Source organism: Paramisgurnus dabryanus, chromosome 3 (assembly GCF_030506205.2).
Source record: "Paramisgurnus dabryanus chromosome 3, PD_genome_1.1, whole genome shotgun sequence".
NCBI lineage: Eukaryota > Metazoa > Chordata > Actinopteri > Cypriniformes > Cobitidae > Paramisgurnus > Paramisgurnus dabryanus.
The window spans coordinates 52,247,321-52,384,814 of NC_133339.1; the positions used below are offsets into that span (position 1 = coordinate 52,247,321).

Below are 137,494 nucleotides of genomic sequence, written 5' to 3' on the forward strand. Positions count from 1 at the left end.
GGAGAGGGGAAAACCTATAAAGAGGTGCAAAAAATGATAGGCTGTTCAGCTAAAATGATCTCCAATGCCTTAAAATGGAGAGCAAAACCAGAGAGACGTGGAAGAAAACGGAAGACAACCATCAAAATGGATAGAAGAATAACCAGAATGGCAAAGGCTCAGCCAATGATCACCTCCAGGATGATCAAAGACAGTCTGGAGTTACCTGTAAGTACTGTGACAGTTAGAAGACGTCAGTGTGAAGCTAATCTATTTTCAAGAATCCCCCGCAAAGTCCCTCTGTTAAAAAAAAGGCATGTGCAGAAGAGGTTACAATTTGCCAAAGAACACATCAACTGGCCTAAAGAGAAATGGAGGAACATTTTGTGGACTGATGAGAGTAAAATTGTTCTTTTTGGGTCCAAGGGCCACAGGCAGTTTGTGAGACGACCCCCAAACTCTGAATTCAAGCCACAGTACACAGTGAAGACAGTGAAGCAAGCATCATGATATGGGCATGTTTCTCCTACTATGGTGTTGGGCCTATTTATTGCATACCAGGGATCATGGATCAGTTTGCATATGTTAAAATATTTGAAGAGGTCATGTTGCCCTATGCTGAAGAGGACATGCCCTTGAAATGGTTGTTTCAACAAGACAATGACCCAAAACACATTAGTAAACGGGCAAAGTCTTGGTTCCAAACCAACAAAATTAATGTTATGGAGTGGCCAGCCCAATCTCCAGACCTTAATCCAATTGAGAACTTGTGGAGTGATATCAAAAATGCTGTTTCTGAAGCAAAACCAAGAAATGTGAATGAATTGTGGAATGTTGTTAAAGAATCATGGAGTGGAATAACAGCTAAGAGGTGCCACAAGTTGGTTGACTCCATGCCACAAAAAACTGTGGTCATACAACTAAATATTAGTTTAGTGATTCACAGGATTGCTAAATCCCAGAAAAAAAATGTTTGTACAAAATAGTTTTGAGTTTGTACAGTCAAAGGTAGACACTGCTATTTTTTTGAACACACCCCTTTCAACTAATACCCCAATTGCACAGCCTTAAGAGCGTGCATATCATGAATGCTGGGTCTTGTTTATTTTCTGAGAATCTACTGAACCTACTGGTAACTTGTTTGCCACGTAGCAATAAAAAATATACTAAAAACCTTGATTATTCTGGTTAGTCACATTGTACTGCTATTATTTTGAACAAGACTGTATAATACACTTATCTCCCAATAGTTAGCTTGTACAACCTAATAAATAAATTAATTAATGAATAAACTAAAACCTTTTTTTCGTCAACATCCCAAAACATGGTAAATGTCATTAATACTCTTTAGTAATATGCTGAAACTTTGCATTGGTTGTCGATTGAGTCTTAATTGCCAAATATGGTCGGTTTGCAATTTTGGCCTTTTCCCATGGCCTTAAAAATAGTATACAGAACAGCTTGCCACTGTACGTTAGTATTAACGACGGCAGTGGGGCCTATGGCCTTAGTCAAACGAGTTGTTTCTGTTTCTAAAATCATCAACTATATGTAATACACTTAACCAGCAATAGTTAAGCCTGCCCGGAACCGAACTGACTAAAACCACATTACTGTGTGACACCTGCTTTTTATGTGAACGGCCCCTACGCTAATAAGATTTTGTTTCTCTCTCCCTGTCTCGTCCTCGATCACGAGGACAATAAGACAAACAGATCCAGATCCAGTTCCGGTAAATGTGAAAGTTGGCACGCCTCTGATCTACTGGCTGTTCTTCAACGTGATGTCCAGCTGATGCCTGACCAAAGACCACCGGCAGAACCCGCTTAATCTCCGCTTAATCTCCTTCAGTTTCAATGTATAAATATATATATATATATATATATATATATATATATATATATATATATATATATATATATATATATATATATATATATATATATATATATATCTCCCAAGGGTTTTTTCCTCCTAGGACTTTTTTTTACTTCCCCGGCTAAAATTCCGGGGTTTTTTCTCCTAGGGGGTTTTTCAACCCGGGGAGGCAGCCTTTTTGGGCTTAACTTCTATACGTTACATTAGTAATACGTTTGCTTATAATGTTGATTTATAGCCGCAGCACATTTAGCTGCTTGTGCTATCGTGTATTATGTTATGCTATCTGTCGATTTTCTGTGCTTTTCACTACATCTATTATGTAAAGCTGCTTTGATACAATTACCAAATTGTGAAAAGCGCTATATAAATCAAATTTAATTGAATTGAATTGAATTAAAGCTATTATCTGCTCTGATTCTATGTCATCATTAACATCTATTCAGAATGGTGAATCAGTGTGTAGACAGGACCTCCTGAATGAAATCAATCAAATTATGTTTATAATTAATCAACAGGAAAGAATTGTGCAGTTTGTATGGGTCGGTCCCCACAAGGGCTGTTCTGAATACCATTTTTTGAGCTTCGAAGCACTAGTAGAAATCAAATCGAATATTCGAAGCTTCCGAATGAGGGGCTGAACATATTTTTCTCTTTAATAAAGGCAGGAATCTCTCTGTGTGTGTATGCGTCTGTGTCTGTCTACAGTTTTATCATGTGGCAGATGTGTTGCTGCGGACCCAAGGGAGTGTAGTGCCTTTTTTTGTGCAATATGGACATGTGACACGTTTTGAATTGATAAACTTTAAAAATACTTCAGAACAGCGCAAGCCGGAAGCGGCGTGCCTGTCAAGCGTCCTGCGAGAACAGCATTAGTGAAACAAAACACAAGAGCAATACATTTAATAAGGTAGCCTAACATTTTTTTTAACAAACAAACATTCCAGTATCAGAAATTAGCAGCACAGTAATTACTGACAACGTAAAGGGTAGGCTATTTAAATAAAACAACGAAAATAAATTAAGTTCAACAAACTGTAATAAAACGGTAGCATACTTTCAAAATCAAGTTTATTTACTAACACTTACACCATCCAATATGTTTTTTCATCAGTAGAACAATAAAGAAGATATTTTGCAGAAACCCCAGTGCCCCGTCATGCAAGTCAACCGATCCGCCACTTTATGAGCTAAAGCATATATATCCAATACATACGAGAGTGACTGCCCACCCTTCGATGCTGCGACCGACATATGGTCCTCATCGGGAGAGCCGAAGGATAGGTGTGGTACGCTTGGTCCACTACCTCCCTCCTAACTCTCAGCTGGCAGCGGAGCTGAGAAGTGAGAGGACCCGGACGGTAGGGCTGTCACTTTTCATTCGAAAATCGATTGCACAATCGATCGGACCAACCAAAAAAGGTTTCGAAAACGAAAATAGGCAATAGATTTTAACCAAATATGTACACTTTTAATTTTAAAAGAATTAAACAGTTAAAAATATAGATGTAACAAAACTCACAAACAAGCAGAAAAAGAAAATAAATAATTCCGAAAGTGCATTAGGTGTGCGAAAGCTAGACAGAAAATACCCAGCAATTTTACGCACCTATAGTTTCACGCTTTCAATCGCTGCATCTAGTGTTTTGCAAAGAAAGTGGAGGACAACGTCAATAAACCTGTGCAACACGAGAGAGCGTCGAAATTGTGACCTTACAGGAGATGATGAGTTATGACAAGGAGCCACCCTTGCGAGCTGACGGCAACACGCTTTTGTGATGGAAGATTGGCAGTACGAAATACGCAGCTGGCAACGAAGTACCCGAGTTTCCCTGGGACATCAGTGCGGTCGGAGTGCGTCTTCTCAACAGATGGACATATAGTGAATGAAAAGCGCTCTGCTCTTGACCCCTAAAATGTTGATCGACTTGTTTTCCTGACCAATAATTTATAATGGCCCTAGCCTTTTTGCGCATTTCATTATGCCTGCCTAGTGCCGCCTAAAGCCGAAAGTATACTCGGGACGTCCGCGCGCCGTCCGCATGACGTCATTTTCGTCATCAGGAGGGTGCGCGGACCGTCCGCGTGCAGCCCAAAATTTGAGACCGCGCGGACAGTGCGCGTACAGTCCGCGTACGACAGCGCATGCGCGTGAAAATATTTAGACAGGACACTCCACTATAAACAATTATACAAAGGAAATAGACAGCATTTGCACACACACTATCGTTTTTCTTCTTTAACTTTTACTTCTTCCAAGAACAGAAAGCTGTGGAGCATGTTTGTTTGATTCCTGTTCTTTGTTGTCTTCTTGTTTGTTCTAAACTGTGTTTGCAATGGTGGATCAGTTACTTTTCTTCACCTATCCTAATGTTTTAATGTACTGTAAATGTCACCAAATCAGTGCTGCCCTGACAGCCTGTTAGACTAATAATTTGAATAAGAAATCATTTGTATTGCGTATAGTGTCGAACGCGGCCATCCGCGTGTAGCCGCGGGGACTATACCCGGAAAGCTACGCGGACGCGTGCGCGCGCGAGCCGGACGCGGAAAAAAAGTATACCCGGCCCTTAAGTGTCGGTTACGTTTAATAAAAAAATACACAGCATGTTCTCAACTTCAAGTAAGTCTAATTAAAGTTTCATTTTTGAACAGTTGTTTGAAATGGATCGAATCATTATTTAAAATAATTTTTGAATTGCCTAAATCATATAAGCAGCCGGTTAAAGCCTGCAGTAATGTTTTTCATTTATGGCAGCAGTCCACTCTGCATATTTTTTTAGAGAATGTTGCACTACTGTTGCTGTTTTTTATTCTGCATGAAACTTAATGACAATGAATTAGAAATATTGCTGACTTGTGCGTTTCAGGCGCTCTCTTTACATTTGTCTGTTATTTGGCGTTGAAAATGGAAACGTCTTTTTAGACATGGAAAATCAATTTTACAATCGATTCAATGAACACTTATATATTAAAAATCGAAAATGATTTTTTCACAAAAGTGACAGCCCTACCGGAGGGTTGGTTCCCTGCGGGGAGCACTCCCACTGTCACTCGTGCCAGTCCGGAGCTCGTCGACACCGAACGAGGCAGCGGGACGGGGGACGTCTTACCCTGGAGGTAAGACAGCCTGGTCTTCAGCTCCGAGATGGTCATCTTCCCGCAATGGGAACATGAACCATCCACGAATGCTGCCTCAGCGTGTGTAACACCCAGACACAAGAGGCAGCGATCGTGACCATCCGACGGTCCCATAAATCGACCACATCCAGAAACACACGGACGGAACGCCATCTTTAAAAAGACGCGAAACCACCCGTGGGGCACAGAGAAATGTAGTCTTTAAAAAGACACAAATCACTGTGCAGCTCTTTTTGTGAGGAAACTACTCTTTTAGTGCAGATGGAAGATGAAGCACACAGGGGAACAGTAACCACACGCTCTGATTAAACTTAAAAATTAACACAGGCAGTGGAAGCCGCTGTAGCGCTATCACGCCAACAACCACGCACAGGTTCCTACCAACAAACACACAAGTTGCTTCTAACACAGCAGCAGCAGCAGTGCACAGCTGATGGCTCAGAAGTGAAAAGCTACTGAATGCAGTCTAATGCTGGCATTTATACCCACCTGGTGGGGTGGAGCCAGCATTATGCAAATACTGCATGCCAACATTCATTGGCTCTTTTACATACAAGCGAAGCTGATTGGTCATGACGTCGTAGTGACCGACTGAAAGGGAACTGAGGACTGTATGTTATTTTATTAATTTTCATGCAGACGCAATCCCATGGAGAAAAAGATGACAGCAAAAGATGACAGGGCATAAAAGGCTACAAACTTTACAAATGTTTGTCATGAATAAAACGGAAATACACCAAGCTGGTATTCAAACTCATGTCGTTGACAGTGCGTCTGCTTAAACCACTGCACACAGCACTACCCACTAGACCAGCGATAATGATGAGGGGGTTACATAAGAAATGTAAAGGCAACTGTTCAGATGTTAAAATTTTTGTCACTTAGACGGTCTCTGCACCTGAAGTATATCAAATTGGCTTTACTAGTCGTTTCAATATACTGTTTATTTTTTTTATTTAAGTGTAATTTATAAAATACATAAAGCACTAAGGTAAAATGGTTTGCACTGGCAATTTAATTATAACTTAAAGACAGCTAAAACATACTTTACAGTGTACGTCATAGAAATGTGCACAATGAATGAATGTACTAAAGCAACTAACAATAATGAACACAGCTACTCCTTTAAAAATGGGGAGGAGACTGCCAGAAACTCAGAGTTTACAGTTCAATTCAATTCAATTTTATTTATATAGCGCTTTTCACAAAAGTCAATTGTTTCAAAGCAGCTTTACATAAATAGAAGCAGTGAAAAGCACAGAAAAACGACAGATAGCACAACAAAATACATGATAGCATGAGCAGTTAAATTTGCTGCGGCTATGACTCAATATTATAAGTGCACGTATTACTAAAGCAACGTATAGAAGAGGAAGCTAGGTAAAGCCCAAAAAGGCTGCCTCCCCGGGGTGAAAAACCCCCTAGGAGAAAAAAAAACCCGGGCTTTTATCCGAGGAAAAATAAGTCCTAGGAGGGAAAAACCCTTGGGAGAACGGATAAGGAGATTTAGCGGAGATTAAGCGGTTCTGCCGGTGAGCGTTGGTCAGGCATCAGCTGGGCATAACGTTGAAGGACGGCCAGTAGATCAGAGGTGTGCCGACTTTCACATCTACCGGGACTGGGTCTGTTTGTCTCGTTGTCCTCGGGTCGAGGACGAGACAGGGAGAGAAAAACAAAATCGTATTAGCGTAGCGGCCGTTCATATGTATTGAAGTGTCACACAGTGATGTGGTTTAACTCAGCTTAGTTCCAGACAGACTAACTATTGCGGCATAATTATGTTATCCACAGTTGAGGATTTAGCAAATTGGGGACCCAATGCGAGGGTATATATGGTAAATAAGGGTCACCTTCCGATCTTTAAGAGAAAATGAAACCTGACGACCCGTTTGACTAAGGCCTAAATCCCCACTGTCGTCGTTAATGCAGGTTCAGTGGCAAACGGGTCTATATTGTATACCATTTACACCAGGAGAAAACGCCAAAAACATGCATACTATTCACAAGACACACAAAAGCGCGAAAAACGCAACCCGCCCATACATACCAACCCGTTTGACTAAGGCTGGAGGCCCCACTGTCGTCGTTAATGCAGGTTCAGTGGCAAACGGGTCTGTATGGCATACTATTCACAAGACACACGAAAGCGCAAAAAACGCAACCCGACCATACATACCAACCGTTTGACTAAGGCTGGAGGCCCCACTGTCGTCGTTAATGCAGCTGGAGGCCCCACTGTCGTCGTTAATGCAGGTTCAGTGGCAAACGGGTATGTATGGCATACTATTCACAAGACACACGAAAGCGCGAAAAACGCAACCCGACCATACATACCAACCCGTTTGACTAAGGCTGGAGGCCCCACTGTCGTCGTTAATGCAGGTTCAGTGGCAAACGGTGGCAAACTATTTAATGCAATTCATTTTAAGTGTTCATGCAGAAAAGGTTTTTATTTATTTATTTGGTTGGTCTGTGTTATGACCGTGAGTGCTTTGTTCCGTGAAAATAACTATTGCGAGTTAAGAACCTTTACTAGACAAATTATGCGAATGCTTTGTTGAAGAGAAAAGTTTTAAGTCTAGATTTAAAATGATCGACTGTGTCTGATTCTCGGACATCGGTTGGTAAATCATTCCAGAGCTTAGGGGCTAAGTAGGAAAAGGATTTTCCACTTTTAGACACTTTTGATAGTCTTGGGATAATCAATAGGCCAGAATTTTGCGACCGTAGTGTGCGTGATGGATTGTATTCTGATAGTAATTCTCTAAGATATGAGGGTGCTAAGCCATTTAAAGCTTTGTAGGTGATTAGTGATATTTTAAATTGGATGCGATATTTAACTGGTAGCCAGTGTAAAGATGCCAGAATTGGGCTTATGTGGTCATACTTCTTAGATCGAGTAAGTACCCTTGCAGAAGCGTTTTGAACTAGCTGAAGCTTGTTGACCTGATTTAAATGGCATCCCCCGAGTAGCGAGTTACAATAGTCTATTCTAGAGGTCATAAAAGCATGAATAAGCTTCTCTGCGTCAGATGTAGACAGTATATGGCGTATTTTTGAGATATTTCTAAGATGGAAGAATGCTGTGCGGCAGACGTTGGCGATATGACTATCAAAGGATAAGTTGCTGTCGAACATTACACCTAAGTTCCTAACCGTTGAAGATGGCACCACAGTAGAGCCATCTATGTGCAATTTGAAATCTGACATATTATGTTTGTAGTGATTTGGTTCAATAATAAGTACCTCTGTCTTATTGGAGTTGAGCTTAAGAAAGTTATGTGCCATCCAGTCACTAACATCGCTAATGCAGTCTTTTAGCTTAGAAAACGTGTGTGTTTCGCTGGGATGCGAGGAGATGTAAAGCTGGGTATCATCCGCATAGCAGTGAAAACTTATGTTATGTTTCCTGATAATGTCTCCCAGAGGTAACATATATAACGAGAACAGGATAGGACCTAAAACTGATCCCTGCGTTACACCGTATTTAACCAGGGAGTGATATGACTCTTCCTCATTTACATAAACAAAGTGATAGCGATTGGTTAGATATGACCTAAACCAGGCTAGCGTCTGACCGCTAATGCCAACATAGTTTTCTAGTCTATTGAGTAAGATTCTGTGATCTATTGTGTCAAAGGCTGCACTAAGGTCTAGTAATATAAGAATTGAGATTTCACCACGATCGGATGTTAATAGGAGGTCATTTGTAACTCTAAGCAACGCTGTCTCTGTGCTATGGTGCGGCCTGAATCCTGATAACTTTTCATATGTACTATTATTTGTCAAGAATGTGCGTAACTGGCTTGCCACTACCTTTTCTAATATTTTCGAAAGAAAAGGGAGATTTGAGATTGGTCTAAAGTTATTAAGTTCTCCTTGGTCAAGCTGTGGTTTTTTAATCAGCGGTTTAATAACTGCTAGTTTGAAAGCTGTTGGAACGTATCCTATTTCTAGCGATGAGTTAAAGATATTTAGAACCGGGGTTGACACTACAGGGAATACTTCTTTAAGTAGTTTTGTGGGAACGGGGTCTAATATACAGGACGATGATTTGGATGATGTGACTAGTTTAGAGAGCTCATCTATTGTAGTAGGTTTAAATGAATCAAGATGTTCGTATGGTAGTCTAGTGTTAAGTGAACTAATGGGTAGAGTGGTGGCTGCCTGGGTAGCTACGATGTTTTCTCTAATAGCCGAAATTTTGTTAGAAAAGAAGTTCATGAAGTCGTTACTATTGTGTTGAAGTTTACTATTGGTTTCTGTTTGTTCTTTGTTTCTAGTCAGTTTCGCAACTGTGCTAAAGAGGAAACGAGGGTTATTATGATTCTCATTTATAAGCTTGCTAAGATATGTAGATCTGGCGGTTTTAATAGCCTGTCTGTAGTGTTTAACACTCTCTTTCCATGCTGCACCCCATACTTCTAACTTTGTGCTTCTATAATTTCTTTCCATTTTTCTAGCTGCCTTTTTAAGGGCTGCGGTGTGATGGTCATACCATGGAGCTGGCGGTTTTTCTTTGAATCTCTTTTTTCGAATGGGAGCAACGGCATTCAATGTGTTAGAACAGACATTGTTTAGGTTTTCTATTACAATATCTAGATCGTCACAGTTATCTGCTACATGTTTCATTTGGGACAGGTCTGGAAGAGTGCTAATAAAGCTATCTTTAGTGGTGGAAATTATTGTTCTGGCTAGTCGGTAGCATGTTGTGGATTGAGTGATCCTATCTAGAAGTACAGTGTATGACACAAGGTAATGGTCAGAAACTGCATCACTCTGAGGTGATATTTCGACGTCATTAATATTGAGTCCGAGTGACAGAATTAAGTCTAATGTGTGCTTACGAGTATGCGTTGGCCCTGTCACGTTTTGTCTAATATTGAGAGAATTTAGAACATCTATAAACGCACGTCCTAATGCGTCTTTTGGGTTATCCACATGGACATTGAAATCACCAACAATAAGAGCTTTATCTACAGTGACTACAAGCTCAGATAGGAAATCTGCTATTTCATTAAGGAAATCTGCATGGTGGCCCGGTGGTCTATAGATTGTCGCTAAAGCAAAAGAAAGCTGTTTGTGATTACGATCAGTTATTTCCATATTTAATAGCATTATTTCAAATGAATTAAATTTTAGTTCAGATTTTTGGTTAACTTTAAAAATTTTGTTGTATATTGTAGCTACACCACCCCCTCTCCCCTTTAATCGAGGTTCATGTTTATAATAATAGTCTTGTGGGGTGGATTCATTTAAACTAATGTAGTCGTCTGCTTTAAGCCAGGTTTCTGTACAACAAAATTATAGTTAGTAGTTCCCTCCCTATAAACAGATATATATATAATCAATATTCTTACAAGTTAGGGGTAACGGTTATACCTTACCTCCCTTAAACCACTGCCAAATAGAGACATTCACATTCATGTCATCCGATTCTCCCAATGCATTGTTGTCTTTTTACCTTGCTTTACCTCTACCAGAGAATTCACCAGAAACGCAAATATTTATCCATCAACAGAGCAGATACATCTCTATAATAAAATTCACAACTCAGGAGCTGATGAGAGAATGGCGTACTGTTTGTACCAATGAAACTGGACACACAGATACAGTCAAACATCTCATTATTACAACAAATGAAGTACCAATTCTTAAGAGACCTTACAGTATCAACTAAGAAACAGCAATTCATTGATCAAGAAATCAAGGTAATGTTGGAGAAAACATCAATAGGCCTTCATTTTCTCCATGGCCTGCACCGGTGGTCCTTGTACCGAATAAGCGAGGTGGTCAGACGTTCTGTGTCGATTTTAGAGGATTGAATTCAAAGACATATTTGGACGGTTACCCCATGCCACAGATACATGAAATCTTCGAGTCTCTGCATGGAGCGGCTATCTTTAGTACCCTCTATCTCAAAAGCAGATACTGGCAAGTTGAGATGGAGCCAGAGAGTATATCCAAAACTGCTTTCACTACAGTCTCAGGATTTCCTTTGTTTACCTTTCGGCCTTAAAAAATGCCACCTTTCAGCGACTTGTGGAGTTTGTGTTGAAAGATGTGAGAGGTAAGGGTTGTTTTGTATATATTGACGATGTCGTAGTTTACTCCAGGTCAGAGGAAGAGCATCTGGCCCATCTAAGAGAAATCTTTCAGTGTCTGAGTCAGGCAGGTCTCACTCTAAACCTCAAAAAATGCAGTGTAATTGTCACGGCTGAGGCAGACCACAGGCTTTGTGAGTCACGCTCCTCCTTAAATTCCACCTCGAGGAGGTCCCCAAAGCACCCCAATGACCAGACACACTAGTAAGATAAGTAAAAATATGACAATCTTTATTAAATTAATTAAATCAGTTAGGAGTGGGAAAGGGGAATTTAAAATAACTATTTCTCTCTCTTCTCCTCCAGGAGACAACGGGGGTCCAGAGAGTAAAGGGGGTCCAGCCAGGTACGTATTCCCAGGGAAAGGACAGGACAGATCTCCTTCATCCCTGCCCTCTTCCTGTGATGTGAGTTGTTCCCGTGGCGCCCTTCGCTTCTCCTGAAGGCAGAAATCGAAGCACACGGTAAGTATAAGGAGGGGGGGGAAGAGACGGGCAACACTACCTGGGCCTTCGCAGGGAAGGATTTGTTCGGTTCCACTCTACAGGGGTGTCTCCAGGCCCTCGACTTCAACGGCCGCACTAGGCCTTGAGATGACTATGGCTGGAATGTGAGGTACAGGTGAGTGCAATATTTACTTCAACTCCTAGACCGACGTCCCTGTCTTTCCTTAATTCTTTGTCCCCTTCACAGTTTCCTCCCTTCAACGTGGAAGTGCTTCGAGGTAAGTATAGCGTCTGTTAAAAGTGGTAAGTATCACTAGTGATCACCAGTTGCAGGTTTGCGTGGGGGTTCTTCAAATTGAGTATAACATAGGCTAGAGGGCGGTAAGTATCACTGACAATCACAGGTTTCTGATTCAGCGTGGGGGTTCTCCTAGGTGAGTATAGCGTTAGCTAGAGGGCGGTAAGTATCACTGACAATCACAGGTTTCTGATTCGGCGTGAGGGTTCTCCTAGGTGAGTATAGCGTTAGCTAGAGGCGGTAAGTATCACTGACAATCACAGGGTTTCTGATTCAGTGTGAGGGTTCTTCTAGGTGAGTATAGCGTTAGCTAGAGAGCAGTTAATATCACTGACAATCACAGGTTTCTGATTCAGCGTGAGGGTTCTTCTAGGTGAGTATAGCGTTAGCTAGAGAGCAGTTAATATCACTGACAATCACAGGTTTCTGATTCAGCGTGAGGGTTCTTCTAGGTGAGTATAGCGTTAGCTAGAGAGCAGTTAATATCACTGACAATCACAGGTTTCTGATTCAGCGTGAGGGTTCTTCTAGGTGAGTATAGCGTTAGCTAGAGGGCGGTAAGTATCACTGGCAATAGCAAAGACTTTGAATCATACATCACCTCTAATTCAATGTTACAGGTAGTCGAAGGGGCTTGAGGGCAGCGTCCAATGGTGGTTGGGAAGGTTGAATAGGGCTAGACTTAGAGGTGAAGTGTCCAACCTGCGTTCGTCCTCGTGGCGTACATGTCCTCTTCCCTTCCTCCTAGAGGCTGGTGGAGACTTAGACCGTTTGAGTGGGCCACTCAGTTCACACGGCCACCATAGAATGTACACACAACAGTTAGTCTTTCATACAATGCTCTCGACGTCCCTTCTGGCCGTATATTGATATCTGAAACACTTAGTACAGTACCTCACTCAAGGACACGGTCCACATTCATTGGCCGGGTTGTAGCGGGCTGTGGGTTAAAGGAGGAGGGACCACCGCAGTAGTGGCTCACGTTCGTCTCTCCAGGGCCTTCTGTATCTGGGGATAAGTGCAGACAACAAGAGAGACACGGCACGACACTGCAAAGCCTCAGGTGCACACACGCCACAGACAAACTCACTCACGGCACTCTACACACTTTGGTGAATTTGGATAAGGTCCACACTTGGCACCCGGACAAGACTCACCCCAACAGGAGACTTAGCATGCGTAGCTACAACGATGCCTCACCTTGGTCGTAATAGTCCCGCAGGCAACACCAGCTACTTTGGTTTTGGCTCACCCGCCTACTTCAGCATGAACGGCGGGGCCATGTAAACAACAGACGGTTATTTCCACAATCGTACTTGTATCCACTTCAATGATATAAAGGCTTCGGTACTCACTGTGCCCGTATTAATACTCTCTCTCTTTATCTTTCCTTCTGTCCAGGTCCTCACTACAAGCAGAGTTTCGGCGGGACCTTCGCCCAAACGAGTAATCCAGAGACTCCTTCGGTGTGACACACACACACACAACCGGTAAGTATTACTCCTTCTTCATATGATTTCTCTCACCTCTATGCCACACGTTGACGTCCTTTTCCTCCGTGTTTTACACGTTTCCTCCAAAGCTTCGACCGGCTTTTACCCCACTTCCGTGTCTCGACTCACCGCTCACTCACCGCAGGCTTTCCCAAATCGTGTGCTCCTCTTCCTTCATCTCCACACTCTTTATATACTCCTCCTCACCCTCCGATCCATCCAATCAGCGATCGCTGCGTCAGATTCCACACCTGCTGCGAATTCCCGTGATTTGGGGCTTCCCGGGGATACCCGGAAGTGCCAGTGTTTGCCGACTTCCGTCCGGGCGAAACCTCTGCTCTCATTTTTTGGGTTCCGCCCGAAGTCACTCCGTGACATAATGCAGAAATCCTTGAAGTTTTTGGCACATGTTATTTCAGTATAAGGAATTTAAACTGATCATGCTAAAGTTGAAGCTGTAGCCACATTTCCTGTTCCTAAGTCACTGAAAGAGTTGTAACGTTTCTTAGGTCTAGCAGGATGGTATCATAGATTTATCCCTTAATTTTCTGAGAAAGCTGGCCCACTGCATGAATTGAAAAAAAAGGAGCTACTTGGACTTGGACAGAGGAGTGTGAGGGTTCTTTTGAATTGATCAAGCATGAATTGACTAGTGCCCCAGTTTTACCCCTCTGGGGTCCGACCATTTTGGGACACTGTCAGAGGTTCTGACATGCTCTTACATTTGGTCTTTTTTCAGTTGCTTAAAGGAGACATATCATGCTAAATCCACTTTCTTAGCTCTTAAATGCATTTTGTTGTATATTTGTATTGTTTAGAAGTACATAAAAGTTGAAATTAGTCTCTTCAGGTGCTTTGTTGATATCTTTATATTCTGTTTTGGTCATATTTTCCAACCTGTTCTGATTTTTCTATTATCTATTACGTTTTTTGAACAATTACGTCACAGTATTTGCAGCGGAACTGCCGAATAAGGACATCGACTCCAAGGCCAACACTACGAGCAATCCGCCATTTTCAATTTCTCGCTGCGATATTGTAGTCCAAGCTCAAGGATGCAGAAGTTACGAGAGAGTAAATCAAAATGTTCGGTTGTTGAACCTCTGCCTGGTTGAGTTTTATTTTTCACAGAAATGTCATTTTTTATTGCGCGAAGCACTTCAAGGATAACTATTTCACCAACCTCCACCAGTATAAAGTAGGATTTGCCGATAGACCTTGTCTGATTGAGGGGTCAATTACTTATATCTTTGGAGACGACGAGCAGAGCACTTCGGTAAGCTGTAAATAACTTTAAAAACGGTAAAGTACACGGTGGTCATGGTTTTGCAGTGCTGTTTCTCAATCCAAAGCCTGCAGCCTGCGGATGTCGCATGTGGTCATCACCCGGGATTAAGTTATAGCATATTACAACAACTTACAATTAACTAAGAATAATAGTCTACTTTATAATTGTTAATATTCTGAAATAAGACAGCCGGCATTAACACACCATTGCGATACCTCCATATGAAGACGATGTTCTGCAGGTTCGTCGTCTTCATTTTCATCTCGATCCATTTCCGACTCTGGCGCGAACATATAAGGCTGGATGGACAAGTCTTCCGTTGTTGACATTTTGTGAATAACGAGTGAATAAAACTAAAGAATTAGCTGGAAGCAAACTGTCATCTGCAATGTTGAAGGTTTCAGATTGGTTAAATGAGTCCTGTTTGTCCCTTAACATAAGCAAAACAGTTTGTATGTATATTACTGTATGGAAACAGAACTCTGTGAATCCAGATATTATATTGAACGGTGAAGCAATTAAACCTGTGACACATGTTAAATATTTAGGAATAATAATAGATCAACATTTGTCTTTTAAAAAGCAAGTAAAAAGGGTTATAAATAATGTTAAATTTAATTTGAATAATTTTAAAAACATCAGGCACCAATTTACTCAATCAGCTGCATTACTTTTTGTCACCAGGTGACTATGGTAGGGCAGGAACAAAAAGTGGCGGAGAAGGGTTCCGCTTGCATATGGTTTCCGCCCGGACCCGATTTTAAAACACCATTTTACTTCCTGGTCTCCCTGACAACGAAAATTATGAGGAATGAGCAACAGGTGTGGCGAATCAATGGAGCAACCTATGATTGGAAGAGGGAGTGAAGACAAGCCATATAAAAAGGTCCAAAGAAGCACAAAGGAAAAGAGTCGTTTCGGGCACGAGCTGCTTCACTGCCTAGGGCAGACCCGATCACACGCTCCGTCCTTAGAGGAGCCGGAGGGCGATGTTGATCGCCCAAGTCTTGTGAGTAACTTACCATTGTGATGTGTTACCTGCCTTTGCTTATAGCAACGTCTTAAGGAGAAACGAACTGTGTTAATAGTGTGAACCACTTACCTGTGCTCCAGTGAATGCCCCGAAGTGAATGGAAAGCCCAAGTCTTGTGAGTAACTTACCATTGTGATGTGTCACCTACCTTTGCTTATAGCAACATCTTAAGGAGGAACGTACCGTGTTAACAGTGTGAATCACTTACCTGTGCCCCAGTGAATGCCCCGAAGTGAATGGAAAGCCCAAGTCTTGTGAGTAACTTACCTTGGTGATGTGTCGCCTACCTTTGCTTACAGCAACGCCTTAAGGAGGAACGAACTGTGTCAACAGTGTGAATTACTTGCCTGTGTCCCAGCCGAAGAAACCTAAGGGCGAACGAGAGACAGAAGAAATTAGGCAAGTAGCAACCAAGGACGAAAACAAGCCACTAATTGTATATTTCCTGTTCTGCCTCCAGGAAGAAACGGAGGGCGCCACGGATCAAAGGACCAAACCGGAAAGGAGTCCCAGCCCCCGTCTTATGGTTCACACCGCCCTGGAAGCAAGAAGAATTAGATTGTTTTAAACTGCCCTTTCCCCCTTTGTTTTTAGATATTTAAATAAAGATACATTTTAATTATAGTATACTCGTCTGTCTGGTCATTGGGGTGGTCTTGGGAAACTCCTCGAGGTGGCAACTAGAGAGGGGCGTGACCCTTTAGAGATCTCGGGTCCGCTCCGGCCTGTGACATTTTTGTACATACTCTGATTCTCCCTCATTTGTCGTATTGTATAACAACCTGGTCACAGGCAAGTGCAACCACACTTAAGCCGGTGTATTCCCTTCATAAAAAAATTATGAAAGTATTAGACAAAAAACCAAGGGACTACCATCACTGTACTATTTTAAAAAGTCTCAACTTTTTGAATTTTAATAATTTTGTATTTTATCATAAAGTGTGTTTGATGTACAAAATTATCCACAATCTAGCTCCACCTCCTCTTAAGGGATGCGTTGCCCATAATGGAGGTGTTGATAGGACTAGAGAATCTGTTAGGGGAGATTTGGTAACGCAGTATAGAAAAACAGCCTTTGGTCAAAAAGTGTTTTCAGTTAGAGTAGTGGGAATGTGAAATGCTTTACCTATAAACATCCGAAGCCTTGATAGCTTTTTAAGTTTTAAAAATAAGCTTAAGTATTGGCTATTATCAGAACAAATCTGCAATCATCTATAATTATGCTGTAAATTATGTGTTTTACCTACTGATTTTTATATTTCACATTCCTGGACATAAGTATTGTGATGTTTTATGTGATGTTTTATGTGGTGTATATGTAATGTTGTATGTTATTTTATTTGTTTACCTGCCCACGGACAGCAGATGTAAACTAGCTTTTAGCTAATTCTGGTGCAATTACATTTAATTGTGCATTGTCCCTGTAAAAATAAACAATAAAATGAAAATGAAATGAAAAAGTTTCTCTGCCGCTAGATAATCGTATCTCTGCTATAAAACTACAAAAATGGCCGAACGGGGTGGAGTTTAAACGAGTGTCACCTCTGCAACCTGGAGAGGGGGCAGGGTATGACGTGCATTTAAAAAGACAGTACCAAAACGAGTTGCTCTCAGATGCACATCAGAAAAGGGGTAGAAAGGGGGCCTGTGGGGCTATAATAATGAGGAATCCAGACCCAAGCATTGCAGTTTCGCTTTATATAGACCACAAATAGATGATTTATATGTAAAAAGGACAGATTTAAAAGCATGATATGTCTGCTTTAAAAACATTTTAATGGCAGGTGTCTCATAACCCTGCGTTCAGCACAAACGGGGTTAAAAAATTATATGAGCTAAGTGTATGCACATGTTTGTATTTTTGAGAGAAAAAGGTTTATGTGTGGTTTTTAAAAAAGCTAAAATGTTAAGTCACTGATATAAGTCCACAAAACCCATACTGAACATGTTTTAACAAGACTTTTCTAAACAGAATCTAGTAGTGTAGAGTTTTTTCTTTAAAATTAAAATTATGTTAAAATCATCCTGCCTACTCATTCACATAAAACAATATATTGATTTAGAAAATGTAAGACACTTTTTGTTTAGAGGGGCCGTATGCGAGAAGGATTGATTGACAGCTAGCAAACAAAAGGCTCACATTATGAGCTGCATAATGAGGCAGCTGGGGACCACAGTAAAGAATGTGAGGACAAATAAATGTATACATGTTTCTTGAGGTTTATTAAGAAGTTAACAATATAATCAAAATAGAAATGAAGGTCAGTAGGACATTTTCAGTTTATTTGGAAACAAACTCTATTCAAAAACTTAACTTATATAAGAAACTGATACACAACAGAGCTGTAAACTTAATGTGGCTCATGTTACCATAAAACTTTATGTCCAAAAAGTGTGAATATGTTTTTCCACTTCATAGTTTTGTACTGATGAGAGGGATGCAGACCTTTAACCTCTCGACGCGCAGATCTAAGGGTTTAGCATCAGTGTATGGTGTCCGTTTTGAGATACAATTGCTCTAGCATCATAAATATAGTATTTTGTTACAGAAGTCCAGATGACAACATGCATAATATAAACTGACTCCTTACCTTTGTGCTGGTATAAGGAACACGAATCGAATCCAGTCTGTTTCAGATGTGTTAATAACCCATAAAAACTCTCCAACAAAGTACATCCAATGACCATTTTTGTCCACAAATGCGTATAATCTGTGAAATATAGATATATTTTCCATTGTTTACATCAGATTTCACATGCATGTCTTGTAATAGATTATAATATACAATCTGAGGACTATTTACATCGTAACACTTGTATATGAGATTACATTCGCGTTCAAAACCAGCGGTCAAACTTGTTTGTAAAAGTAGGCGGGAGTATAATACATAATATCCAAACAGCGCTGTCAAATATCGTGACGTCATCTGACTCGCGTGTTCCTCCAATGACTTCATGGAAAATATTGATAGACAGAACGTGTAGCCAATAAGATAACGAATTCAACGATCTTTGTGTGAAGCTTTATTTCCTGGTGTGGATACGGCATTTTATACGCTTATATAAGGATAAACAATAAAAAGAACAAACGTGTATGCATGTAAACAAAAGACTTTTATTTTGTGGCTGACTGGCACTTAGAAAAGGCACTAGTCTTACAAAAACTCTTGCAAGAACCTCATTTTTGGGTCTATTGACTTCAAACGTGAAATATAACTTCTTTAGACTTGTGGCTTTGGCCTCATTGCATTTCTAGGTTTCACACATATATTTATCATTAAGATTTTTAGTGTTAAAAAAGATGTTGTGCAAAAAAAATTTATTACAATGTACTTCAGCCTCTCTAACTTTTTTAATTTTTATCTTAAAATTATTTTGAAACACAAAGAGTTATAAACAGCTGTTAGCAAAAATTGTCCACAGAAATACCCTTACATACATAACTGATGGGTAAATGATAGCACTACATTCAGATAAAAAATTATGTACATAAACTAAATTCAGAACATCTCAGATAAACATCTGCAGTGATTAGTTATATAAAAAAGCTGTTTTCAGATGACTATTTTCAGATGCCAATCCCCTTATCGGTCTAGCTTCTGTTTTAAACACGTTTCTGTAAACGCGTATGAACTTTAAAAACACATCCCATATGGCGTCCATGTGCGCGAGCTCGTGTCTCAGTGTAAACAACGCGGCGCTCAAAAACGGTGTCGCGTGTAAATCGCATTGTATTGAATTGCGTTGCATGTAAACAATATCATATTACAGCAGATCTCGCAGTGCAGCATTACTCGAAGTTTCCATGAAGGATACGAAAGTGAATAACTGTGTCTAACACTGTACAGCATGTAACAGTGAAATCCGCCATTACGTGACGATCACGCGTCCTCGTTTGTAAACAATGCGAAAGTTTTTCAATCCGAAGCGTGCAGTGCTGAGGTTGCTTATGTAGGCTGAACTTGCACAAGCCATAAGCATATTACATGATAGCAAATATAAATGAGGATAAATTAACTGTTACTTACTTCAGGAATATATCCTCATCCAGTGCATCCTCCATTGTTCTTCTTCTTAGGTAACGTTAAAGATAAACGCTTCTCTTCCTCAATGTCCAGACATAAATTAAGATCTTCTTCACGTGTGTGTGTATAAAGTTTATAATCCAAACATGCGGTAAAGTCTTTAAATCTGATCAAACTTTACGCTTTGTTTATTATTGTTGGAACTGCTCGTCTCTTCATTACCATGTCAACAGTGTGTACCGCCTGTGGGCATGACAGCATTAAAGATAATGAAGTCAGCCAGGAAAAGCAGTACTCTCTTTACTTCAATGCAGATTATGTAAACAGTAAATATTTGTTTTCGATTATAATTAACTTGTTTAAAAGTAGACATTTCAGGCTTTCTTTGGGTATGTGTATCATGTTTGTGTGATGAGTATTCGCGGAGTTTCAATTGATTTTTGTAACGTGTTTTGAGAGACAGCTGGCGGAGACAGAAATGTCTGGATGAACACCCTGTTTATTTTCTTTATTTAACAAAAACACAAATATCTCTTGTTATTATGAATGTACATTAATTAAAGAGGACCCTTCACAGTTTCAAATGATGTCAAACATGTAAGTGTATGATTATTAAAGGAATAGTCTACCCTTTTGCCATATTAAACTCTGTTATTACCTCAACTTAGATGAATTAATACATATCTATCTTTTTTCAATGCGTGCACTTTACAGCGCGTCGTGAATGTGTTAGCATTTAGCCTAGACCCATTCATTCCTATGGTACCAAACAGGGAAGCCACCAAACACTTCTGTGTTTTCCCTATTTAAAGGCTGTTACATGATGAGTTATACCAGTAAGTATGGTGCCACAAAATAAAACTTTTTGGTACCATAGGAATGAATGGGGGTACCTCAGGAATGAATTTTAGCCTTTTAAAGTCCAAACTGACGCTAATGACATTGGTTATGAAAAACAGAGTAAAAACAAGTTACTAGCATTTTGGTTTTTGTATCCAGGGCCAGGCTGATAGTTGACCAAATAAAACAGATGCAACAGACCTACAGTAACACGGTCTTGTTTCTGCCATCATAAACTTCTTGACCAACACATTCAAGCTTTGCCGCAATTACAGTTTTGGTCTTTCAAGACCCAAAATACACCTAGTGTAACAACAGACCTACAATAACAGTCTTTCTCTCATCAGCTCTAATCCGATTAAAACATCAGACTTTTTTAGATGTGAGTATAGGAATTTGTTTTAATCAGTCACCCAGTACCTGGATACAACACCCAAAATTCAACAATAGACACAAGACTAAATATTTCTGTTATTACTAACATAAACGTCTTGACTAAATAACGTTTTTTTCTGCAGTTTTGCATCCAGGTTGGTAGGTGTGTGATTAAAGCTACCAAAGAAATTCAACAACAGACCTACTACAACACGGCCTTGTTTCTGTAATAAGAAACACATAAACACATCTTGACCAAAACATTCAAGTTATGCAGCAATTACGGTTTGTTTTTCTAGGATTTATACCCAAGTTGACGGATGACAAAAAAAAATCGAAACAAAGCTAAAAAATTTACAGTAACAAATCCTTGTTCTGCAAACACTGCACATTTTAAATAAAACAGAATTATTTTGAGTGATTACAGTTTTACATTTTTGTTTTAATCAATCACCTGGATAAAACACCCAAAGTGTAACAACAGACCCACAATAATAACAACATGGTCTTTTTCTGCCATCAGAAACATAAAACAAAACTGTTTAAAACATCAGAAGGTTTTTAAGTTGCAGGTATTGAAATTTGTTTTAATCAGTCACCCATCAATGTGGACACAACACCCAAAATTCAACAACAGACCTACAGTACAGTCCTACAGTCTTGTTTCTGCTATTAAAAACATACTGAACAAATCTTGACTACAAAGCTTTTAGTGACTGCAGTTCTGGTTTTCTATCCAACTTGGCAGGTGACTGATTAAAAAAACAACAAAAAAAAATGCAACAACGGACCTACAGTAACACGGTCTTGTTTCTGCCATAAGAACACACACATACAAAAACAGAGGTTACACTTTATTTTGATAGTCCACTTTAGACATTCTACTAACTATAAACAACTTTGCAACTTCATGTCAACTAACTTTCAATAATTTGCAACTATACGTCAACTAACTGTCATTAGAGTATTAGTAGACTGTAAGGGTTGGGGTTAGGGAAGAGGTTTGGGTTAGTGGAATAAGTTGACATGCACCTGCAAAGATACTTATAGTCAGTTGAAAGTTTGTTGAGATATCATCACAATAAAGTGTTAGTAGATATTAAGCAGACAGTCTACTAATTCTCTAAAGATTGGTAGTTGATAAGTAGTTGCAAAGTTACTTATAATTAGTAAAATGTCTAAAGTGGACTATCGAAATAAAGTGTTACCAAAACAGACCTATCGTAACAAAGTCTTGTTTCTGCAATCAGAAACACATTAAAACATCAGTAGGTTTTTTAGTGATTGCAGTTTTGGCTTGAGAGATTTGTGCCCCAGGGAAAGAAAAACCCTTTGAATGAACTCAAAAGTGTTTTTAAGTTTTGAAGGGTACTCCATATTTAAAGCATAGATTAGCCCAAAAACTAAACACATAGCATGTGGAACATTCACAAGTCCATCCATTGCTATAACATCCTCCAAAATTATTGCTGTATCAGTGAGCGCCAATGGCAAACCTTGTGGAGGCATTGTGCTGTCCTCTGGTACCACAGCGAGAATTCCTATCGATACTTCAGGTGCAACAATATCACAGTCCTAAGATAGAAAGAAATGCAATTAAAATACATTCTTATACGGCAAACAATTGCATGTGCCTTTAAAGATATAAACTGCTTAAGGTGTTGTTACTAGTTCTTGAAGTAACATTTAAACTTGTAACAGGGCTTCAGTGAGAGTTTTCAATTTGGACCTTTTCAGCAAAAGCATTATTGAAACATTTAATAGCAATGTCTTTTTAGAAAAACTGTTACATCCATCCCACGATCATTTGCTTTCTGCAAAATATCTTCCTTTGTGTTCATCAGAACAAAGAAATGTATACAGGTTTGTAACAAAATGAGATCCTTTCACAACCCGTTTAATGTTTATCTTATTGTTTAACTCTAATTTGTAGGTCAAAATTCAAGACATTCATTTAAATGAGATTTTTTATGTTTGGACAGAGTTTCATCCACATTTTCAAATTATTTGAACAAATGTTATGAAAAATAAAGTATATTTTTAACTTGCATTTTATTTATCTTTAATGTAATGCAGTTCTAAACGTAGGTTCGGGAGGAGCCTAAACATTCAGGCCTGTCAATCATCATCATCATGGGCGTATATACAGTAAGGCAGCCTTCAGGCCTTCCTGTCCAGCTGCTTTCTTTTCCGGATTTTGGCCCCGCCCGTTTCCGGAATCACGTCTACACAAGGAGCTCCAGGCTCCTACTAACTTGGGAAATATATTTTTAAATAACAATGCAGCAGCTATACTTTAGTACCCGCTCTCACTACCGCTGTAGTTGATGTCAGGGGCTGTGCTCAATATTTTTGCATTTCGGATGTTCTTTTACACGACAACCGCATGCTCGATTGCAAACGCTGTTTGACAACGGCGACGTGACGTCATGCGCTTCTGTTAATTCCGTCTACGCATGCGCAATCGACCAAAACAACAATGGCGGCTTACAGGACTGTGTTGCTTGTTTTCGCGTTTATTTGTTTTCCACCAAAGCTAACAATTATCGGAGCTTTATAATCCAGAGTTATTGTAGTGAAACCTACCTTATCAATTCAATCAAACTGCTCGTTTTTTCGTTCTTCTCGATAGTTTATTTTTATTTTTTCACAGCTCTGTAGAAGAATTCGCTACACGCTCCCGCGTTCTTCCATCCAACGCAACACCGCATTCCACTGGCCCTGCATGCATACATGATATGACGGTCTCCGCGGACGGGCGAGGATGCCCACGCAATGGTCTACAACGAGCCTCCGCTTTTTGAACTTTATAGACTTTATGGACTAAAGAAGATTTGTCTGTATTAACTCACCTCGTAACCAACGGCAGGACTTCATCCCTAAACGCCGGTTTCTACTAGAAGCGCACATAATTAGCCTTTACCATCGAATAAACTCCACCTGGCTCTCCTAAAGTTAATTCCCTCAGCCGCAGCAGCAACCACAAACACCGCTCCCGCAATTGATTTCATTTTCAATCTCAAGGCCACAGCAGTTATCTGACCAACCGCAATAGCCCAGTTAAAATCCATTTCTCACTGCCGCAGTAGTGTTCTCGGACTCTGATTATTCACCAGCCCCAGTTAAACTTGATATTTCTCCACCTCAGTAATTTCGTCCTCTAACGATACTTTGTCAGAGAAAATTGTCATTTTTTTTCTATTTGCAGTTGTGATCCTGGTTTCGTCCTCTCACCCAGCTTTTAAATTAATTTTACTTCATTGCTTCAGCAATGAATTCGGCCACTTCTTTCACAATAATTCGTCAGAGTAAATATACAAGTTTTCTTCCACAGTAGTGATCCGGCCTCCATCCTAACACCCAGCTTTAAATTTATTTTACTTCATTACCGCAGCAATTATTTCGGCTGCTTCTCCCTCGATAATTGTCAGAGAAAATAACTTTTTTTCCCTACCACAGCAGTGATCCAGGTTCATTTCATCACACCCAACTTATTAAATTATTTTTACTTCATTGCCGCAGCAATGATTTTGGCTGCTTCTTTTACGATCATTTGTCAAAGATCATTTTTATATTTCTCTACCGCAGCAGTGACTCCTGTTTTCGTCCTCACACCCAGTTTCTAAATTAATTTTACTTCATGGCCGCAGCATTTATTTATTTATTTTTTCGGCTGGTTTTTCACGATAATCTGTTCTATTTTTCTTTCCCGGAGAAGTGATTCCTGTTGGCGTCCTCAGACCCAGCTTTTAAATGTATTTTACTTCATTGCCGCAGCAATGATTTCAGCGGCTGCTTTCACGATAATTTGTCAGAGAAAATTTTTATATTGCTCTACCGCAGCAATGATTCCTGTTTTTGTCTTCGCACCCAGCTTTTAAATAAATTTTACTTCATTGCCGCAGCAATGATTTCGTCTGCTTTTTCACAATAATTTTTTAGAAAATGTTTAAATTTCTCTACCACAGCAGCGATTTCTGTTTTCGTCCTGCACCCAACTTTTAAATGAATTTTATTTAATTACCGCAGCAATGTTTCGGCTGCTTTTTCACGATAATCTGTAAAAAATATATATATATTTCTCTACCCAGCCGTAATTCCTGTTTATGTCCTCGCACCCAGCTTTTAAATTAATTTTACTTCATTGTCACAGCAATGATTCGGCTGCTTTTTATAATTCTCGGAAAAATTTTTTATTTCTCTACTGCAGCCTTGATTCCTGTTTTCGTCCTTGCACCCAGCTTTTAAATAAATTTTACTTCATTGCCGCAGCAATGATTTCAAGCCGCTTCCCACAATAATTGTCAAAAAATTATTTTCTCTACTAAATCAGTGGTCCAGATTGTCGTCACCACACCCAACTTTTAAATTCATTTTACTTCATTGCCGTAGCAGTGATTTCGGCTGCTTACTTCTCTATAATTTGTCAGAATTTTTATTTCTCTTTACCGAAGCAGATCCTGGTCTTCGTCCTCACGGCCAGTTTTCAATAAGCTTTCATTTAAAAAATGTCAGGGGTGAGAGGGAACTTTCCGCTGTCATCGACAGTCTTAAATATAATTTATGAACTTCTAGCTCCGTTCTTGGATTTTTTTGTGTTGTTTAGCTAAACTTTACTTTTGAGAATTGATCACAGATTAAAGATAAATTTTTCACAAAACGAGAGCACCTTACGTTTGCAATCCAGGGCACAGTCAAACTTATAACAATGGAAATGGATGAGCCGCACTATTCATGTATGTGGGTGCGTCTCCATGTACCGGTCGATAGCCGGCAAACGAGCCGTTTGCTCTTGCGTTTGTAATAATTTTTTCATACGAGAGTGCTTCTACACTGCTGATAGCACACATACACGTCTATTTGATGTCTACGCTACATTTTCACCTGCAAGACGTAATTCTCACTATACGCGCTGCAGAGATATGGTGCGTGCGCGACGTGAATGCTCTGCTCGTGAAACTGATCGACGATTTTTCTATTGAATGCCAAATTCGGAAAGTTTGACTTTGGTTCATAAAAGCAAGCGGCTGGCTGGCAGCAGGCCAATTGGGTGGCAGGCTGCTGGGAAATTTTATTCCAGGTTTTTATGAGACGTTTACTCACCCAGATTTTTTTTTCCCCAGAGCTCCAGATCCTTATAATGCTTTTTCAGTCGTACCCGTGCTGTCTAGGTGTCCAGAGGTGTTATTTCAAACGCATCCCTGATAGCACACATACATCTCGAAGATGTCTATTTGATGTCTGTGTTTACATCTGCAAGACACATTATTTAGATTGTTTGCTCATCTGCAATACGTCTCTGGGACATTTCTTAAAAGATGTCATAGACATATTAAAATGTTTTTGATTTATAATGTATGTAAAGCAGCTCTTTCTAAGACCTTTTATAAGATGTTTTTACACACCAAATGTATTCCAGTTCTCCAGATCCTTATCAGACATCTTACAGTCGTACCTGTGCTATCTGGGATTAAACAGTGCCGTGCTAGCTGCAAAGCTAAGTGGATCACGTCTTTGGACTTTGATCTCACAGCGTAGCCTACATATTATAACAATCGAGAAACACTGCTTTTTTTCCCATAAACTGCCTGGCCGCAGATGCATATTCTATAACATCCATATATTTTCTATACATATTCTCACGCTTTTTCAATTCATGCAGATGGCTCTGCGAGGCGATGTAACAAAAAATGTAACAAATAATGTCAGTCTTCCGTTCCAGTTTTAATTTTATTATTTGTTGACACTTATATCAACAAGAAACCCCGGGACCACTAGTTTTCTTTATCTGCCCACTCCCACCCGCAGCAAAGGTAAGCTGCATGCTCCCACAAGGTTCGAGTTGGGTCCCGCTGGTCCCACCGGATACCAACCTCTTAACGCAGTTCTCTTAAGTAAGCGGACGAGCCCACAAAATAGTCACAAGATGTTCTTATTTTGCGTTTTTCCTCCTATAGAAATTTATCCTAAATAAATATAGTCCGTTGCTCCAAAAAACGTGTTCACGATTGTTTCCAATGTTCGTGTGTTTTTTGCGCAGTTTTTTGTCAACAAAAAATCTAATGAACATGTTGGCTAATTATCAACCACAATCAGCCTCTAACAACCTTTCGCTCGATACGCATTGATTTCAGCAGTGATTTTGTCCCGCTCATACTACCACAGTATTGATCCCAGCCAATCGCGCTCTTATTTAACAGTTGCCGCAACCTTTTTTCTCACTGCCTTAGTAGTGATCTCATCCCGCTCGCTCCGAAGCCCCAGACAGCGCATTTCCTACTCCCGCAGGAGTTATTTATTTATTTGTTTATTTGACAGGGACCATACAAGCAAACATAGTTACAATACATAGCCTGTAACTGATGCGTAGCATATAGAGTTTATAGCTAGAGCTAAAATAAGCCCAAATTTCGCACACCTTTTTCTGTATAACTTTGCTCACTGCCGCAGCAGTGATTTCATAACGCTCGCACTCCCGCAGTAGTGATTCAGCCTTGCTCCCGCAGGAGCCCCAGTCCGTTCGCTTCCCAGTAACTCCCGCAGGAGTCTGAAGCCAAAAAATTTTCGCATAGCTTTTTCTGTACTTTGCTCACTGCCACAGCAGTGATTTCATAATGCTCGCACTACCGCAGTAGTGATTCAGCCTTGCTCCCGCAGGAGCCCCAGTCCGTGTGCTTCCCAGTAACTTCCGCAGGAGTCTTAAGCCAAAAAATTTCGCACCGCTTTTCTGTATAACTTTGCTCACTGCCGCAGCAGTGATTTCATAACGCTCGCACTACCACAGTAGTGATTCAGCCTTGCTCCCGCAGGAGCCCCAGGCCGCACGCTTCCCATTGACTCCCGCAGGAGTCTTAAGCTGAAACTTTGCACATCTTTTTCTGTACAATTCTTTCACTGCCGCAGCAGTGATTTCATCTTCGCTCTTACTACCGCAGTAGTAATTCAGTAAGAGGAAGAAGAAATGGTTTGATGATATTATACCCATTTTTGGGGGGGAGAGAGAGGATGAATCTTACAGACCTTAATTACTCACAGGCTCCCACTCAACTTGCTGTCCATTAAACACTCTTTTGGGGGTTGAACTTGTGGCTATAGCCCCAGCCTCAGGTTCGCTCTCTCTGAAATTTCAGAGCTCAGGTACAGAGCTCCCTTCGAGGACAGCAAGCCAAGTTTGTTTACCATTAATCATTAAGACCTGAATGCGCAGGCGAACTAGTGAAATGCAGTTCTAAACGTAGGTTCGGGAGGAGCCTAAACATTCAGGCCTCTCTGAAGGTTCAGAGCTCAGGTACAGAGCTCCCTTCGAGGACAAGAAGCCAAGTTTGTTTACCATTAATCATTAAGACCTGAATGCGCAGGCGAACTAGTGAACTCTACTGTATATAAGATCTCTTTAATAAACGTAATGCTGACACAAAAATTGGGACATCTTTCTTGTACTGTAGCACTTTTTACAGAAATTTAATTAGAAGAATACTTACAAAGCATGTTTTGAAGAAGTCTGTAGTGTCTTCCCCAAGAAGGACAGCAAGACCACGGAGAACTGCTGTCCGCCGAGCAGTGACATCAGTGATGTTCTAACAAATAATACATAAATTAAAGATCAACAGCGTAAACAAATCACTTTATAGTTGACAAAAAACAACACTTACTGCCGACTTCATTTGCATTAGATACTCCGAGAGCTTTTTTCCAGCTGTGCCCTTCTTGGATTCGAAAACTTCCAGAAAAAAAGAAGTATGTTTATCAAGGGCTGAGAAGAATTCCTGCTTAAGGTTTTTGCTAGTGATGCGGTTGAACTCCACAATAATCTACAAAAAGAGGAGAACAGAAAAAACAACACATAAGACTTAAAACATTTTGACTTAAAACATTTTAACATGCCCTGGATAAAATGTGTCTTAATTACCTGACTTTCCCTGAAGAGTGCTGGCCATCTTTGTAAAGTTACTGAAGGCTCATTTTCAACCAACTCTTTTTCTTCATAGCGAAAAAGTTATGTCCATGTACTGTGCTATCAGTGTAGAACTTGGATGTCGTTTTTTCATTTCCTCAATGATTTCTAATCGTTTTGATTCCATGCTGCTTTCATTTTCACCAGAAGGCATATTGGGAAGAAAATTGATCTCGAAACGTTTGGGTTTCTTGACATTTCTTGGAGAATCTTGGCTCCCTCTTTTCATTGAATTAACAAGAACATCTGTGCATCCAGCTCTCCGTAGTTTGCTCCTGTAATTACCCATTTTAAACTTAATACTGTTTTTCCAAACGTTCCATCCAGTGGAGGAGCCTTGTTCAAAAAGGCATGGATGTTTTTTGACAAGTGCCGATGCAACATCATTGAAATCTTCTTCACGGGGATATGACTTAAATTTGTACATAGCCTCAGCAAGCTTTTCAAGCACTTCATGTTTCATGTCCCTGGGAACTTGCAAGTATGTCTTATCACTCATAAACAAGAGGTTTCCCTGGCGCAGCCTGTATTCCACATCCACGTAAAAGCTAGGAATTTCAAATGTTTCTGGCCATGGATCCTGGCGTGTAAGAGGCGACTCTTCTTGAGAGGTAACAGAAATAATGTCGGTGTCGGCCTGGCTCGGTGTTGGTGATGTCACGAGAGAGATTACCTTCAAAGTGGGCTTCTCAGGTAAATCTGCAATGTCATTAAGGTTAACAAGTGCATTGTTAAAATCAGCATCTTCATACTGAAGAGAGAATGTGTATTGAAGATGAAGATGCTGCCCAAGCTGTTCAATCAGGGAGTCCAAGGTTTGTGGTTTGCTAGGAAGCGTGACCTTCCGAATATCATTTTCAGTCACAATCACTCTTAAAACAGTTCTCGTCTCCATTATGTCATGTGGACCTAAAAATAAAGTAATAGAAAACAAATGACTGACACGTTCCACAATTTTCCAGTATTATTCCCAAGACGATATTCAGCACAAGATGAAATGTTTAATTGTAACAAATATCCTGCCTTGTAGTTTGTAGGTTGGCAGTGGAAACAAGTCATTCAAATCAGAAAGCTTAATGACTGACATAAGTGGTACATGGCTGGACAATTCATAGGAACGCAGATGCTCGGTGTACCACGCTGTCTGTTCTTTGCACACAAACAAAACATCTGTGTTGATGACTACAATTTTTACAATTTCCCTGAAATCAGGTAGACCTGAACAGGAACCAACAGAAACAACTACATCTGGACAGTACTTAATGCCATCAATGCATACTGAGGATGTAACAAGTACAGTGTTTTGAGCACCAAAGTTGTTCTTCTGAACATTCTGAACATTCTCAGGAAAAGATGAAATCAGTGTAACTGCAACTTTTTCCATCTGCACAGAAGGTTTGAAAAAAGAAAATGAATCCATGTGGTACGCCATCTTTGATGTCAGACTGCCAGAGTTTGAGGGACATTTTTGAAATTCTTTGTGTCACGAATTATTTGCTTGAAGAACTTATGTTTGCCTTCAAAACGCATTGTCCAGACATCTCTTAAAGGCCCATACATTCGTATAAGTTGTGGGTAATGCTCAAGGTAATGGTGTTTGGGACGCAATGCAAAATGAGGAAATGCTGTTAAAAGCAAACCTCTGTGCTCTGAATTTTTTTCCGCAAGGAAATCTATAGTTTCCTCAGTGAATCTGAAGGACGTCACCAGCTCCAAAATGTCTTTCAAAAGCATTAAAATCTCCCATGATGGATCATTCTCTGGGATATCAAATCCGATCATGAGGGGAAGAAGTCTTAGAAGTGCCCAATTTTCATGGCCATTATCACCAATTGTGCCTCTAGAGGCAAAGGCAACTGGAATAGTTTGAGGCTGATCAGTCTTGTCCATGAATTTGTATGGAAACTGCTTGATTGTTCTGTTTAAGTAGTCAAGAGTAATGTACTTTTTGTTGATCAAATCATTAAGACACACTGCCATTTCAACGGGTATGACACCCTCTAAGAGATCATGCATGAGGTCAGGTGGAAAGCCGCCGACAGTGTGAAAATAGTCTAGCTCTCTGAAGACACAACTACCTTTCACACCATATTGTTTAACCAAACTCTGATCTTTTAAAACTTCTTCAACTTGCCTGTCGTGACTTTGCTTGGTCCGGGATTCAAATGCTCCTGTCCGTACCTCTCTTTGTTGGATTTCTTTCTTCTTCACCATGCAGAAGCGACAGGGGTGTTCCACAATGAAACTCTCTTGGAATCCTGCCAAAGAATGGGCACCAAGGTTATCAGCAGACAGACAGAGAACCGTTCCCAATACACATTCTCCTAACCGCTCTACAAATATGCCATGTTTCTCTAATGTTTTCAGGTCTTGAACAAGAGGGTGTAGGACTTTTTCATATCCATACTGTTTTACTGCATTAGCTTTGCATAAAATTGCCAAGTGAATAGCATGAAGAGAAGATCGATACTTGGAGGGAAGATTGGCAAGGACCCAGTAAACACTGAACATCTTATGTTTCTTTTTTGAAGTGCCAAGAGGATTAGCAATCTCAAATTCATCAGTGTAATAGGTAAGTAAAATCCTAAGTTTTCCTGCCATCAGAAAAGGATTCTCAGAGTAGTTAGTGCCATCTCTGTAAGAGCCAATTCCACATGCACTGTTATCGGGAGCAAGAACTTTATCAAGGACTTCTGATCTGTTTAAAAGCAGCTGTAACATGTTCAAGATTGGCACATATTCAAAAGACTGATTCTTTGTCGAGTTTGTATTCTATTGGCATAACTATTGGAAATTCTTTCTCAAAGTATGATGCTCTTTTACTGATTGTAGATAGAGGCTCACCAGAATCAGTCATTTTTACAATCAGATTATTCTCTGTGACAACTTTCACAATGTCTTTCAAAACATTATCACTGTAAGTGATTTCATGTTGATTTAAAATCTGCTGAATGCCATTACTCAAAAGGGGCCTTGACAGAAGAAAAATCTGAGTAATTTGTTGTATAACTTCTTGTACTGCTGTATCAGATATATGCAGAATGGTTTGTATCTTAAGGAAAAGCAATCCTAAATTATGTTTAAGTTGTCTCTGTAAATCATCCAGACTTTGATTTGGGTAACTTTCTTCATATTCATCCTGGCCAAACTCTGTAGAATCAACTGAATCATAGCAAGATTATGTACTTTGTGTAAGATCTTGCTGTAAATCGGCAGCAATATTTTGCAACTCCACTAAAATATTGGCCTTGAAGTTTCTTTGGGTGCTAAACTGGTGTTGCTTACTTTTATGAGCATTAAATGTGGAATAAATTCTGCTTTCAAAATTGCAGTCTTTGTATGGGCACTGAACCATTTCATTATTTTTCAGATGTTGACGCAAATGGCAGAAAAACAAGGATTCTGTGCAAGGTTCTTTAAATTCACAGAGAGGACAATGAAATATCAAAGTTGTTGGTTCTGATCCACTTTGTTTTGCATTTTCAGAGTGGCTTCTTGTTAAATGCACTTTTAGAGCATTGAACGATTTAAAAGAACACAAACAGTCTGTGTGAAGACAAGGAATTTGATTGGTTCTTGTGTAGCCTCCATGTTTTATCCTATAATGCTTCAATAGGAGAGCTCTCTTTTCACAGAAATAAACACAGAACTTACACTTCCACTGCATGTCCACTGCACTCTTCAAAGAAACAAACTTCTGAAAAAAAGTTAACATACAGTTAACAAAGTATATGGATTAATGGTAACAAGCAATTTGTAAAAAATTAGTTTTAGCATCCACTTTAAGAACTTGCATAAAATATTGTTTTCTTTGCAGCACATTTATGTAACATTCTTTTGCATTTTAAGGCATTAAATTAACGTTTTTTCGGGTCGATTCGTTTGAAACGATTCGATTGAAACGATTCGTTTAAATCGATTCGTTGCCGATAACTGAAAACACAAGAGAAAGACGATCTAAATTGGTTCAGTATATGGTCTCTCTCAGTATATAACACGTGAGGTTTAAAACCAGAATGAGTTTTTAGTCTTTAAGAATAATACATTGTCGCTTAGACACACGTGCTAACTGAATATAACCTTACTATGCACAAATGTTCAGTCGCAGCTTCACTCGTCCATCACTATTCTGAAAACAGTTGTCTGTGTGTAACGTTATATAATGTATGAAGAGTTTGGTTCCAAAATGAGAACCTCCGTTTTTAAAATGTTTCAAAAATCTTGTTTTTTGATTGTGCATTCCAATTAATATCAATCAAACTGCAGTTGGTTTGTTGATTTAAACCTTTATAACTAATTAAATACAGCTAAGTAGCACAATAAAACACAATAAAAACATGTTAACATGATAAACATGTTTTGACAAAATTTTTTAAAAACTGAGTTATCTCGTTTTGGAACCAAACTCTTCATATATATATATATATATATATATATATATATATATATATATATATATATATATATATATATATATAAACACGTTTATCTGTAAAGCTACACAATTACCAATTATTAGATTGCAATCCAACGTCATCCACCAATTTTACATCAATATATTAACAAAATACTACTTTTTATAAACTTTGATTGGTTTAATGTTATTTTGTAATGAAAATGTATTACTTAAACTATATATAAAATAGGGCTGCAGCTATCGATTCTTTTTGTAATCGATTAATCTAGCACTGAATCGATCGATTAATCGAGTAATCGGATAATTTTTGTTGTGTTTTTTTAAACAACCAAAACAAATAATGCATAACGAAAATGACTTGGCTGTAAAATGTTCAAGCATTTGGCTTTTATTTCTAAAAAAAACAGAGGTATTTGGCTCCAAGAAATAAGCCTATTTATTTCAATTTTTTACCCATTTAGTGTTTATAAGTGCCAGTGCCAACAATTAAACACTTTAATTTATTAATATGCACAACTGGTTTCATGCTGTAATCTAGCCCTGACATCAAAGTAAATATCTGGTTTATGTACATTTCTACACCTGCAGCATTTACCATTAGGCTTTTAACATATAATATATCATTTCTGGGATGAGCCTATTTGCTATGGTAACAACCTGTGTGTATGCGTGTGTGTGCACGCGTTCTGTGCGTGAGGAAGAGTGACACCCCAGTCAGACGTTCAGTTGCTTCATTGCATTTTGGTACTGCAGAAATACATACATTACTTTTCAATAGAACGCTGCATTTGGTTTGCATCACTTGCATTGCGGTGCATTTTAGGTTAAGAATCCGTTCGAAAAATCACAACATCACGTCCCGCTGTATACAGTGAATGCATGCTGAAATTATTGTTGCGTGGCTACATAAAAGTTTAAGCATATGTGATGCATTGCGCGATCGGTCTGACTCGCGTGAGAGAGAATAACTTCCTTATGCTAAACTCCAATAAAACAGAGATTATTATTATTGAACAGAATATGTCAGATTACAAGTTGCCCATATATGATTGCACTGTGGTGCCATTTTTTGGTACACACACCTGTAGTGCATGCGTGTGTGTGAAGGGGTTCTTTTTTAATCTATACTGTCCTGCAATTGAACGTGAATACGTAATACGTTTACTACTTAAAAACATCAAAGCTAAACATCATATCTAGTCAAACCGCATAACGACATCGCTACAAATACAGTATGGGATTAAAATCAACGGAAGCTACGTTACCTTGTTTCATCGACGCTTGGTGAAACAGCAGTGGATGTTTTCGGTTCAGATGCTGAATGTAATGATAATGTAATGATCCCAAACTTTAGACAGTCTCTCTCTGCCGTTTATGGACATATTCGCTCCGCCATCGCGCCAACTAAATTCAAAATGTACCACGCGCTATGATGTGCTTCCTGAACATTGAACAACGGTCCGTGTGAATCAGATCTCGGCGCGTGTAGTGCGCGTCATAGGAATTTAACGAGGCTTCGAGGCAGAATTTTTGCCTCAAGGAATTTTTTGAATCGAGTAAATCGAGTAACTCGATGAATCGTTTCAGCCCTAATATAAAATGAGACTTACCTCATCATGCTCTTATCCAGCCACGTGCAAATGAATAAACCTGCTGTCAGAACCAAGTAACTACGCATGTGCAGTCGTCTTCTTCTTTGTCCAATTAATGGCCTCTCACTCCTTTGGAGTATTACCGCCCCCTACTGTATCTCTTGTGCATTCACAAAACTAAAACTAATAAGCTGAGCTAAATAAAAGAGTTGAGTTTAAGCACTTTGTGTTGGGAAAAAGTTGGAATTACTTAGTTAAACTAAGTAATGTTAACAAACTTAAAAAAATAAGTTAAGTTTACTTAATCATTTTAGTAAGCTCAGCAATTACATTTTACAGTGTAGGTTTACGTAGCAACCTCACTGCTGATTTTATTTTTGAATTTTATTGCTGCAGGGGTACCTAGAAGGACCACATAAGGATCGTCCCATCTTGGTTTTAGGCCTGAATATTAATTAAAAATAAAATGTTATATAAACTAGTGTTATATAAAAATAATTTTTATATTAAAACCATTTGCCGTGGCACGATATTATGTTGTCATATTAGACATAAATGGAGCAAAGCCTTTCTTTTGTGGGGAAAAACTTTACACCAAATGAGAAAATCTATTAGTTAAAACATCTTGATAACCCTTGTATTTAGGTGTAATGTTATGGTCACACTGCAATTCACGAAACAGCCCTGAGGTGTTCTGCTTAGAACTGATAGAATTTAGGGTGCTGAATTTTGTTTTCGAGAAGTTACGCATCCGCAAACAATTTCTTTAGCATGTTTCCTAAAACCCCTCGCCCATTTGCATTAAAATGTGAACACATTTGAAAAACGCCTAAGCGTCCGACACTGTGTATCTGTGTTACCTAATAAGGAAAAGGGTTTTGGATTTATGAATCAGTGTTAAATTTCCAAATATTGTCATCTATTTTCAATCCATTCTCATTGCTCCTTTCTGGAGCATTGAATTTGAAAATCAGCTATGTCTGTGAGCTGTGAGTAGTTTGTCACCATAGATGACACATTTGAGCAGTAAGAGTTTATGCCGTTCTTGCGGCTGCAACCGTAGCTGCCTGGTCAGCAAGGGTTTTCCCTTTAATCTCACTAGAATCTCCCTTCAGGTGGGCTTTTACCACAACCTGTTCCTGGGACATCTCAGGAAACCTCTCTGCTGCCAACCTGCTCCAGAGTTATGCACAGCTCCCCAAGCATAACAAAAATAAATATAAATGTTAGGTTTTCTGTTACTAGCCAATTCACATGTTTTTTGTGATTTTGCCATTCATTTCCCCTTTTGTCCACAAAAGATAAACATCATTGTAACAATCAAATTGGAATTTTTAAGTGGCAAATTGTCTAAGAACACTTAATGTTTGTATAATATCTACACATTCACAGCCATGGCTGTTTGGAATTGCATCAGACGGACCAAGTAATGTAGCTGGATATGTTTTATGCAAATGGTACATGCCTTACAAATTTTTTTTAAGTAAATATAGAATCCATAGGCAATGAAATGCTCTTCTATTAACTTAACCATAACCAGGGGCGCCGTAAGGGGGGGAAAGTTAGAACGATTCTAAGGGCCCATGAACTTTTGAGGGCCCCAGCCAAGGACTGTGCCGCACACGCAACCCCCTTATTAAGCTGAGCCCACTTAGCTCCGCCCCGTCTTAGCGCTGTCTGCAATCCACGGTCTCACAGTGCAGAGTGAACTTTACAAGAGAGCAAGGTGTGTGTATTTACTGCTATTTCCTATGATATCTGCATATGTGCACTTCCTTACTATAAATGCAGTTTACACAATGTGACACTGGAGCAATACAATGCAGTTTTCTTTCCACTGTAAAGTCTTCGTTCTGTTCACCTCAGTTTAAAAAAAACACAAGGTGATTTACGTTCCCTGTTTTATGTTATGATTCTAACGAGAAGTCAGCCCTTATAAGCTGTTTAAATTAACGTAGCCTGTATAAGGTAATTAACATAAACTAGAAATGCGATCAGTTACACACTAGTTTTGTTACGCAGTATGCCAAGGAAGGATTTTTATGCAGTCGTGAATCGAGTTGGTCGTGATAAAACTGAAATGCAAAAAAGTCTAAACTAGTCCAGTTATGTATATTAAAGCTTCTCAACTTGCAACAGGTTTAAGAAATCAATGGAAATCTATGTCGTAATCTGCTATAGTTGTCATTCATTTCATTTTAGATCCCCGTTGATTAAAAAACAGTCTGAAGAATCATTTAATAACAGTATAGCTGTTTTCTTAAAGAGTAACTAAACCCTAAACCAACTTTTTTTAGTTAATGATCTGTAAGAATGGGGTTTTATTAGTGCTGTTCATTGATTTTATTAGGTTTTTTGACATTTGGATATAAAGTGTTTCAGTACTGGTGTTAAAACGTCTGAGTGCTGCCCTCTTCAGGTTAAACGGTGGCTACTGCAGTTGAATTTTTGTATTGGATGTTGGGTCCAAAAAATGCCTCGTGATGTAAGCAGGTTCAAGCTCACCACACCTTGTTACGATCTCATTACACACTTAGTTCGTCCCCTCTGTCGTGTGTGTAACAGCTCAAGGGTACAGTATGTCACTGAGACTGCCTGTGAAAATCAGAAAAGTCTCAAATCTTATTGTGAGATAAAAAGCATCACAGTTTAATTTCAAGCATTAATTTCACTATGATTTCAATCGCTGACATGACATTACTCAGTCAATATTAAAGATATCAAGTTTATATTTTCACAAAATGTTCTTTACATTATATAGGATGATTTTATGTGGAAAACAGTAAATTACAAAGAAATACTTCAGCTGGGTTTTCACAGGCATGGTCACATTTATCTTTAATCTTTAAGAATGTTGCATTTTCTCTGAATATTTGATTTAATGTACTGTATTTTTCAATTAAATTTACATTGCACTATAAATTATCTGCAGACATTTTAGGTATCTATAAATACTGATAACTGTGGTCAAAACAATAGCAAAATAAATAGTTCTGTATTATTAAATTACAGACAAAGATTTTGAATAGCTACAGTAGGTTGGATTGTATGTTTGGTGCTAAATGGGTATGGGGGGGGGCCCGACCCCCTATTTTTTCATAGGGCCCAAAATTGCTTGCGGCGCCCCTGACCATAACCATCCCACCTGTTGAGACATGACAAAGTCCATGGATAAAAATCGCTGCATTAAGTGCTTCTCTGGCAGGGTCATATAGACCATGATATGGGGGAGGACCGGTTTGGGCAGTGGTATAGGCAGTGAAATCAGGGGCTGCTACAGGGACATTAGAGGCTGCTATGGGAACTACGGGAAATAATTATGGGCTAAGATTTGTGGCAGGGGAAGTAAGGGAGGGGCAGGTAAGGGAGGCACAAACACTACTACAATTTCTCATCTTTAGAAACAAAAATTCAACAACAAAAATTCAACAATTTTTTCCTTTTTTTCTATTTCTTCAACTTTTCTTTTCCCGGGGAATTCTAAACACCACATTCGGTTTTTTTACACAGTGTGCTTACTTCAGCATTTAACTGATTGGTTGTTTTGAACCTTCAGGGTTTCTCTCCCTGTCGCTGTTTCAGTACACCAGGTAAATTTAAAGTATATATATACACAAATAATACAATATAATAGAATTGCTTCAGCACATCAAACACAAAACCCGCATAATATACAAAGCATACACTGAATACATTTTTGGTTTATACACAAATATAGTAAACTTTTTAGGGCATTCCTCCTTGGGGATCCCCTATTCAGCTACTGGGGGACTCGAACCCTCCATTCGGCTGACTGACAGTTATTGGGGGACTCGAACCCTCAATTCTGTTCTTGGGCGACACTGTAGGGTCTTTGTTACCCATATTGGACTCAAACCAATGCAGCTGTCCCCTTTTCTTAAGGTAAATATCAATTAAATTACCAATCAGAAACTCACCCGATTCACTCCGTCTGAGTCGTCTTCTTAGCTTCGGATTCCGTCAATCCCGAGATCACCAGCTGAGGAGACCTAAATGCCGGCCTGGCGAGGAATTCTCACCACCCAGGACCTTCCTTCGAATTCCTAGAACTCGGCCGTCGACGGGCTTCGGCATGTCTCCTCCACTGTTGATCACTGGATGTGTTGGAATCCGGCTCGAAGGACCAAAATGTCAGGTTTAAAATACTTATGAACCTTAACAAAAATAAGACACACTCAAACCACGAAGTGTATTGTGGATTTTGGAGATTTGGCAAAAGGACACACACACGGAGTTGAGTATACAGAAAACTTTTGTTGAAGTGTTGTATTTTCATGCGTTGTGTTCTGGGAAAGATAACACGCATTGAAGAGCTGCTAGGACTGCAGTAAAGGAGGTGCTGCCAGCTGTGTCTAACGTCAGATATCTGGGAAGGAGGTACATAGAGCCAGTGTTAACCCTCTGGGGTCTAAGGAGTTTTTAGGGCCCTGGGGAAGTTTTGACATGCACTGACATTTGTGCTTTTTTCAGTTGCTTAAAAACATATTAATGGCAAAAGTCTCATAACACTGTGTTCAGCACAAACTGGGCTACAATATCATATAATCAACATGTATGTACATGTTTGTATTTTTGAGAGAAAAATGTTTATGCGTGGTTTTGAAAAAGCAAAATTTTTAAGTCACTGATATAAGTCCACAAAACTCATTCTAAACATGTTTTCCCAAGACTTTTCAAAATAGGATCTAGTAGTCTAGAGTTTTTTCTTCAAAATGATGTGAAAATCATATGGCCTTCTCAATCACATAAAGCAAGATATTGATTTACAATTTCTAAGACACTTTTGCTTGGGAAAGGCTGTATGCGTGGAGGCGGGAAAGCTCCTGAATAATCAGGGATTGACAGCTGAGGAACAAAAGAGTTGAATAATGAGCCACATAATGAGCCTTGTGGGGATGTTCAACAGGAATGTAACTTTATTTGTAGTAAAACTATAAGGTTTACTTTTCAATATAATGTAAATACACACACACACACTCATTATATATATTTATATATATTTATATTGAAATATTTTCTATTAATTTCACAAATATAAGTTACCTTTTAAAAACATAGTAGCCTAATCATGGTAAAGGTACTGTTTGGCCATCGTAAAATGAACACAGGGTTTGTGTTTGGTTGGCCAGCGAGAGGTTTACTTTTGTGCAGTAAAAAGCTCAAAAGAACAACTGCCTATCGTGGTGTGGACTCTTATTTGTGTTTTTGTAATCATTATAGTAGAAACACAACAAGGGACACGCGTGATAAACTTATCAATGTTTGTTTACAGCCGCCGCCATTACCTCACGTGTTGATCATGAAAGCAGTGAATGTGTGCACATGCGAGTGATCCTGTGTTTAATAAACTTGCTGTGCGGAGATATATGCTTAGACGCAACTAAATAAGGATTTTACTGTTTGCACTCGTGTATTTTATAAGAATACCAAAAAGCGCGTTGAGTTTCCTGACTCGTGTGTTTGTGTATGTGCGTTCCAATCGTGTGAACTGTTTGACGGAAGAACAAAGAAAAGTCTCGCGTCTGGAGATACTGACACACATCCGCAAGTAAATAAGGATTTAGATGTCATGTTTGGTGCAATCGGATGAAACAACAAGGAATGGAGAGACTGGATTGTGGACTGCGTGTCCATTGACTGCAGGAGGCACGAGTCATGCATATGGATGTTTCTGCTCATTCACTTCAATGGCGCGGGGGTGTGGCGATCTTTTCTCATTACAAATAATGAGGTAACTAGAGAAATACGGTACCTCACCTTCTTCTCATACAGTTTACACCCAATGACAATATCTGTTTTCGATCTCACTTACATCATTTAAAAGTAGACATTCCAAGCATTATGTAGACATTTATCTTTTGTTTCTATGACAAGTATTCATTAAGTTACAGTTTATTTTTCTGATGCGTTTCTGAAAGGACTTCACTGAGGGAGAGAGAAGAAAACGCGCATCATGTTTATTTTCTTAATTTTGCGAAAAGCACAACATTCTGATTTTAATGGGAGTGGACAGAAAAAAAACTAGACACTTTAATGTTTTAAATGATGTATAAATCATATCTGTGTATGTCAAAAATCAGCTGAGTAATTTAAGTCTCTTTGCGGAGTGATTGAAAAATGCAGTGGTGTCAAAAGTATTCACATTCATTACTTGGGTAGAAGTATAGATACTAGAGTTTAAAAAGACTTCTGTAAAAGTTGAAGTATAAACTCAAGCTTTTTACTTAAGTAGAAGTGTAAAAGTACTGGTTTCAAAACTACTTAAAGTATAAAAGTAAAAGTAATAAGGAAAAAATGCCATTAATGACAAACGCTTAGGCTGTGCCACAGGGGCCTATTGTGCACTACCCCACCTCCTTAAAAAAACATTTCTAAAGGCCATAATGATTCTATTAAAATTATAAAGTTGAAAAATTTGGGATGTACTAGGCTACCCGTTTCAGCCGCATACTGCATATGCCCATTAAAAAACAACACATTTTAGTACAATGCAAATACACATTACAAGAACCATATATGCGTACTACTGACCCTGAGCTGTGTTTCATGGAGCAGAAGATATGACTAGTTGACTAGAAGTATTGTAAATGGTGCAAAAAGTCAAACTTCAGAGGCATGTCATCAATAACCTTTATTGAAACAAACACATTGGACTCAAACAACAACAGGGTAATCAACATCAGTTAAGCACAGAACATGTGACAGAGTTACCAATAGGCTTTGTTCAGCTGCAAAAGCAGCTGGTTCTCAAAGTTCTTTGAACCAATGCATGCTCTTCTTGGCCTGAAGATCAGCCCTGCAACACTAAACAGTCTTTCACAGGCTGCTGATGCAGGGAGTGCCGTATTAAGCTTAAGTGATAGCTGGCACACAGCTGGGAAGGACTTCAGTACCTCTACTGTGTCTCCTGGGCACCCCAGGTATGCATCCAACTGCTGTGTTGTTTCAAGCGGGCTGGTCTTCTTCAAGGAGGAAAAGAAGTCCTCTTCCTCAGATGATTGGGAGCCCTCATTGATGATATTCTCAGCCTGACAGTCCAAATGTAGTCAAGGCCTGTGGAATAAAAACAAAAATCAGGAAATTTAGACCATATGACAGTATTGTAAGTGGATTGGATAGTGTGTGTGTGTGTGTCACAAGGTGACGATCTTTTCGGGGCGGAACCAAAAGTTGGAAAAGTTTGGTTCCGCCCGGATGTTTCCGCCCAGACCGGAGAAAGGAAACACCGGACATCCGGCAGCTTCGCGAAGGCTGTAATCAGCCGATTGAGCACAGCTGTGGGTAGTTAAAGAGATCGCCGGGTAATTGGACAACTGGAGTACATGGAGGAGTATAAAAAGCACAGTTAAATCACAGACGAGAGGGGGATCGACGCGGGGAAAGCTCCTCTGCCTAGGGCAGGCACAGTAAGCACGTACCTTTTGAAGAGCCCGCAGGCTCTGTTGATCCGGGCTGCGCTTGGAGCGCGCGGAGAGAAGACAGGAGCTGTCTGGGGCGAAAGGAAGGCGATACGTGGGTGGAGAAAAGGAGCACCCCGAAGAGAGCATTGTGCTGTCAAGTTAGTCGTAGTGTGTGCTGAGGAACGGAGCTGTGCTCATTGTTAGACGTGGTGGCTGTCTGTATTTCTCTCTCCCTCTCTCTCTCTCGTTGTAGTCTGCGGTGGACCTGCTGGAGTGAAAGGAAAATCCTATGGGTAAAAAGGAACTTTGGTCTAACCAGCACTTTTGAAGGAGTGAAGCAGGAAGAAAATTGACCTTGTTGTACAACGTAAACAAAGGCTATCCGCTGTGAGTATACCTTTTTGGTGTGGAGTAACTTGCAGAAATTAACCTGTGTAATCGTTGGAAACCTCCAGGAGAAGGAGGGCGGCCCTACCCCTAAAATAGCGTGGTGGGCGAGCCGTTAGAAGCGTAAATCCAAGCAGCCACAGCAACGAAACTCTATTCTGGTCGTATTTCCATCGCCCTTATCTCAGCCCAAGTGAAGTGGAGGACACCGGGCGTTTCCCTTGTTGTGTACACTTATAGTGTGGTGAGTGAGACTTTGCAATTAATAAGCTTTTCACGTTGGAGTGGTGCTGTGTATTTGCTGTGGGTTGCTGTGTGTCTTGTCAGACGAAGCCCCGCATCATCCATTTCTTCTACTGGGCAGAGGACGGAGAGGCTAACGACCTCAGAATTTACCGCTACCATACGCAGTGTGCTGTTTTGGAGCGTGAAGGGACGCAGATCAAAAGCTGTCAGTGACTGTGAGTATAATATTGGAATTATTCGTAGTGGGAACTTACCTGTGTCTGTCCTGGTCGCAGAGTCAGAGGCGAAAGGGTCCGCCGCCCCCGTGGTCTCTACAAAGGGGCGCCCCTGTCCAGGATTTGATCGCCCTACGGGCAGTGGAGATAGGGCAGCGCTCGACCCGGTGAGGTGGCGTGGGATCTTCGCCCCTCTGCTGACCTACGGAGGGAACCATACTTACCAAGAGCTGTGAAAAGCAGAGTAGCGGCCACCTGTGGAGAGAAAGGAGAACGAGAGTGAATAATTGGAGAACAGACTGTGTAACGTGATACCTACCCAGAGAGCTGTAAACAGCAGAGCCGGTGAGAAATACTCGAAGTCCAAGTAACAGTGTTTTTGTGTCCTAGTGGCCGCCTGTGGAGAGAAAGGAGAACGAGAGTGAATAATTGGAGAACAGACTGTGTAACGTGATACCTACCCAGAGAGCTGTAAACAGCAGAGCCGGTGAGAAATACTCGAAGTCCAAGAACAGTGTTTTTTTTGTCCTAGTGGCCACCTGTGGAGAGAAAGGAGAACGAGAATGGACATTAGGAGAATGGACTGTGTGGAGATCCAGTTGGTGGTGAAGGAGGAGAGCCTAGAGTGGCCATTATTTTAAGTTCCCCGTTTTCACTTCCCTATTTATCTTTTTTTTAAGTAAATTAAATAAAGAACATTTTTAATTTATGCTTACCTTGTGTGTCTGGTTATTGGGGTGGCTTTGGGAATCTCCTCGAGGTGGAGAAAGGGGCGTGACCTTATTTACATCTGGGTCCACCCCTACCTGTGACATGTGCGCCATTAAATTTCTTTTTAAACTCAGTGAAATGAGTTTGAATGGTCTCCATAGAAATTACACACATTAAAGGTATAGTTCACCCAAAAATGAAAATTCTGTTATCATTTTGTAATCTTTATGTTGTTCTAAATCTGTATGAATTTTTTCAAATGAACACAATATATGATATTTTAATAAACTATTGTAAACACACAGCTGATTGTAACCATTGACTTCAATAGTAGGAAAAACAAATATGATGGAATTCAATGGTACCATCAACTTTGTGCTTACCATCATTTATCAAAATATCTTATTTTGTGTTCATCAGAAATACATAAAAATCATACAGATTTAGAACAACATGAGGATGAGAAAATGAAAGAATTTTCTTTTTTGGGTGAACTATCCCTTTAAGGGGAAGTTGAGAAGTGAGACACTTACCAAGTTTGAGGATATTTTCGTCACTTGTCCAGCAGGTCTTAAATTTGGGAACTAGAATGGCTGCGGCTATCAGCTCTGGATCAGCAAGCATCTCGCCAAATCGTTTTCCAAGGCCTGAAAGAAGTGCAGCAATCAAAGGTTCACATAACTTGGAGGTGACCTGAAGGTGCTGGAGCTTGGTCCTTAGTAGAGTTATGGTGGGGACCAACCAACCCATCTGCACACTGGTTTCTCCCTGAAGAACATCCAGTGCCTTTGCAACTGGGCTCATTGTCTTTGAATATTCTGCAAGAAATGCAAGTTCCACTGGAGTAAATCTGTACAGAGAAAAAAGAAAAACACAACATGGAACATTTAGCCTACTTGATATAGCACCTTCAACTGGAGAAACTGATAATTAAAAGGAAAATATTGTCATCTGAGACTTTTAGAAATGTAGTTGTGTTGCTACAAATCATTTCCATAGTAAATATGGGGACTGAATATTGGCATTGTGCATACATGTGTTCTATATTATTCAAAGTATAAAACTGTGACTTAATCTATTGTTTATCACTTCATTAACTAAAAGGCAGAAAAAAAGCACTTACTTGAGTGTATCTAGTTCACTGCAGACAGCTGCGAGGGCTCCTTCGCCTTGTTCTCTTGTTATTCTCACTATTCTTTCTACAGCTGAGAATAGTGAATTCCACCTTGTAGCAACAGGCCTTACGAGTTGGAGTTTGCAGTGGTCTTCAATTACTTCAGATGCAGTGGTTGATCTTGAACTTTTGTTCCACAGGCTAGAGCATTTGGCAAATGTGGACCTTGACACACGCTTGTACAATGGATTGACTTCTGCTTTTGAAGCATCAACTGTGGATACTAAATTAAGGAGGTGGCAGGCGCAGCGATGGTGCTTGGGTAGCTGGTATTCCAAGTAATCATCTTCGTCCAACAGAGCTCCGGCATCAACAAAATCCACACCCTCAAAGCTTTCCTCTTCTTCATCATGATCATCATTTTGCCCACCATCATCCTCTTCTCCATCACCCTCTCCTACAGGTTCAGGATTGTTGTTCTCATCAGTCTGCCCATAAACTCTGAAGGCTTTCAGGAAGTTTGATCCGTTGTCAGTAGTAGTGCGAACAATCTTCTCTCTGATATTGAATTCTGTGTGAATATCATTTAGGGCACCAGCCAGGGCAGAAAAGGTGTGGGGCCCTTTTAGCTGCTTGCATGCCAGTGCAGCACAGGATCTCTGCATGGTCTGGGGGTCAAACCAGTGTGCAGTGACACCAATGAAACCGCGACGGTGTGCTGTCCAGCAGTCTGTTGTTGTTGCTATGAACTCAATTTCACTTAGAGCAGCTTTCAGTTTTCTTTTCATTTCAACAGAGGCCTTTGTGACTTTGTTGACAACAGTATTGCGTGTCATGACATTTCTATTTGGCTGAAGATGTTGCACAAGATTAATGAAGCCCTGTTGCTGAACAATGTGTGGTGGGTGCAAGCCTTGGACAATAAATTGGAGGACTACTTTATCTACACTTGCCTGGGACACTCTTTGAGTTTCCCACAGCTTGGTTTGTTTGGAGGGTGGGGCCAAAGAACCTTGAGTGGATGACTTCCTTTTGATGGCTGCTGAAGTAAGTTTCGTGTACCTCTCTAGACGAGTGGGGTGTTTCTTCTGTGGAGAAAAATGAATGCACAGGCACAGATTGAGATTCATATTATTTCTCTCAAACCACAAGCTTAGAATATCTAGGACTTCCGCTGTATTAATGTCATGCTTAAAGTTCATGAATGAAGGTCAGACTACAAGACAGGCCCTATTCTTGTAAAGAGGTAATAGGCCAAACTATTAGCCAAAGTCAGTTTTAAATAAATTCAATGCTACTTCTCATTCATGCCAGCAGCTGCTTGTGGCTAAAACAGCTTTAAATGATAATTCACCCAAAAATAAGAGATTTGTCATAATTTTCTAATCCTCATGTTGTTCTAAACCTGTATAATTTTTTTTCTAATGAACAGAAGATATTTTAATAAATGATGATAAGCACACAGCTGATTGTAACCATTGACTTCCATAGTAGGAAAAACTATTATGATGGAAGCCAATGGGTACCATTATCTGTGTGCTTACCATAATTTATCAAAATATCTTCGTGTTCATCAGAATAAAGAAATTCATACAGATTTTAATCATCATGAGGATGAGAAAATAACAGAATTTTTCTTTTTGGGTGAACTATCCCTTTAAAGCTGTTTTAGGACCAGAAGCAGCTGCTGGCATGACTGAAAATCATTTTAAACAGCATTTGGCTAATAGTTGGGCCTAACTCTTTACAAGGACCCATAGGCCCTGCCCCATACAGGTGCTTGCACTCTCATACACAGACAGGATCATGACTAGTATCCTTAGTACTACATACTTATCAAAATAGCTGGAGATTATAGGCTTGTTCGACTTCATGCGGCGCCGCAAGAACCGACAGCCGGATGACGTCAAAGTACCGCGAGACAAAATTAGACTTCTTAAGATTTCTCTTATCGTTCTCGCGGTACTTTGACGTCACCCGGCTGCAAGTTCTTACGGCGCCGCATGAAGTCGAACAAGCCTAATAGCTTTGCACAATTAACTTACAAATATTGCATATAGTAATATTATGAGCCAAGAAAACATTTGGTGAAAGTTGAATTTCAAAACTCACACCAACCCACCAAACTAATTTGCAACGTTAAATCATAGCCTACTGCTAGCAGGCAAACAAACCATTGGCATGTACCCAAGTTTAGCATAGCAAACATTGCAAATGCATCATTATTTTTAAGTTATTAGGTGACTACAATATTGTCAATAATCGACTGAGAATAACAAAAACTATAGCGTTGCACAATTCACTTACAAATATAGCAATAATTTAAGCTCAGATAACATTTGGCTAAAGTAAAACTTCAAATTAGTTAATAATTGACTAACAATAACAAAATTTCAGCTTACCTCAATATGCTTTTTCAAATTAGATAGTGAGTTTTTGAAAGCCATTAGCTGATGGTATTTGGGTGCGCATAGCTTACAACGCATGCGAAATGAGTTATTTTTTGATCCAACCATTTAAAAAAATTCTTCCAGGTACGGCCAGGGATGTATAAGGGTTGGTTGGTCTTCCTGGCTACCAACTTCCTCGCTGGTGCTGGTGCTTGGTTGTTGAAACATTTCGCTTGAGTTTTGAGCCTCTGCCAAGGACATCTTCGCTACGTCTGCTGTGTCCAGCGTTGGAGTAACTGAAGTGTGTAGTGATTTGTGTCATACGCAGGTGCGATGGATCGCATACAAACCAATAGCGTGTCGGAATCATATATGTTTATACTTCTCATCCAACCACAATCAAATTCACTGTTTCCGGATGGCGCGATTTGTCTTGATAGGTTATTTTTGAAAGATGACAGTAGAAAGTATAGATATTTGCGTGAAAATGTAAGGAGTAGAAGTAAAAAGTCGTCTAAAAAATAATTACTCCAGTAAAGTATAGATACTCAAAATTTCTACTTAAGTAAGGTAACGAAGTATTTGTACTTCGTTACTTGACACCTCTGGAAAAATGAAGGGTTTGCTGCGCCCCCGCCGCCGTCGACCCCAGAGTGTTAATGCAATCGTGAGTACACAGAACTATTCATCGTGTCAGAGTTTACCTTGAAAGTGTGGAATATCACTGTACCTCTTGTGAGTTGTGACTAGTGTGCAGGCGGCCCCACTGTGAAAGGATTGGTGGGTGAGCCGGAAACAGCTGAGGAAGGAGTCCGTTGCCTTTGTCGTGGCTGTGACGCTTTCATCTGGCCATCCGCTGCATCGGTGCCCCCTAATGCCTAGTAACTAATCCCCGGCCCCATGTGGTTCTGACCGTAATTCACTGTGTGTGGAGTGCAGTGGGTGAGTCTTTCCTTTGATGTGTGTGTACACTTGGAAATTGCAGTGTCGTGCTGTGTCCATGTTGTCAGCAATCACCTCCTAGGCCGGGAAAGAAAACCTGTCAGAGAGAACGAGTACTGGTGCTGGCGGCGACCACCTTTCTATGCATGCCTGCTTGTGACTCCTGATCCCTTTTTTTTCTCACCAGTGTGCCCAAAGTAAAGATCCAGCGTGTCTTCCTGTATACTCACCTGTATGCCCAAAGTAAAGATCCAGCGTGTCCTTTTGTATACTCATTTGTACGCCCAAAGCTAAGGTCCAGCGTATAACCCCTGTACACTCACCTGTATGCCCAAAGCAAAGATCCCGTGTGCCCTCCTGTATACTCACCTGTACGCCCGGAGCCAAGAGCCCAGAGTACCTAAATGCCCCTCCCCCCGCTATGAGAAACCAAGGGAACGAAGCCCAAAGGACTGAGACCTTTTTTTAGTATTTAATTCCCCCTACATGTCTTTTTAATATTTCAGTCAGGACCACTTGAGTCAAAATAAAGACAAATCTTTGACATTAAAAATGTTTATTTGCAAGATTGTTAAAATTACATTTGGCAGTATGGCTCTGTTCTGAATTCCTCAACCTTTTCATGAGCTCATTGAAAGCTAGTCAGGGAACAGCAGCAGCTTCTGGGGACAATCTCCCATATAAAATGGGATAGCAGCAAAATCACCCCCAAACAGACCATACCAGGCAATCATCTCTGGCTCTTCCTGCTATCGAAGAGCCAGCAGAGGATAAAAAATAATAATAAAAATAAAAAATAAATTAAAAAGTGTTCAAGAAGCCAAAAATAATAAAAATATCTCTACATGAAGCTAGCAAGAGAAATAGCTAGATGAAGCAGTGAAATTAAAAAATGAAAACAATAAGTTACTGAAGCGATATTTATTTCAACTACAGATCACAAGCATGACTCATAGCTTTCTGAGCCTCAAGGATGGCTCGAGTATCTGGCTGGAGGTACCGTTCATAAGCTGCCGAAGACCATCTTCCCATAGCTTTTAGGGTAGAAACGGGAGTAGAGGAAGCTGCAGTTGTAGCAGCCCCTGTGCGCAGTGAATGGGCCGAATAACACTCTGGGGGTAGCCCGCAGAATTGACAAAGCAGGCGGCAACGGGATGCAAACCAGGCTCTGGACATGGACTTTCCCTCCTCTGTTGTAAAAAATGGGTCCTCCGGACGAGCTTGTGGACGACATCTCAGATAAGCCAACATGGACGACAAGGGACAAAAAGCAGAGTTAGTTTCAGACACAAAAACAAAAGATCCTTCCCCATCCCGATCAGTTTTTGAGTGCTTTAGAAATATGGTGAAGTGGTGAGAAAGTATTGAAAAATTAGAAATTGTGAGGTCATGTGACGGATTAAAAGAATCTGTGCATGTTGAAAACTCGCCACCTCTGAGAAAGCCATAGAAAGCCGTAAGCAAAGAAAATTCCAACATTATATCAGAATAAATCCCAAAGCATCCCTCTCTCAGACGTGATATTATTTTTTTAAAAAGTGGAAGTGTGAGAGGGAGACAATGATCATTGCCTTTAGGTTTCTCTTTTTTAAGTTCATTGAGCAGGAGACGAATTGATTAATTTTTTAGCAAGCTGATGGTGGATGGATCCAAGCAGCGCAGGTGGAACTAAATTCCGGCGATCATACTCTTGATGGATGAAGGCTGCATTTTACGGGACTCAAAACAGTGGACTATAAAAGCACTTACATATGAAACATTGACAGGAAGTACATCTACAGTGAAGGTGGCACAGAAAGAACTAAAATGAGACCAAGCAGAGTCATACATTTTTAATGTTGATTTTGCTAAACCACTATGCATGTACTTGGCTGCTGAATGCAAATAAGATTGAAGGGTCATGTCTAATCTAGAACCGTTTGGCTGAAAAGAGGGCAAACCAAGCTGGCTGGCGCTGAATCCGGACACAGGAGGTGGAATTTCTTAAATTCAAATCGAGAAAGGGAATCAGCAATTTGATTGTTTAAACCTGGAATATGAGCAGCTCGAAAAATGAAATTATCCATGACAGATAACCAAGTAAGGCGCCTGACGAATCTGTTGATAAACGGCACTGATGAGCGACCTTTGTTAATAATATTAACAGTTGCCTCATTGTCACAAAAAACAGAATTTGTTTTCTGACCATTGTTTCCCCCACAGAATACAAGCTATCACTATGGGATATATTTCCAACAGAGCAGTGGACATGTTATTATCAGGCATGGAAAATGGCTCCTTTGGCCATTTGCTAGCAAACCACTGAAAACCCCCCCAAAACCGACAGATGGCGCAGCATCAGTATACAATTTAAGGGCTGCATAAGACTCCAGATCATCATGATGAAAAAAGAAATGTCATTCCAATTTTCAAGGAGCAAAGACCAGAATCTGAGATCTGATCTGGAGCCTGCGTCTAAGGTAACTATGTACTTAAGATCTTTGACTGATTTGGATAGATCGAGGAGTCTGGCAATAAAAGACCTGCCTTGGGGAATTATACGCATCGCAAAATTAAGATGGCCTAGTAAAGAAAGCAAATCTCTTTTTGAAAAAGAAACGAAACTCTGAGCATTTCTCATGATTTCTCGAATGCGTTTTAATTTCTCAAGGGGCAACGAGGCTTGCATTAGATTCGAATCTAATGTAATGCCTAAAAACTCGATAATTTTAAGTGGGCCTATCAAAAGGCCCTTTCTTAACTTCCTTTTCCAACAAGGAATCGACAATTTCAGGTTCTTTAACAGCAGAAAGCAAATTATTACAGAAAAAATTGATTAGGCAACCAAGACAATCCTGCAAAAAACCCTTGGATAAGTCCGGTTATTAAATAATTGACAAAGCAGCGGTTAGGATGATTTCTCAGTGCCTGTCCCAGCTTTGGAACATTGACTGGGGTTGATGGCTTTATTTCTTTTTGTCCTTTTTTATAAAGCGGGTTCGTCTTGGGCACACAGATTTTGGGTGGCCGTCCCCGCAGTAACTACAAGCATGAACATATTTACAATTATAGAATTTGCAAACATTTTCATTAAAATTATAACACAAGGGAGTAGCAAATGGTGTCACCTTAGAGTCAACAGTTTGAAAACCAGACTTAGATGCAGGAGACGCAGATTTGGGGCATAGATTGAGGGTGTGAGAATGAGCCACAGATCGAGCAGGAAAGAGCTTGATGACCAGTGAAATGTCTGCTTATGAGGGTTAAGTCAACTACAGACCAGTCCAATCTTTGATTAAAACGTTGAATGAACATTGCAGCTTTTGCAGAGAATGATTTATGATATCCATAGAAGAGAGTTCCTCCATACGTCAAAGCCAAGTCAGAAATTATTGCTAAATAAGTGTCAAGCTCGGCTCTACGAGACAGATACATTTCGCAGATGACGTCTCTGTAAACCCCAAATGCCACATTAAACTCAGCTAGCGTTAACATTTTTGAAAGTCGGGGGTCGCTATCTTTAAGCATAACAGACACATTGCCGCAATCAACAACACGCTTCTCACTCATTTCGGAGCACAATAATATTTTGACAAGGTTGACATCATTACCTGCGATGATTTGGCTTCTCAAATGATGAGAAATCGCAGCAGCCGGCGGAAAGAATGGAGAGCCTGTAGTCACGGGAACTGCACTTCCCATGGTTCTTCTTGGTATAGTCACTGAATTGATGACGTCATCATTCTGCTGCGGAGTAAACACGGGCAGCCGCGCCGTGGTCGATGAGGAGTTATCGGAAGACGGGCCAGAGATGGAAAAGTTTGTCGAGGCCTTAGATGTTGAACTGGACTCAAGAGCTTGAATTCTGGAATTTATGTTGGAGAGCGAAGACTAAAATGCTGGACAAAGCTGACAACACTGGGTCGTTGTTTTGGACTGAAGAACAGTAGATTGCTCGGGTTGAGACGTCGGATCCGCCTGCCCGCTTGGGTGCAACATCAGCCGAAGTGGAAGCCGGTTCGAGATTCTTTCTCTTATGCGTCTGTTTCTTGCCGGAGAATGGAGGAGGAATATCTGCTGCTGGGACGTCAGTTTTTTCACAAAGCAAGGCAAACAGTTCCTTATGCGAAGCTCCAGTTGGTGCCGGGATGTCGTGTCTGTATAAGGTTTCAAGTAATTTCGGTAGCGGCCAGTCAATGATGCTGGGAGGACTACATGATGATTTACTTGCCAGGCGAGAGCTCCGGCAGACAGAAGCAATGCTTTCGTCATTAATGGCTTCCTCCGTTTGACTTATTTTTTATTTTTTTTTTGGCTTTTCATAAACAGGGAAACATTAACAAACACAACTTGCTCAATTATAAGTGTCAGAAATAATAAATAACTGAAATAAAAAAAAAATTACACAAAATGTATATATACATATTATACATACATATTTAAATAGAAAATATATAATATAAAAAAAAAACATATTAATAATAAAAATATTTAACTGAATATTTAAACATAGGAGGAAAGAGATATAGATATAAATGACTTTGATAGTGTATACAAATGTTATATACCTTTGTATATATCATACCTGAATATACTCCTACTTTTAAAAAAAACAATGCATATACCTACATAATCATACATGTATGCACCTTACATACCATTACACACCCCATATATTCATACAAACACAATTATACTTATACACCTGCATGACCATGCATATTCATGCCATATGCAACCTATTCATATCAACCCACATACATTATGCTCATGCGCGACAATAGAAAGGTTAACAGTGGGTAATAAGAATAAGTGAATAAGAAAAAAAAAAGAAAATAATAAAAAACACTTAAAAATACAAATGACACTTAACTACTATCTCTAAGGACGATACTTGTTTCCTGTAACTTTAATACTAACAAGAACTAAAACAAAAGGTGGTAACAGTCTATATCACCTGATATTCGGAAGTACAGTCTCTTGACAAGATAAGCAATATCTCAGACTATTGGGAGCTCACGGAGCACACGTCTTTCCTTGATCACTCAACCATTAAGAAGTTATATATTAAGATTAAGTAAGGATTTTATTGGATTCCAAATTTTTACAAATGTCTTGGGTCTATTTGCTAACTTGTATCTCAACTCCTCAAGGGGTAACACACTACTTATGTCTCTGAGCCAACTCTCAAATATGGGCACAGACTCAGATTTCCACTTCTGTAAAATTGCTTTTTTGGCCAATATCATGCATAATGAAATGGCCTGTGATAAATATTTATTTCCTATATTTGAAGTATCCCCAAAAATGCCCAATTTGGGCTCAGGTACCAAGTCAATTGTATATGCTTCTGAGAGGAATTCAAATATATGCTGCCAGAAAGGCCAAAGTTTATGACATGACCAGAAAGCATGAGACAACGTGCCTTCTGCAATTTTACATTTGTTACAAATAGGGGATACATTTGGGTAAATCTTATGTAGTTTGGTCCTTGAATAGTGAAGTCTGTGGATAATTTTAAATTGAATCACTGCGTGTCTAGCATTAATAGAACATTCATGAATTTTATTAAGACAACCTTCCCATGAATCATCAGACAATTCTATAGCAAGTTCTTTCTCCCATTCATGCTTTATATGAACAGTGTTTGTGTTCACCGTATCTAGTAATAGAGAATAAAAAAAAACAGCACCTTGTTCCACTGGGCTCTGCTTACTTAACCTTTCGAGAGTTTGATGTATTGATATGTTTTCAAAGCCTGCAAAATGTTTCCTTGTAAAATCCCTGATTTGTAAATACCTGAAAAAATCTGTAGATAAAACCGCTTGACTTATTTGTTGCTGGGATTCTTCGATGAATTCAACTTGCCATGGATCTGAATCATTTGCGGCGGCAGACATGGTCATCAGTAGCAAAATAAAAGCGTATTATCATGTTGCAAGAAACTGCGCTTTTGCAGCAAAGCAGTGGAAGCAGCCAAGCAGAAAGACTGAAAATCCATTTAAATAAGGCGCCCTGTTTGAAAGGAACCAATTGATGCATAGGAATCGGATCAGCTGATAGGGCTGGGTTAGGTTTGACAATCAGCTGATAGCAGCGCTTGACTACGTGGCCTGCCTGAACTGACGCTGAACGCTATATTTAATAAACTTGTTAATTTTTATTTCTTTGTCTGTCTGGTCATTGGGGTGTTTTGGGACCTCCTCGGGGTGGAAGTAGAAGGAGGAGCGTGACCCGCGACATGGGCGATCCGCTCCCACCTGTGACAACATTCTACCAAAAACAAAGATAGTAACTTGATGATGCAGCTTGATGATGCAGTAATCAAAGGTTGTATGATAACAAAAGAACATTCTACCCACTATTTCATCTTGGCAGTTTTTCTGAGTAGCTTAGCTACTAAGATAAATATGATTCTAAGCGATTCATAAATGGTAACATAATATATTCGAAAATGTAATAAGAAATACATTTTCCCCAACAGATCCTACACGCATTCATTTCCTGTTGAAAAATGGATTTCTGTTCCGCAGCATGCCACAAGGACAAGGAGGGCCCAAACTTCAAATATTCATACCCATCAGTTTAAGACAAGATTTTCTCAACTATGCACATAACAACCCTCTAAGCGGACATCTTGGCAGAATTAAAACTCTGTTAAGACTTGTGGACATTTGCTACTGGCCCACTATGCGCTCAGATGTACAGAAACTTTGTAAGGAGTGTCAAGTATGTCAACAACACAAACCATCTATTTAAAAACTAACCAGTCATATGCAGTCTACCCTAGTAGTGGAACCCGGCTATATGTTGGAAGTTGACCTCATGGGACCATTTCCCAGAAGTCCCAAGCAGAATGTACATCTTTTGGTAATTGTGGACTACTGCTCAAAATGGGTGGAGTTGTTCCCCTTGATCGCACGCATCATGGTGGAGGAAGTCTTCACTAGATGGGGTACCCCAATGTATATGGTGTCCGACAGAGGAAATCAGTTTACGTCACAATTTAATCTGTCAAGTCTGTAAGTAATGGAGTGTCATTCAAAAGCTAGACACGACTGCACACCCTCAAACAAACATCACAGAATGGCTCAACCGTACCCTGAAAACCATGATTGCCTCATATGTTCAAGACTATCACCGTCATTGGAATAAATGGCTGGCAGAGTTCTGTTTTGCCATCAACTCTGCATGGCAAGAGAGTACAGGATTCACTCTAGCAGAAGTTATGCTGGGTCGAAAGTTGAAAGATCCCTTAGAAAGAACAATTCCCGGACTTCCGGTTTGACGAACTAAGGGATGGCAGCTTAGAGAACGTGCTCCCGACGATTTCGGAAATAATCACCCACTACAACTCGAATATTTAGAAACAAACTTAGTTTACAGTGTGTTTTAAGACAGTGGGTCTCGAGAATGCCCAAAGGGAAAAATAAAAAGTCAAAGCAGACAGAGTTACTAGAAGTCGAAAGTGCTAGCCAAACCTCATCACCTAGCAGCGTAATGGAGGACGAAGATGAAACGCAAACGCAACTCGGAGTGGGTCAAAGTGAGGCCGGGGACTTTGGACTCATACTTAAAGAACTGAGAGAGTTCAGGAAAGACAACAGCCAGCAGCTTAATGCGATTCGGGAAGAAATTAATAAATCTAATACTAGGATCGAAGAGGCGGAGAGGAGGATTGACGCGACTGAAACACGGTTACAGGTGGCGGAAGATACCGTGCAGGAGCTGCTACATCTTCAGATACATTTAGATGCTAAGCTAGCTGATTTAGAGGGCCGCACCAGACGAGAAAATATCAGAATTCACGGTGTTAAAGAGGGAGCGGAGGAAAATTCCCCATCGATGGTGATGTTTGTGGAGCGATTGCTGCGGGAGGGATTGGAGCTTTCGGATACATTTGAACTCCGAGCGGAAAGAGCTCATCGCGCCTTGATGCCGAGACCGCCTGGGGAAGCCCCGCCAAGGTCGATCGTTGTCAAGATGTCAAGCTACAGGATGAAAGAAGAGCTGCTGAGAATGGCCTGGCAAAAGCAAGGATTTCAACATCTTGGGAAAAGAGTCAATCTCGATCACGATTACGCGCCGGAGGTCCTAAAAAAGCGAAGGGAGTATGCCGAAGCAAAAGCGGTATTGAAGGAGAAGAAAATCCGATTTCAAACGGCGTTTCCAGCCAGGCTCAGAGTTTTCTACCATGAGGGAGTTATGTTGTACGGTTCGGCCGAGGAGGCCACGGAGGATATGGCGAAGAGGGGGCTTCCGGTGTCGGTAATCAAACAACCGGACTCGCTTTTGGAACGGATCCAGCGGTTCACATGGCATGGAGACTGTCAGGAGACCAGGGAACCGGCAAAGAGCTGGAAGAGCTTTGGTTTATAAGGAAAAACTACAGGCTTTTAGACATCAGGATTCTGGTTGACTCTCAGTAAATTGAAAATTGCGACACACGAGTTTGCTGAAAATATATATCGGGTGAATCCACTAAGTCGCTTCCTCTTTTGTCGCTCGGGACTCCCTGTACAGAGAGGATTTAAGTACTTTAATACGTCCTGCTTATTAAGGAAGCAATAAACGGGCTGCATAATTAAGAGTGTATTGTAAAGGTCGGTGAGATTTTCTTTTATATGTTGCCAAGACATCAAGTATGATGGCCCTCTCCCACCGAATAGGGGGGAGGCTTTACCTCAGAGCCCTTTGTTCCATAAGGGCTTCATCAGGGTCGATATTAAGAACCCACAGTTGGAAGTCTTTCTATTTCTATCTTTATTGTTCTTATTGTGTTCAGTGGGTTGCAGCAGTTCTTGCTGCTGTTCTATGTAGTTTATGGGGTATATTCTGTGATTCTTTCTGTTACTCATGGTCATTTAAAGGGAGACTGATTTTTTTTTATTTTTATTATTATTATTCTTTATTACCTCTATTGTACTATTTCGTGTTTCATTACTCATGTTTCCCCTTAGTATACTCTAAATGCAACCAGTTAAAATAGCAACTTATAATGTGAATGGCCTTGTCAACCCCATCAAGAGAAGTAAAATATTAACTAAATTAAAAAGAGAAAGAGTTGAGGTGGCGTTTTTACAGGAAACGCACCTTTCGGATACAGAACACGATAAATTAAAACGATTGGGCTTTAAACATCAATACTCATCATCATATAAGGCGGGACACAGGAGGGGTGTGGTAATATTGATATCTAACAAGACTAGTTTTGAACTCATTTCTGAAAAAAAGGACACAGAGGGAAGATTTATTCTAGTGAGGGGTAAATTAGGTGACTCATTAGTCACCCTATTTAACATCTACGCTCCACCTAATTCTGACTGGAAGTTTTTCAAACAGATATTCGATGTACTAACAGCAGAGTCCCAAGGGGTCCTAATCTGCGGGGGAGATCTCAACGTTAGACTAAATCCTAAATTGGACACCTCAAATACACACACAGTCCAGCCCAATTTGATAAGTAAAAAGATTAATCTGGCTATGAAAGAAATTGGAATAATTGATATTTGGAGAGAATTAAACCCCTCAAAGAGAGACTACACTTTTTTCTCAAATCCACATAGGGCGTACTCAAGGATTGATTATTTTTTCACTTTTGCTCAAGATCTAAACAGGGTAGTTGACTGCAGCGTGGGGAGCATGGATCTTTCAGATCATAGCCCCATTTATTTAAAACTAAATCTTGAACAGTACCGGAAAGATACTCTATGGAGGTTAAATACATCAGTGCTGATTCAGATGAAGGAACAAATTAAGAAGGATATTGCTGAATACTTAGAACAAAATGACAATGGGGAAGTTCCCCCCCCAATATTATGGGATGCATGCAAAGCTGTGCTTCGAGGCAAGATAATTGGTTACAGTGCTCACCTAAAGAGATTAAGATATAAAAAGTTAAATCAGCTGGAAGCAGACTTGAAACAATTGGAACAACACCACAAAGACACAAATGATAAAAAAAATGGAGAGTTAATTAAGAAGAAAAAGAATGAAATAAACGAGATTTATACAAAAGATATACAAAAGAAGTTAATTTTTACAAAACAGAAATATTATGAAGGGGGTGGGAAAGCCAGCAAATTATTAGCTTATAGGCTGAAAAAACAACAAGCAGAGAACTCAATTCATAAAATAAAAAATCCTATTAGTAATTCTATGCATTATAAATTAAAAGAAATACAAGAATGTTTTGAAATTTATTATAAAAAACTTTACTCCCAACCTCAAATTGATGTAGAGAAAATGGAAGATTTTTTTCAGAAAATTCATCTACCTAAATTGAACAGTGAACAAAGTGGAAATCTCGTAGCAGAAATAACAGAGGAGGAAATTCGCTCAGCCATATCACATCTTAAACCAAATAAGACTCCGGGTCCGAACGGGTTTCCTTCTGAATGGTACAAAACTATGGGGAGCTCTCTGATCCCTATGCTGCAGTCCACCTTTAACTGGGTTCTTAATGAGAACAGTATACCTCCCTCTTGGAGGGAGGCGGTAATATCCTTAATTCCGAAGGAGGGGAAGGACAAGTCAGAATGTGGCAATCTTAGGCCAGTAAGTGTGTTAAATCAGGATTATAAAATATTTACCCATATACTAACCAAGCGGCTAGAGGAACTGCTACCATTAATTATTAGCCTTGACCAGACGGGTTTTATTCGCGGAAGACAAACGCAAGATAGTATTAGAAGGACCCTACACGTAGTTAACCATATCACAAAACATAATTTAGATGCAGTACTAGTGGGGCTAGACGCAGAAAAAGCTTTTGACTGTGTAAATTGGTCTTTTTTGTATAAAGTATTAGACAAATCTGGTTTCCATAGCATTTTTATTAAAACAATACAAGCTCTCTACGATAGCCCAAGGGCAAGAATTAAAATAAATGGAGCCGTTTCCAGCCCCTTTTTACTAGAAAGAGGAACAAGACAAGGCTGTCCGATTAGCCCCCTTCTATTTGCAATCTTTATTGAGCCCCTGAGCCAATGGATCATTCAGGACAAAAATATTAAAGGAATTACCATGTATGGGAGAGAACAAATTATTTCGTTGTTCGCTGATGATGTACTTGTGTATTTGACGGACCCCGAGCAATCTTTGCCACGGCTATTAGAAATACTGGAACAATATGGATCCTTCTCCGGTTATAAGCTAAATGTTCCAAAAACACAAATTCTTTGTTTCAATTATAACCCTTCGGTAAATATGAAAAATATGTATAATTTGAAATGGGACTCGACTTCAATTAGATATTTGGGGATAAACATTCCAATAGACTTGACGAATTTATTCTTACATAACTATCTCCCCTTGAACAAAAAGATTAAGGAAGATATAAGGAGATGGGATCTTTTACCTTTTCTTAACTTTGGTTCACGTGTGGAATCTGTTAAAATGGTTATCCTACCGAAGTTGCTGTATCTCTTTCAATCTCTCCCACTAGATATACCAGACCAACAATTTCAGGAATGGGACAAACATATTTCAAGGTTCATTTGGCAGGGACGAAGGCCAAGAATTAGATACCAGAGTCTACAATTGACAAAAATCAAGGGCGGGATCGCTCTCCCAAATCTAAAAGACTACTTTATAGCTGCTCAAGTGAGGCCATTAGTATGCTGGTGCAATCCAGATTACCATGCTAGATGGAAGGAGATTGAGAGAGATATGTCAGTTGAATTTCCAATTCAGGCTGTAATTGGGGATAAGGACTTGTTGCACAACTTAAAAGAATTAGGAAACCCATGGATATGTTTGTCACTTAAAATATGGAGCAAGGTAATATCTCAAAGTAACCTGAAAGAGGGGGTAAAGGTCCTGAGATGGTGTGCATTTGATACCGATTTTTTGCCTAATAGATGGGACGCAAGATTTAAGAGATGGACTTTGCAAGGCTTAACAGCATACTGTACATTCTTACATAAGGGGACTATGAATAATTTTCAAAATCTAAAGGAGCAGTTTGGTTTAGATAAGGATGACTTTTATAGATTCCTCCAGGTCCGGCACTACATAGAGCAAATGCTGAAGAGATGTACAATAATAGACCGGGATAACATATTATTAAAAGTGTTTATAGAGGCTTATCAGGCTGGTTCTAACCGGAAGCTCATCTCAAGAATATACAAAGGGCTACAACAAACAAAAGGTAGTTTGCTATATATAAAGCAAAAGTGGGAACAGGAAGGAAATCTTGTTCTGAAGGAAGAAGATTGGGCAAACTTATGTGAGATACAGTGGGAAACTTCCAGTTCCCCTTCGAGGGAACTCGAGCTGCGTCGCCGAAGCTACGCTATGGGAACGCCCTCTGCGTGATTGCGTCTGAAGCACGTATGTCAAATCAGTCCAATGGTCAAGTGACACGTCATAGGCGGGTGACGTGGGAACCAGGAAGCTATAAAAAGAGCACCCAGCAAGCCAACTTCAGCTCTTTGTGCCTCAGCAAGCGAGTGTGTGTCATTATCATGTCTAAGTCCAAACAAAGTTTTAAGGAGTGTGCTTCCCCGTGTCCTCGTTTCATTACGAGCGAGGACTCGCATCATCTCTGTGTTATGTGCCTCGGGGCACAACACGCACGATCATCTCTTGAGAGGGGTGGTTGTGCACATTGTGATAGGATGCCGCTCCGTACGTTGCGCTCGCGGCTCGCACTCTTCGAGGAGGGTGGGGAGCCGCGTGTTCCCCACGGTTCTGGCCCCGCTGCTGCCGAGGCAGAGCGGAAGCTGCGATCGTGGGGATCACAACTAGATCTCGCGGACGAGCTTGAGACGGGTCTCCCCCTTTCTCAGCCTTCACCCGCGGGATCTAATGCCCCGTCTCTGGATTCGGAAGCACGCGCTGCGGTTTCTTCCGCCCAGGGTGGGAGCCCAGATTTGCATTTATCGTCGTCCGAGGAAGTCGATATTATGTCTGTCGACGTGGTGGACGCTGAGGAGCCTTCTCATTCGTCCCCCGCGTTCGATGATTTGATGGAGGTTGTTACTAATGCCGTGGCTCGCTTAAAATTAGACTGGCCGGCGGAGACTCAGAGCGCGCGTCCTCAGAGTATGTTAGATGAGCGCTTTTTAAAACAGAAACCTCAACCTTCGCGGCGCAACATGCCTTTCTTTCCTGATCTCCACGGCGAGCTGTCGAGATCATGGAAAGCTCCGTATTCAGCCCGTGTTCATACCCCTCACGCCACCATGTATTCCAACATTGTGGGGATGGGTGAGCACGGATATTTAACGATGCCCCGGGTGGAGCAGACGCTTGCGAGCTATCTCTCCCCCGCTGCGGCGTCATCATTAAAATCGCCTTCGCTTCCCACGAAACCGGTTAGGTTAACCTCATCTTTAGTGGGTAAAGCTTATAAGTCTGCAGGGCAGGCTGGGGCTTCACTGCATACCTTAGCTGTCTTACAGGCGTACCAAGCAGAACTACTTAAAGATTTGGATACCGAGGCGGGGGGTACGTCTGATGTTTTTAAAGAGCTTAAAACCTCAGATAGGGCTTTTCTCTTAGACGCGCCCGTTGCGCCCTCCGGTCTCTTCGGCGATGCCGGTAATACTGTCGTCGAGAGATTTGCGGAGGCTCGTAAGCAGTCGGCGGCGTTCGAACGCTATCTCCCCCGCCGTGCTCTTGATTATAGGGCTGCTGGGCGGGAGCAGCCATCGACATCATATAGAGCATCGCAAAAGCATAGTGTTGCCACTCGTGGTCCCCCTCAAAAGAACTGGGGTTCGGGCGGTCGCGCTCAGACATCATCCAAGCCGAGGGCAGCCCCCAATCGGGGAGAGCCGGCAGTCACCTCACAACACGGTGCCCGTCTCTCCTCGATGCCCTCGGGATGCCAGTGTGTTAACCCCGCCGCAGTGTGTGTTTCGGGGCACAGCGGCTTCATATTCTTGTGTGACTCGTGCGCGGGGCACGCAACACCTCTCTCCGAGGAGGGAGGCATTAATATCACCCAGGTTGAACCCTGCCAGTTTGGTTCAGGGCACCGGGAAAAGTTTAAGCAGTACACAAAAAGCCAGTCTCGAGAGGCTGGTCCCCCTTATAGAAAATTTGGCAGCGTGGAAACTCCTGCCAAACGTGTCTCAGTGGGTTCTGCAAATAATAGAAAAGGGCTACAAAATTCAGTTTTGCAACCAGCCACCCCAATTCAACGGCGTGTTATCTACCATAGTGGGTGCTGGGCAGGCTCTAATAATGGAACAAGAAGTAGAAACTCTCTTGTGCAAGGAAGCCATAGAATGTGTTCCTCCTCACAACAGGGAGTCAGGGTTTTACAGCCGCTATTTCATAGTTCCAAAGAAAGACGGGGGGTTACGTCCGATTTTAGATCTACGTCATCTGAACCGGTCTGTTGCAAAACTAAAGTTCAAGATGTTAACTATAAAGCAGATCGTCACACAAATCAGATCCGAGGACTGGTTTGTGACGATAGATCTAAAAGACGCGTATTTTCACATATCTATCCTCCCGCAACACAGGAGATTCCTGAGGTTCGCCTTCGGGGGCGTGGCTTACCAATATCGGGTTCTCCCTTTCGGTCTATCTCTGTCACCCCGTACATTTACAAAGTGCATGGATGCAGCGCTGGCTCCATTACGACTCCGGGGCATCCGTGTCTTAAACTACATAGACGATTGGCTAATTTTAGCCCAATCAGAGAGTATGGCAGCGCAGCATCGAGATGCTGTGCTGACCCACATGAGAGAACTGGGGTTAAGGCTAAATGCAAAGAAAAGCATGCTCTCTCCAGTACAGAGGACAGCTTTTCTTGGCGTTATATGGGATTCAACGACAATGCAGGCACATCTGTCCCCTGCTCGTGTGGAATCCATTCTTTTGGCTGTAGGCAGAGTGAAGTTAGGCCAGTCACACACTGTAAAACAATTTCAGAGGTTGTTGGGCCTCATGGCAGCAGCATCCAATGTGATACCCCTTGGGCTGCTTCACATGAGACCGCTACAGTGGTGGCTCAAAACCAAAGGGTTTTCCCCGAGGGGCAACCCGTTCCGTCTGATCAAGGTCACGCGCAGATGTCTTCGTGCCTTAGATCTTTGGAAGAGACCATGGTTTCTCTCCCAAGGACTGATGTTGGGGGCTCAGTTCCGTCGAGTTACGCTGACAACGGATGCTTCCCTCACAGGCTGGGGAGCAACTATGGGGAGCCATCTGGCTCATGGATTATGGGGGGCCAGACAGCTCAGCTGGCACATAAATTGCCTAGAGATGATGGCAGTGTTCTACGCCCTGAGATGTTTCATCCCTCACCTGCGGGGCCATCACGTGTTAGTCCGGACAGACAACACGTCGGTAGTCGCGTACATCAACCACCAGGGGGGTTGGCGTTCACGCCCTTTGTACAAATTGGCGCGGCATATCCTTCTGTGGACACAGGGGAAGTTGCTGTCCCTCAGAGCAGTGTACATTCCCGGGTGTCTGAATCAGGGAGCAGACGTCCTGTCGAGACAGGGGCTGAGGCCCGGGGAGTGGAGGCTCCACCCTCAGGTGGTGGAGTCCATCTGGACGAGATTTTACCAGGCGGAAGTGGATCTGTTTGCGTCCAGAGAGACGACACACTGTCCGCTATGGTTTTCTCTCACACATCCAGCACCGCTGGGTCTGGATGCCATGGTTCAGCCATGGCCGAGGCTACGGCTGTACGCTTTTCCCCCGATCGCTCTGCTCCCGGGAGTTCTGGAAAGGGTTCGTCGCAACAACGTCCGCTTGTTGTTGGTTGCCCCACTCTGGCCGAACCGAATATGGTTCTCGGACCTGGTGTCCCTCCTCGACGGCTCACCTTGGGAAATACCCGTCAGGAGGGATCTCCTCTCTCTGGCGGGTGGCTCGATTCTTCACCCCCGTCCAGAGTTATGGAAACTGTGGGTCTGGCCACTGAGGGGGCCAGACTCATAGAATCTGGTCTCTCAGCTGAGGCTGCTGAGACCATTCTTCACTCCAGAGCTCCCTCCACGAGGAAGCTTTATGCCTTTAAATGGAGAGTCTTTACTTCCTGGTGCAGCAAACACCTGCATGACCCTGTGAACTGCCCAATTGGTACAGTCTTGGAGTTTCTGCAGGAAAAGTTCACCGCAGGGTTATCTCCTTCTACACTGAAGGTGTATGTGGCGGCCATCTCGGCTTACCATGTTCCTTTGGTCGGGCAATCCCTTGGGAGAGACCCGCTGGTGGTTCGCTTCCTTCGTGGCACTCGGAGGCTGAGGCCTGTAGTCCGACCCAGGGTCCCAGCTTGGGACCTGGCCGTTGTGCTGGAAGGTCTGTCCATGGCTCCGTTTGAGCCCATTGAGACCGTTCCAGTCAAGTTTGTGGCACTTAAGACAGTACTTCTGTTGGCAGTCACTTCTCTGAGGAGAGTGGGTGACCTTCAGGCCCTGTCGGTTTCCCCTACGTGCCTTGAATTCGCACCGGGGATGGTTAAGGCTTTCTTGTACCCAAGGCCCAGCTATGTGCCTAAGGTACCGACTAATGTGCCATGACCTGTCGTACTTCAGGCCCTCTGTCCTCCCCCATTTAGGGATAGGAATCAGGAAAAGCTTAACTTGGTGTGTCCAGTGCGAGCACTGGATGCCTATGTTCACAGATCTTCTTTGTGGAGGAGGTCTGAGCAACTGTTTGTGTGCTTTGGCTCGCCCAAGAAAGGCCTGCCGGCGACCAAGCAGACACTCAGTAAGTGGATAGTTGAGACTATCTCTCTGGCTTATGAGACCACTGGACGGCCTTCACCTATCGCCGTCAGGGCTCATTCTACCCGGGGTATGGCAGCCTCTAAGGCCTTGTGGCTAGGGGCTTCAATGCAGGATGTCTGTGATGCGGCAGGCTGGTCCTCTCCGCTCACATTCGTTCGGTTTTACGAGTTAGATGTTGGTGCTACGCCTGGAGCCCAGGTGCTCATGTCTTAAGCTGTGCGCGTTTTTACACACAGACAGGCATTTGGTAGTATGGTGTTTTGGTACATCGTTCCCATAGCGTAGCTTCGGCGACGCAGCTCGAGTTCCCTCGAAGGGGAACGTCTCGGGTTACGAATGTAACCATTGTTCCCCGAGAAGGGAACGAGACGCTGCGTCTCCCTGCCATACTCCCTGCATCCCTGTCTCGCCTTGCTTCGGCACAATTTAGCTGAAGTTGGCTTGCTGGGTGCTCTTTTTATAGCTTCCTGGTTCCCACGTCACCCGCCTATGACGTGTCACTTGACCATTGGACTGATTTGACATACGTGCTTCAGACGCAATCACGCAGAGGGCGTTCCCATAGCGTAGCTTCGGCGACGCAGCGTCTCGTTCCCTTCTCGGGGAACAATGGTTACATTCGTAACCCGAGACGTTCATCTTTATGGCGAGAGTTTTGTTGGAAGAACCTTATAAGATTTTTCATTACTCCAGCGCAAAAGAAACATTACACCAATTCTGCTGCATGTTGGAGACAATGTGGCTGCCACGAAGCGAACCACTTCCACATTTTCTGGTCCTGTACAGTATTGATTCCATTTTGGCAGGAAGTTCATAAAGTTTTGCAAAGTATTTTTCAGATGGATATTCTATTGAAATTTGAGACTTTATATTTGGGAGCCTTATCAACAGAAAATGTTCCCTCTCATGTCAAATACTTATTTCAGATCCTAAGTGCTGCTAGTAGAAAAGCTATTACTAGGAGGTGGTTAAAACCAGGAAAACCTAGCATGGAGGAATGGATTGATATTATATACGATATTTTCAAGATGGAAAGGATTACCTTCGCTCTAAGATTGCAACAGGAAACTTTTTTGAAAAGATGGGAAAGATGGATAACGTACATCACTCCATTACGTCCATCGTTTGTTTAAAGGTTTTTTCTTTTGTTTGTTTTTAATTATTCTCCCTATTCATCTTTTGGATGAGAGATTCATGAGTCATTGAGGTTTACCCCATCATGTTTGTTTTAGTTCTCAGTTGGAACTTACTATGTTAAAAAAATGCTTATATGAATGTATTGTAGAAGGAAGACCTTAAGGGTCCTTGCCTACTTCGATTCTAGGTACCGAGATTGTGATTATTTTCTTGTTGTCATTTTTATTTCTTTATTTATTTATTTTCTGTGTGGGGGTTATTGTTTTATATTGGCAGATGGCTTTATGAGAAGTTTGACATGTATTTTCATTGACAAAATTATATGGACCTGAATAATCAAAATAAAAAAAAAAGAATTGGAAAAAAGAAAGAACAATTCCCACCTGACCCAGATAACCCCGCATACCCAGTTCTGGAGAAGTACCAAGAGCTTATCAAGATGGTAAAAAGGAATGTAGCACGAGCCCAGGAGAAACAACGTCATTACTACAACCTACGAAGACGACCAACTCACTTCTAGGTTGGAGACTGTGTTTGGGTTCGTACCCATCCTCAATCATGGGCTAGTGATGGTTTTATGGCCAAGCTTGCAGCAAAATGGAAAGGTCCCGCTGGAGTGGTCAAATGTCTTGGTCCTGTAAATTACACTGTGTGCTTTATTGATGACCCTGATCAGGTAGACTCTTTTCATGTTCAAAACTTAAAGCCATTTTATGGTACTGTGCAAACCCTTTCTAATTGAGGGGGGGATATGTAACAGTCACTGGCTGCAGGCTCGGACTGGTAATCTGTACAACCGGGCAAATGCCCGGTGGGCCGGTCGACATGTGGGCCGGTGGCCTCTGAGATTTTTTTTTTATGCCAAAATGTTCAAGTTATTTACTTTCGGACCGTCATGTATAAATGCAGTTGCATTTGGCTTGAAGGGCGGGTGATAGGGAAATATTTTCGGCTTCTTCATGACAGGTTCAGTGTGTGTTACGATCGCGCCCCATGCCCCACCCCTCAAATGGATTTGTCCAAGCAGCCGCTGGGTTTATGGGGAAATATACAGTGATGATAGCGCATCATTTAGCCTTGCACTTAAGAATTATAATTATGGACAACAGAGGCTCCAAAAAGAAGAAAGGGGGAGCGGAGAAGATCCGCGAGAAAAAGTCGCTTACCAATCTCATAGTCGAATCGTCGCAGATGTGTTATGAAATGAGGATCATTCAATTTTGGCCGTATATGGGTGCACACATTATCTGATTTTACATATAACAGCTTTCTCACAATATATTAATATACTGCATATTATGATAATGCTGCAAATAATATGTGAAGTAGCAGCTTTCAATAAATATTTTTAAAATGAGTTAATAAATCCATCAACCCCTGTGACAGGGCTTCACGTCCATAAGAGGTCTCTATCTTAATAAAGCCTTGCCTCTTTGTTTCGACATTTAAAAGACAAAGCTGGCAAATTAAACTATGACTTTCGTTCTTTTAAAAATTTCTATATTTTATTTTATTTATAAATCACTTTGGGTTATCTGATTTAACTATTTGGCCTGTGTTTTGTTTCCGTGCACTTGAGGCATTTTGCATTTTTGTTCTGCACTTTGTTACTTCTGATCTTATTTTATTAAAAAAAAATTGTATTTATTATAAACGTAAATTCCGATCTTATTTAAGTATGTACATTTTGGATAGCTTTTCGTTGTATGGATGTTGCGCTATTGCGTCCTGGCCATGCTTGCGCATGTAATTTAGCCGAACGGGTTAGGTGCTCTGCGTCTCATATTTAGGAGTTCATCAAACTAAACATTAAAAAACGGATGTTTTTCGATGAGTATAAGTTTTTAAAATGTATTTAAAACAGAGTGGTTATATTGTCTATCTTAAAGTTAAACTACAAAACAGGTAAGCCGTTTTTTTATTTCGGTGATGAAACGGAAACTAGTATCTGCACCGAACCTATTTCTGCCTGACACGAATGTCTTTCTTGTGATTTAATATTATGGTCAGTCGGTGTTCACTTTCAAATGATAGCAAAGAGATTCCTGAAATAAATAATATCATCCGGTCTTTCTGTATCTAAAGTGAATACAGAGATGATCAAAGTCAAAGCAAGCAAGCAGGTATTTCTGTGCTAAATAATAACGCGTAGTGTCTATAAAATCATTAATTTCAGTGTTTTTCTTGTTATAAATTAAAGTTTAATGAATTGTATATAAAGATTAGTTTTTATCATTTACAGTCACAATCACAAATAATTTGTCATTTCTCATTTGTCGGGTTTTTTTGGTCATGACTGCTTTGACGCGCTATCTCCAAATTAAATAAAAACACTTAATTGTTGCCGGAGTTTCCAAGGCAGGATCACCTTTGTTATTTTTTTAGTTATCAAAATGTATTTTTGTGTGATGTTCTGTAGATCGTGGCTTTAAAATGTTATGAGGAATAATTAAACAAATGTTGCCTTACATTTTACCTTAAAAAAATATATATATAAATGCATCGTCAGTTTTGTCTTCGTTTATTACTTGAAAGACAGTTTTGGTCACTTTATCAGACAGTTGTTTATGTGTGCTGCTTGTGAAAGAAAATAAAAGTTACCAATTTGTACCTGGTCTGGCCCCCTCCCAACCCATGCACACAAACATAGATGATTCGACTATCGGTCGACTATGGAAAGATTCGAAAATTCTGATTCGAATATGTAAATCCTTAGTCGAGGACACCCCTAAGAGATGGTAATCTTTTAATCTGCAAGAGAGAAATAGAAAGAGAGGCACTTTAACTGCTTCTGCTCTATCTAATATAAAGTGAAGAAAGCTACATAAACCATTATAACACCGGTCACATTTATAATCTATAGACCTATTTATAATCTATAGACCTGCACTGTCTATCATTAATATACTTTACATATTATTGTATTCAATAGAGTTTGATAAAAGGGGTCATCTAGTATTGCTTCATATAACAGTGCAAAAATAGTAAAACTGTTTTTGTGGTGCTTTGACAAACAGTGTCAGCTTTATTCATGGCAAAGAGAGTTTGAGGTGGTTGAATTGTAACTATACTGTGAAATTAATATAAATGTTCAATAAATCAAAGCATTGGGTTGGGGGGGGGATTTAGTATCAGTGGGCTTGTGTGTGGAGTGGGGGGGGGGGGGTCATCGGTCCAGTGGTGGGCCGTTCCACGAGAAATTGCCAGGGCCGAATTTTGTTCCCAGTCCGACCCTGACTGGCTGTCACTTGGTTCATGTGTTACCATTGTTAATGCTATGTTATCCCACCCACTAGGGGATACTAGTAGCACCTCTCTCTTAGAGATAAAAAAGGAAGTGTGAGAGTAAGAGGTAGATTCAGTTTAAGTAACCACATGGTATCTGCTGTTCTCAATGGTGATCCTCTTTTGAGAAATGTTTAGTTTGCTGCTCAACTGTGAGTTTGTAGTTTTATTTCATCTTGTGTATTCATCCACTGAAACTGAATGTGTATATTTTGATAAAATGTTAATGTAAATTGTTTTCTTTTGTAGAGGATTTTTGTGTTACCTGTGATTTAAATTGCTTGTGAGTGCTGGAAAGAGGAGTTTGCTTGGGTGCATTAGTGCAGCTGACTAAGGACTTTATTAAAAGACTCCCAGGCCACAACTAGAATTACAAAGACTTAGCATCATTTTGTGATATTCCATCCTCAACCTTGACTTTCCTCTGTGATTGATTGATTCTGTTTGTTTGTTTTGTTTCCGTGATATGGTGTTTTGTGTAAATATTCAATATTTTGAAAAGAGATTTTGTTTTGGTGTCTTTTGTTGATTCATGCATACTCTGAACTCAGTATCGGTGCAAGATTGATTTCCCCCTCATTCTACTGTAGCAGCCCGGATTTAAAATAGCTGGGACAGTTACATAAGTGATAAACGGGCAATTGAATCTCTTTACCATTTGTTTAAAACCGTTTACTATATTTGCCGAATTGCCCACGTCCTGTACACAATCTATGTGAAGCCTTATGTTTAGACATAGTCGCAACCTGCGTCTATAACACAAGTCTTTTCCCAGTTCTTTTTGAACTTTTCAAGTTCAGTTTGAAGTCAATGTCGTTTGGTCACAAGAAATTGTGCGCGACTGTCAGCATTTGCCACAAAAGTAAAAACAACAAAAATACGGGGTGCGGATGTAAGGTCATAACCCAACACTGTGTACTGCACAACACCGACATCGGCCGGTTTAAAGGAAATTCTCTTGACAAGAGTTTACCGGTATTTTCTCACTAATGTGTTTATGATATCTTACTGATATCGTTGTTGTGTGTGTGTGTGTGTGTGTGTGTGAACAACACACTTTGTGTTTACTGCTAAAGTTATTCTGGTAAATGTATTTTACCAGAATACCAGTCTACCACAATTACTGTCAATGTCTCCTCACTGTGTTATTATGGCACACACCTTCACTGATGACTTAAAGCAACACTATGTAGTTTTTTTACTTTTAAATAATGACTCTAAAATTATTTCAGTGATAGAACAACTTTTAACTGGACAAATTGTACTGTTGCTGTAACCTGAGCAGCCTCCTAGCTGCTACAAGCACACTCTGAAAGTGGTGGTGGAGGGTAGGAAACACAGCCCCGCCCCTCCCCCTGCCTGCAAAAGAGTGACTGATACCAGGCACTGTTGCGCATTTCAACCACATGGGGGAGCTGTAAGTCATTTTTACATGGAAACTACATAGTGTTGCTTTAATACGGACATACATATAATATATATGTGTTACATGTCAATGTTTTTGTTTTTACATGTTTTGTAATAATTGTGTGTGTATGTGTTGTTTCTGACAGGTGTCATTGAGTGAAAACCGTATATACCGTAGACATGAGGTGGCACGCTCCACAGAAGGCCAGCGGCTCTTATTCATGGTACAAAAAACATGTTTCTGTTTATTGATTGAATACATCTTAGTATTATAGTCCTGTTATACGTGTTGGCTGATCATTTTTGCCTGTGCTTTGTTTTTTGACATTTTGAATTAGGATAAAGGCACCAGTTAAATCATTCAATGTAAATTCAGACATAAGCAAGAATAATGTTTCTTTTGATCTTAAGACAATGCGTTCCAGTATAATTGTTCTGTTCATTCAAACATATCCAATGAAATCGGGTGAGGTTCAATAATTGAATGATTCTGTAAAGTGATATAAGCCAAGTAAACAAAGACTTAGTATTTTGAAAACAGGCATGATTTAAGTCAATTAAAGCTACAATATAAGACATTTTTTCAGTGACTAAGAGCTGAAGGTGTCCGATGAGTTTCACCATCACCAAGCACACACACAGAGAGAGAGACAGAGAGAGAGAGACAGAGAGAGAGACAGAGAGAGAGAGAGAGAGAGAGAGACAGAGAGAGAGAGAGAGAGAGAGAGAGGTGCAGGTAGCCCTTCTGTTATCACCGTATATATCCAGAGGCTATTGGCTGGCTTTCATACAGTTCAAGCAAAGGTGAAATCTCTCAATATTGCCTAGTCAGATTTGAGGATGCAGGTCCCTTACCATGCGGGTTACACGCAGTCTTAGACGTAAGCGGATAAGAAGAGATCCGATTGGTTGGATACCCATGCGGGATTGAGTATTTATACCAGTTGAGGAAGCTAGACTAGTTACAATCATTGCTTTGAATGACCGTCCACTTGCTTTAGACTTCAGAGCTTTTTGAGGTCTTGTTTCATCTGTGAAGTTACAGTTGTATATTTTCTTGGACAGCTCTGGAACTCAGGCAACATGTCTGCGAAAGAGGACTTGGAAATCAATGAGTGCCAGTTATCCACCATCCAAGTGGCAACGCATGGAGAGACCACGACGACTGGGGCTGTAAAGGTGGAGAAAGGCCGCAACTGGGGTTGGCTTTTGTCTGGATTCATCTGTTTAAATGTACTGCTCCTGGGAATTGTTTTAATCAGTGGTAGCGTCTTCAACGGGACGCAGATTTCAGCTTCGCACCTACAGATTTTCCTCATCTTAGTCGTGCTTCTCACTACCATATGGATGGTTTACTACAAAGCCCATACAGCGAGGGTGTATCGTGCAGTACTGTACAAAGACAGCCACGCCGGACCTGTCTGGCTAAGAGGTGAGTCTGTGCATTTGTGCCTAAAAAATTGATTAATGACAAATGGCCTTGAATTTCATTGAGATGGAGTTTGTCTAAGACTCTGCTTGTGTCTTCATCAGCTGGCCTGGTTCTGTTTGGCATATGCAGTGTTATCATGGTCATTTTTAAGATCATTTACTATGTGGGTTACGTAGAGTGCGAGTCGCCGGTGAAGATTGTGTATCCTATTGTGCAAGCCGTGTTTGTTATTGTGCAGGTATGATATATATAAGTTATATATTAAAAACATTCATCAAAATGACACAATTAAATTTGTTTAACATGTATTTATACCATACATTTTTTATGAGGTCAACGACTGGACCATTGAGTGTTTTATTATTAAATCGTTATTTATATTTACATAATACACAATCTTTTTAGTTTTTGGCATTTTCCCCTTCATTTGCTGTCGATACAAACTATACTTTTTCAGTTACTATAATGGGATGATTTTAGATTTAAAAAATTTCAATGTGTCGCCTTGTATCTACTATTATTATTATCATTTTATTTTTTGAATATATATTTTAAACATACTCTTGTCTACATTTCAGACTTATTTTCTCTGGGTCCACGCTAAAGACTGCATACAGCTACAGCAAAACATTACAGGGTAAGTCCAAGTCTTATGCTAGATCAGACCGACCGTTTCTTTGATCTGTTTAAGTTAGCCACAATGAGCAGTCACGCATAGTTAGTGTACACTTTGAAGTTAGCTTAAGGAAATGTTTGCCAGACTGACCATTTGCTAGGAAACCAGGATGTCTTGTTGAGCTTTTTGGAAACTGGGCGGGCAGGTATCACTGTATATTTACAATCTCTTTGTAGTTGTGGTCTGATGTTGACGTTGTCAACGAACCTTGTGGTTTGGATGACAGCCGTGACAGAGGAGTCGCTTCATCAAACCATTATTCCAAGCAACAGTTCATCTAACACCCCTCACAGCTTCAACTTGACAGAGAAAGCAGCAGGTCAGTAAATGCATTTCTTCTCATTCTCACGATTTAGTCAATTAAGATAAAGTGGTGTATGGGTAAAGTACTTAAATCGATAAAATCTCTGCCTGACAAGTGAGATTGTGTTTTTACGACCTCACAACGCAAGTAGAGCCTTTCGTTCATTTTTTCTTATCCCTTTGCTTTCAGACATGAGTGACTGCAAATGCAGCCATGATGTATGCAACGTTTTCGAAAACGCCTACTATTACATGTACCCCTTCAACATCGAGTACAGCCTCTTTGCCTCGGCCACGACCTACATCATGTGGAAGAACATCGGCCGCCAGATGGACGAACACCACAACCATCATCTCAAATTCAGCATGTGGGACGTTCTGGTCGGTCCGGTGGCCGGACTCATCATTCTGGTGGTGGGTCTGGGTACGTTTATTGTCTACGAAGTGGACGTGTCTAAGGGAGACCCAATCAGGAAGTTGGAAGCCCTGACCATCTATTACAGCACAAACATAGTCACCATCTTACTGATGTCCATAGCGACTCTGTCCGGTTGTATTATCTTCCAGCTGGATAAGAGGGAGCATGTGTCCGACAAGAACCCTACGCGGAGTCTAGACGTGGTACTGTTGGTGGGAGCGTCGCTGGGCCAGTTCCTCATCTGCTACTTCACTATAGGGGCTGTCCTTTCATCAGGGGTCAAAGGACACGTGAACAAGCTCAGTCTGGTCTCGTCTCTTCTGACCGTGATCCAGCTGTGTCTACAGAACGCCTTCCTCATCAAAGGCCTCCACCGAGAGCCGTTTAAAGAGACGCACACGGCCACCGTCTTCACTAACTCCAGGGTCGTTCAGAGAGACCCGGAAAGAAGGGCCAGCTCTATCGTTCCGGCATACACGCTACCCATCCTCTTGCTGTTTCAGGGGCGTCTCTCCTGGAAGAGGAGGATCCTAAAGGAGATCTGCGCCTTCTTGTTACTCTGCAATGTCACTGTAAGTACCTGACTTTATATGATTTCAGCAGTTGTGAGAGGCAAACACACAGGACCCTGAAGAGTTTAGCTCCAATCCTAACAGGCAGGTGTGTTCAATCAGAGTTGGAGCCAAACCCTACAGGGCAGTTTCTCTAACTGTCGGTCAACATACGCACACATCTAACTGTGATGTTCATGCCCATTGTATGGCGTCTCAGCAAAAGTTTGTTACCAGTGCAGCGTGTGTCATTGTCTTTCGTTCCATTGCACAAGTGTCCTGTGTGTATTGTTTGGCTCCTTCTGGATTAGTTTGGCTTAACGTGAGAATTAAAAGCAAGTTTCAAATGGTAATCCTGTCTATTGTTTGTATTTTAGCTGTGGATTATACCGGCGTTCGGGGCCCGGCCTCAGTTCGACGACACTGTCGGATCAGACATCTATCAGTTTCAAACGTGGGTAGCAGTGGTGAATATCGGGATGCCGTTTGGGATCTTCTACCGCATGCACTCGGTGGCCAGTTTGTTTGAGGTCTGCTTTGCCTCTTAACTCTTACTGTCAGATGATGCACATCACTTTGTAATATTATATATACTATATATATACATCTATTTTTATAGGGTATTTTTGTTTAGCTAAAAGTTTTAATATTTTTTATTTTATGACAATACTATGGTGTATATGTTTGTTTGAGAATTTGTGGATGTCTTGTGGGGATCATGTTGAATGAACTGAAATCTTATGAAATATGTGTAAGATGTCACATATCTATTAAAATTTGGCTTAACGCTGTTACAATACTCTGAGAGTAAAGCTGAGAGCTGTACCCTTTATAGATTCAATGGATCACTGGATTTTACTCCGAATAAAATGAAGGAATATGGTGATATGCTTTGATTTTTTGGAGAGAAATGAAGTCTGATCAATTGACTCGATACATTAAAAGTCATGTTATTGATAAAACCACCGATTAAATTAGGATACAAGCAAACATTAAAATACATGAACATAATCTTGTCTAGATACTGTCACAAATAAATTAAAACATTCTGGTTAGTCAGAGACACGTTAATAATACAGAATATAATACGAAGACAGACACCATTCAACGTCGAATAATCATCTGTTTCATATCTCTATATAATGAATAAACATCAAGCTGAATATTTACAGTATCACATCAGCAAAACTGATATGCAGACAAAAATAGAGCTATATTGATACACCATCATCATCTTTGGAAACTACTCATTTTTACAGTTTTATGGTATAATATTTCAATACTGGCAAAATACATTGAAATCAGCCACTGGTCAAATATATATGAACAAACAGTAAACATGTTTTCATGGATAACAAATAAAAGAAATGATTTAGCGTGATCGCCCTCTTGTGGTCATATCAATCTGGAGCCAGGTCAAATAATTGACAAAGATCTTAATATTCATATTTCTATAAAAAGCACAGTGAGATATTTTCCTCTGAACAGACGTCTAAGCTACAGGCACATACAGTACTCTGTTATCGGAGCACAGGTTTATATTTAGGTGCTTTATCATGCTGACCGCCACCATCGATCCTCACACAGTTTCACAGTCTGTCATCTATCACCTCTTCTCTGGGTAAGTGGACCATCTTAAAACAAAAACAAAATGAAGCCGGCGGGTCCCCCAAAGCTGCTTTTACATCCTCTGAATCTCAAAGAGACGCACATCGGTGTCATACCAGATGGGTGGATCCACGTTGCTGCATTGAGAAAATAAGGCAATGTTAAAATTACTTTTCCTACAGTACAAACATTCAAAGGTGAATCTCACAGAACGTGTTTTAGTTAGTGTGTAATGTTGCTGTTAGAGCAAAAATAATACCTGTAAATTGATAAGAACAAGGTTCACTGCCAGGCGATTGATTTTCTTTAACAGAATTCACTTTTCAAAGCCTACAGCGAACGGCCGGTTTGGACTACAGTCCTCTATTTCTTAAGATTTAACTTCACTTTAAACTACTGAAGCATTAATATTTAGTTGAATAACCATTGTTGTTGATAACTGCTGCACATCAGTGTCAAATCATGGAGTCAACCAACATCTGGCACCCAGAAACAGACATTTCAACCCAGGATCCACAGTTCCTGTCAATTTTTAGGTTATGCCTCAGAAACTGCATTTGTAATGTCACCCCACAAGTTTTCAATGGGGTAGAGGTCAGGGGATTCTTCTCAATCCTTTTTGTCTGCAACCAAGATTTTGCCCTGTTGCTTGTGTGTCTGGGGTTGTTGTATTGTTGAAACACCCATTTCAGGGCATTTTCTCTTCTGCAAAGGAAAATATAATCTCGTTGGCCTTGTAAACTCCCCTAAATCAGGTCTATTCAAATCTTACCCTAGAGGGGCGTGCACTGCATAGTTTAGCTCCAATCCTGATCAAACTTAACCACCTGTGGTTGTCTAGTGATCATGAAGACCTTGATTAGCTTGTTCAGGTGTGTTTGATCAGGGCTGGAGCTAAACTCTGCAGTGCTCCGGCCCTCCAGGGTAAGATTTGAATATCCCTGCCCTAAATGTTCGTTTCATGTCTGTACGAAACAAGACTCACTCCTGAAAATGTGATGATTGACACACAGATAACCATAGCAACGTTCTGCCTTCTCGCGTGCTCATCACTCACAGCTTGATCAAAATGATTTAACAGCGTTATGTTTGCGTCTTGGCGTTGTGCATTGTACACATTTGTGAGGCTGCTCCACAGTGCGATGTCTGGCAGTGTTGCCAGGTCCTCGTCTTTTTTGTACCTACATACCCTTTTGGTGCTTAACCATTATGGCTTTTGGCTCACAAAGTGATCAAGTTTTTGGTGTTATTAAAGTTTGAAGATTCCGGTCCCAATATTTTGATCTTTGAAGTAAAGCATTTGGATTTATTCAGTTTATTATGTTTATTATTTTTCTTGTTCACTGTTTTTTCGTGTAAGATCTGGCAACATTGATCAGCAAACAGAAGACTTTTTCCCCTTCTATGCATTTATTTTTTCAGAAGAAAGACCTGTCATGTCCATGATGCACATTTTAACACTTTATTAACTGGTACCAGTTGTTTAGTTTGGTTATGTACACAATATGCAGAGTTCCTGAAAATGCGGTTGTCACTACCTGCATTTGTGGCAGTTAATTCGGTTGTAGAATACGGTTGTCAGTCCTGTAAATGACTGAACTGTGTGTACAGTACAAAACAGGATTAAGCATTAAAAGGTGAAGTGACAACCGAATTAATATGCAGTGTGTACGGGACTTTAGAGTATTCTGATGTATTTAAACTGAGCCATGTTTCCTTTTATACCATAAATAGGCCCAACACGGTAGTATGAAAAACATCCCCATACCATGACTTTTGCACCAACATGTTTAACCGTTTTTACAGTGTACTGTGCCTTGAAATCAGTACCCGGGGGTCACCTCAGGTCCTGTCGATAACCACCAGACACCAAAAGAACAAAATGTTGTGCCATTTGTCTTTGGGCCAGTTGATGTTTTGATGTGATTCTGCTCATACCTTTATCAACAATGGTGCTTTACCGGGGCTTCTTGCAAACAGCTTAGCTTCAATCAGATGTCTTCTGATTGTCACAGTACTTACAGATCATTTTAGATCATCTTTGATCTTTCTAAAGGTTGCTTTCCTGACTATTCTTCAATCTGTTTTAACAGTAGTTGCTTGTTTTTTTCCATGTGCTTTGGATTTGTCACAGTCATCATGGCTCCCTCTGCTGTTCGTCAGAGGTTCATTGGTTCATCACACCTGCATCCTGTTTGTAATCACCTGGTCTTTAGAAGCTCACTCAGAACTCATTCACATTGCGAAGTATTGTTGCTATTGTCATCATACCAAGCGTTACCGTGTATTCCTGTTTCTGTATTCTTTGTGTATCACCCGTGCCTGGACTTCGTTTATGATTGTTTGCTGCCTGCCTTTGACCCTTGTCTGGATCATCTGACACTGTCCTCGGATTACCTTTGATGTACATGTTTGCCTGGTGTGTGACCCATGCCTGTTTTTGGATGTCCCTTGATAAAGCTGCATTTGGATCTGAACCGCTTCTCACGTGTATGACAGAATACTTCGCCAGCAACAAGATCCAGCGGTTTTTTACATCCACCCCGGTAAACTTCACTACAGCAACCATGGATCAAACTACAAGATTCAATAATACATCAACAGGTACTTTCATCGATCCACTACACAGACTCTGTTCCGTATTTCAGAACGGCCGTGACATAGAACGGTATGTTGAGGAATTTCTATATTACAGTAAACTTTCACGGATTATACGCATTTGTGGACAAAAATGGTCATTGGATGTATTTTATTGGACTTTCATGGATTATTCACACATCTGAAACAGACTGGATTCGATTCGCGATCGCTATATCAACACAAAAGGTAAGAAGTCACGTTACATATGGCATGTTGTCATCTTCTGTCACAAAATACTACATTTATGATCCTAGAGTATCTGTATCTCAAAACAGAGATCATACATTGATGCTAATGCCGTAAATTATACCTTTTAAATGTATATGTTATTGTTTGTAGAGCGTAGTCTATATAGATATTTCTGGCAGGCTATATAGTTTGCAGAGTGGTTTCGAAAGTTAAAAAAAATATTTAACGGCTTTATTTTACAATTCTACATGAACTAAGTAATAGTGCTTTGCCAAACTAAAAGTGTTTTGCCAAACTAACCGAGACCGGGCCTTACCGATCCGGCTTTTCTGACGAGGCCAACGTACCCCCCGAGTCTCTTATACTTTTACGGTCCGGACCTCCCGCTAGCTTCTAGCAATTAGCACGCGGCCCACAAGCAGTATACATCCCCCGCCGGGTCTAAATTTCTGTCATTTGCGAAAATAATGCGTTTGAAAATGTTTTATAACGGGAATATGTTGTCCAGGGAAAACGTATTGTTGAGACTGCTACATCACAATTTACTCTGGAATCATGCGTGTCATGAGTTTCTTCTCCTGTAGTGTAACGTTACTTATTAGTGACACTTTTCTGCTTGATTTGTCTGTTGGCAACATAAATCGTTAATAATAATAATATATAAAATAATAACACAGTATGGTCTGTACTGCTCACAATATCACTATGCACGCGCACATGACGTTAGTAGTGGGGCGTGATCAAAGGAGCAGCAGCTCACAAATATGTAATGACCAGCTCAAAACGGCACAATCTGAAATGCACTGAAACAGAGGCTATTAGAGATGGGTAACAATCTTTTTCTACAAGCTATTTCGAGCAAACAACTTTTAAATAGGGCTGTCAAAAGATTAATCGCGATTAATCGCATCCAACATAAAAGTTTGTGTTTACATAGCATATGTGTGTGTACTGTGTATAAATATTATGTATATATAAATACACACACATTCATGTATATATTTTAAGAAATATTTGCATTTAAATACTGTATATACATTTCTATAATTTATATTATATATAAATATAAATATTTTATATATAAATATAACAATTTTTTCTTAAATATATACATGATTGGGTGTGTTTTTATATATAAATAATAATTATACACAGTACACACACATATGTTATGTAAACACAAACTTTTATTTTGGATGCGATTAATCGCGATTAATCTTTTGACAGCCCTACTTTTAAAACATGCTTTATGGAACTCATACACCTATATAACTTGTGGAAAAGCAGTCATAATATGGGCACTTTAAAGGACTGTTTCTGGTCTGGATTAGATGATGATATCAGTCTCAGACTCACAGGTGAGGATCCCAACTAGTCACTAGCACAATTTATTGACTCTGTGTTGCTGTTTTGTGTCTCCCCGTTTACGATAGGACCAGTTGATGAGGACACCTCGTGTGAACAGCGCCACCCCGGGTTCCAGTGCTACCTGGACCGCTGCTGTTTCCAGCGCCGCCATGGGTTCCAGTTCCGCCCTGCTCTCTGGCTCTGCCTGTGGCTCCACCCTGGCCTCTGGTTTCACCTACGGCTTTGCTCTGCGTTATGGCTTTGCCCGCAGCCCCGTCTTGGATTCTTATTTTGCCCGTGGCTCCACCTTGGTAGTTGGTTCCGCATCTTATTTGGATCTGAACCGCTTCTCACGTGTATGACAGAATACTTCGCCAGCAACAAGATCCAGGAGTTTTTAAATCCACCCCGGTAAACTTCACTACAGCAACCATGGATCAAACTACAAGATTCAAAAATACATCAACAGGTACTTTCATCGATCCACTACACAGACTCTGTTCCGTATTTCAGAACGGGCGTGACATAGAACGGTATGTTGAGGAATTTCTATATTACAGTGAATTTGTTAACAGACATGATGAGATGTTAAAGGACTGTTTCTTGTCTGGATTAGATGATGATATCAGTCTCAGACTCACAGGTGAGGATCCCAACTGGTCACTAGCACAATTTATTGACTCTGTGTTGCTGTTTTGTGGCTCCCTGTTTACGATAGGGCCAGTTGATGAGGACACCTCGTGTGAATAGTTTTTTTTTGGGGGGGGGGAGTAGGCATCAGGCTCAGTGGGCTGGAGAGCCACATCAGCCACTGACGCCTGTATGCTCTACGTTAACCCTGTCTTCTCCTGTCCTTGCCATACCTGTGTTGCCAAAACCAGTTCAAACCAAGCCTGTCTCTGTTCCTAAAATGGCCACCACTGTGCCTGTATCTCTGTCTAAGAGGGCAATCAGAAGGAAACCCTTTGCCAAGACGGCCACCACCAAGTCTGCACCTGCTTATGGCTACTACCATACCTGCACCAATTATTAAGAGGGCCACTGCCATAACTACACCCATTCCCCAGAGGGCCGTTGCCACCGGCGCCACCCTGGGTTCCAGTGCTACCTGGACCACTGCTGTTTCCAGCGCCGCCATGCTTGCTCTCTGGTCCCGCCGGCGGCACCACCCTGGTTCCCAGCTCCGCAGTGGTCTCTGGCTCTGCCTTCGGCTCCACCCTGGCCTCTGGTTTCACCTACGGCTCTGGTCTCTGGCTCTGCCCGCGGCCCCGTCTTGGATTCTGGTTTTGCCCGTGGCTCCATCTTGGTCTCTGGTTCTGCTAGCAGCTCCTCCTTGGTATCTGGTTCCGCTTCTCATTTGGATCTGAACCGCTTCTCACATGTATGACAGGATTTTTTGTTGACATTTTAAAGCATTTGAGATCATTTAAGCTGAGCATGAGATAACTTTGCTGCATTTCTTTACATGTTTTTCCTCTCAAATCATTATTTTAATTAAATTGCATTGTTCCTCTGAGCAATGATGGAACGGTCCATTTTACTTAGAAATTCAGCAGCAGATATATTTTATAACAATGGGTAAACCATTTTCTTCCCTGCTTTCCTAATAGAAAACAAAAATTAGCTGTTTTTTAGACAATGTGCTCATTTTCCATTTTAACTTCAGACTGCTATTATTTTGATCACACTACTTTCAATAAATGAGTCTATAACTAGTGGGGATATCATTACAAATGGCTATATTGTTTTCCTATTACACTACTACACAATAATTTCCATTGCAGAAATATTACTACTACGAATAACAGTGGTTTATCAGGTTGCACTGTTAATATTTTGAACATCACTGTACATATAAAGGAAGCATACATGTATGACTTCATGCTTGAAGCTGCAATCCATGACTTTTGCCTCTATATCACCATAAAAAAATGTACTTATCATTACATGGACTGAAGTCAAACTGACATTTTTATTTTTATTATGATAATGATAAGTATAGCATTGTTAATTTGGGTAAGGTTTTGAAAAGGACGGATTAGAACAGGGATTTTTTTGAAGTACCGGGTCAATAACTTTTGTTTTTCACCAAACCAGTTACAGCTTTCTGTTAAACAACACTCATCAAGTAGAAGTGTAAATGTTAAACATGACACCAACCGTAGGTAAATGACGCCCCACATGTACGTGCGAAACCACATGGCGGTCCCTGCGTTTGCCTGATATTTCCTGATGAGAATCGGGTGAGGCACAGGCAACAAACCCACTAGAGTACCATGCTGTAAAAACTTCAGGATCTCAGATTCATCCGTCAGACCCCTGACGAAAGATCGCACAGTCAGACATCACTGCAAAAAGTCGCAGACACGCAAACATCGACGTACAAACTCATCCGTACTTATCAATGCAGATTTTTTCCACCTGCGGTACCAGGACCTGCAGTAAACGCATGATTGTCTGCAGTGGGAGTTTGCTCTTCCAGGACAGAACCTGTAAAACAGTGTAAAACATCTTGATCCGTGTCTTGCCTACACTGTTCATGCTTTACCCTAGTAATAAATCCCACATGGAATATGGTTAATGGTTATGGAATACCACCCAACTATGAAAGCTACATATACAACCACCCAAAGCATTTTTTTTTATTACACCCCAAGTTCTTGTAGATTTGAAACGACACAACGATAGATAAAGCGTTCATTTCTAGGGGAACCCCACCCTTTGATCCAGAGTTATAAATGAACCTGATTATTAGAAAGGCAAGGCTTGGTTAATGATGATGATGATGATGGTAAAGGTCTTCATACCCAATCAGGTTTGGGATTCCAGTGGCTGATAGTTGATGATGTGCTGGACAGACGTCTCCTTGCCATCTCTGCCTCAGTGTAGAAGACATCCTGACAAGAGACATGAAAAAATAATTAGTTTCAGTTAGAGAGAAAATCTCAGAACCACAGGTCCGGTGAATGTGTCTCTCCGACCTCTGTGTCTCGTCCTGAGATCGATTCGGTGTCGCTGGTCCCAGCCGGGCAGCTGTGTTCTGGGGTTTGTGGCATTTCTGTCTGTGGAACCGCTATCATGGTCCCATCTTCTGAAACCTGGGACGTCTCCGTCAGTTTATCGATGCCTAAAGACATTAACACTGTATGACTGTAAAGTTAGGATCCTGTTTGCTTTACCTACAGACAATCCAACTGCTACAGTTTATTAATGCATATTATACCACGGGTCTGTTGAATGCTGTATTCTGATTGGCTGAGAAATGTTCGATGGGTATGCATTAATTTCTGTTAACCGCACACCTAACTTGTCAAATGTCTTAAAAATAGGCACCAGAGCAATGTTTGTGGTAACCGTGGTATAAGAGGAATAATTCTTATAATTCAATGGCCCGTCGTTAATTATTCCTTACTTATTTTGAAAGTAACTCTAAGAATTTGTATGATATTCTCTACGATATCATCGTTAAAGGAGAAAGAGATGTTCTTCAGTTCGCCAAGCATTGGATAATTCTCTCTCAAAAACATTTTGTTATCAATCTGTATGTTCAAGCAACAGTAGTATGCATGAATATTCCAGAGATTTCCCTCAGAAAAGATTTAATCTAAGTTATAGTCCATAACTACATCAGTAAGCACAACTACCTGGCATTGCTACCAGGCTGGCCTTCAGAGTGCCCGGCTCAGCGGGTACAGCCGGGCGTGAGCCCTCCATTGACACAGTCTCCTGTGAGCTGGTGCGAGAAATGGCATCCGGAGACTTCTTCTTCTTCTGTAGGGCCTTCTGAATGGAGGCGGGGTCAGAGGGCAGGTTGGCCAGCTGATGAAACACGTTACGCTTGCGGATGATGGCGTACACCAAGTTACAGTTACCTGAGACAGAGAAAAGTCCCTGTGAATTAATTGGGTTATTTTTAGGACCGCAGCACGCACCAATTACATCATCAACCTTGGTGTTATTGTTTAATAAAAGAGTTGAGAATGTCCGGCAAAAAATGAAAAACATTTTAATCGTACCATCAAACTGATACTGAATGATGTTATTGAAGGCCTCCAGCAAGAAGAAGACCAGATGATGGTTCTGAGGAGCCGAAAACAGGAACCAGTTGGTGGAGAAAGCCTCCAGTAGATGAAGGAGCTTGTTGGCCGCCACCATGGAAAGACTCTTCAGGTATGGAGATACTAAACAAACATAAGGTACTTTATTCATTTTCAACCAGTAAGCATTTAATGCAACAGTAATCTTATGATTCGTTTTTAAATACCATCTTATTGTTTGGTACGGTTTCGATCTCAGGATACCACCTATGGATGAGCTGTCTGTGATTTCTAAGAAAACTGCCTCACCTCGTCTTACTGACAAAGCTTGAGCGTAACAGCGCACAATGACAGCTGAATCCAACAAAACCCTGTGGATATAACTCTTAAACTCACCATTAACTACAATAGTGAGCAGGCAGTCGTAGAGCGGCTGCAACCTCTGATGGCCGCTGGTTATTATCTTGTGGAAAACCTACAGAAAAGAAGCGTTCAGTAATTCAAGCCGCCCCCAGGTTTATTTTCCTAATACATATTCATCAGTGCAGTTTATTATAAAACACGCATGTCCATAGCGATATGGATCGATGCATTGATTAAATTTCGATACGATACACAAATATCTTTTATTTTGACACTCTCTGCGTCCTCATTTCTTGAGGTAATGTTTATCATTTATCAGTTATTAAAAATGTAACTGCTTAACTAGGCAAGCAATATTATAGTATAGATAAATGAACCGTTTTGAATCTTAATCGCACCGAAGAAAAGTTTGATGAAACCGCAAATATCGCATCACTGGCGGAGGCAACCGATACATATCGTATCACAATGAACGGTCCGATTAACACCCCTAATGTATATGTTGTTCAGCATCTTTTATTCAAATGCTCAGCATCTGGAATGACTTGACCTCAAATTTACATTCCTTCTCCTTAAATAAAAGAAAAGGCTTATCATTTCAAGTTAATTTCAACCAATGATTGTAAAACAAATGCTGTATGTCATTTACCACGATCAGCAGGTCGGCATGTGTGCCGGTAAACACAGGAACGTCCATGGGCACGTGTAGAGAGAAGGGCTTATTCAAACGCACGCCGAAGTTCCTCTCTCCACTCAACAGCAGAAGAATAAAGACACCGATGTGCATGAGACCCACCCGTGCTAAAGGTTAACATACAGTACGTTAAGCAAGTTAAGCAATATGCAAGTCATGTTAGCTTAAACAGTGAGGTCATTTCACTGAATCTTACAATAACCCAGTCATTTTGATTTGATTTAGTATTTTCTTTCCCCAATAGAGCACCACTAACCCTAACGTTTCTCTCATCCCAACACACTCTGTTCAAGTCAAATGCAATGCCATATGCCAGTGTTGTTGACCTGCATGTAGATGTTGACGTGTAGACTTACACTGGTCAGCTCGAGCATCATTCAGATAATAGAGTATAGGCACTAATATGTCCAACACATCGCTGCTCTTCAGTACAAAGAACAAGAACTTCTGCAAAGAGAAAAAATCAACAGTGTTTCAAGAGTTCATATCATTTCATCTGACTTCACAATCCGTGTCAAATCTCATACTTTGTTGAAGTCACAGAGTTTCCAGAAGAGGACAAGCAGTTCCTGGTGAAACTGGATCTTTTTGGTTGAATTGGGCAGGTAGGTTTGAGTCAGTGGGTTAGTCAGGAGACGTGCCAAACCCTTCAGAACAAAGTCATAATCCTGCAAACAAATCACACACAACATCAGCTCCATCTTTTCACAGCAGACAGATTTAAAGAAACAGTATGTAAGAAATGTATATCAATGAATCATACAATGGCCCTGATATATCACCAGACATTTAGAAATCATTTTCATTTCAAATAATTATATCACTCACATCAGTGGTCTGACCAGGATATTGTCATTTAAAAGAGTTGCAGCCCTCGACAAATGTTTATGTTGTGTATTGGCCACCAGTTGGGTGATTGCAGTACCAGTTTTGGCCACAATCCTACATACTGTTCCTTTAACTATTGATCTATAATTTGTTTGTTTTTTATTTCCTACATTCCATTTTTAAATACTTTATTTTTTACTTTTTTGAATGTTTTATGTGCTGTTTATAGTTTTCCTCTTATTATAAAAATGAAAAAAGCAAGAAGAAGAGATCGGGACATACAGTATGTGTACAGATTGAAACCTGAATACACAGAAAAACTACTACATTTCTCTAAGTGGTTAATTATTACTTACATATTCAATGTTAACGATATGAAATCCACTGAAAGACTTTATTTGTTTTGTGTGATAAACAGACCAAACTTTAAGCCTTACATTGGACAATAATACTACAATAATAACACACAAATGAAAAGATTGCTTCATTTAAATTGTTTAAATTTAAAAACAGCAGTATATATTTTATTTGTGTTTGAAAGTATCCATGATAACAGGGTGGTGGTATTTTGGGAAGGTGCAGTGTTGTTACTGTATGTGGTTGCTATGGTAACAAGTAGACTTGAATAAACACGAGAAGCATACCTCCTCTCGGTGAATTCTGGACAAGTAGTTCACGAAGAGATTATGTGGACCAGAAGACTATGAATAAAGTCAAGAGAATACATTAGACATATTATATATTTAATCTTTATAACATTACACTGCTTATCTGAGCATAATCCAGAATATAACACAGACAGAGTACATGTTTACCTTTGCTCTGTGTGTGTGCGTGCGTGTGTGTGCGTTGTGTACGTTAGGGGGTGTGGTGCGCTTACATCCTGGTCCTCCATGCTGGAAGGGGAGGGGGGACGGTACGGCTGTGCTCCCTCATGCTCCAGGGTCACAATGAGGATCTGTACGGCCTGCTCCACCAGCTGCTCGCGGTAGTCCGAGAAGAGCAGGTGGTTGTAGGGAATCCCGTAACCCACCGGGTCATACGCGCACACCACGTTCAACAGGGAGGTGAAGAGAGGCAGGGCGTGTCTGTGAGAATAACACCTTCATTTTTACATGACCTGAAGAAAATCACTTACACAATGCTAAGATGTGTGCCACATGTGTTTTGAGTACATTTGTATTCAGGCATTCTGGGTGGATGCAAAGGCATTGCTAACACTTGCTAACCTGTTTTTCTGAGGGTTTTGTTATAGACCATTTCAAGAGATGTAAACAACACTGGTCCAGATGAAGCCCTTCCTGTTTCAATCTAGATAAACGTTGGGATACTAAATACAAACAACAGAACATATAAAACTGAATAATCATCTTTAAGAGAATTATATATATGTGAAATAAAAAAACTAAAGCAGGAAGTGTTTCTGGACCAGTGTTGTTTACATCTTTTAAAATGGTCTGTAGCATTCTTAATATTTCCCATGACTGACATGAAACACGTTAAAATATCTCTTTTAGATTCCACTATTTGCGTCAAGCAAAACTCTTGGACGTATTTTAAAGACTTTATGGGTCTACCGGAAATCCTGTATAATTCAACCAGAGAACGACTTTGGAAAGTGTTTCCAGAAAAGTGTGCCATACGCATCAGACGTTCGGTCAACAGTCGGTAAGCAGAGGCTACCATCAACTTCAATCTTCTGATGACTTTCCAAGTGAAAAAGAATTTCACACAATGAAAATAGTAGGCGTGGCTTGTGTTTTCCCACTGTGAAATGATTGGATGTAGAACAATTGGCGTTTCATTCAGAAATCTAACTCACAGCAGACTCACAGTTTGAGCTGACGCTCCCGCCCAAGCCGTCTATTATCAGAGAATGACCGCCAGTACATATTCAGATTTGCCATTTACATTTCATCCAAACTTACAAAGATTAAGAAACAATAAAGTGACTTGTCATGGGGAGGCAGTGCTTGAAGTTTTTTTGCTAACTTGACTCCTCCTATATTGAAGAGGTTTTATATACAGCAGTCAACAGACGACCTTATAAATGGCTTTATAAGTTTGTGGATTTGCTCGAGCTAGAAATAGCTACTGAACATAAATAAAATGTGCAAAAGGATTTTGAAAAAAATACCCTTAGAAAGAGCTACTGTAGAAAGAGCTATTAAACATAAATAAAATGTGCAAAAGGTATGCAAGTAAAATTTTCAACATGGTTAAATGCTAAAACTAGTTGAAAAGAGCTTGAAAAAAAACTTTAAAATGACACTAAGACCAAGGCTGTCTCTCAATATGCGTTCTTCAGCGATCTTGCGTCCTTGTGTCCTCGCTCTATGTCATGATTAACAGTCGAAGTTCAATTCCAATTCTCAAGAACACAAGTACAGATGACGCATGAAAAGACCCGGATGTGTTCTTGATATCGAGGATGCATCATTGCAGACTTGCGCTCTGAAATCTGGGGAGGTCACGTGACCAACAGGAAGATCGCACGCATCTCAATTCTCACATGTGCATTCTCTGTTCTCGCGACCTTCTGAGTTCGTTCTTCCAAGGTTGCCTGGCAAGACCAGTCTCCACGAGAAGGCAAGTCCGTTCTTTGCATTCTTAGAATTGAAAAACAGCCCATGTCTATGGCTTCAAGAATAACAAAATACTGGCCATTTGAAACTCGAAAGTCATCACTTTATTTTGTCCCGTTGTTTTCCATTTTGCGGGTAGTAAAACTCCTGTGCGCGTCAAATTCATAAAAAAGTTGTTTACTTGTAGTTTAGCAATTAAACTGAATGTGTATTACAATTTCAATAATGTTTTCACCCCGCACATCGCCTGAGGAAATCCGAAGTTGCGTCGAGGGGAACCAAACTAACAGCGGAGATTGTCACGTACTTAAAGAAGGGAAAAAGCTTGCGGCAGCGATATCATTCTGGCTTAGTGGGATGTCAGCAAGCAAGTCCTCTGATTCTGACCTTGTTCTTACTCAGAGTCTAAAGCCAGGAGGGCATCATTGTATTTTTATTTTAACTGAGCAGCTATGGTTGCGCGTTTTACACAGAAACACACACCTCCCCGGACCACGTTGAGTTCACAGCAGCAAAATTGACGCTTGCTCTTTTAACTCGTAAAACTCAAGGGTGTATGGGTAATGTAGTCTCTGCTCTCAGTGAGGCGCTCTGAAAAGCAGCAGCGCAGCCAAAGGATTCAATTAAGCCTCTGATTTAAACAGATGTGCAAATGAGCGTTTCGGTACGCTAAAAGTACGTTCTGGGCACACGGAGAGGTGGTGGTATGCTCAAGAGCTTTATTTGGAATTGGCGGTACTGAGTACCAGCGCGTAACGGCTCACTTAAAGCACTGTGGGGAGGCCATAATACACAAGTGCATATAGCAAGTTACAAGTTTTCAGTTTTCCCCCCAAAAATCCAAGTTTGTGAGGGCACATTCATTAATTTTTATGAAACAAAACACTCCCACACGGACAAACACTGCACAATGCTCTAGGGCTGGGCGGTATGACGGTATACTCCGTTACCGCAGAATAAAATGTCAGACGTAACAGATTTTTCTATTCCGCGGAATGCAAATAAGTGGGCGTGGCTAACTCTGCCCTCCAGCATGTTAGACTGAGTGTGACGGAGAAACATGTAAAATAGTTCACTTATAAAAAATTAATGAGTTATTTGTGTCATTTTTATTATAAGTGCCAGCTCTTGTCTTGCTCGCTCTCTCGCGCGCGCGCTCTCTCTCTCCTCATACAGCAGCCGGCCGGTCTCTTGCGTGCAGAGGTCTCTCTAGGCAAGTGCAAGAAGCTGCGACGCCAAATAAAGAGTTCTTCTCGCACATAATGCTAATAGTTGTAAAGTTTTCTGAACTTCAAGCAAGCTAAGACAAAACTCGCATTTATATCAGTGACACGTGCGCTGCTGTAGCGATGTGGTTTGACGCGCCATTTGCTTATACAAACATATTTGATCGGAAAGACAAGAAAGAGACGCAAATGTTAAGGTCTAATAGAAAGTAAAGGCCGTCAAGACCCTAAAACAGACTTCATGATCATCACATCATAGCACCTGTCACATTTATAATATCTAGAACTTCTTCTCTCATATACAGGTATTTATCCTGTCTGTAGGTTTTTGCATATATTTACAACTGTTTATTTTACATATTGCATATGTTTAATGTAATGTATGCATAAATAAAAATACAATGGAGCCATACTATAGCTTCAATAGTCTATAAAATTAATAACTCAATTAAAAACAAGATTGATTCTGTCTAATCAAGACTTATCTGTTGTTATCTTCTGGGCATTTTTACTTTAACATTATTAACTTTAAATTGCTCATATTTTAAAACTGTGGTGAAAAGCTATAGTGAGTGGTGTATTTCTGTACATTTTTATCATCAAAAAACAATATAAACTGAAAAACATGTATACCGTGAAATATTCCGTTCCGTGAAATAAAATGACTCATTCCGTGAAATAGATTTTTGGTCATTCCGCACACCTCTACAATGCTCCATTAAAAAATAAGAAATGTTGGTTTTGATTTATTTTCGGGGAACTTTCCGAGGAATTTCTCGAGTCTTGTTGGTTGTTGTCAGATCATTGCTATAAGTGAAAGCCAGAATCTTTTGGCCCAAATCAAATCTCTTTGATATCCATCTTTAACACGGAAACATTTCATCCCCCGTTTCATTGTTCACCCTGGGATATTGTAAATCGAGCTGTTTAGAAATCACGCAAGTGTCAGAACATACTGTTGGAAAGCATTCACACGTCAGCTGTCTCGCAAACACCACTAATAAATGCATGCTGGTGTTTATTCAGGGAGTGTGCGTGCGTGCGTGCGTGTGTGTGTTTGTACAGACCTGTTTTCAGTGGAACAGAAGAAGGTGACCCAGGGGTTGAGAAGGCTGTTATCTGATGTTGGAGGAAGGTACATGGCCTCTGAGAAACATGTGAGCAGTAACCTCAACAGCTCAGTCCTACAAACATTCAACACAAAGGGAAATTAAACTGCTTGGTGATTTGCTTATAAATGACTGATCTTAAACAAAGATTGGCTGGAAAAACAGGTTGGAGATTTTAAAGCTCATGTGGTTACTGATTGAAGGGTTGCCATGGTAACTTAAATAAAGGCACATGCCCTGTGGGAATGAAATCCGGCTCACTCACCTGTTCAAATCATGGATGTAGTTGAGAGGGGGCGACTGAGCGAAGCCCACTCCTGCCTCCCAGATATACTCACAGCTGTCCAATGACTGCATGTCCTCAACCGAATCCTGGAGAGAAGGACACAAAGACAATCTGAAACTTAAGACATGCTCCGCTCTACCTCCTGTGCAAATCCAGCCTCGGGTCTATTTTTATAAGTTTATGTCAAACCATTAGAGATGGACCAATAAATCGGCCAATTATGCTTGCTATGCTTCTCAATGAATTACGGTGAAATGCCACTACATCCGAAAGCCAGAGGGCGCTCTCCTGCAAAAACTCAATATGTCCCACAGAAGAACAATTTACATGCGCAGCTCCAGGAAATAGCTTAAGGATATTTTTATATTATATTTATATTGCTGTTCTTCAAACCTTTTCAGGTATTTTCATGATACTAAAGAATATGTATAATGATTAAGTTGTACGAGTGTCAACTCATAGTGCCTTAGAAATGAGAATGTAAATGTGTTTAGAAAGATTTTCCCTAAATACCAGTCTAAACTAAAAACATGGACATTTACTATGTTAACGTAGATGATTTGATGATTGAATAATTTATCAGGTCTACCAAAGAAGGATTTTATCCTACAAAGCAATAAAAGCCATGGTAAAAAACTGATCAAAGATGATGACAGCAGAGTGTCAGGTAATATCTGTGTCTGATAAATGCATGGTGCAGAGGAGGTTGTAAAACTCTTCAGAAAGACCAGTCATCATTTTTTTTTAATACTTTGGCTTAAATAGTGAAATTTTTACATTTTAAATATCTGCTAATAATGATGAGAACATTTTGATTATTATGTACAAATAGAAAATCAGCCAAACATATCGGCCATCAGCTGCCCTGATTTCTAAATATTGGAATCGGTATCTGCCAGAGAAAAAAAACATTTTGGCCGACCTCTAGTCAAGAGCATTGGGTTAATATCAAAATCTCATATTTTTAAGGCGTTCAGTGGCTTTTGCATCTGAACTCTTTAAATATAGACCCAAGAAAGCAGCAACCTTTAAAATAACGTATATTAAACTTATGAAGCAATGATAAACACATGGTTTTATTGAACAACAATGTTAAAATATATAATGTAATATAAATCAACATTATGTATTATAAATGCTTGCATTTTACCTTAAGATCACAGGTTTTACTTTTGGCCAAACGACTTTTAAAGTTCACATTTTCTCTGTGTTTTTGAAGCCTTGATTGTGTTTTTGGTGTGCAATATAACATGTTCATGTTGTGTGTAAAAAAGCAGTAGGGATGCTCCAATCAGGATTTGTGCAGCCGATACCGATTACCGATTTTTATCTTCGTGATTGGCCGATACAAATTTTTTTAAGCTGATATGCAAGCTCTTTGATGACTTTAACTTTTATTTTATTTTCTAGATAAAGTGATTCCACAGATGTTGCCATTGTTATAATACTTGCAGTAATTAGGTATATTATTGTTTTAATAGAGACTAATAGAGAATAGAGTTTTAATAAGCACAACAAATGAAAAGTTTGGTTCCAAAACTCAATAAATGCCATTTTTGAAAAAATTAAGTCACTGCCAAAATCAGTATTATAATAGTTTTCCTCATCTACTTTGTACTTTGTGATAAACAAACAAACAAACAAAAACGAAATAATACTTTAATAGCATTGATAAACCTGTGGTTTTCTGTGACGGGAAAGAAACGTAAGCCATCAACATCTAATAATTTACGCCGAGAGGCACTCGGGAGACGATCGCTTGTTCTTCCGACAGCATCTAGCTTCTCTCGTGCTAACACATTGATCCCAGGGGATCTTATGAAAAACTTTCCATAATTGTACTCAAAGTCAACGAGAATCACAGCTGATCGCTGTAAAAAAATGTTACAGTTTTTTTCAGTCGCTAACAAGCATTTGTCCAATCAGTTGTCACATTTTCAAAACTCTAAACACAATTAGCACAGCATCGGTCTTTTGTGGCCATACCATTCACACATTTCATGTCGTTTTCACACAATATGCAGTCAGTAAACACATTTCCACAATGCTTACATTTTCTTAACAGACAAGCTATACCTCCCACCAAAATTATGGATTGTTTTTGTAGTACTTACGAATGCTTACACACAACATCCCACAATAGCAAAAACAATATTCCAAACCATAGATACAGTATAAAAACCTTTATATTGCGTAAATTGGGCCAACCACAGCTGATTCCAGTCTGGCTTAGGTTATTTTTTCTTTTACATTGATACTTATACAGTAAAAGGAAGACTTTGAGGAGTGATGTTTTTGAAAACAGAAACAGACAAACATTGTAATGTCTGGACGAGGAAGCATAAAAGCCAGGGGCACATGGAGAAGAGCAGGCCCAGTGAGAGGTGCAGTGAGAAATGCAGGAGCAGTGAGAGGCGCAGTGAGAGGAGCAGGGCCAGGGAGAAGAGCAGGACCCAAGGAGAGGGCAATGTAGAGGTGTAAGAAAGCATGGTGGTGGCATTCCAAGGGCTGCAAGAACAGTAGTCAGTGATGAAATTCACTGATTTCAGTAAGAGAGGCTGGTGAAAGAGTGCAGCCCAATTTTAAGAGGTTGCCTCCATTACACGCATCTTTCAACAAACCAACAGGTAAATATTGCATTTTACATGGATTGTTTCTATTCTCACTTGACGTGTCAATAAGGTCATACAATGCATATGTAAAAAAAATTGTCCCTCTAAAGAATGCAACGTCTTCCACCCTCTGGGGGAAGAGGAAAGCTCCTCAAAAATGATCAAGATCAATACTGTCAAACTTTTTCTGTTCTATCATATTGTGTTTCTACTTAACCTCCTGTAGTCAAGAGTAAGGGGAAAAACTGCTTTTTACTGAAATGCTTTTGAATGTGAACATTGCTGTACATTTGGCCACACAGTTCCCAACCAAGACATTTAGAATAAAAACGGTGGATTGCATGTTTTGCATGCAAATACCTGTAAAACTGAAACATAAAAGTCTATGCAGTTTTTGTAATGTAAACAATAGCCAGTAATGTGAAACCTGGTGTACTTTAATTGATTGCATGTACCTTGTGAAGTGAAAAGAAGTGTTATTCTTTGAAAGAATAATTTCATTTTGAGTCAGATTTCCAGTGTTTTGGTAAAGGTATTATGTGCAGAGAAAGATTTGTTATATTTTGAAATGAAGAGTTAGTATTTATTTAACAAAATGTGTTTTTGAGAAGAAAATTATGCATTTGGCCAATTGTGTTTTGTAGGTGGAAAACTGTGTTAAGTGTTTAGAAAAATTATCTGAAGTATGGGTAAGCGCTTGTTAGCGATTGAAAAAAACTGTAAGCGATGGCGTTAAGTATAACCGCGCAGCAATGACAGTGTTCCTAATATGACAAAGTAAGTGTTTTGATTATTTTTTTAATCAGTGTGTACAAATGTTCAACTAAATGAATATAAAATGGCAAAAATGAATGCACATCTATACATTGATTGAATAGATTTATAGAATTTTTGAAAAAAAAAAAACGTCATGGATTTATTGCATTTTGTGGAAAAAAATCATTCGTTTTTATAATAAATCTTTGAAAATCAAGTTATGGATTTGATTTTTTTATGTTTTTATAACCTAAAGATGCTATGTGAAAGTTTGTAACAGAAAATAGTGGTTTTCCTCTTGTCACTTTCTTGGTATAGAAAACTCGTTTTTACCGAAATTTGTCAAAATGGATTTATTGTGTTTTGGAACCAAACTCTTCAAATATTTCTTCTGCTAAGAGAAATTTAATATCTCTTTAAAAAGGTTTAAGGTCTCTTAAAAGTAATGAAAATAAAACACTTCAGTCTTCAGTGTATAAATTAAATATACACGCATAAGTACAACAGTTCCTTAATCAAGAACAGAAATTGATGTTCGCTATGTTCACATGCACTGATGACAGGCAGCTGTGTGCACATGTCCGGTGTACGCAGACAAGAGCAGCTGTCAGGAAAAAGAAAGTTTAAACTGTCAAAACTTTAAAACGCACGCAAATAATAAACTTTGGCATGAGAATGGTCCGCGATAGATATGTGTTGTATACGCAGTTTGATGGAGATGTGAAGAAGCGTCGCGCTGTTGACTGGAGCCAGCCTCATAGAAAATACACATATCTCTGTAAAAGCAGTATTTTTCACACAATCTACTTATCTTTATACCGCTGTTATCATTGGCTGCGTCTGAAAACTTAGACAGCTGACTGCTTTGCTGCATCGAGGCCTGGCCAGCTTGCAATCATTGAGGGGAAGATGAATTCCCAAATATATCAGACCATTCTTCAGGACAATGTGAGAATGTCTGTATGTCAGCTGAAACTGCAGGAGGTGGTTGATGCGACAGGACAACGACTCAAAACACAGAAGCAAGTCCACAACTGAATGGCTTTTGAAAAACTAAATCCGCCTTTAGGAGTGGCCATGATGTCAGAGCCCAGACCTAAACCCAATAGAGATGCTATGGATTGACTTGAAGAGGGACAAAGAATATGATGAGCTAAAGCAGTTCTGCCAGGAAGAATGGGCTAAAATTCCTCATCAATGATGTGCAGATCTGATCCACAACTACAGGAATGTCTAGTCAAGGTTATTGCTGCCAAGGGGGGTCAACCAGTTATTCATTCTAAGGGTTCACTTACATTTTCCACTGCCAATTTGAACGTTGAATGAGTGTGTTCAATACAGACATGAAAGATTGTGTTTAATTATTTTTAGACACATTATGTTTATCAATACCCTTGACATTTTATGACAAATTTATTCAGAAAAACAACAAAATTCCCAAAGGTTCAAATACTTTTTCTTGCCACTGTATATTTACACCTCAAATGAAATGTCCTATTTTTATCTCCAGGCAAGAACCTTTTTTAACTCCGAAGTAAATGACATACCACATGACAATGCTTAATCTTAGGCCCTGCAGTATAATGCTGGTCGATGCCTTAACAACCCACAGCAAGAAACACACCATATTACAAAGCAAAAGATTTGTTTATAGAACTAAAATAATGATCTATTAAACATTCGTATTTTTCATAATTTAATAAAAAAGAGTCTTAATTAATATTATAGACAATATTAATGATTTAAAAGGTGCATTTGTTAATGTAGGTATTAACATAATTTCCAGACTTACAGGTCGTCCTCTTTTGTGGCTGTGAACGGTGAAGTCCGGACAGAAAAGCAGGTCTGCCAGAGCCAGTAACAGAGACTCAGCCAGTGGACGGGCACCTTCGTCATCATCCTCCTCCTCCTCCATATCACCCATCTAACCATCAAAAAAAAAAAATATATATATATATATCACAATACCTAAAACAAAAACATATCTGAAGCTGAATATATCTCCTGCATCGTGTTAATATAAATGTAATGTTTAATTACTACTTATTAAGATAAATCACATTTGTTGCATCACTGTTTATTTGTGTGCTTGTGTAAATGTAAACTTTATTATTATCTTTGCTTGAGGACTTTATATTAATTTCAGAACATTTTATAACCCTAGGCATTAAAGGTGTTCAGTTCATTTCTCATGCAAATATCCTTATGCCACCTATGATGTATATGACTTGCTTAGTTTCTGCCAACCCAGAATAAGCCATATAATTGGTATGACAACCCTTATGAAACAAAAATATATTGCAGTCTATTGGAAAATATCATGGTATATATTAGGCAATATATTCCCATATATGGGATTTAATATTTATATTTTATACTTTACAAATAAACAACCATAGCATATGCATGAACATGCATGGCTTTTAGCCTGAAGAAAATATTGAAGACAAAAATCTGCATTACACAAATAATGTTGTAATGAAACAGAGTTGCAGAGACCCTCCTTTCCTATTCGATCGGACTCGGTCCATTTTCTATGTTTGTCAGTACTCTACTCACCACCGACTGCTTCAACCAGAATGCGTGTGAAAGGCGATAGAACACGAAGCTCACAATGCTCGAGTAGGAAGCTGAGATTCAAGCACAAGGAAAGGACAGGACGCGTAAGAGACACCAGCAACGAGGTGGCTGATAGATTTGTCCTGACCTATGGTCCTGACCCTCACTCCTAATTAGTAGGTGGTGGCTCCGGGAATTCACCTAAAAGTTGTTTTCTAACCACCAGTAAAACTCAAGAAGGAGGCTGATCGTCAGCGGGCTCTCGACCCAAGGAAACTTCAAGCTTTACAAGGTAGTTTTCAGAGCTGGTGCTTTCTAGTTTTAATTCCATCTCTGCCAGTTTTGTTAACCAAAGGGGCAGCAGGAGGAGGGAGAGAGAGAGAGAGTAATCATTGTTGTTCTGCTTAGCACCCTCTTATGTAAGTTACATTATTACTACGCTAATCTTAGACAATAAATACGGTTTAATCTTAACCGCTGTATTCTGCTGCTAATGTTGTCCATCGATTTTTCTTTGTTTTCTCCTGCATCTATCAATCCCTCTTCCATATTCTCAATTCCTTTAGTCTGTGTGGTGTAACTGCCATGAATTTACTGCCCTACGTGAAAGGCAATCCCAAAGCATCATATACCGTACTGTACGTGTAACATCTATCTCACCCCTGCTCTGCCAGCACCAGGGATGGTGGACCAGAAAAACCCTCTCCAGTCCTGGTCCTCAAAGATATAGGGCAAGATTCGAGCAAGCATACGGGTGCAGTTCAACACAGTCTGCTTTTCTTTTTCTGTAGGACATCCCGACTCTGCACTCTGAACCAACTTCTCCACAGCCTGTAATAAAAACCACACGCATATCAGAACACACACATCTGCATCATTTGGTACATATGTATTCTGACACAAGTTGTGATTTTAGTGATGACAAAGTTTACAATAGAAATAACTTCTATCTTTATTATTGTTTCACACTTTCCCCGCTATTCAGGAGTTATCTTGTCAATTAAGAGAAACGCTTCCCTGGCAATGATGAGTTTTTACGTCATATTCGAATAGTTAAAAAAAAACACTAATTTTTAAGGTGAAAATTAATATTCAAATTTATCTATTCATTTTTGAAAAGCGCCTGCAGTAGTAGAGGCGTAAGTTGGAGCTACTACTGGTTGTTTGGCAAGTTGTTCGACTCACTGTTAAGGCCAACTAAATTCAATTTAAACTGATAATAGTCAGTTTTACCAACAGCAGCCGCTATGAAAACCAGCCATTTTGTTGAATGTTTGCCACTGAACAGGGTGAGCTCCGTTGTGGTCATGTGGAAAAGTGACGTCAATGCATACCCTCTATAGACCCTTTTACAGTTGGTAAACAATGTGACGTATTTGTGTGGGCGGGGCTTAGGTGGAGGCAGAAAGAGCCGCAGAGGCTATGTTGACAAGCTTAAACTAGCACGTTTTAGGAGGGATTTATTAAACAAGGATGCAGAAGAAGTTTCGGATCTGTCCGAATATGTACAGTCACTGATTCTGCGGGACCTTGACAGGTATTTTTGTAAATTAACTCTTGCGATTTTAACCAGGTTTTAGATATTTCCTAGACAACATATGAATTACTTTCAGGTGGATTTGGGTAATTTTGTCTAGGCTTACTGTCTTATGTAACCTATCACTGGGTTAACTATGATTAGCAATGTGTATTATTTTAAGAGACTATTCAAACGATGGCATACACATCTATCGCTGTATGTTTGTTTAACATTTAAGCTAAACAATAGTGCGGTTGGTGACTTTTCACCTATAAAACAGAAACTTGCTGATTTGTACTAGATAAAACCAACACAACAGTACATATGCATAGATAATTTTACCTGATATGAAGTGTGCACTGCAAACACGAGTATTATTTATGATCGTCTCCGTCTAGTCTGTACGCCGTATTGCATTCAACCACAATCGTCTTCTTGATTTTTTGTGAAGAAATGGCTGCCGGGATCCGGTAAAACTTTATTTTTGAACCAAAAGTGCGGTTCCTTCTAAGCTGGCAGCCAAGAACACAACAAGATGACATTTTAAAGTCAAAAACTCAAACTTTTAGCGCGCCGGCTATGAGTTCCTCCTTTTTTTTTGCCTCCAGCTAGAGCGGTGACGTCACAGTGACGTGGGTGATAAAGGGGTCTACAGCAGGAGACTATTTTCGGGCAGTGCGTAATATCACTGTGCCTCCTGCAGCCATGTTACATCAGTAAAGTATTTGATTACTACGCCAGAATGAGAGTTTAGTTCATAGCCATAACTGCCTTGAAATGCTTAGTTACAATATAACTACAGAAGAATCAAGTTTTAAATAGGAAAAATATCGAAACTCTTTGGTTATTATTTTAGGCGCACTGTTTATAGTCTAATCATGTTCAATGGATTCTGCTAAGCTATGATAAAAGTGGTAGCACCAGACCCAGAGATCAGCTGAATGGATTCCAAAACGGTAAAAATCAAATGGAAAATGAGCACATTTTCAAAAAAAAGTGGAGTGTTCCTTTAACATATATTGATATTGTTTTTGCTTTGTGTGTGCCAAATCTATTAGTTTAACCTGCGAGTTTAAGGTATGGATGTGGTAATTTTGGATTTTTTTAATTAACTTTGCTGACTCCAACAAATCATGCTTGCTTTGTTTTAAAGGTTTTCAATAGAGAATGTTAAAATATAAATAACTCAAAATTTGCTAATTGCGACTCAGTTCACAAATGATGCATTGCAGCAGTAAACAGAAATGGAGAAAGAAAGTCACCAAGAAAGTCTTCTGAAAGGAAAATTCATATTCCAAACAATGGCTAATGGTTCTATCGAAAATGTAAACAGGCTGGTGTAAACATACATTTGCATAAAACATCTATATTTGTCCACACCCATGTTCATTAGAGTATTAAAAACTTGAAAAGTGTTTAATTAAGGTAAATTTAGAACAGATAAAAATGAACGATTAATTTGCGATTAACGTGAAATCATGCGATTAATCTATATTAAAGGTATAGCGGAAGATTTTCCCAAATTTTTGAAAATAATCGCCCCTCCACTTTAAAAAAAATGCACATGCGCAACACTGTACCTGCTCCAGAGAGGGAACGCCAATTTATGTGTGCACGAGAGAGAGCATGCGGCCTAGTTCTTCTCTTCGCACTGTTTACAAGTTGCAGCCGGCATGGTTAATACATTGAGATGTTTACCGTGTCTGCGCGGTTCGTGACTTGTGCCAGGGCTAGCATCGCTCATCATAGCTTACATCAACTTTTACTAGCAGTGATCTTAAATGAAAGAAGAAGAAGAAGAAACTTCGCGTGGGAAGCCCAACCTGTGCTTTTAGGGCACGCCAGCGTGTGAAATAGTCTCCCAAAAACACTCTGGTCTTGTTTCTTTCTTCAGAGGCCTTTCTCTTCTTGTCAAACAATTTGTGGACACTTTTTCTCTTGCGACCCTCAGACATTTTGAAAGAATACGGTGAGAACGCGAGATTCAATAAATGGCTGAAACCGGAGACCAAAACACAAATACACCTGAACGTGCGCATGCGCAGAAAGCGAACCTAGGGACGAGCACGTACGACGGCCATACGTCAACATATCACCAGAATGATTTACAACTGGGATGTCTTGATGATCCACCGGAAAAAGAAAATCTTCTGCTATACCTTTAAATATTTTAATCTATTGACAGCCCTAGTTAAAATACATGTCTGCTGCAGACACTTTGAAGGGATTTATGATAAAAGAGACGCTTACATTTGCTAGACACTCGCTTAATCTCATGTGTAACCCAAGTTTAGTGTTAAGTTAGTGTCTTGCGAGATCACGCCTTATGCACATAGGTAGGGGTGGATTGATACCAATTCCCTAAATATAAAGAGTACACACAGTTACAGTAAATATTAATGTCACACAATAATATCATTTCATTACTTATAGTGCACTTCAGATGTCTGATGTTAAGTTTTTCTTTCTTTCTTTAAACTTATTACACGGCTCTCTGGAATGCTTGATTCTGATTGGTCAGTTGAGACATTTGCAGGTTCGGTCTTTTCAAATAATAACCGCTCCAAAATAATAACGCATAGCCGGACTACTTGTACGAGTAAAATCGCTCCGCGCCAATAAAGATCAATAAAGATTACTGTCTGTTTGGCGCCATCTTGTGACAAACACTCGACAACCACGACAAGACACAGAGAGCTTACTGAGACTGAACTTGACAAAATAGAGCATGACAGCTACGAAGCCAACACACAAAAAAATACAGAATGGGCATTAAAACTTCTCAAAGACTGGCTAAAAGAGAAAAAATGGAGACAAGTATGAAGCAGAGGATCTTAATAAGGTATTACGATCATTTTATGCATCTGTGCAAAGTTTCGCGGAAGGATAAAAATGTTAATTTAAAACAAATATGCCAATAAAATGTTTCAAATTCATATTCATGTCCAGTTTTTTTTCTTATGTGGCAAGTAGCCGTGTAATAAGCGGGATAATGTAGAGGCAGCCGGTAGTTATTGGGAAATAAGCCCCTTCAGTGTGATACAAGACCCTCCGCTTCGTGTCGACCTGATCACACTGTCGGGGCTTATTTCCCAATAACTACCGGCTGCCTCTACATTATCCCTTACTTGGCTGGCAGGAGAAAACTGAAGATTTAGTTTTTCTTTCTGATGGTCTCAGAACGGAAAGTCGGAGATGGAGACAGGAAGGGAAAAGCGCCAGCAGTTTTCCTGTCCCACCAACAACACAATCACAGCCTATACAGACACACACTTTCTAATAACAGCATGATAATGAAAGGGCATTTACATTAGAAAGATTTAGATTTAGGATCTAGTTTTGCAAAAAAAAAAAAAAAAACAGTGAACAAACCTTGTAACACAGCGTTGCAAGATTGGAGGGAGATTCTTCCCTTACAGCTCGAATCTCAGCGGCGGGCACCAGAGCAAACACATCCTGAACAGTGGTGGTGGTGTCAGCCCAAAACTGATCCCAGAATGCATCATCTGTGGCTTCTACTGGCTGTGAGAATAGAGGAGACTTTTTTACAGATCATGAAAACCCAACACACACAAGAGAACCTGGAGATCTTTGAAGACGGTGCGCTTATTTAAATTACTAGTAAAAACTACATCAGAATTTAACAAAACTGTATTGCCAAATGTGTCTGAAATTAACCCAGGGTTCCCCCGCTTTGTGGTGCCAAAGGCATGCAGTGTGAAACGAAGCAGTGCTAGAATGTTATCACTCCATATTTGTTTAGGAATGCAAAGTGTGAAACGTCAGATTATTAAAACCCAAGATAGGTAATCTTGGGTTTTAATAATCTGACGTTTCACACTTTGCATTCCTAAACAAATATGGACCCCTGGGTAAGTATGAACAGTGTGAAACATGTAAACCAGAATTCAGTAAACCTGGGCTTAAGAATAACCCAGGGTTAACTATTTCAAGTGTAAAAAGCCCTTTTAGTATTGTGACGTTATTTCAAAATTAAAACTAAAATATAAAATGCTTTGTTTTTTCCCCACTGCATCTATGAAAGCAGATGTTTTAAGATTCAAGATCATTTATTTTTGTGGACGGATTTGCACGGATTAAGTTAAAAGGATTACTAAAATGCATGTAATTTCATTTGTTTAACTGACAACTAAATGTATAAAGTAACCGACCCATTGATATTTAAATACAGAGACGTCAGGTCTAGAGGGTGTGGTCTAACAAGCGTCAGGCTATTACCACTCATTGCACTTTCATCTCTTTAAATAAAATTAAACAATTAAATATCTATTTATACACTACGAACATGGTTTTTAATGAGAAATAACTGGTAAAACATCAGAAAATGTAAAGTAAAATGCACTACAATTCAAAACATATTCTCTAAAACTAACACCAATCTTCTCATGGGTTTCTTCCAGTATTATTTTGCCTATTGTATATTACCCTTATATATTTCAACGTAGAGTATAAATAGAATTATATAATTATAATAAATTAGTACAATAAAAAAGATACAGAAAAAATATTACAAATATAGGTGGAAACAAGATCATCAATATGGTGCGCACGCAGATATTCACAAATAATCAGATATTGATCATATTTAGTGAAAATACACCCATCGGCGCGTTGAATTAGCTGACACATAATACACATTCATGTTGATGTTTATTTTAATTGTCGATATGTGTGATCTTCTGTATGCAAGATGTTGCAGGTCTGCGCGACGTAGTCTCCGTTTAAAACTACAAACACGCGCTCTTGCAATAACACTAAAGTCACAAACCTGAGTTTTAGTGGTCAGCTGTATCACCGCCTTCCTAAAATTAAGCTTTGAGTCCGTATTTCCCATGTTTCTCCTCTGTGCGTTTAATGATGAGGAGCCGCTCTAATCCCCGTCACCTCCTCCTCCGTGCGTGTCATCTGCGTGCGGAGGCGGTGAGGATGATGGTGCGCAGCGCAGCCACAAACTTCCGGGATGCAGAGTTAAAAATACCTACTATGGGAAAGGCTTGAGTCTGGTTGAAATAAACCTGACGTGACGTTAAGCAGGTATGTGTAACTGATTGGTTAAAAAGAGACTGAAAGGAACGAGGCTTGTTCGACCTCATGCGGCGCCGCAAGAAACTACAGGCTTATGATATAAAAATACCGCGAGACCGACTCGAGAACGTTTACGGAGAACTATTTTTCGAAGTACTGTGTTGTTATCTTCCTGTTGGTTCTTGCAGCGCCGCATGAAGTCAAACCAGAGATACTTTGATTAGTTACAATTTACATTTTACAGTTTCTTGTCAGAATTTATAAGGTTACTTTTTAATATGTTCGTTACAATGTACTTCCATGCGCACTGCAGCATTACGCGTTTTATGCTAAGCTTGCAGGCATCCCTAAAGGGCCTATAGTATTTAAGCGGCAGATGGTCAACTGGCGAATTCCCAATCCTAATGGTAAACGATTGGCTCATGAATTTTAATTCTCTTATTTTAGCGGACGAAGGAAGGTTATTAAAAAACGTCAGCGGGATTTTATTACTATTCAAGAGGCAGACCTTGGCCATAGTAAATTCCGGTCGCACTGTGTCAGTTGCTAAGGAGCAGTGAGTAGGACATTTAAAAACCCACTGATTGACAGCGATAGCCAAAATACATCAGTGTATTAAAATGTTTGCATTTCGTAATAATAATAGTAAACACTCGATTTATTTCTAAAAATCTCTTTTTTAACTTATTTTATTTAACGTTAGAAGAAACATGTTGTGTCATTTTTGTTAAATAACAGATGTTGATTATTTGTCACAGCATTCCTATAGTTACATTTGTGTTATTTCATAGTTTTGTGTACTGTTATTCTAAGATATGCAAAAAATTTTAAAAAGTAAGTAGGCCTAGCCCTAAACTTTTGAAGGGTAGTCCATAGTATAGTGCTAATGTGAAAGAAATATTAACGTTAAATACATTAACAAATGATCAAAAATCATTTAAATTAGACGCAAAGTTCTAAAAATGTAAACATTTTATTTTCTAACTTACTACAAATTTTATTTCAGTTGTTTTCTTTCTGTTTATGAATTATGTGGTATGTGTTCCTTGTCGAAGATAAAAAAGGCTTTGCACCCTGAAATTTTTTTTTTTTTTAGAAAAATAAACAAATGTATCAAAAAGTATTGGTGCTTTACATCTTTATCAAAGTTCTGCAAACCAAATAAAACATCTTTATAAATAATAAAGAAAAACTTTGTGACAGAAAATGTGCGTTAAAAAATACATAAATCCTTCAAGAACATATTTGTATACGTTAGTATTCCCAGAAGAGATGAGAAATAGACTTCTCCAGCACCACAAAAAGAACATAAAGAAAAAAAGATGAAGTAGAGGTGTTATAATTTTTAGGACACATCCTTGACCTTGTTGGTTATTAAATATTTAGACGACAAAGTCCACACTTTCTTTAATAGAATATAAAATTGGCCATTCAGTAGGCTAAATCAAAGAGTATAGAAGTACAAGAGAGGAAACTCAATAGAACGTTCCATTGCATCACCAGCGCCCAGCAGCAGCCCCGCGAATCCGCCATTTTGGAATGAAAGCGAATCGGGAGTCAACTAGAAGTAATGGCAATATCAGCTACTTTGTACATTAAAAGATCAAATTCAAACTGAATGATGATTACACAGAATAACATACAATCAGACCAGTGATCATTAATTCCTTTTTACAGCTTGTTTTCAGATATTTAGACAAGTCTTTCACTTTTATATAGGCTAATTTTACATAGATACATACCGACATAAACTCATCCACACATAATATTTTGGCTCCATATACATACACATATACACACATATACATCTGAATTGCTCGAAATGGATTAAGTAAAAAAAAAAAAAACACAGCCACTGTCCAAAAGTGGCAATTATACTGTAGGATGACAGACAGAGCAATGCATCATGTTCTATAACAGTGGTTCCCAAACTTTTTTAGTGTGCGGCCCCCTTTGTGTACGGCGCATTCCTTCGCGGCCCCCCAAAGAAAATTTGTGACAAAAAACTGTTCTAAAACTCAACATTTTAATTAAAAAAAACATTAAATTATACAAAAAAAGTAGTGCTTTTGGTTAGTAGCCTTATTTTTTTAGGTTTAATTACACAGAAATTATGACAAATTAATGTATTTCATAAAATGTCATAAAACTTGGGCCCCCCTGGCATCATCTCGCGGCCCCCAGTTTGAAAACCACTGTTCTATAAGATTAGAATGTTTGTAGCGGGATCCAGGGGATTAATATGTACAAAATATATTTCATACCTAGTGGAGTTGGTAACTAATTGTATTGTTTCAGTAACATTACTGCCACCTGCAGGCATCAATCAGTACTCATCACAATAGATACTTATTACACTAATAATAGTAGTAGCATAAAATAGAAATACATAATAAAGCAAGAAAAAACTACCTAAAATGTGTATCTATTTAATGATTGGATTCCACGACTGATAACAACAACAAATCAACACATACATACAAGACAATACAGCGTTTCGTGTAGGTGAACAAAATTTTAATTTAAGAAACTTACTATTGCGCTTCTGATTTGGCTGTGAGATTAGCTGAGAATGAATTGGCTGTGATAAATTTCATTCCAAAATGGCGGCCGCGCTACTGAAGCGCCACCTAGTGACTGATGCCAAAAACGAAGGAGAGTTTCCCCTCTTGTACTATATGGGGAGGCTGCAGACCTGGAGCCGGTAGATCTACGCCCCTGGCAGTTTTACGCCCCTGGCAGTTTTACGCCCCTGGCAGTTTTGCGCCCCTGTTGCTTCTCATGCGTTCAGTAGGGGGAGAGGGAAATACAACTACGATACTAGCCTATTTAAACAACCATTTATGAGAACTATTGATTAATTTTACACATTTAAACGAAAATTGTATAAACTTACAGTGTACACTGCAGTCTGCACACTACGGAAAAATCCATATAGTCCAGGTCTGGTCATCTTGGTTTTTATTATTGGAGATAAAAATAAGGATCATGGTTTAAATAATTTTGCATCATGATACGAGTGTATATTAGCGTGTTTTCCTGTGTTATTTGAAAACGATTGAACCCGGAAGCGGCGCATGATGACGTCACACTTAACTATTTATATTTATTTATAAACTGTTTTTATATACAAGAGACTGGCTGATATGATGTTGTGATTTTATATTAAGTTACATTTAGATATTAACCATATTTAGGCCATTAGACATAAAGTACTGTAATCATATGGATCCTAAATGCTGTACAATTCACAATAGGTCGTCATACAGCTACAAAACATGTCCTACATAGCATTTTATGAAGACAAACACAATAACTTTTCTAAAATTCCAAGGGTCATTTAAAAGAAAGAGACAATATTGTGGTTCACAAATTTTTTTATTAACACCATGACTTGGTTATTTCTTAATGACTCCTGTAGATGACTCTCCGGTTTGCCACTCTTTGAATGTTTTTTTATCCTGCTATCAAAGTGCTCTCGCTCACTAATAAAAATAAATAAAGCAAAGGTTGAATAGTGTTAGAAACAATGGTTACTTATAATTAATGGCAGTATATCGCATCAATCGTTTATAAATAATAAATGTATCATTATAATACAATCAACAACAATAACTTTAGCAGATTATTTAACATACCTCAATTCGTATCGCTTCAAGAAGGTCTGCTGCTATCGTACGGTCTGCTGTTTTGATATATGACTAGGCTCATATAATAATATACAGCCTCCCCCTACTGGACGCACGAGGAACAACAGGGGCGCAAAACTGTCAGGGGCGTAAAACTGTCAGGGGCGTAGATCTACCGGCTCCAGGTCTGCAGCCTCCCCCTACTCCTCTTGTACTTTTATACTCTTTGGCTAAATAAACGTTTTGATAGCAGCCAACCTGCTCGGCAAAGTGACGTCGCAGTCGCCTCAACCAATGCCGTTCCTTTCTCGTGCCTACGCTTAATCTCACGCGCATGCGCATTGTCATGTCAATAACAGCAGCTGTGAGGGCTTGTTTTGTTTCGCGAAGGTTTATCAAATAGACGGAGAAGCGGCAGAAAACATTAAAACATTAATACCTTAGTTCCGTTTGCGAAAAAGAGATTTATAGAAGCTTCGAGCGTCGGTGAAATGAATGAAATATGAGCCATGATTCACAGCTAGCACACATATATGATGAGACATCGAGTTTGAGTTACTACAGCCGAGTTCATCTTTAAATATCGTCATCTCAGCTTATATCTACTGAATAATGGAAATAAACTGAGGGATTTGAGCAGGGATGTGTTTATGTGCTTTTAGCAGAGGTGTTATAATGTGTTCAGTGTAGCATGACACAGCAGATTCTTCATCTCAATAACAAGAAAACCAAGTCAAACACACGAGATCTACTGGCGTGAGATTCACAGAAATGCTAACAGAAAACAGGTGAGTCAACAGATTTATGTTTAATACAATAAAAATTTGTTTATCGCTTCGGGGCAACAAAATCATTTTCTCATAACGTTACGTTCATTTTAAATTGAATTTTAAAGCCGTAATCTATCTACCCATGTGGGTTAATGTACAATAGTAAAGAGACAAATAACATCATCTGTGATCTGTGTTAACTGTTATGATGTTGCTTTACGTAGTGAATGTCTGATCATTGTTTTTTATGTAATCTAACGTTAATTGTTTTCTATAGAAAGCGTCAGCGTGCTGAAGGCGATGATGAAGATATTCAGATGCCTCAGGCCAAGAGACTTCTGTCTTCTGCCCTCAAGACCTCTGAAACAGCCCGAGAGTCATGGGAGTCAGAGGTAAGAGTCACTTCATATTCACTCATTCAGTCTTCATCTGTATGGTTTGTTTAATGAGCAAGACATACCAATCATTTCAAACAAATCAAGAGAATTCTTTACAACTATTGCCATTACATTTCTTATAGTCATCATCGGCACAAACCCCACTGTTACTTAAAAATATCAAAGGGCTCCTTCTAAAGTGAAAGTGATATGAGTGCCAATGTATGGTTGCAAAATTCTGGGAATTTTCAAGGCTGGAAACTTTCTATAGGAATATATGGAAAATAATGGGAATATATGCAAATTCACCAAGAATAAAAAAAAATGCAGAACAGGGAACTTAAATATAGCTAAAAAAATCGTGCAGCATAATTTTGTTTAAAACAAACATGATTTAATGCAATTTCAGTTGAATTTCTACCCTGCACATTCCTTATTTGCATGCACACTGCTTACTGAAGGCCACACCCCCTGCATGGACTTGCATTCTTTCATAACATGCACAGATCATTTCTTAAAGGGATAGTTCAGCCAAAAATGATATTAAACCCATGATTTACTCACCCCCAAGCTGTACGAGCTGCATATGTCCATTGTTTTTAAGACAAACACATTTTCGGATATTTTAGAAAATGTTTTAGATCTTTCAGTTGATTAAATGTAATGTTTAATCAAGAAGACCTGAGGGTAATGGCTTTTGTAAGGCTTACCTTTTTTTTTGTGCAGAGAAAGGGTGGTTCCTTATTAAAGTTTTAATTTCCAAAATGAATGAACATAAAATCAGTGTCAGCAACTGCACGTTTTACCACAGCAGATATATCCAATACAAAAGTTATCATAATGACTTGTGAAGCATATCGATCCATTTTTGCAAGAAATTAAACTTTATTTAAAGCATTAACGCAGCTAAACAGGAAGTGCGCTTACGCTCCCGCTCTGTAGGTGGCGCAGAGAGTACGGTTTACCAACCGCAGGCAAAACCAGGCTCTTAGCGCCACCTAGAGAGCGGGAGCGTAAAAGCGGACTTTATATGTTGCCAAGGTTCTGTATGGACGCTAATAATGTTGTAAATAATGTTCAATATCCTGCAAAAACCGACCGATATGCTTTACAAGCAGCAAGTCACCAGGAGTCATGGGGATTACTTTTGTATTGGATATATCTGCTATTTGAGCTCTCAAAGGGACGGATCTTTTGCCTTAAATTATATGAATCACAGATGTTTTTTTTACCAAAATATCTTTTTTATTGCTTCACTGAAGATAAAAGGTGGGTAAATAAACAGCTAATTTTTATATTCCTTTTATTATACACTTAACATTATGTTAATCGTCCACTTTTAAGGTTTAATCTTTATATATCCCACTTACTGGGCTGCACGCGATTCTATGCGTTATGTAATATGTTCTGTGGCGTCTATGAAGTTATTATAATATCACATTAACCTTATGGAGCAATTCTGCTGCGTAGTTTGCAGTCATTTTCATGCACTGTAACGTTATCTTAACACAGAGAGCAACGAATGACGTGACAGACAACTGGTTGTCCAGTGCGATTCCGTTCACGCGCCACAGCTTCTCTGTAAATACGGTTGTGAATCCCGAAAAGTTACGGGTGTGAGGGCGGTTATAGAATGCTGTTGTCAAACCCGTAAATAACAGAACTGCGTGTAAACAGAACCATCTTAAGGACTCAAATACGGGTTTGACAACCGTATTATGGTACCGTGTGAAGAACGCAGCCTAAGTATCAGGATTCTTCCAAATTTGTATTACCTTGCGTGCATGTCTGCTTATGACCAAACAAAGTGTTTATTTATGATTGTATATGATATAGTTTATAGAATTTCCCAACATTTCCAAATAATTTCCATAAATTCCTGTTTAGTTTTTCAATTTTGAATATTTCCCAGATTAAGTTTCCTTGGAAAGTTTCTGGAAATTAACCAGAAACTTTCTGCCCCTTTGCAAACCTAATGGTTGGTAACCTATAGTCAGAATGTAATTTAATTTCACCCACCCACTAATAAACACACACACGCATTCCTGGAGCAGTGGTCATTCATTCCCTCTGGGGCAAAGATGTTTTGATCAAGGATATTAAGTCATGTCACATTTATTTGTATAAAAAGATGGTAAAACTGGTAATATATGTGGAAATATATAGTAAATATACTATAATATGTAGTGGCGTCCAATCGGCCACTTTAGGAGCTAGTAGTGGGAGAATCTGACTCATCAGCATTCTGAACCTTATCATCAAGAATAAGACGTTAACATACTTTCATGAAATTAATTCATTGAAGCACGTGCAGACATAACACATTGATGCAAAAATTGGCCGTTGCACAGCAAGAAATAATACAGAAAAGAGGAGTTATCAATAGTGAATAGTTATAAAATGGTAATTATTTTTTCATTGATTATCAAACATTTAGTCAATTAATATGATAAGTAATAGTGACCGGATGTGTTGTGTTTTACCTGATCTTGTGTTGCTCTGCAGTCTTCCAGTAGCGAGAGCAGCTGGATAAGCAGTCCAGAGCACAGCGCCGGGACCAGCAGCGGTTGTGGAGTGGATGTTATTGGGCCACACAGTGGTTATGGCCCCTGCAGTCCCTTCAGTGCCTCTAAACAGCTGTGCCCCGTGGGTCTGCTCTCCTACCAACACATCAACCGTGTCCTGAGAGAAGCCCACTTCCACAGCTTAGAGAGCAGAGCTCAATCGAAACACGTCAGGTGACTTTCAGGGACTCTTCACACTTAAATCCATTCCGCCCCTCAGAAGACAGGGTCAAATCTCCATCTTCATCCTCAAAACCGCTCCTACTGTCTACGTCTCTCTCCTATAGCTCACGTTAAGTCTTTGGATGGAAAATATGCCCTGCTGATACTGAAAACTCATTGACTAACTAGAGCACTGAAGTGTTTATTGTAAGCAATAACGGCAAATTGACTGATGCAAACATTTGTGACATTGGCACTGTGTATACTTCGAGAAATGCACAGTTTGGTGGGAATTTACGCTCTGGATATTGTATTTATTTGCTTCATGCAGAGCATGTGACAATTCAGCTTTGCACTTTTGGGTGGAGGCGTAAATGCGACTAAAACCAAACGTGGTGAAATACCACAGCGCACCTCTGCTTATTGAAGTGCTTATAACGAATGGATCACTCAGCCAGTCTGTACAAACCCTGTGTGCTGATGGTTGAAAATGAGCATATGTGGCTATTATCCTTACAATCTTTTAGGATCTTTTTACTCTCATCCATTAGTAAAGCTGGTCATTCATGCCACTGAGACCCTGTGAAGGTTGTTTTCTTCTTGTGTCTTATTCAAACACCAATTGCATCTTAAAGACTCTTGATTATTTTACTATACTTTTGTATTGAAATGTGTACATTATGTTTTACATTCATCTACATTTCTAAATAAAGATGGACATTCTTAAACAAATCTTTGTGTTTTATTGAATTTGCTTGATGAGATGAGGTAAAATGACAGACAGACAGCTGTGCACAACTGTAGGGTTAAAACCCCAATTGTTTTGAAACCCATCGATAGCAATTACATACAAAAGACAGACAGGTGGCAGATTGCGGAATTCTAGGACTTTTCAAGGCTGGAAACTTTCCATGGGAATTTAAAAAAAAATAGTTAAAAATCTTGCAGCATAATTTTGTTTAAAACAAAAAGATTTAATGCAATTTCAGTTGAATTTCTACCTTGCACATTCCTCAGTCACATGCACACTGCTTACTGAAGGGCCATTGGTGCATGGACTTACACTCATCCATAACATGCACAGATCATTCCTTGAATCCGGTGCACAAAATAATGTAAAAATGTATGTATTCACGTAAATTACATCAATTTGTGTTTTGTGTAAGCTAGTGTACAACAACATTATACCCAAGAAACCCAAGGTGATCCTCCATGTATCACTTTTCTCCTTCATTTTCCAGGCTTTGACTACCACCACATTTGTACACTTTACACATCTAAATGTAAGCTAGCACTATTATATTATATAGTTCATATACATTTCCAAATCCCATACATTTCAGTTTGGAATATTTCCAAGGTTTTCCAGATTAAGTTTCCGTCCCTTTGCAACCCTAGTATAAACATATTGGTTTTAAAGAAAATGTTTTAGTGCACAAAGTATGCCAATGTTGTGATCTTGAGATGCTGAAACAGAAATCAAATGTTGAAATTCAATTTCCCTCAGAATGCTGCTGGATGGTTTAGTTCAAGGTTTGCAGCTAGAGATTTTTTTATGTTTACAGAAAAATAAATGGAAAAATATTCTTGGAGTCAAGGTGAGTAATAAATGTGTGCTCACTGTTGTAGCGCTGTGTTGTGTGTATTAATATGCCTGCCTTACTGTGTATGTGTAGCATAAAGATAACATTTTCAGAATTTGTAGTGAGTATCAGTTTGTCCATTACAGGGTTTTTTTCGGTTGCTAACAAACATTCTTCAATACTGAAACTGCATTTTTGCACAGTCAGCACTACCAGCATGAATGTTGGCCAAATAATTCATCTCTCCTCCAAAATTCTCATTCAGAAAACACACATTTCATTCACAACACAATGACCTAAAAACACTAACAACAGGAAGCATTACAGAAATGATCAATGTTTCTTTTTAAACTTTGAATGATTTCCCACATAAATCAGTTTTTCATAGAAAACGTAACATCTTTTCACTTTCAGAAATTATTAATAAGAATTTCTTTCTTTTAATATGAATACAGCTCTTGAAAATTACAGCTGAAAGGTTAAAAAAAGGGGAAAAAACACTCAATGATAATTCTACTCATTACTGTAACAACATGTGTAGTTGTTCAATACGGTAAATTACAGTGACGGTTCTAGTCTGCTTTCTCTCTATCTTGCATTTGACCACAAGTTGAACTGCTCTTCTTTGATCCATATTTGCCAATAAAATCAGTTCCAAACGATTCCTTTTTACTGAATCATGGTAATGAGACTGAACACCTGTGTGGAATTTCAGCTAAAATTACAAGAAGCTTTCGGCTATTAAATTGACAATATATTCAAATGATTACTGCATAAATGCTTTGTCATAATTTTTCTAAAAATGTAAGATGTCTTATTGAAAGTGAAAGGAGGGCAATGACACCAACAGAAAGTCTGCTGTGGTCTCTAAGCTGTCGACTTTATTACTGTACCTGTCCTTCACTGAAATCAATCATTTCCCAACTCAATCATTTGAGTCAAATCCTTAATAATGTAAAGAATGATTCACACATATGCAGTTTTTCATCTCGTGATAAATAAATATTTCTGTATATACCAATAGATGGCAGCAAACTTCCTTATTCTTCAACATGCAAATGAAACTCTTGTTACAGCTGTGATTGCTTTATCGAAACATGGATGGATGGATGAATGCATTAGGACAGGCCTAATCCTGTAACAATGAAACTTTTGCTTTTTTTCTTAAATTTAAGTTTATTTGCTTACACCAGTGTAATATGAAAAGATGAGTCATTATTCTTGTGTCTGGTGTACATATGCAGATTTCTTTTACCATCCATCATGCTAACTGAATGGATATCTTTTCTTATTAAGTCATTTATAGTTTACTGCTCAAAGTTAAAACATAAACTTTATGTAGTTATGTAGTGTGACTTAAAGAGCACCAATGGTCCGATTCACAATTTTACATGTACTTTGGTGTGTAAGTGTGTATTAATACATGTTAACGATATCCAAAAGGTAGTTATCGTCTCCAACTTAAATCTCTTTTCTTGGACTACAACAAATGTATCGTAACCTTGGTTCCCTGAGAGTTGGGAACGAGACATTGTGTCCGCTGATGCTATGAGAACTCCTCCCTCTTCCGGTTTCTCTGAAGCTTTTGAATAACCCCAGTGTACTGGCCAATGTCGCTCATGACAGCATATAGGGGGACATCTGTTACTATATAGCCTGTTTGGGCGGCAAACTACTCGGATTCTTCCGACTGAACGAACAGTGGAGCTGATCTGAGCATTGACATGGCGGCTTACGCCAGCGGCGTGCACAGGGGGGTTGCTCAGGTTGCCCAGGCAACTGCCCATATGCCCTTCTTGACTCACATTAATCTTCCGGGGTGGAAAAAGCAAAAAAGCAGCATAGGCAGTGTCGGTGACACGAGCGGGCCCTAGGGGGCATGCCCCGGCCACTTGAGTCACTGTGCCCCCTTACTTTTCAAAATAATAATAATGAACTTAATAATTAAACAATGTGCTGCAAATTAATTTTGTCATACAATAAATACTGATTCAAATTAGGAGTATAATTAATAAAAAAATTATTTAAAATACAAACCCACAATGTAATGCTAACATAGTCAGCCAGTTATGTACACACAGGCTGCGTCCGAAACCGCATATTGTATAGTAGGTACTGAATAAGATGAAGTACCTACTTACTTGGCGTTAAAACAGTAGGTACTGTATAGTATGAATCCTGGTAGTATGAATGAGATTCGGACGTACTACATCCGCCATGTTGATACATCACGTGACATTCGTCGTCATCACGTTGTGTCATTCCAGCAGGAAAACAACAGCATGCCTCTTCTTCTTCGTTTGATAACTCCTCTGCCAGGGAATCATGGGATAGTGAAGTGTCCATCGTATGCACACTGCAAAATCTAACCGGAAGTAGTAGGTCATCCGGGTACTTTTCACATACTGTTTTTCGAATACTATGTATTCGTACATACTACTCACCTCGCCTACTGCATTTCACGTACTATATAGTATGAAGTAGGTGGTTTCGGACGCAGCAACAGCCACTACATTTGAACAAGACAAATTCTTAAAGCTATACCGGGATCTCAATCGCCATGCGTGAGAACTCATTCTCTGTCTAAATAATATACACTTGTAAGTCTCGGCATTTGAGCAAGACAAATCAAAGGACCTTCTTAAAAAGTTTTAAAAGTCCTCTCGTCGCCTGCAGCTCTTCTGAAGGTAAAATGCATTGTTTATTCTGGTGTTACATTTGTCAGTAACATTGTTTTCTTTTGCTGTTATTTGGTCATGTACTGGGGTCTCATTTATAAAACTGTGAGTAGGATCCTTACTAAAATCTACATACGCACAAAAGCCAAAAATGGCAAACGCCAAAAAATATTAAGCAAAACAATGTTCCTTTTATAAATCACAGATCACCTGCAAGTGTACATACATGAATTATCCTCAGATCCCACCCTGCAAGCCCATTCTCCTGTCAAGTTTTTTTTCCAGCCCCGTTTTGTGCGTATGCACGCTTTATAAATGAGACCCCTGGTCCTTATGATTTGCGTGAGTTATCCAGTCTTTCACTTTAGTGTCATGATAAGTTATGGTTTTAGGATAGTAAGGGATTTATTTGCGACAACAACTTTCACGGCTAGTTGTTATACGAGTAAATATATAGACATAACATTTTGATTTGATGTCTTTTATTAGCTTACTTGGAAGAAATAGTATAGTATTGTAAATACAATCTAAGTATTGTTAATACAATCTACGTTATTATTTATGCATATTTATTCTGTATTAATTTGTAGGTTTTAAAAGTGCTCTAAGCCAATCTGTATGACATCAATTCTTGTTGACGTTCGAAGTGTTGTCCAACAAAATAGAGCATAGCAAACTCCTCCCCTTCTATAAGTTATATTCACCAAGGTTAGCACTGGCTGCATAATTCTGTCGTGAGCTACTTTTATTGTTGTGTTGGTAATAAGGCGAACATGAATGTCCATTTAGAAAAAACAAACTGAAGTCACCCACCTATCCAGCAAAAACAGAGACACCTGAACATCGGATTGGAAGCCCTTCTGCTCGCGGAGTTCTCGCCACCTCTCGAAGGCTTTCCCGATGTAAATTCGGGACTTTGCACGTTCCTTATGCTTTTCCGAAACCTTTGCTCTTTGTTCAGTGGAACGTCGTCTTTTTGGTCGTATATCGGCCATATCCAAATTCAGGAAAATGTAGAATGTAGTCGGCGTCTACGAGAACTTTCCTCTAGCTAACTGACCTCTTAAGGGGGTCGCACACCGGACGCGCAGCTCAGCGCCGCGACGTTCTAAAAAAATCTAATACATTGTGTTCTATGAGTATATGCACACCACCGCCGACAGGTGGCACCTGTTCGCGGTGCCCAGCTACGACTCAGGAAGTTGCTCAAATCCCTGTCACGCCACAGAGCACCACTCACATAGTTTAACATTGAATAACATCATATTTGTCCCAAATTAACATTGGCTGCTAACGTATATTTTGCATTTCGAAGTAGATGCTATCTGACTAGGATCGCGCTATTTAATGTGCACTTCCGGTATACGATACCTCTGAGTTGTCCTAGACACGACTGGACGTGGCACTGTGCGGCGCTGAGCTGTGCGTCCAGTGTGCGACCCCCTTTACTCTTTACGCTTTTCTCTCCTCCAGTCCTCACACCCCCCTTCATGTGCACTCGCACTAACCCCCCGAACCCCATCCCCAAATCCTTTTTGTCGTTTATTGGCTGGAACACGTTTGCTATGTTTCGTGGTTTTAGGCTGCATCACTTTTGTGGAGCCTGGGCTGTCTACAGAGACTGCGTGTTTATACAGTGTGTTCAGGGGACAGGCAGCTAGCAGATAGTGAGGAGATGTTTGCTCCAGCATGAAACACAGCGATAGCTAAGTGTAAACCTTGAGGTAGACAGCCAACTTCGCTGTCATCTGCTTGTTGCTGCAAAGGTAGAACATTCGACACATGTCAGCGCACCAGGTTGAAGTCAGTGCTTCACACCATTATAGACACTATATAGGTATTCACCTCTCTCTGTGACACGAGATCATTAAGAGTAGGGCTGAGCGCTGCACGCTGAGATTTCTCCGTCATATATATATATATATATATATATATATATATATATATATATATATATATATATATATATATATATATATATATATATATATATATATATATATATATATATATATATATATATATATATATATATATATATATATATATATATATATATATATATATATATATATATAAAAGTTTGCATCTACATCGGCTTACCGCCACCTTCAGCCGAGGAGCTAAGTGCAGGATTGAGTGAAATAACCTCTCTAATCAATGCCAATATACATAAATGTAAGAAATGTGTGTTGCCAATATCCAAAGCACTTGTACAATGCACTTGAAATATAAATTGAGTTGAGTGCGCAGATCGCTTCCCGTCAGTGACCATTGGACACAACATGTAAGAGCCTAAAGCATAGCCAACAAAGATTCCCATCGTCACCCAAAACAGATGGGGGACGTGAGGAGTGCGGTGTGTGCCGCGGCCCCACCGCTGATCATACGAAGCGCAATAACTGCACCCTTGGACACAGGCACAAGTATAACTCTTTGTATACCACGTTAGCTGAGAGACCCAGACTAAACAGCAGGTCCCTGTGTATGACGCTACGCGAAACAGCTTGCATATTGACGTGGCCAAATGCGCGCCATGATAGAGGTTGAGAAGAGCATGCTAGGGCAGCCGGTGTGCTTAGTGGCCGAAACATGTGAGAATCAGCCTGAGGTAGAGCACACTGTATCACACAAGTAAGACGCCAAAGAAATGTCTCGGTTACGGATGTAACCCTCGTTTCCTGAAGGAAGGGAGTGGAGACGTCACGTTGTGACCGACGAATTGGGAACCTCTCCGACAAAAAGCCAATGAACTTGGCATCTGTAACCAGGACGTTCACTTTCAATTGGTCACTACGATGTCACATTGTGACCGACGAATTGGGAATCCCTACCAAAACTCCACTGCAGCTGGACCCTTCCTGTGCCTGCATGAGCCTTCTAATGGCTTTCCATAGAGGTGCAAATGTGCAGCACTAAAATAAAGGCTGCAAGCGGACATATGAGCCGACCCTCGGTGTTCCCACTAGTTTGAAGAAAGAATCCGAGAGGATACCGGCTCGATACGAACACTATAAAACCTGGTGAACGTATTAGGTGTCGCCCAACCAGCAGCCCTACAAATGTCTGTTAGCAAGGAACCACAAGCCAATGCCCAAGATGATGCCACACTACATGTAGAGTGAGCATGTAAATTAAATGGGCAAGAAATGTCTTGCTTTTGGTATGCAAGGGCTATAGTGCCCAAAATCCAATGGGACAACCTCTGCTTAGCCGGCCTGGGAGATCAAATCATTGAGGAGCCGGGATTTATCGGCGTCTCTCATGTCTGCCAGGCACAGCCAGAGGTGGCATTCTTTTACCACCAGGGTGGCCATCACACGACCGACGGCACGTATGGTGACCTTGGTCGCACGAAGTGCCAGATCAGTAGCCGCATGGAGTTCGGAAAACTCTGCCGAGTCGTGACCCCCCCTCGTGCAAGCCTCTCAGAGCCTTAGCCTGGTGGACTTGCAGCAATGCCATGGCATGCAGAGCTGAAGCTGCCTCCCCACAAGCTTTGTAAGCGGCGGCCGTGAGCCCAGAGGAATGCTTACAGGCCCATGAGGGCAGAGTAGGACGGTCCCGCCAGGAGGAAACAACACCGGGTGGACACAGCTGCATCGCGACCGGGCGCTCCACTGACGGGATACCAACATGCCCCTTGGCAGCTCCACCCTCGAGAGTAGTGAGGGGAGAGGGCTGATACGGCTGTTTCCGGGTGGAAAATGGAGTCTTTCAAGACCGCGTCAACTCCTCAGACACCTCAGGGAAGAAGGGCACGGGGGTGAGGACAGGGCAGCCCGAGCACCCCCGAAGTACCAATCATCAAAGTGGGACGGTTCGGGTGGGGGAGGTTCAGTCCACTCCAAGCCGACTGCCGCCGCCCGAGTGAGCAGGGCTGTCATCTCGGGGTCAAACGCAGTAAAAACGCAGCCCTACCCGAAGGAGGGAGCGGATCCGGATCAGCCTCCGAGGGTAACAACCCCCCCTACGATGTTACAGTGGAATACGGGCCACTCGTCTCCATCGGAACCTCCGCTGGCAATGGATCAGGGCGCTGAGAGTCACTGGACGAACCAGTGGACCGATTCAGCAGCGTTATATGGAGGTCTCCCTTCGCAAGCTTGGTAACTGCACCCTTGAAAGTACTAGGCTTGGAAGCCGGCTGCCATTCCCAGAGAAATGAGCGGTTCCCAATTCATTGGTCACGACGTCACGTCGTGGTGACTAACTGAAAGGGAACTAACGTTACATCTACACATGTGTAACAAACGGCCATGTTTCAATGCAGTATAGGCAAAGGCCTTATGAAAGGATTTGCTTGCACACGACAGGCCCTGAAGGAGGGCTCTGTTTATGCTAGCAGTGGCTGAAATGAGTTAAAGTACAAGGCAGGTGCCAGGGAGGGGGTCTGTTCATGTGAGGGGAGCAGCCGTAGCGCGCTATAAGATCGTACAAGACAAACACATATGAGAGGGTCCAGATATAGTTTGGAACAGAGAATTTATTGTGCACACTGTGGTCTGTTCCGCACTGCGTAAATGGGTAGAGGACGCCTCGTGGCTGTGCCGCGTCCGTAACCTCTGAATACCCGGGGGTATGAGGCTAATAGGGCGGGTGTACCATGGAAGGCACGCAACTTTCTCCTCAGTTTGGCAGCACTCCCAACAGTGGCGCACTGGCGGCTGTGGTTCGCTGCCCAGAACATTCAACAGTTTACTTTCGGGGATTTATGATGTAGTAAAGAGCAACATTATCAAAATTCCTCTCGCTTCGGACTTATAGCCTGTAAATGTACTCATGTCAGCATTGCATTGTGAGTGAATCTTTCAAACATGGTAAGGAGCGTCACATTTCCGGCTGACCTCAGAGGTATTCAGGCCAATCACAACATAGAGATTAGATAGCCAATCAGGGACAGTTTTGTACAAAATCCATGCGTTTCAGGAAGACAGGGACATCTGGAGCTACAAAAATGTACGGTATGTGGAAAATGTTTTTTTAACCATAAACCATGCAAACACATTGTATTACACCAAATACACAAAATAATGTTGTTTTTAGCAATGAAATAGGTGCACTTTAAGATAAAACAATGCCAGTGCCAGTACAATTCTTTAAGTCTGGGACTAGAGATAAACCTTGTCTGTGAAACCCTTAATGTTTACAAACTGTATGAATATATACACTGCAATATTTCCATATTTTTTTCACTTCCTAGAAGACAAAACTTTTGACGACGTCTCATCAGTAAAGATTAGATGTTATTATCTATATTTAATTTATCAGCAATTGGCACCATTGTGATGGGCACTTCATTTTGTCTTTTAGTCCATTTTATGCTTTGATGGGAAGGATGTGGGCTCTGGTTAAAACTCAACACTCTTAAGAAAAATGCTTCTTCAAAGGTTGAAGAGAGAAAGTGAAAATAAAAGTCTTTCTGATGTCTTGCAGTTCTGTTTTTAAACTGTTAAATCTTATAATGTGCTGAAAATAAAAAAACTGGATAAATAACAAAAATAATCCTCCTTGTTATGGTGATTGGTAAGGACTGTATAATTGAGTGGTCCTTTAATGGTTGCAGCCACCATGGAGCATTGATCAGAATGCTGACAAGATGTTCTCTTTAGGATGTTTTATTAAAGAAAGTATTTGTGTGTGGTTCTGAAACAGAGATACAGGAATATATATATATCAGTAAAACGTAGGCTCTATAATGTCAAATATTTAACAGGTATAATAAAGCAAACACAATCAAGAATTAAATTATAATTTGTTATATATGAAACCTTTAAATGTAGTGCCATAATAAATGCTTATCACTAAGCAAATACACTAAACAGGCTTTAATACACTACATCCCTTAAACGTATCTTTCGAACATTAACTACAAAATACACAATATACTGAATGCAGATTAACATATAATAATCATGAACTAAAGAATTCCTCCTTATTATAAACATTACACATTGTGCAAATGTACTAAACATACATAAGGTTTTCAAAGAACCACCTACGTTAATATTTAGTATTCTATATATACGCACGGGTAGCACGAGGCACCGCCATTATATTATAACATGCCACTACATGCAACGAAATGATCAAAGTGCATTAACATAGCATTAGCGTAACATTATTGTGATGACAAACATCAGTTTTACTTACTGGTAGTTGCACGCACACATTACTAAAACTCTTAAGAACAGCAACACTCTCTTATATTATTTATTAACTGCACAGTATTCCAACGTCAGCGCTCTCTTTTGAGCTTTCGAAAACTGAAACTTAACCTGTCCGCTTCCGCTGGTCGCAGAGCGCAATGACGCTCCTGATTGGCTGATTCTCACGCAGACAGGTCTATCTGCCTGAAAGGGGTCGTTCTTCGTCACACTCCTGACTGCTGATAAATTAAAGGTTCTTTATAGCACCACTGTGGTTCTATATAGCACTTTTCAATGCAATAGAACCCTCTAAAAATGGTTCTTTATAGCACCAAAAAGGGTTCTGCTATTGTAACAAGCTGAAGAACCCTTATTTGGTACTATTTAGAACCATTTTTGTATAGAGTGTATATAATTCAATGTTCACAAACATTTTTTTAAAGGCTTTTTTTGAATGCTCTTTGCTTCCAGAATGGTGTACACTGGTTAACTGTCACTGGCCTGTCTCTGACTAGTAAACTGCTTGTTAAGTCATGATGTAAGGATACTGTTTCCAGTAATTTTAGTAGAGGATATTATATAAACAGCTATTTATAAGCACTATTTATTCATCACACATTTAAGTGAAAAGTTTATAAACTCACAGTGTACACAGCAGTCTCCAAGCTTAAAGAAACACAAACAGCAATATATTAATAATTCGTAAAAAAAAATCTATGTCCATAAGTCCATATCTGGTCACCTCGAATTTTGTTTTAAAGATAAATATTGCCATTGGGAGTTTTTGGTAGTTTTACATTATGATACATGTGTATATTAGCATTTTCTTTTTTGTTATTTCTCTATGGCATCAGTGAGTGATTGGAACTGGAGGTGCTGCATGACTTCAGACTTAACAAGCAGACAGTAAGTAGAAAACATGATGTATTGTATAGACAGACTGTAACATAAACTATATACCATTGCCTATTTGATGAAAGATACTTTCCCCAATGTCTTGTTTTTTCTTCTTTTTTAATAAGACAAATGTCAATACAGGATTACTAACTGACCAATTTTTTTGTATTCAAAGATTTAAAGATACAATATGTATAATCCGCCGCTAGACAGTGCCAGATCAAAACAATAATACTGACGTAGATTAATGACGCTCTGAAGCAGCGTGGAATTATGGGATTTGATGTCTTTAACTCAACCGCTGATGGCCATCAATCAGACAGGAACGAAAAATCATATAAACGGATGAGGTAATCAAGTATTGTTAATGTTGCGTTTGATGAAATTGTTTTATTTCATTATGTAAGGTTTCATGTAATGTTCAAATCTATATTGTTAGTCATAGATGTTACAGTATTAGTCCAATGCAATGCTGATTTAGCTTTGGGAAACCCTGTAATGTCACTGAATGAGTTTCAGTCTGAGTTGGATGTTCAGTAGGCTGTTGGCTAGTTTGAGCTTGGTGCGATGCTGGCACAGTAAGAGTCCAACAGCTTAAGCCAACATGAACATCTGCTCCATCATTGGTGAAAAGCTCTCAGCGGCCTCCTCCAGCCCAAAACTACAGTTAATGACTGACCACTCCTGTCATTAAACTCTTATTAGCTCAGTAAGACTCAATACAGGGAGGAGAGGTAAACCCATGAGAAAGCACAGGGGAGAAAGATTCAGATGCTGCAGACTGTTAGATGGACACATTAATGGCTTCATGCTCTGATCAGAGTACCCTCTTAAAGTCGAAATGAAATTGAAATGAAAAACTGTAATTGTTTGGGGAATATTGTGGTATTTTTTACAATTGACTTCTTTGTGATCTTTATTATTTTAAAAGAAAAAATGTTCCCTCCTAATCTTTAATTGAAAACGCAAATCTCGCCTCCTCCTCGAAATGATCTCTGTTTTGTTCCAATCATATGGTTTGGCAGGTGGGCGGGGTCCGGGAAAAGATTGCAGCGGTTAGCAATTAGCAACATGACCCAACTTTGAATGATCCAATCACTTATTGATGGACGAATTCAAGTCCAGCCCTACTTTTTCCCATCTCATTTCACTCGGATATTGATAATATTGTGCCTATTAAACAGATTAAAAGTCAAATAACAGATTAATGAACGCTTCTTTGATTTTGAGGTTGCAAGCAAAATCCATTTGGCTTAAAAAAACCAAGGGGACACGTGTCCCCTCAGTTTGAATGGGCATGACGCCTCAGATTATGTCTTTATTACCTTAGAAAGAGCCATTTTTATCCACATACACAGTGGGCCCACTTGCAAGGAAGTTGGCATTTTGTGCTTCCATGTTTCTACAGTAGCCCTAAACAGATAAACTGCTCTACAGAGCGCATTTAATCACTACTGTATTTTCACTTCGACACCAACATGTTGTGGTGGCTACCATAGCTCCTCTATGTGTTTCGGTGAACCTTTGGTTGCAATCTCACTGCTAGATGCTGCTAAAATCTACACTCAGCACCTTTAAAGGGGACATTTAAGATGTCAAATATATCTTTGGTGTCCCCAGAGTACATATGTGAAGATTTAGCTAAAAATATCATACAGATAATTTATTATAACAGATTAAGGGGCGGTATTATCCCCTTCTGACATCACCAGGGGAGCCAAATTTCAATTAATTTTTTTCACAAGCTTGAGGATAATGGTTTACCAAAACTATGTTACTAGGTTGATCTTACTCACATTTTCTAGTTTTTCTAGCACTAGGGACCCAAATATAGCACCTAAACATGGAAATAGTCTGATTTTCATTATATGTCCCATTTAAGGTAAAAACGGGTTCTACAGAATATAACAAAGTATAAAGGAAATGTATATTTAACTATTTCCCCGCTATTGACAAATAATCTTGTCATTTAAGAGAAAGGGATTTCCTGCCAATAAGATGTTTTACGGCAGTCCATATTGAATTATCTCAGCTTTTTACTCAAAATGTGGTATTTTTGAAGAAACCTACCCATATTTGAGAGGTGATAAAAAGAAAACAAATGAAGATTTTTTTTGAGCAGGGGGTCATAAAAAAATGCTGGTCTTAAAGAGTTAAAGAACCTTTGACTAAATTTATTTTTTTGAGGAACCAAAACAGGTCCCTCTATGCTATGGCATCGCTGTGAAGAATCTTTCAAGCACCTTTAATTTAAAGAGTGTAACTCTTTTTCCTTTTCTAAAGAACATTTCTAGGAGGGATCTCATCTCATACACAATATGTTTAGCTGAAGCTTATATTGAGCCTCAACAGGATAGCCAAGAAAAACATTAGATAAGCAGCTTATGTGAAATATCAGGTTGAGCAGCATCAAATGTCCTCCTAAGACTGTGAAACACTCCTTCTTACCTTCTACTACTGAGGTTTTTATCACTATATCTGTTTTAAACCTCTCCAAACATCCCTTCTTCTGTTGAGAGACAAGTCCATCTGCCTCAAGGGGAGCAGAAGAAGAAATTACTAAAGAAGGTCTTTTAAACAGATCATTGTTCTGTTGCAAAAACCCAAGTTCGCTTCAGCTTGATGTCACAAACAGAAAACACTTTTTCACACAGGGCCATGCAGTTTTTATAGTTCAGGGCCATGTAGTTTTGGATTTTTCATGTAGTTTTAGAAACGCATAGAGAAGCTACGGTAGCTTCCACAGGAAAATATGTCGTCTTCTGAGACAATGTTAGGACAGAATGCACTCTTCAGAGCAGTTTGTCTGTTTAGGGCTACGGTACAAACATGACGGCGACTTCCATGTAAGGATACCCGTGGTATATGTAGATAAAAATGGCTTATTCAAAGGTAATTAAAAAATACAGTTCATTATGTAAAGTCACCACTGATAATATAGTTAGGTATTGTTAGCAGTTGAATGCTTTATTCTGATTGGTTGAGAAATGTTCTACAGGTATGCATTAGGTTTCGATAAACACAAACCTGTCAAAAAAACCACCAGAGCAATTTCTGTGGAAACCGTGGTATAAGAGGAATAATTGACTCCGGGTGTTACCACTTTGGCTGTGCATTATTTTTTGAATAATTCAATGGCCTGTTGTCAATTATTCCTTACCGTCATTTTGCTCATTAAGAAAATGCATCTTAATTTAAAAAATTTAAAAGTATATTTTCACTAAAAACTAGACAAAAGTACTAAGTAATTTTTTGCAGTTTATTTTATACTTCATTTCTGTCAAAAGATCCTTCTAAAAGTTACACATTGCACCTTTAAAGGTCACGTTCTTCCTGATCCCATTTTTTAAACCCTAGTTAGTGTGTAATGTTGCTATAATAGCATAAATAATACCTGTAAGATGATAAAGCTCAAAGTTCCCTGCCAGGCGATATATTTTCTTAAATAGAATTCCTCTTTAAAAGTCTACAGCGAACGGCTGGTTTGGACTACAGCCCTCTACTTCCTGCTTTAATGACGTCATTAAAACAGTTCGTTGACAAAACTCCGCCCACATGAATACGTCAATCGCCAGCTTTGGCTCAAACGGTTCTGCTAAGCTAAGCTGCTATCGAATCACAACACACTAAACAAACTACACAATAAGAACTATTTATGTATTTCTGAAGGAGGGACTTCACATAACAAGAAGGACATCAGACTGTTTTTAGGACAGTGAAAACAACGCTATACAGATAAGTAAGTTGTGTGAAAAATACCGCGGTTTTTTTATACGTGAAACATGAACACATGTTATATTGCGCACTGTAAACACAATCAAAGCTTCAAAAACACAGAAAGAATGGGAGCTTTAACAAATTTAGTTTTTTTTTATAACTTTTTATAAGTTATGTCAACATATGACAAGTCAAAACCTTAAATAGGTTGACATGACTTGCATAACCAGGTTGTTTTAACATGCTGCATTTTTTACAGTGTGTTTATGACTGTCCTATGAACACATACAAGAAGAAAATGAGCCTTTATCATGAAATAATGGTCATAAACCATATTAAAATCAATCAGCTCGCTCATTCCCTGGTATGTGTGTTTACAGGACAGTGACAAACCAAAGGACCTTTTACTCAGTTACTCTACTGATACAGAGAGAACCGAAACCGTTCCTCCATCTGAGCGTATGTGTTTGGTTTTAAAGGCTCATGTGATCTGGCGTATCCCATCTGTGTAGGATCACTGCGCTCATTCCCAGCCCCATATTGGCGGCAGACAGGGTGCAATTTGTTCCATTTGGACTATAACTGTCAGGAAGAGATATACCCCTACTTAAATAGCAGCCCATAATCTCCTCCACTCCCCATATTATCCTAATTGAACCCATGGGCTGCCAACCCCATTAATAGCTGAGCTCATCAGCAAATTAATAAAACATCGTCCCCCAAAGCATCCAACAGAAGCAGAGAATTACTGATCCATTAAATATACTGCAATAATAATAATAATAATATCATCTGTATCTTTTGTAAAAATATTTGTGCTACTCTGATTTCTGATTCTTTAAATGAAATGGTTTTATTATAGTGTGCTATTAGAGACACTCATGTGACGTTGTGAATCTGAAGGCAGTCATTGAAACTCTCATGTTTCTGCCCCTCAGACAGACCAGAACGAATAAAACCTTGCATCAAACCCAGGAGCCCTGACATGTATTGTGACTTAAAAGCAGATTGTATCATTAAACTCTCAGTCTTTACTGGCACTGTGAGGCTATGATAATAAAAGTCGGTCTTTAATGAAAGCAACTTTAAATGAAGCGAAAGCAGGCAGCGTAAAGTCCGTTATTAAATACATCTATCATGCACCCGTAACAGTCACTCCATGTCAGTATTTTAATAAGTGTCCAGTTTTACTTTGTTTTGCTTCAGTGAGAAGCCTGAACCCATGCCTTCATTAAAACAAATGAGTGAAACACACACGCACGCACACACACTATATGTATGTGTATGTATGTATATATATATATATATATATATATATATATATATATATATATATATATATACAATACAATCCACACATATATATATGTTCTGCAAGTTCTCCCACTTAGAAATCATGGAGGGGTCTGAAATTGTCATCGTAGGTGCATGTCCACTGTGAGAGACATAATCTAAAAAAAATCCAGAAATCACAATGTATGATTTTTTAACTATTTATTTGTATGAGACAGCTGAACACCTGTCTATCAGCTAGAATTCTGACCCTCAAAGACCTGTTAGTCTGCCTTTAAAATGTCCACCTCCACTCCATTTATTATCCTAATAAATCTTAGATGCACCTGTTTGAGGTCATTAGCTGCATAAAGACACCTGTTCACCCCATACAATCAGTAAGAATCCAACTACTAACATGGCCAAGACCAAAGAGCTGTCCAAAGACACTAGAGACAAAATTATAGACCTCCACAAGGCTGGAAAGGTCTACAGGGAAATAGCCAAGCAGCTTGGGGAAAAAAGGTCCACTGTTGGAGCAATCATTAGAAAATAGAAGAAGCTAAACATGACTATTAATCTCCCTCGGACTGGGGCTCCATGCAAGATCTCACCTCGTAGGGTCTCAGTTATCCTAAGAAAGGTGAGAAATCAGCCCAGAACTACATGGGAGGAGCTGGTTAATGACCTGAAAAGAGCTGGGACCACTGTTTCCAAGGTTACTGTTTGTGTATTACCAAGACGTCATGGAATCATGCATGGCACGGAAGGTTCCCCTGCTTAAACCAGCACATGTCCAGGCCTGTCTTAAGTTTGCCAATGACCATTTGGATGATCCAGAGGAGTCATGGGAGAAATTTGTGTGGTCAGATTAGACCAAAATATAACTTTTTGGTCATATTTCTACTAAACGTGTTTAGAGGAAGAAGAATGATGAGCAATGTTCCCTTTAAGCTGCGCGCGTGCGCGGCCGCGCAGGCCAGTCAAAGTGGCCGCGCAATAGATTTGTCAGACCGCGCACATTTTTCAGACCGCACATAAACATTGATGCATTTGCTGTTGTAAAAGAATTAAGAGAGAGTGAAGGCGAGTGTTCTAGAAGGAGAAGAAACTTTCAACCAATCGCTGATCTTGCTACGGTGACAGACACTTTTATGAGCCAATGGTAGCAGCGCATTCAGTTCACACAGGTGACGCTTCCAGCACGAGCACAAAGTGAGAGCGAGTCAGATGAGCAGCTGCACGGGGCGATCTCAAGAAACTAAAATATTTATTAAGAGGAAAAAGTGATTCAAAACAGTGATTTAAAACAAATTATTGGATTCCTGAAGTGATGCGATAACTTTGAAAATCTGTCGCTAGAGTGAGGAGAGAGCAAAATAGAGAATTAGAACTGAGGCAGATTCAGAATCACAGAGCATCAAAACACTTCGAATGAACTTCTTCTTTTAAATAAGAAGTTAAAATGTATGCTTTGGTGAGTTATATTCTAAATATTAACTTGACATTATGGCATAAGTGTTGCAAATTTGGCAGCAAACTATGAGTTTTATTAGTTTGTTTACATTGGCCGTTGGTATATAACGAACGAGCTGAAGCTATTTACATTTGAAAGTTAACAGTCAAGTAACGTAAATGTGATTAAAAAATAACATAATATGTTCAATAAGTGTTGAAACCCTGAGTTAGGTTGTTATTTGAAATGTTTACATGATGCTTATTGATAAATCTGTTGAATTGAATATTAATTACTGTTCTGCCTTGTGTTTTTACAAGGCTGGGTTTTTTTGTGAGAATTGCGAACATCTGTAAAGTTCTCCTGCTCCATCTTGGACACGTGAGACAATTAAGTATATACTGAAGGTGTATACAAAAAGGCGAGAAAACCAGAACTGTGCTTTGAATTCATCAGAACTGGTAGGAGGATATTTTTCCTTTTTGTTTTGGACAACTACTAGGACGTGAATTCGCTGAAACTTCATTTTCCGTATTTTCTTGGATTTTCTTCAAAGGACACTTACTTTGAACTGAACTATTTAAACTATTTAAAGGAACGGTCCTTTGAACCGAGTCAATTGATTCATGAATTCAACCCAACTGAGTCATTTAAGTGAATCATTAATTTGCATTACAAACAAAATGAAACAGTGTTACACTTTTACAAGTATTTTATTTATTTATTTATTTATATATTTGGTCTGTAGTATATGAGAACTGATTTTCAGCTTGAGTTGAACGGTTCAATCTGCTAAACCCAGGTACCTGGTAAATTTCAAAGAGAGGAGTATTGGGATTTATTGCATATTGTTTCTTGTATTTGAGATTTATATTCCTTAAGCAAGATACAGAAAAGAGAAACACTTTCTTAAATTAATATTTTCAATATAAATCTACAAATAATCAGAAACCAAGACTCTGTGTTGATCTTTTACTTACCTGTCATACTGCTCTCCTCTCTCCAGTAGCCGTGCCTTTCTCTTCTGATACACAGGCCCACATTGAACATTATACGTGTGTATACACTAAACCCCGTTACACGCTACACTGTCATCTCTTTGAATCTCCTATGGTTAACGCAAGCTCGTGGTCATTTTCGGCAGGTCGTGTGGTTGCGAATTGCTCACAGTACTAAAAATGTGCGCTCAGAAAAAAAAGAATTTGCTCAGTGCTGAAAAAAATTAGAGGGAACATTGATGATGAGTACCATCCCATGAACACCATTTCTACTGTGTGGCATGGAGGTGGTAGCATCATGCTTTGGGGGTGTTTTTCTGCACATGGGACAGGGCGACTGCACTGTATTAAGGAGAGAATGACCGGGGCCATGTATTGTGAGATTTTGGGGAACAACCTCCTTCCCTCAGTTAGAGCATTGAAGATGGGTCGAGGCTGGGTCTTCCAACATGACAATGACCCGAAGCACACAGCCAGGATAACCAAGGAGTGGCTCTGTAAGAAGCATATCAAGGATCTGGCGTGGCCTAGCCAGTCTCCAGACCTGAACCCAATAGAGAATCTTTGGAGGGAGCTCCTTGTTCTCAGCGACCTGGTGAAAAACTGGAAACGTTTGACCTCTGTAATTACAAACAAATATTAACACTGATTTTCTCAGGTGTTCAAATACTTATTTACAGCTCTATCATACAAATAAATAGTTAAAAAATCATACATTGTGATTTCTGGATTTTTTGTATTGTAGGTGCATGTCCACTGTGAGAGACAATGACATTTTCAGACCCCTCTATGATTTCTAATTGGAAAAACTTGCAAAATAGCAGGGTGTTCAAATACTTATTTTCCTCACTGTATAATATATATATTTATATAATATATATATTATAATATATACTTTTTCTATTCATTTCATGAGTATACCTTTAAAAACCATGGTTTTACTACAAAAAAAAGTGCAACCATGTTATTGGCTACAAATAGCCTACTATAGTAACCATGTTAACTAGTAAGGCATGTAGTGCAGTGTTATTGAACTCTGGTAAAAGTACTGTTTGGCCATCGTAAAAATGAACACAGGGTTAGTGTTTGGTTGGCCAGCGAGAGTTTTCCTTTTGCGCAGTAAAAATCGTTGTCTGAACTCTTTTTGTGGTTTTGTAAACATTATAGTAGAAACACAACAAGGGATGAGCAAACATATCAATGTTTGTTAAGCAGCACAAAGGAATGTGTGGACATGTGTGAGAACCTGCGTGTAATAAACTTGCTGTGCAGAGATATACGCATAGATGCGAATAAATAAGGATTTAGATGTGTTGTTTGCAATAAATACTTATAAATAAATACAAAATTCTTATGACAGACAGGAGGCTGATGAACCATTTAAGGGCCCAATATATAGTAATTTCCTGAATATAAGCACCATGCATTGTTTTATTCACTGTGGTTTATGCAAACAAAAAACAAAACCATGTATTAACCTCATCTGTGAATTAACCTCAGTTTACCAACACAACCTATTGAATCAGATCATGAGAATGTCACAGGTCGGGGCAAACCCCTTCCTAGTTCCCACCTCGAGGAGGTCCCAAAGCCACCCCAATGACCAGACACACAAGAGAGAAGTTATAATTAAAATAATCTTTATTAATTTACTTAAAAGAATGGGAAAAGGGGGGAGGGCAATTTAAAACAATAGGTTCTTCGAGCCTCCAGGCGGGGCTTCCACGGGCAGGGGGACCGAGCCCTTGAGGTTGGTTTTCTTGAGCCCGTGGCACGCTCCCCTTCTCCTGGAGGCAAATCCGAGAAAGTGATTACTATGCTGTGTACCAAATACTAATGCCGGCTTTCTTCTTTCTTCCCCAGGCCCTTATTGCGAGGGAGGCGCGTACATGAGACTGGACTTTTCTTCCTCTCCTAGGTTCGTGTTACCAGCAAAGGTGAGTGTTACACAAGGCTGAACTTTTCCTTTCTCTTCTAGGTTCGTGCTGTAAGCCAAGGTAAGTATCACACAAGACTGGACTTTTTCCTCTTCTAGGTTCGTGCTGTAAGCAAAGGTAAGTGTCACACAAGACTGAACTTTCTCGTCTTCTAGGTTAGTGCTGTAAGCAACTGTAAGTGTTACACAAGACTGGACTTTCTCCTCTTCTAGGTTCGTGCTGTAAGCAAAGGTAAGTGTTACACAAGACTGAGCTTTTCCTCTTCCAGGTTCGTGCTGTAAGCAAAGGTAAGTGTTACACAAGACTGGACTTTCTCCTCTTCTAGGTTCGTGCTGTAAGCAAAGGTAAGTGTCACCAGGTGACGATTTATGCGGGCGGAACCAAAAGTGTGAAAGATGAGTTCCGCCCGGACGACTGATTCCGAACACTGGAATCTCCGGGGTTTCCCTGAAGACTAAATTAAGCACGATTACACACAGGTTGGGACGATTAAGATAGCGTTTGGTGATAGGTCAACAAGGAGGGAAGACAGAGTACAAAGAGACAGTTGAAGACAGCAGACGGGGTGCTTTTGGTGTACTTTGTGTGCGCTGTGTTGCTGCTGTGCAGACCCGCTTTATCGACCTACATCGATCCCTTGGGGAAGAAAGAGGTAGAAGGCGACCGGGCGAAGAGATTATTGGGCGATTTCACTTGTGCATGGGCTACTACCGAGTCATCGAGTGCATTGTTGTGGGATGGTGTTGACAACGAAGAGTGAGTAACAGTGGATGTGTATTTGAGGAAGTATTTAGAAGAAGAGCTGCTTGGTGTACATTCTAAGTGTGTTGAAGGTCCCCGGCCCCACTAAAGAGAGAAGTGTGGGCGAGCCGCTGATCAACCGGAAACACGGGCAGGAAAACTCAACCGGGGAAACGTGTGCTGTTTGTCATCTGGCCCTGCGAAAAAAAAGAAGCGTGGGTGAGCCGAAGAGGTAACAATAAACATACAGGGGCTGCATTGATTATAATTGTGTACCAACCCGTCTTCTCTGTGGCAAGAACAACGCTTAACCCTCCTCACGAGGTAGTCGAGGCCAGGCGGTCTAGTCCATAAATTCACGTAAAGTGTGTGTGCAGAGTGCTGTGGGTGAGTTGTGATTATCATTTGTGTTTACACTAAGCTTGCTGTGTATGCTGTGCTTGTAGCGACCAAAACTGCCCTGGCCCCGGACGGGTCGTTGAGAAGGAAAGGACACACTGTGGCTTGAGCCCTATGAGGAGAGGAAACTAAACTTCTTTTTGCCTCCCTGTGTGTTAGCAAGAGTCCCACCACTCCAGCAAGCAGGCAGTGGCGAAGCCCGGCGGTACATCAGAGTGAGTAGCAGTCAACGTGCACTGTACGGACTGAGGGTCGAAGTTGTGTATAGATCAATCCAACAGCCACCCCGGGTGTGTGCGGAGCCTTGTCGAGAGTTCGCCCCAGCTCACGACCCCTGTCGCTATAGAAGGAGGGGGAGCTAGGAAAGCGTTTGGCTCTGTGTCACTCGACTCATCAGTCCCTACGACACCCAGGTAGTGCAAGTGGACGGGTGGAGGTGTACTGTGTACGGACGCTGCTGCGAAAGTCCACTGTCTATAGAAGTGAACGGAAAGCCAAAGTCTTGTGAGTAACCGACCTTTGTGGTGTGTAACATACTTTTGCTTACAGCACCGTCTTAAGGAGGAACGAACTGTGTCAGTAGTGTGAACCACTTACCTGTGCCCCAGTGAAAGCCCTGAAGCGCATGGAAAACCAAAGTCTTGTGAGTAACTTACCTGTGTGATGTGTCACCTACTTTTGCTTACAGCAACGTCTTAAGGAGGAAAGAACCGTGTAATAGTGTGAACCACTTACCTGTGTCCCAGTGAACGCCCCGAAGTGAATGGAAAGCCCAAGTCTTGTGAGTAGCTTACCTGTGCGATGTGTCACCTACCTTTGCTTACAGCAACGTCTTAAGGAGGAACGAACCATGTCAATAGTGTGAACCACTTACCTGTGCCCCAGTGAAAGCCCTGAAGCGCATGGAAAACCCAAGTCTTGTGAGTAACTTACCTGTGTGATGTGTCACCTACCTTTGCTTACAGCAACGTCTTAAGGAGGAACGAACCGTGTCAATAGTGTGAACCACTTATCTGTGCCCCAGTGAAAGCCCTGAAGCGCATGGAAAACCCAAGTCTTGTGAGTAACTTACCTTTGTGATGTGTCACCTACCTTTGCTTATAGCAACGTCTTAGAGAGGAACGATCCGTGTAATAGTGTGCACCACTTACCTGTGTCCCAGTGAACGCCCTGAAGTGAACGGAAAGCCAAGTCTTGTGAGTAACTTACCTGTGTGATGTGTCACCTACCTTTGCTTACAGCAACGTCTTAAGGAGGAACGAACCGTGCCAATAGTGTGAACCACTTACCTGTGCCCCAGTGAACGCCCCGAAGTGAATGGAAAGCCCAAGTTTTGTGAGTGACTTACCTGTGTGATGTCACCTACCTTTGCTTACAGCAACGTCTTAAGGAGGAACGAACCGTGTCGATAGTGCGAATCACTTACCTGTGTCCCAGTGAATGCCCCGGAGCGAACGAAGATCCCAAGCCCTGTGAGTAACTTACCTTCATGGTGTGTAACCTACCTTCGCCTACAGCAACGTCTAGAGAAAGACCGAATAGCGTCGATAGCGTCAACGACTTACCCTTGCTCCAGCGAAGGCTCCGAAGGAAGGAAACGCCAAGCCTAGGAGCACCGTACCGTGGTGAGGCGCAATTTACATCTGCTACAGCAACCTCCGAACGATAAACGAGCCGCCTCAGTAGTGTAGAGTACCCACCGCTGGCTACTGGTTCGCACCCGTGGGACGTGAGAGATCCCCGAAGGACTAGGACGTCTCAGCCGAGGAAACCTGAGGGTGAACGAGAGACAGAAGGAATTAGGCAAGTAGCAACCAAGTACGGAAACAAGCCACTAATTGTGTATTCCCTGTTCTGCCTCCAGGAATAAGCGGAGGGCACCACGGATTGAAGGTTTGTTTACTCACACTTGCTGAGGGCTCCCGACTATCCGCTTTGAAAACAGCAACTGTCTCCACTTAGCTGTCTAAAATGACTCGTTTCAGCGATATTCCATCGCCTAGTTCTTCGTCTCCAAATCCTCCGTGGTAACCACAGCAAACTAGCACAACACGATACCACCAGCCGAACACAACACACTAATACAGCAACCAAGCACCCCGTTTGTATTTCCAAAGTCCCTTTTATAATCCTTCCCTTCTCCTCTTCAGCCAATCGCTAACCGCTGTGTTAATCCTACGCACCTGCGTCTCATCTGGCTTGATTTGCGGTTGGAAAGACTACAGGAAGTTCTGGGGTTTCTGGTAAGTCGTCCGGGAGGAAACTATCTCTGGGCGGAACCAACCTTCTTGAATTTAGGTTCCGCCCATGGAAAAGTTCACACTGTGACAAGAATAAATGCAATGCCATGTATAGTCCTCACTCATGCATTAACCTCATAGATTATGACCTTATAATCAACCATACTTTATTCAGGGGAGCTTGATGAACTCTCAGCTCTCTTTCAGCAAAGCCCTGATAATAACAATCACATAATAAATCAAAGTAGTCAAAGTAACATTTAACAAAAAGAAACTTATCAAAACAAAAAGAAACTTGCCAGAAACACAAAGAAACTTATCAAAACAAAAACATCAAACATTTGGAAATTAATGTAGTCGGTGTAGGTTTAGATGTTTAGAGGCTTGTGGTTAGGGTGGCCATTCGTGCCAGTTCCGCCGGACACGTCCCGAACATGTTTTCGGGTTGGTTCCCCGGAAGTCGCGTTAGTCGACCGCATATGCATCAAGGTTTAATATTTCAGGATTAATTCCAGAAAAGCAAACGTTACATTTCAAGGTAAGAATGAAACTACAATGATTGTATGTCTTAAAATAAATAAATATTAATTTTCTAATGTATTTTTAACTGAAATGTGAGAACCTCAATGACGTATGCAGTCGAGCAACGCGACTTCCGGAGAACGAACCCGAAAACATGTTCGGGATGTGTCTGGCGGAACTGGCACAAAGAGCCACCCTACTTGTGGTGTCCATCAGCCAAAATTTCCAGTAGGCCGCTGCATGCGCATGTTTGGGGAGAAATCTCACTCCAGACAAATCACCAAAGTTGGCATCCCTGTTATTACCAACTAATCTGAAGTACTCCCATACTTTAGACCCCTTCGGCTTTTGAAAACTTTTGCAAACTAACTTGTTTGAGATTGCATTCCACCCTGCTTCATTCATCCTCTTTGGTAACTGTTGCTTGTACTGAGCCAACTGGTGGAGACGGCGAAAGACATAGGATCACGGTTGTTATTTTGGCATGAGAACAAAATGTAAAAGGTTAAATAATGGAATTGATTAAAAAAATTGATGTAGACTAATTATCAGCATCTACACAGTCGATTGTATCAAGCAATCACTCAATAGTTGAGAGAGCCATTGGCGTCTTCAATTGTAGATAGCGTTGCCTTGATGCTTTGGGTGGTAGACTTATATGTCAAAGGTCGGAGCGGACCACAGACTGTGTGCGTCACGCTCCTTCCCAAGTTCCACCTCGAGGAGGTCCCAAAAGCACCCCAATGACCAAACAACGAGAGATGAGTAAAATGAAACAGTAAACTTTATTAAATGATTTAAAAAACTGATAGGGAGTGGGAAAAGGGAATCTAAAAAAAAAAAAATATCGCTTTTCGCCCTCAGGGGGAACACTACGGGGCCAGGGACGTTGGAGGGGAGAAGCCTTCTCTGGGGGACCAGGGGACAGCAGGGCAAGGGCCGGGCGGAGCTCCTTCGTCCACGGCCCACCTCCTGCGTGGAAGGACTTCCCGTGGCGCGCCTCGTTACTCCTGAGGGCAGAATAAACACAATGTAAGTTCTCCGTTGGACCAGACTCACTCAAGCCTTCCTTCTAGGTGCCTGGATCAGACTTGGCAGGGACTCAAGGCAAGGTACGTATCTCGTTCTCACCAGGTCTCTAGAATGGGTCAAGGGACTTCGACTTCAGTCTGCACACAGGTAAGTATGATCTTTCTCTACAGGTTTTCTAGGGCGGGGGTCGTTGCGGAGCAGTTAGCTTGGGCTCGTAAAGAGGTAAGTATCTTTCTCTCTATACAGGCCTTCTAGGGCTGTGGATCGTTGCTGGGTAAGTTAGCTTTAGCTCGTGAGGAGGTAGGTCTCTTTCTCTCTATACAGGCCTTCTAGGGATGTGGGTCGTTGCTGGGTAAGTTAGCTTTAGCTCGTGATAAGGTAGGTATCTTTCTCTCTATACAGGCCTTCTAGGGATGTGGGTCGTTGCTGGGTAAGTTAGCTTTAGCTCGTGATGAGGTAGGTATCTTTCTCTCTATACAGGCCTTCTAGGGATGTGGATCGTTGCTGGGTAAGTTAGCTTTAGCTCGTGATAGGGTGGGTATCTTTCTCGACTAGGCACAGGAGTACAATCAAAACTGAAACCCATACGTCACCATCACCATCCAATGCAGCAAGAGGGGAGGGGCCTTGTCTGGCTCACGGCCGGGGCTGACACAATAACGTCCCGCTGAATATATTCCAAACGGCCAATGACCGCACGTCCTCTTCCCTAGGCAGGCGAAGATCTAGACGAAAAACAGTAGTTGTCACACATTAGTTTCACATACAACGTGTGCATGGACACCCAGGT

General features: G+C 40.2%; 3 protein-coding genes and 1 long non-coding RNA gene across 4 annotated transcripts; 2 read left to right on the plus strand and 2 right to left on the minus strand.

Annotated features, from left to right (window-relative positions):
• The first annotated feature begins 71,799 nt into the window (after positions 1–71,799).
• Positions 71,800–75,060, plus strand: LOC135745384 (proton channel OTOP2). Its single transcript, XM_073814088.1, has 6 exons — positions 71,800–72,229; positions 72,331–72,467; positions 72,808–72,866; positions 73,082–73,224; positions 73,399–74,198; positions 74,555–75,060. The coding sequence occupies exons 1-6, from the start codon at positions 71,881–71,883 to the stop codon at positions 74,723–74,725; spliced, it is 1,659 nt and encodes a 552-aa protein (XP_073670189.1). The 5' UTR covers positions 71,800–71,880; the 3' UTR covers positions 74,726–75,060.
• A 47-nt stretch (positions 75,061–75,107) lies between these two features.
• hid1a (HID1 domain containing a) lies at positions 75,108–103,838 on the minus strand. The gene is made up of 19 exons (XM_065263677.2): positions 103,325–103,838; positions 101,908–102,057; positions 97,677–97,847; positions 96,250–96,381; positions 91,069–91,175; positions 90,762–90,878; positions 86,764–86,971; positions 86,528–86,584; positions 85,583–85,723; positions 85,412–85,502; positions 85,011–85,162; positions 84,395–84,473; positions 83,978–84,142; positions 83,606–83,833; positions 82,943–83,088; positions 82,769–82,858; positions 82,360–82,451; positions 82,122–82,280; positions 75,108–75,922 (listed from the first exon to the last, which is right to left on the minus strand). Exons 1-19 carry the CDS (start codon positions 103,388–103,390, stop codon positions 75,859–75,861), a joined length of 2,415 nt encoding a protein of 804 aa, XP_065119749.1. The 5' UTR covers positions 103,391–103,838; the 3' UTR covers positions 75,108–75,858.
• A 3,702-nt stretch (positions 103,839–107,540) lies between these two features.
• Positions 107,541–111,815, plus strand: LOC135745380 (uncharacterized). Its single transcript, XM_065263679.2, has 3 exons — positions 107,541–107,998; positions 108,258–108,372; positions 110,863–111,815. The coding sequence occupies exons 1-3, from the start codon at positions 107,982–107,984 to the stop codon at positions 111,097–111,099; spliced, it is 369 nt and encodes a 122-aa protein (XP_065119751.1). The 5' UTR covers positions 107,541–107,981; the 3' UTR covers positions 111,100–111,815.
• A 9,131-nt stretch (positions 111,816–120,946) lies between these two features.
• Positions 120,947–121,597, minus strand: LOC135745347 (uncharacterized). The gene is made up of 2 exons (XR_010531183.1): positions 121,498–121,597; positions 120,947–120,990 (listed from the first exon to the last, which is right to left on the minus strand). It is a non-coding gene; the product is annotated as an uncharacterized lncRNA (long non-coding RNA).
• Positions 121,598–137,494: the final 15,897 nt, after the last annotated feature.

Excerpts from the sequence above, each read along its gene's own strand:
- LOC135745384 (XM_073814088.1), top strand. The coding sequence starts at position 71,881 with ATGTCTGCGAAAGAGGACTTGGAAATCAATGAGTGCCAGTTATCCACC. Across the intron at positions 72,468-72,807 it reads CCGTGTTTGTTATTGTGCAG|ACTTATTTTCTCTGGGTCCA; the intron begins GTATGATATATA and ends TCTACATTTCAG. Across the intron at positions 73,225-73,398 it reads CTTGACAGAGAAAGCAGCAG|ACATGAGTGACTGCAAATGC; the intron begins GTCAGTAAATGC and ends CTTTGCTTTCAG.
- hid1a (XM_065263677.2), bottom strand. The coding sequence starts at position 103,390 with ATGGGAAATACGGACTCAAAGCTTAATTTTAGGAAGGCGGTGATACAG. Across the intron at positions 83,089-83,605 it reads CAGCCTGGTAGCAATGCCAG|GCATCGATAAACTGACGGAG; the intron begins GTAGTTGTGCTT and ends TAATGTCTTTAG. Across the intron at positions 75,923-82,121 it reads TGGGGCGTCATTTACCTACG|CAACGTGGATCCACCCATCT; the intron begins GTTGGTGTCATG and ends TTCTCAATGCAG.
- LOC135745380 (XM_065263679.2), top strand. Across the intron at positions 108,373-110,862 it reads GAGAGTCATGGGAGTCAGAG|TCTTCCAGTAGCGAGAGCAG; the intron begins GTAAGAGTCACT and ends GTTGCTCTGCAG.